This window comes from Camelus dromedarius, chromosome 3 (assembly GCF_036321535.1).
Source record: "Camelus dromedarius isolate mCamDro1 chromosome 3, mCamDro1.pat, whole genome shotgun sequence".
Lineage (NCBI taxonomy): Eukaryota > Metazoa > Chordata > Mammalia > Artiodactyla > Camelidae > Camelus > Camelus dromedarius.
In genome coordinates, this window is record NC_087438.1 from 82,200,965 (window position 1) to 82,321,786 (window position 120,822).

General features: G+C 33.4%; 1 protein-coding gene and 1 non-coding gene across 10 annotated transcripts; both read left to right on the plus strand.

The window, feature by feature from the left end:
* The first annotated feature begins 277 nt into the window (after positions 1-277).
* DMXL1 (Dmx like 1) lies at positions 278-115,179 on the plus strand. 9 transcript variants are annotated; one of them, XM_031448870.2, is made up of 45 exons: positions 278-414; positions 15,271-15,396; positions 18,051-18,122; positions 21,164-21,242; positions 25,642-25,774; positions 29,531-29,597; positions 30,707-30,882; positions 34,887-35,076; positions 36,282-36,450; positions 39,876-40,088; positions 42,008-42,237; positions 42,340-43,024; positions 43,147-43,268; positions 45,705-45,794; positions 45,875-45,977; positions 48,226-48,345; positions 48,606-48,821; positions 50,054-51,739; positions 52,993-53,100; positions 55,129-55,298; positions 55,819-55,916; positions 56,912-57,077; positions 57,887-58,148; positions 60,472-61,562; positions 62,042-62,233; positions 64,709-64,785; positions 66,945-67,072; positions 67,583-67,831; positions 72,983-73,161; positions 77,640-77,770; positions 79,972-80,057; positions 81,195-81,396; positions 82,424-82,541; positions 85,706-85,768; positions 91,186-91,272; positions 92,910-93,031; positions 93,402-93,543; positions 96,980-97,030; positions 97,288-97,348; positions 100,076-100,203; positions 103,945-104,037; positions 104,783-104,874; positions 106,096-106,148; positions 109,891-110,108; positions 111,821-115,179. In XM_031448870.2, the coding sequence occupies exons 1-45, from the start codon at positions 328-330 to the stop codon at positions 112,043-112,045; spliced, it is 9,156 nt and encodes a 3,051-aa protein (XP_031304730.1). In that variant the 5' UTR covers positions 278-327; the 3' UTR covers positions 112,046-115,179. The 9 variants fall into 9 exon arrangements, with proteins under 9 accessions (XP_031304730.1, XP_010996269.2, XP_031304731.1 ...); XM_010997967.3 differs by lacking the exon at positions 96,980-97,030; XM_031448871.2 differs by lacking the exon at positions 85,706-85,768.
* LOC116152411 (U6 spliceosomal RNA) lies at positions 19,563-19,669 on the plus strand. Its single transcript, XR_004136042.1, has one exon. It is a non-coding gene; the product is annotated as a U6 spliceosomal RNA (small nuclear RNA).
* Positions 115,180-120,822: the final 5,643 nt, after the last annotated feature.

Consider the following 120,822-nt stretch of genomic DNA (forward strand, 5'->3'; position numbering starts at 1 on the left):
GTGTTGTGGACCTCGCGGCCTTCCTGGCCGGTGAGTCGGGCCGGGGTCGCGGCCGCTGGGTCGACCCCGAGCTTCACCTGGGCCCGCGGGGGCTGTGACAGGTGCGCGGACGAGCGCGGCGCTCCGCCCGCTCGCCGGCCCGCCCCCTTCGGGCCTCGCCCGTGGGGCCTCGGGATGAGCTGCGGGCCGCAGCGGAGCGGCTCCGGCTTCTGGCGCCTGGCGCCTCCCAAGAGTGGCCGCCGCCCCTGAGAGAGAGAGAGGGAGGGAAGCGGCTTGACCCGGGGCATGAGCCGGACGCGGCGTCGGTTGCTGGACTAAGGCGTCGACATGAACCTGCACCAGGTGCTGACCGGGGCTGTGAACCCCGGCGACCACTGCTTCTCCGTGGGCAGCGTCGGCGACCAGCGCTTCACGGTGAGTGAGGGAGGCTTCCGCGTCGCCGGTGGCGAGTCCGCGCCTCTGAGTCAGCCGAGCTCGGCCCAGAATGACGGACAGAGGCCAAGAAAGCCTCGTCGCCCTCACGGGGGGCCCCACGCCCCCCTCCCCTCCATGGATGTCCCTGCCCTTAAGGGCCCGGGGACCTGGCGTTTGAGAACCATGGAGGCAGTAACGCTTCGGTCATTGATGTCCTTAATGTACAGAGCCTGAATTCAGAAGTTAGAATGTTTTGTAGGATTTTTAAAGTTTTAGATCTGACGTCCTTGGGCTGGGATGGTTTACCAAAGTCGTTTATCCAAGAATTGTGTAATGTGCATGGGGCCCCATTCCATAGGCTCTAGTTGTCACATTTGGGAATAATTGGGATTGGTTTCATTTCTTATTCAAAGTTAAAGCCAAGTATCTCTGTAGTTAAAAAGAGTTGGTGTCTTAAAACAGTTAATAATTGTTTGCTATATCAACCAGCAGCGCTGTGTAAAAATATAGTGAAAATAGTGCTTTTCATTTATTTTTCTTCCAAATTCACTGACTAGTAACTTCGGAAAGAAAAAAAAATTTGTAAAGAGTTGACTCCTGCCATTCTTTGAATTCCATATGTAACAGTATAGTAGTTCTGGGAAACTTATTTATCTTAGATTGTTCAGATTAATTACTAAAAGTTGCACCACTGTTTTTCAGTGAAACTGCTCTTTGCTATGTAGTGGTGATTCCAGGTTAAGGTTTATTAAAGAGACTTGAATTTCATTGGTTTTCCCAAGATACTGGAAAGAAGAGGGCCCTAGACTACGGGCTACTTACCAGTACAGTGAAATTCTCTGCTTTAACTATAGTTTTCATAAAAATTTCAAGCCATAAGTGAATACCCTTTATCTATTTACAGTGCTCATGGTTTTTGCTACAACTTGATAGCTATCTCTTAGTTGAGATTAAAAGTAAAACTTAATTGTGCGTAAATAAGTGAAACAAAATAAAGAGCTTACCAGGTTTTCGTCTCACCTGCTTTTGACTATTTTGTCGCCTTTGTCAGTCGGAATAAATAATAGAAAAACTAGTAGTCATTATTTTACCTGATGTAGGTGTTTAATGCCTGAATTGTACTTTTAGATCTGTGCGAACCAAGTACTTTATTATCAAATAGTTTGTACCTTCCGAATACAGTGTCTCATGTACACTTTAGCTTGCACTTGACAGCAGTTTTAGAGATTCTAATTCTAATGTTAACCTAGCCTCAGTACTCAGAAGAGTGAATTCTGAAGGTCTCAGTGAGCAACTGTAGTCTCCCTGCAGTTGAACATTGCTCACTGCTGTTGCTATTTACAGGTGGGTGGAAAAGAGCATTCTAAGGAGATTTTTCTAGTGGGATATTGTAGGATGGTAACATTACATTCTCTGACATCTAAAGTTATATGAGTGCTTCCTCCAGTGTAGTTTCTAACAGCTTTTTCTAAGAAGGCTTTCGGAATCTCTTTAAGCAGTGGGGTGAACTTTGATATGTTGGCCTATTTATACACCTAGATTATCCTTCTATGTGTATATAAAATCTTGATGAATGCTTCTGTTATTTTAAAGGAGAGGTGAGTTAATGTGCCAAAGATATGATCATCCTACACCACCATGTAGCTTGTTGTTCATTTCTACTGAATTTTCAAGTGTATTTCCATAGACCAGGCTTTAATCATCTCTCACCAAGCCTACTACAGACTTCTCCCAGATCTCTGGAAGCAGTCCAGTTAATACGGTAAAAATAAAAAGAAATTGTTATTGTTATTGTTTAGTATAAAGAGATCCCAGCTCTCTATAATTTTGGTGGTAGTTTATTAACAATCACCTTTTTCCTTTGCAGCTAATCCATCCCTGACTCTTGAGCATTACACTGACATTTCCATTATAAACTAAGTTTCTGGCCCTCAGTCTCCTGGACACTGGACATCTTAAATTTTTCTCTCTTGAAATCATCCTTTTTTCTAAAAAGAATCTATTATTTACTCCTTGAGTTTTCTTTTAACCTCTTTTGTTTTTTGCTTCTTTTTATTTCATAGGAAGAGAGCAAACATTAATGGTAGATAGTTTGTGCAGACTAGAAAAACTCTAAATTCCAGTTTTACTTGAGGTAGGAACATGAAATCTTCCTCTTGCAGGCCCACTTGAGGAATCATTTTGTTTTTCCTGGTACATTATGCCTTCTCTAAAGACAGACTTGGGTTTATAGTTCCTCCCATTGCATGTTTGCAGATAACTTATTTATTCTTGTTTTGAAAGATTACAAGAGATAAGATCCTATTTCCTGAATACAGTCTGACAGGTTTTAAATTGAAATGAAATTGAAAGCTATTTCTCATGGGTTCTAGATTTTAAAATATGCAATTACTAATATAGTTAGTATAGCTAAGTATTGGAAACATTTTGTAGTACTTAAACTGGCATCAAACTACTTTAACTTTTCTCTTAAGAAAGCTTCTAGTAGTCAGTGACCATGTCTCTTATACTTTCATAGTACTTTATTTGCACTTTAACTGTATCATTAACTTTGTCTTGCCTTGTGTGTGTCTTCCACAATTTCATTGTGAGTGGCTAGAACAGTCTAAAGGGACTGATGTCACCTAATAATAATTACCTGAATTTGTTTTCCAGCCTAGTCCCTTTTAGTTATATATCCATGGACTGGTTGTTTTACATTTTTTTGAATTCCTTTTTTTCTCATCTGTTAAATGGTCTAACGAAGAAATTCATAGGATTGTTACATGAAAAAGGGTTACATTCATTGCTTAGTACCTGTAAAACCCTTAAAAATATCAATTATTATAAAGGTTAAATTTATTCTAATGCTTAGCACATAAAAAGTGCTTGATAAATACTGGTTGAATTAATGAATAATGGGTGGAAAAAGCCTTATTGCAGTATATTTAAAAATTGCTGTTTTAAAAAAATCTTTAATAATTCAGATTTGAGTCCAAATAAAATACTTCAGTTAGTTAAAAAAATTTTTTTTCAAAGTCAGTTGTTATGCATTTTACCATAAATATCAGATAAGCAACCAGGAGAGATTTTATTTACACTAAGCGAAAATTCTTTATTTTTTTCTTTACGTATGTGAATTCTTCCTTTACTCCTTTTTTCCTTGTTAATTTCTTACTGTTTTTTTCAATGAAAGTATATGACTAACCTGGTCCTGATCTGTTGACAACTTTTGTTTCTAGAATAAAAAATACTTTATTTGTAAAAGACAAATAATAAGTTAAAAACAGACATAGTTAATTAGAATCTAGATTTTTCTAATATGTCTGTACATGACATGTGCTTTAATATAAAATAGATTGTCCATACTTAGTGCTGAAATTATGTTTTGAATGAAATGGAAAGGGAGATAATTTCCAAGAGACAGATTGTGTTAATATTTAGAACTTCTTGTCTCTAGTTTGGAATTTAAATACCTATGCTATACAAGATATAGCAAATATGTACTAACTCCGGACTCCCTATTGTATTAGACAACTCAGTGTTCCCAGCCAAGGGGTCCCAGGTTAGAAGTCAAAAACACTGACTGCAGCTATCTGAGTGTTGGTAGAGAAATAGAGTCTGAATTAGCATTCTCCTTCCTCAGCTTTCTGTAATAGTCAGCATCCTTTAACTTTTTGTTTAACTATTTGTTTTGTTTTGTTTTGTTTGGAGAAGCACGTGAATGTTTGTAGGTGGAGAGAATACAGGAAGGGAAAGCTTAATACTGTTTGCATCTGGAGAAAGAGAATGATTTTTGTGGTGCTCATATGCCATTATGAGTACAAATTGGACTTCTTTTTAAATATTTGGCCTATTTTTAAAATATTATGTTTTAAATAGTATTAAGGCACCTTTAAGATTATTGAAATAATACTAATACTTAACGCTGCATTTTAAAAAATGAGAATACTGTTAATTATAACATGCCAACCAAAGCATTTCACCAGGAAGTATACCAGGAAGAAGTTCTTTGGGATATATATACCTGATATGGTTGGTTAAAACAAAACAGTGAAAACAGGAAATCTTAAGTTTTTAACAGAAATCGCAGGATTTCCAAAATAGAATGCTGACTTTTACAACCTGGGTAACTTTTGAAATTTAGAATATTTGAGAAGGTTTTCTACCAAAATTTAAAGTTAAAAATCATTTTGCAGTTATAGGCTTGATAGCACAATATGAACTCAGTTCTTTCTATGTACCTTGTATATTCTCAGAATTAGTCAGCCTAACATTACATGTGCCTAATAAAAGGATTTTCATTTGTCAGTTTAATTTTCATTGCTAATTAATAGTTTATTCTCGCTACAAATCTTTTGACAGAAACAGCTAGTGTAACAATTGTAATATATGTATATTAATTTTGAAGCTCAGGTGGTATGGCCATTTATTTGATAAACCAGTTCTCTTCCTACTGTTTTGATAATAATAGGGCACCTAGAAATGAATTTTTGAGAACAGTTTATTTTAGAAGAATCTATAAAATCTAGTTTTAGATTTTGGTTTAGATTATGTGTAATATTACATCCTAGGTTTTTATTTAAAATCAAGTAGATGGATTACTTTTCTTTAAGAATTTAGTAGCAGGTGGACCATTTTGAAATCATGCACAGCCCATTTAATTTATTTTTTTCTTCTTCATTTTGTTAATATGTGAATTACAGTAATTGAACTTTTGAGATTGAAGTATACTTGATTTACAATATTGTGTTAGTTTCAGGTGTACAACAAAGTGATTAGGTTTTATATATGTATTTTTTCACATTATTTTCCACTATAGGTTATTATAAGACATTGAATATTATTCCCTGTGTTATACAGTGAATTCTTATTGCTTATCTATTTTATGTATAGTATTTTGTATCTGTTAATCTCATACTCCTGATTTATCTCTTGACCCTCTCCCTTTTCCATTTGGTAACCATTAATTTGTTTTCTATGTCTGTGAATCTGTTTCTGTTTTGTATATAGATTCATGTGTATTATTTTTTAGATTCCACATATAAGTGATATCATAAAATATTTATCTTTGTCTGTCTTCACTTAGTATGGTAATGTCTAGACCCATCCATGTTGCTACAATTGGCAATATTTCATTCCATTTCATGGCTAAGTAATATTCTATTGTGTGTGTATATATATACATCTTCTTAAACCAATTTGTCTGTTGATGGGCATTTGGGTTGTTTCCATGTCTTGGCTATTGTAAATAGTGCTGCTGTGAACTTTGGGTGCAGAGCCTGTTTTAAATTAAATCCACTTTTCCCTGTTTTGTTTGGTACGGTTTGTTTTGGTTTGGTGTACTTCCATGCTTATTAGCTCATCATGTTGTATAAACTCTAGAGATTAGATTAATTTTAATAATCTATTAGAGATATTCATTAGAAGATATGTCTGTTTCAAGTGATTTTTGCGTGATACCCAGTTTGGATTATGTGTACAGATTCATCTCTCTTGTTTTTTCATTGAGATACAACTGACATTAACATTGTGTAGATTGGGGTGTATAATATGATGATTTGATATACATATATAGTGAAATTTTTACCACAATAAAGTTAGTTAACACATCATTTACCTCACATAATTACTATTTTGTTGTTTTTATGATAAGAACATTAAAACTTTATTCTAATAGCAACTTTAAGCTATACAACACAATATTGTTAACTTGTTACCATGCTGTACATTAGGCATGTACTGTAACTTAACTCGTAACTGAAAGCTTGTATCCTTTGATCCTCAACTCCCATTTCCCTCCCTCTTAGCCTCTGGCAACCACTATTCTATTCTCTGTTTCTATCAGTAGGATGTCTTTAGATTCCATGTATAAGTGAAATACGTATGTACAGTGTTTGTCTTTCTCTGTCTGATTTAGCATAATGCCCTCAAGTTTATCACAAGTAGCAGAATGCTCTTGTTTTTTATGATTGAATAATCTTTTGTGTGTGTGTATAAAATACATTTTCTTTATCCATTCATTCATTGTTGCATACTTAGGCTGTTTCTGTATCTTGGCTATTATGAACAATGCTGAAATGAATATAGGAGTGCAGATATCTCTTACAGTGATTTCATCTTCTTTGGATATAATCCTAGAAGTTGGATTGGTGAATCATATGATAGTTCTATTTTTACTTTTTTGAGGAATCTCCATACTATTTATCACAGTGGCTATGCTAGTTTACATTCCCACCAAGAATGCACAAGGATTCCCTTTTCTCCACATTTTCACCAACATTTTATCTTTTACCTTTTTGATGATAGCATCCTAACAGGTGTGAAGTGATTTTCTCATTGTATTTTGATTTGTGTTTCCCTGATGATTAGTGATGTTGAACATTTTTTCATGTACTTACTGGTCATTTGTACATCATCTTTGGAAAAATGTCTATTTGAGACCTCTGCACATTTTTAATTGGATTGTTCGGTTTTTTCTCTTGAGTTAAATGAGTTCCTTATATTTTGGATGTTAACTTTTTATCAGATAGGTTTGTAAATAATTTCTCCCATTTCATTGGTTGCCTTTTCATTTTGTTGGTAGTTTCTTTTGCAGTGCAGGATTTTGAGTTTACTGTAGTCTTGTTTATTATTGCTTTTGTTGCTTGTGCTTGTGGTGTCCAAAAAATCATCACTAAGACCAATGTCAAGGACCTTTTTCCCTTTGTTTTCCTATATGAGTTTTGTGGTTTCAGGTCTTATGTTTGAGTATTTAAATCATTTTTAGTTGACTTTTGTGTATGAGGAAGGACAAAGGTCCAGTTTCATTCTTTTGTATGTGGATGTTCAGTTTTCCCAACATCAATTTATTGAAGAAACTGTCTTTTCCCCAGTATATATTCTTGGTGCCCTTGTTGAAGATTGGTTGACCTTGTATGTGTGTGTTATGTCTGGACTTATGATTCTGTTGCTTTGGTCTATGTGTCTGTTTTTATGCCAGTACCTTACTGTTTTGATTATTACAGCTTTGTAATGTAGTTTGAAATCAGGAAATGTGATGGCTTCAGCTTAGTTCTTCTTACTCAAGATTGCTTTGGCTTTTTGGGGTAGGGTCTTTTGTGGTTTCATGTGAATTTTAGAATTTTTTTTTACTTCTGTGAAAAATGCCACTGGAATTTTGACAGAGATTACGTGGAATCTATAGATGGTTTGGGGTAGTATGGACATTTTAACAATATTAATTCTTCCAGTCCAAGAACACAAGCTGTCATTTCATTTATTTGTGTCATCTTCAGTTTATGTAATCATTGTCTTACAATTTTCAATTTACATGATCTTTCACCTTTGTTAAATTTATTAGGTATTTTATTCTTCTTGATGCTGTTGTAAGTAGGATTGTTTTCTTAATTTGTTTTTTCAAATAGTTGTTAGTGTTTAGAAATGCAGTTGATTTTTGCATGTTGATTTTGTTTTCTGCAACTTTACTGATTTCATTTATTAGTTCTTAACAGTTTTTTTGGTGGAGTCTTTAGCGTTTCTATATGTGATATCTTGCCATCTGCAAACAAAGACCATTTTACATCTTCCTTTTTAATATGAGTGTCTTTTATTTCTTTCCTTATTGCTCTGGCTCGAACTTCCAATACTATGTTGAATAGAATTGTTGAGAGCGTGGGCATTCTTGTCTTGTTCCTGATCATTGAAGAAAGCTTTCAGCTTTTTCCATTCAGTATATTAGCTGTGGACTTGCCTTAATGGAGCCATCCTTGCATCCCAGGGATAAATCCCACTTAATTATGGTGTGTGATCTTTTTAATGTGTCATTGAAATCATTTTGCTAGTATTTTTTGAGGACTTCTGCATCTATATTCATCAAGGAATTTGGCTTTTGTAATTTTCTGTTCTTGGAGTGTCCTTGCGTAGCTTTGGTATCGGTAATTACTGGCCTTGTAAAATGAGTTTAGAATATTCCCTCTTAAGTGTTTTGTGGAGAGTTTGAGAAGGATTAGTGTTAATTATTCTTTAAATGTTTGGTAGAAGTCATTGGTAAAGTCATCTGGTCCTGGGCTTTTATTTGTTGGGGAGTTTTGATTACTGAATAAATTGGTATACTATATTTTCTCAGTTTTAATTTCTGAAAGAGTAAATATTGATAGTGATAACCCACACAAATTAAAGCTCTTGGGGAGGGGGAGCTAGGGTGGTTATCTTCAGTATTTTCTTAAGAGTGCCAAACATTCCTGAGACCAGGAAGTTTGAGAGCCATTGCTTTATAGTATTCCATTGTATGATTATACTATGATTTATTCATACATTCCATTATTTGTTTGAGTTGGTTCTACTTTGGAGCTTTTATGAGTAGCTATGAATGTTCTTGTACATGTCTCTTAGTGTATATATGGACACATTTCTTAGAGGTAGAATTGCTGGATTGTTGAGTGTGCGTGTGTTTAGCTTTCCAAAGCAGTGATACCATTTTATTTTACATTCCTATTAGCAGTTATGGGAATTCTAGTTGCTTCACATCCAAAGAAGTTATTTTTAATTATGGGAAGAAATTAGGGGACCATTATTACATTTATATCAGTGTCTATTTATGAGGCATTGTATGGCAGCATAGCAGAAGGAGTAAGAGCATGTTGTTTCTCATTATTATAACTTGGTGGTCACTCTCAGTTGTGCTTCACACTATCTCTGAGATTTGAGCCAAATTACTCAGTCCTCTAAACTTGAGTTTTCTTATCAGTAAAATGGGGTGATTATAGTAAATATCTCACACGATTTGTTGTGAGGATTAAATGGAATACTAGTGAAAAGCACTTAGCCTTTGACCCCGCCAAAGAGAAAAAATAGGCTCAGGTGACTACAGTGAGTGAAGGAGGAAAGCACAAATGAGTGACAACAATTTTTTGTTTTAACCTTTTGAAATAATTATTTAGGTTTGAGATGTCTTCATTACTAAATGGAAAATATTTGGAAATAATTTCATACCTAGAAAAAGTAAAATGAAAATATTATAAGAAAACTTGTATTCTCTTTACCTAGATTTAGCTATTGTTAATAATTTACCCCAATTTTCTGTATCATTTGTGCACACTCTTATATGTATGTGTGTGCCTACATTTTTGTTTTCATGAACCATTTGAGGGTAAGTTACACGTATCATAACTTTTTACCCTTAAACACTTTGGTTTGTATTTCATGGTAGTAGGAATATTATCTTACATAATCACAGTACAGTTATCAACTTCATAAATTTACATACCACTTTTATTTAATGTATTGTCCATGTTCCAGTTTTACTAGTTGATACAACAATGTTCTCTGTAGCATTTTTACCCCTTCCAGTACAGAGTTCAGTCCATGGGCAGGTATTGCGTTTAATTATCATGTATCTTCAGTGTCATTTTTCTTTTCCTTTCTCTTTATTCATTTTGACATTGATTTTTGAAGAATATAGTTCCCCTCTCCCCCTTAAAAAAACAAACTTGTTCTCATTTTGCATTTGTCTGATGTTTTCTCTAGATTAGATCAGGGTTATGCATTCTTGGCCAAAATTCTGCATAGATGATGTTGTGTCCTTCTCTAGGTTATCACATTTGGAGGCACATGATATTTATCATTAGCTGTGTCAATTTTGATGACCCATTATGGTTCTATCCATTTCTCCACTGTGTAACTGTTTTGTTTTTTCTCTTCACAACTAATAAGCAGTGTGTGAAAGACATTTAAGACCATGCAATTATCCTGATCCTCACCAAGATTTCCCTCTGGATTGAGCATCCACTGATGATGATTTCTTCCTGGTATTTTTTTCTCTTTGCTCTTTTCTTTTTTTTTTTCTTTAGAGCACCTCCTTTCTGTTTGGCATAACAAGATGCTTTAGGCTCTCATTGTAGCTGCCCTACCTGGCCCTGTAATTAACCATTTCTTTGAGGAGCCCTGGTTTCTTTTAGTAGACAATGTAGAAACCAAGATCAAGATACTAGGTGATCTCATTGCTACTGGAATGTGTTTGTTTCTTGGCCCTTTCAGTGGACAGAACTAGCAAATACACACATATGTGCATATAGCATGCACATACATACACATATACAAACATATGTTTGCATGTGCATAAGAAAATATGTATATTTTAGAAAGCATGATTTTATATACCAATATTTCTGATTTCATTCCAACCTTACCTGACTCTGCTGTGTCTTCCACATTTCATATCTTTGTTCTTTCTTACACAGTGAGAACTTTGGCTCATTTGCTCAATCCTATAATGTGTCTAAAGTGGTTTCAGAACTACATTGTCCATACCACTACAATTTTTAAAAAAACCTACTGAAGAGTTTAGGATTTGTTTGTACTTCTTCTCTTCATCCTGCCTGTGAAATAATAGAAAATATATGTATTGGTCTCTGTCCCCCATTTCTGGCACATAGTTCCTGAAACCCTTGTAAATTCCTAAGTGATAAGAACATAGGAGCATCTCTTATTCTAATATTTGGTCTTTGAATGTGGGTCCTGACACAAGACTCTTGAAACCCTTGTAAATTCCTAAGTCATAAGAGCACAAGGAGCATCTTTTGTTTTGATGAGGCAACTCTGGATGGGCACTTCGATAGCGGGTGGTCATCAGAAAGGTGCAGCCATGATTAGAGTCTTGGAATTTTCATCCCTACCCCTCATTATTCAGAGAGGAGAAGAGCTAGAAATGGAGTTAACAGTTGATCATACCTCCACAAGGAAGTCTCTATAAAATCCCAACAGTATAGAGTCTGGGGAGCTTCCGTTTTGGTGAACACATCCAGGTAACAGGAAGGGTGCACAACCCAGTCCATGGAGATAGATGCTCCTGTACTTGGGATGCTCCCAGACCTTTATGAAGCTGTTCATCTGTATACTTTATCATATCTTTTAATGAGCCAGTAAACATAAGTGTTTCCCTGAGTTCTCTGAGCTGTTTTGGCAAATATATCCAAGGTGGGGGAGGTCATGGGAACCTCTCATTTGTAGCCAAGTCGGACAGAAGTGTGGCTAATCTGTGGACCTACTACTTGTGATTAGCATGTAATGTAGAGGGCAGTCTCAGTTAAGACTGAGCCCTTAACTTGTGGGATCTGATGCTGTCTCCAGGTTGATAGTGTCAGAATTGAGTTAAATTGTGGGACACCCAGTTAATGTCACAGAATTGCTTTGTGTGGTTAAAACCCCCACATGTCTGTTGTCAAAAGTATTGTGAATGTGGTAATAATGTAAGAGTAAACGAGAAACACGGGAGAAGGACTAGGTTTTTCCTTCTTTCTGTCTAAAACTGAAAATGTATACTCAAAATCTGTGTTCATAAATTACTTAATTCCTCCCTGCCTTCTTTCTTTCAGTGTAGATATAATATTTATTTAAAATGCAGTCAGTTCTTTTGTTTCACCCCCACATTGTGAATGATTTAATTCAATTTTTGAATTTGTATAATGTTAACATGTTTCAAAAGTCATAGCTAGTGTCCATTGGTAGATGAATGGATAAAGAAGATGTATGTGTATGTGTACACACACACACACACACACACACACACACACACACTGGAATATTACTCAGTCATAAAAAAGAATGAAGTCTTGTGATTTGTGATAATATGTGTGGACCTAGAAGATATTATACTAAGTGACAGAAGTCAGAGAAAGACAAATACCATATGAGCTCACTTAGATGTGGAATCTCAAAAACAAAACAAGTGAACAAACATAGCAAAACAGTAACAGACTCATAGATACAGAGGACAGACATGGTTGCCAGAGGGAATGGAGAGGGGCTGATACTTGAGGGAAATTAAGACAAAGACTTCAGTCACAAAATAAATGAGTCATGGGGATGAAATGCACAGCATGGGGAATATAGTCAATAGTACTGTAATGCCTTTGTATGGTGACAGATGGTAACTAGTCTTATTGTGATGATCATTTTATAATGTATAGAAATACAGAAATACAGTGTTGTGCACCTGAAACTAACATAGTGTTGTAGATAAATTATATTTCAATTTTAAAAAGTCATAAGTATATAAAAACCTATACTTGGAAATGTTACTCTTTGCTTCCACTCCATCCTCTCCCCCTTAGTAGGTAAATAATTTTATTCTCTCTTAGTTTTCTTCTCCCATTATTTCTTTTTGTAGTAATGAGGTACATGTGTTTTCTTATTTTCCTTGTTGTTTACACACGCATAAACTTCTATATATGCCCTTTCCTACTTGGCTTTTTTTCACTTTATACCATCCCCTAGAAATCACTCCAGTCAGTTCATAGATAACTTTCTCCTTTTTGTGGCCATGTAATACTCCATTGTGGATATGCACCATAGTTTAGTTAACCAGTATTCTATGCATAGCAGGATTTTTAAGGAGATATTTATACATTCTTGAAAATTATTAAGAAATAGAACAAAATGGAAATATAGTTTGAATCTTCTATGGATTTTATTTTTAATTATACAATCAAACTATAAAAATTAACATTCTATAGTCAAGGAAACCTAGGAATCTTTTTTATAAGCCCCAAGCATGGTAGTTAGCTCATGAAGGTTGTATCTTTTGGTTATATCTTTTTTTCCCCCATTTACTAGTTTATTGTCATCCATTAGTTACAACTCTTAGAGAAGAAAATGAGGACTGAATGAGAGAGATATTTCAGATGAATATCAATAATTTTATTTAAAGTTTATCAAAAATGGGGAGAAATAGCTTTGTACCTTCTAGTACTATCACAAAGAAAACATCAAATGACAGACAGTGATAGTATAATGCAGCAGCAGCAAAAAAACAAGGGTAATCCAGAGCTGTGTAAGTCTTTCAGTGATCAAGGCTTGTTTGTATTGTAAGTTGGCGTCTTTCTCTCTGTAGGGCTAGGTATTTATTTCTGAGATAACTTTGCATTTATCAATTCTGAGTTTTTAATACTTGTATTAAACAATAATTTTATGAGGCACTTCAGGATTAATGTAGACTTAATTCAGGAAAATTTAGCCTTGTGATTCTCAAGATTAGGTGCAACATTCTGGTTATATATATATTCTGGTTATATATATATATTCTGGTTAATGGAAACTGAAAAAATTTTGTTTAGTGAGAAGGAAATCTAAATTGTAAACATTCCAAATTTAGCACAGTATTTTGGGGAACAATAACAATTGACTTTTTTAATCAAAATTTAATATTAAGGAGAAAATCAGTTTCTAAAATATTAAGGTATTTTAGACTATTGTTAATGAAAATTTTTCTTAAAATAAATTAGTTTTGAAATTTATTCTTACTAATAGTCTTATGACAAGCCTTACGATTGTATTGTGGATATTTACATAGGTGAGCAGATCATCATGAGATTTTTCGTTTACTGAGCCAGTTTTTTCCAGTATGTGACACTAATGGAACCACTTGATTTCCCCTAATTCCACTTAGGAAAATTTCAGGCAAGCATACGTAACTAGGAAAGTCCCTGTACTGCCATGGAAATAGTACTAGATCAAAAATGAAGAGGTCAAAGTTCTCATGCCCACTCAGTCGCTAAGAAGTTGTCAGCCTATTTAGGTCTTATTTTCTTGTTGGTAATGTGAGCAGATTTATTTGTAATGTCTTTCAAGTCCCTTTTCTAATATTTTTTGGTGGCTTGTACAGAACCATTTTGGAATTGGTAGAAATTATGGTCATAAAGTATATATTAAGTATACTATTTTTTTTCTTAAATAAGGTGTATGTGCATGTGCAAATGTCATGGGAAAATAAAGAATTACCAAAATTTTAAGAACGTATCAGGATAGAAAACAGTTTGTGATAGAAATTTTATTGTCAAATTTATTGCTGGTCTATATATGTAAATTCTCGGAGGACAGCCATGTACTCTTAAATGGAAGAAACTGCTGGGATCTCAGAGCAGAGAAAAGACAAACTTGAACTCTACCTCTTTGTCTTGGAACTTAACTTGTAGTGATGGAAATGTATAATAAGCAAGATACTTACAAACTGTGATGTATATTATGAAGAAGAAAAACAGTGGTGTGATGGAAAGTAATGAGGGGAGAATATTAATGAATACGAATATATTCAGGATCTGAGACCTGAATGTTGAAAAGAAGCTAGCTTGACAAACACCAGGCAGATCAAAGGAAGATAAACCACCTTGAGGCGGAAAAAGATTGACGTGCCCACAGAACGGAAAGAAGGGCAGTATAGGAGCTGGAGGCAATTGAGGGAAGGAAAGAGTAGCTTGACATGGGTTTGGGGAATTAGACAGTCATTTAGGGCATTGACATTGGTAAGGAGTTGAGATTTTATTCCAAGTACAATGAGGAAACAATTGAAGGGACTTAAGCAGGGAAAATTACTTGGTGTAATAAACATTTTAAAATGATCACTCTTGTAGGGAGGCTATAGCTCAGTGGTAGAGTGAATGCTTAGCATGCACAAGGTCCTGGGTTCAATCCCCAGTACATCCATTAAAAAACATAGATAAACCAAGTTATCTCCCCCCAGAAAACAACAACAACAAAAAGATCACTCTTGACTTTGTGTGGAAAGGAATTAGAGGGAAGCAAGAATGGAAGGAGTCAGAATATAAACAGTAGTGCAGGAGAGAGATTATGGTAGTTTACATAAGGGCAGTAGTATTCAGTGGAGATGGAAGAAGTGAAAGGAACTGGTGTATATTTTGCGGATAGGACTGACTGAATTTGCTGATGGGACTGTATATTGGCAGTAAAGGAAGTATTCTCAAATAGTAAAGTTTTTTTTCTTTAAAGAATATTTAAAATTTGATAAAACATAATATTTAATGCCAGTGTTCTATATGATAAATATTTTCTTGACAATTTGATCATTTTTATTTTATTTTTTTCTTTTTTGTTTGTTTTTAGGCTTATGCATCTGGATGTGACATTGTTATACTGGGAAGTGATTTTGAAAGATTGCAAATAATCCCAGGAGCTAAACATGGAAATATTCAAGTAGGATGTGTAGATTGTTCAATGCAACAAGGCAAGGTTTGTAATCTTGTGGTAATATGAGATTTATTTTGAATATGGTTTTTGTCAGGATAGTCTATTGAATTAGAGACTTGCTTTGTTTCCAGGACAATGTAGCTACAAATATCTTTGGCTCTCTGAGATGTACTCTGCGGAACAAAATTCCTGATTCAGATCTATCTTAGAGATTGTTAGGAATTTATTCTTGTATAATTTTAAAATATAGCATAATTTTATCTATGAGTTAATAAAGAAATATAATATTCATTACCTGTAAAATAGGTTTAAAACGTACTTATCTAAAAATTTATTGAATTGAGGGAAAGAATGACAGTAAATTTCAGTCTGTAAATAAACTCCTGAAGACAAGTTACTGTTAGAGTCCTTTGTCTGTAAACATGTAGTTATCTCCTTGTAACTTCTAGATAAACTTTGTATGAAAATGAAGATAAACTCTTCTAAAGTCTATAATTTTTTATTTATTCTAAGTCTATAAGAAAAATGAAAAATTTTATCTGGACTTCTATTTACGTATGAAAAGTAAAAAGTTACCTTGAAAGTAAAACACTAACAACAACAAAAGAAACAAGGCATATGATTCTATATTAGGTTAAATCCAGTTTTATATAGTACCAGAATTGGGAGAATCATAACTATTAGGCAGTATAGTGTATAGATAGCTTAACATAGCACTGTATGGGCATAGATGACCAGGCCTAGGTTGTAGCTAGACTGGGCTGAACTTTGCAAACTTAATTTTTTAGCAAGATATTTAAGTTTATTGTTTGATTCTTGTGATTCCACTAGAATGTTTTGTGTGAGAAATCAAAATGGACCCAATCTTTTTTTTTTTTTTAAGTTTAGTCTAATCATTCTTAATAAACCTGCCATTCTGAAAAGTCACTTATTGGGACCTAGTTTAAAGATACTCATGATAAAGGAGTTTCAGCTCTTGTAGTCTTTACCTATTTTTTGGACTACTATTCTTTTTGTTATTCCTATGTCCCTTCCCTTTATAGAGTTACAAGTGTTTCTCATCTGTCTTTCTTTTGTTCATGCCTTTCATCCTTACTGTACTACAAAAATGATTTTTATTATAGAATGCTAAAAATCCTTGAGACTTTTTTTCCCCTTTCTCTTCATGTTTGTTTGATCTCCTAGCTCTGTAGTTCTTGTATAAAAAAATTTGCTCACACCACTTGATTCATATAGAGCTCATTAATGTTGGAAGTCTAATTTTAATTATTTCCAGTGTGAGTTATCTTTTTGTGATAGGCTAAATTACATAACAGTCCAGGTTAGAATGAAAAGGTCATTTGGTTTTATAATCATTCTAATACAGGGTAAATTTCCTTTGTTTCTCAGATATCAGTATAATCAAATGATTCCATAGTTATCAAGAAGAAAATTTGTGGGTCCTGGTACTTGGGACTTTTGTTTACATTTAAAAAGGAAATACTTCTTAACACCATGGTCATCAATATTTTGTCATTATTGTTTTTTTTCTTTGTGGTACGACCAGATTTATTTTTCTGAGAAAATTCATATGCATTTATCTTGTTGTTCATTTGCTTAAAAACATTCTTAGTTTCCCATTACCTTAGAAAAGTTCAGATTGTTCACCTTAATATGAGACCCTGTGTAACCTGACTCTCACCTGCCTTTTGGCCTCATGCCCATTATTCTGTCTTCTAGCTGGGCAGATGGTCAGTCACCTCCAAACATACATTGTTTCTTTTAATCTTTACATTTGTGTTCATACTGTGCCTTATTTCTAAAATTGAATATTCACTGCACTTTGATGTCCTACCCACACTTAAAGGCCCAAACAAAACACTCCCAGACCGACTCGGTGCGGTTGATTTCCACATTCTAAGAATTGCTCAGAACATTTAAAAATATCCATTGAGAGTTTTTTCCCATGTAAATGTTGTATCCTTATTCCTTACTCCCTCTTTACTAGATTGTATGTTCTTATTTTTATCCCTAATTCATTCATTCTATCTATGTATCTATCTGATTTCTGATATTTGTGACTCACTGAAACTATAGTAGTAGCTACCTTATAAAACGGAGCCAGGAAGAGTTATGCTCCATTAATTTAAATGGTAAATTTTAAAGATACTCAAATAAAATAGAATATTGAAAACATATACTCCTTGGAGGGTTCACAAAAGAATAGATCTAAGTTTTAATTCAAAAAAGTTAAACATACTGACAGTTCACTGACAGAGTTGTGATCTTTGAGGACAGGTAACCTAAAAACTGATTTTTAAGCCAGGTCAAATTCCATACTTGACAAAGAATACATCGATAGATTTTATTATGTGAGGAAGAGAATTAACATTTACTATGTATCTCTTTTTTTTACATATGCATCTTATATAGATAATTATATACCAGATGTTTTACAAATACTACTAAAAAGATAGTATTATATATATTATAAATATAGATAGATTCAGAGAGATTAACTTACTAGTTAGCATAGCAAGTGACAGTAGGGATTCTGACCTAAATATTGTAGTCCCTGAAACTGATATTCTCAAGTATTGGTGAAAGAAGTTTTGTGATGGGTATATTTCAAGTTACAGTATTAATCTCTTTTGCTCTTTTGATTCATAAGCAAGTTAACATATCCATAAATTTTCTTTCTTTTTTCTTTTTAAAAGATTGCTGCATCCTATGGAAATGTTATCTCTATTTTTGAACCAGTTAACCTACCGAAGCAAAAGAAAAATTTGGTCAGTAATTTATCTTTTCTTTTAGAAATGGAAATGTCTTGTGTCTTAAAAGATAACTATTTTTAAGAGTACAAAATTAGATCGTCACATAAATCAGTATAAATTATACACTACAATTAAAGACATGTTAAATGCCATTTCCTTATAAAAACTATGTTTACATCGTTCACTGAAATGGAGTTAAACTAAATTGTGCTTGGTCAGTTGTCTTGAGATGCTTTACTTTTTTTCCATATGTCATTTTTTTTTTATAATAAGTATTTGGTCTTAACATGCCCCCTGGACTTATTTTCTTGCACTTAGTATATCATGTAATATAATTGTTAGTAGGTCAGCGAATGTTTTTCTTTACAAAGAAACTAATTCAGAAATAGTTCTGAAAGTTGTTTAAAAGAATAGGTTATAAATATTGAGGTTATATAGTAGATTTCTTGGGTGTTTAAATGCTCTTAAATATAACAGACAGACCAGGTTATTTTACCCATGTCTACTGAAGATTAAACTAGTGATTTTTTAACCGTGTTTAAGACCATCAGCATGGTGTGCTCTAAAGATCACTGTAGTAGGAGTCATAGAGCTGGCTTCTTTCTCTGCTGCTCTTTAGCTGTTTGATACTAAGCATGTCAGCCTTAAGAGGCTCTTTTTTCAATTCCACAATTGGTTAATATCTATTCATTCTTGATGTCAAAGACTGTGGAAATATGTTAAATGTAAAGAATTAAAGTGTTTTAATAATACACCTACCATATATCTTTTAATATTTTTAATTTCTTTTTCACATAGCTGATTAATATCTTATAAATACTCTCTGACTTAGTTTGGCAGCTATTATTTCTTTTTTATAAGTAAGGCAGCAGAGACCCAAAGAAAATAACTGACTCAAGCAGTGAAACAGCTATTGAGCCACAGAACTAAGAGTTAAACCAGTTGTGTTGATTTTCCCCTACCTTGTGTTAATAAAAAATATTTTCTCTGGGTTAACTGATATCCATTTTTAACATGTTGATCGCCCACTGTGGATTGGGTGCCCCTGAGGACACACAACGGTCACCCAGATTTGGGTGCCATCGTGATCAATGTGTTAAATTTAATAGAAGGAGAATCCATAATTCTCCCATTTCTGTTTGTGTAGATATATTACCTAATGAATCCACTACTGGAGGCTCTTACAGTCTTATGAATTAGTAATTGACAGTATTTAAAACAAATTTTTTTAAATAGTTTCTCTGCTAAAACACTATTATTTCAAATAATACTTAAAAAATATTTGTTGAATGAAATTTCTGACTTTTGCAAAATCAGTTTTTTATGTTTTTTTAAAATGCCTTTATTAATAAGGGTAGAATGGTAGAATTGAGAACTTTAGGTTTTGCCTACTTTCTCTTGTACTAATTATAATTGTTTAATAGTGTGAAAAAATTATTAAGAAGAGGCTGGTTTGTGCTCGCTTCGGCAGCACATATACTAAAATTGGAACGATACAGAGAAGATTAGCATGGCCCCTTCGCAAGGATGACACGCAAATTCGTGAAGCGTTCCATATTTAAAAAAAAAAAAAAAAAAAAAAAGAAGAGGCTGGTTTATTGGTAGGCAGCACTGATTTTGCAGAGAGGGTGAAAAAAAAAAAAAAAAAAGCCTGATGACTAAGGGGAAAACTGGATCAAATGGAAAAATCAGAGACTTGGAAGGTGCAAAAAACTTCAGTTTCACACAGGGAACTATATTCAATATCTTGTAGTAACTTATGGTGAAAAAGAATATGAAAACAAATACATGTATTTTCATGTATGACTGATGCATTATACTGTACACCAGAAATTGACACAACATTGTAAACTGACTTCAATAAAAAAAATACAAAAAAACTTCTATCTCAAGATACAGTTTCAGAGAATCTTCAGATCCTCATAAAAATATATTATTTGCATACTCTGGAATATACTTTTAAGATGATGGTTCTTCATGAGAGGTACACTTCAGAATCACTAGTTGATAAGTGTGTCCAGATCCTGCCCTGGAGAATTCTAAATACATGGGTTGTGCCTGTGTACTTGTACATCTAGTTCTAGAGGGAGTTCTGATGTGTGCTGTGACTGACAGCCTTTGCTGTAGGGTGGTGTTTGATAAAAGCATATTCTGCAGTCCCCCTGTATCAAAATCACCTGAGATGTTAAAGTATAGATTCCTGTGCCCCATCCTGGCCTTTTCAACCTGAACCTTTGGGCATGGATCTTGACAGTTTGAATTTTTAGTAAATATCTCAGGCTATTTTCGTACTGAAGTATGAGAACCACTGCATTAAGAGAGTGTTTATGAGTTTCAATCTATTAGAGATTAGAGAAATCAACTTAGTAGGCTACAACTTGAATTTAAAAGAAAATGGAATAGAATAGAAAATGTTAGAGTGTATCACACGTAGTAAGGGTAAACTGAGATTGCATTTATGTGTGTATGTGTGTGTGTTTTGAGTCACAGTGCAACATGTATTTCTTACTGGTTTTCAGGTAAAAACAAAAAGTTTGAAAAATATTGCTTTAAGGAATGAAAAACTTAAATTTCTTAAATTATATAATACAGTGAAAGTGTTAACACCTCTTACTATGAATTTTCACATATACCATATAATCTCAGGTGAAGATGAAGCATTAAAAAAGAAAGAAGCCTCAAATAGCAGAGACAAAGACATATTTTAAATTACACCTTTGTAACTATAATAATAAAGCAATAATTATAACTTTTTAAAGTCTGAGGTTAATACATATGTTGTCCAAGGTGGCAAATATTTATTGGTTGTTTAAATATGCTAAAGACTGACTTTTGGACCTCTATGAATGGATATTCTCTGACTATTCTTTTCCATCACATACTCCTTATTTTTCTTGACTGCATTGAACATTTTATTCTCCTTAAATATGACTACCTGGTCAATTATGCCTAAATATGAGTGCATGTGTTATTAAAAATAATAAACGTCAGTGTATACATTTGACAGAGAAAAGATGCCAATAATAATTGGCTAAATGAATTTTTTTTAATTTTAGGAATTATATAGTCAGTGGCAGAAAAGTGGCCAATTTTTTCTGGACTCAATAGCACACAATATAACTTGGGATCCTGCAGGTAAGAATATAAGAAAGATTTAACTGAAATGAAGTAACACTTGTTTAGGCTATTGATTTTTTTTACTTTCATGTATTCAGTTCTGCTTTGTGTGAGCTTGTGGGAAACACAAAAGTAAGTAAAACAGATTGTGCTGTTTTAGAGCTTACTGAAATGAGAAAAATATTTACTGTAGGAGTGTCCTGCTATTGTAGGAGTATGTGTTGTTTTGGGAAGAAGACACTAATTATCTCTGAAGAATCAGTTTCATTGAAGAGGAAACTTTGCCCTGAGAGTAGATAGATTTTTAACAGTGAGGGTGGGGTTAGGTTGAGGAGGGAAAAAGAAGTGAATACTAAGAAGAGAAAATGTGTATATGTATCAGTTATCTATTTCTGCATTAAAAAACCATCCCATAGCCATTTTTACCAATCTACCACAGGTGAGCAAAGACACAAAGAAAGCATGAGATATATGCTAATAATGGTTAGTACTTTATTGAGGCTGGAGTGAGTTTGGTGATGAGGAGATAAGATTACAGTATATGGAAAATCTTTATAGTCTTGCTAAGGAATTTTAATTTAATTTTTTTAGTTGTAGAAAAAGTACAGGTTTTTGAAAGTGTCTAGTGACAAGCTAAGGTTTATGGTTTTGCCAGATTTTTCTGGTGGCAGTAATGATCAGAGACAAGAGGAACAGGAAGATAAATACTTTATAATTTATAATTACCTTTGGAAAGTATGCATTCGCAGTAGTCTGAATGAGAAATAAGAGCTTGTTTCATTGACTTTATTATAGTAGGTGCTCAATTAATATCAAGTGACTAATGGAAGAAATACATAGATATGAAATATATTTAGGTAGTAGAATTGACATTACTTGACAACTGGACTTCAGATTACTTTGGGAATATCTATGACCACAAGAAGAAGAGTGATATATAGGAGTTAGACATAGTGGAACGTAAGTTTTATTTGGATATATAGAATTTGAGATGCTTGTGTATCATATAGTGATATTCAATAGGTAGTTAGAAATTTGAATCTAAATGTATGAAAGAAGTCATCTTTAGAACATACAACTAAAAGTCATCAGTTAAGATAGATAGGATAGTTTAAATTTTAATATAGTAGATGAAATAGCTGAGAAGAATGCTAATTTAGAATAAGATTCAGAACCTTTGGAAATTAGAGAATGAAAGAGATTATCTTAGTTTTTTTTTTAATGACACAATGTTTTAAAATGGTTTTTTTTCTCATGAGACTGATGCTTGCTAGCTTGGTATCCTACATGTGTATTTTATGCATACAGTGAAAAGAGTGAAAATTTACCCTGGGTTCAGATTTTAAAATCTGTTTAGTACAGTACTTTATTTATAATTCTGCAGTGGATAGAATGACTCATGTTCCAGTTTATGCCTGTTGTCCTCATATTAATTAATAATTAATAGTGTCACCTTCTATTTTCAGAAGTGTTCCTATTTGGGTGATAAATTATATGGTTACTCTCTTATAGCACTATAATTTATTGTAATTATTTGTTTACTTTTTTTTTAGTAGACAAAGGCTGAGATTCTGTTTTATTCAGTTTTTTAATTTATTTTTAGGGGCCATCATATATTAAGCTCTCAATAAATGTTTACATATTTGAATACTAGTTTTGTGATCATAAGCAGATAACAGATCAAAAATGGTTAACTTGTAAATTAAGGTAATATCTATTTCACAAGATTTTTTTTAATGATCAAATGTGGCAGTATACATGAAAGTACTTGGAACTTTCTATAAAAAGGTATTTATATAGATACTTACCTATAAAAATGTAGTTGGCAAGCAAACAGCTACTTGAAGTCTCATATGAATAACTTTAGTAAAAACATTTATTATTTGAATTGAGTGATATTTCTTTAGTAATGATACAGTGGTTGCTTGGAATTTTTGTACCTGTGGTCTGTAAGTACTAATGCTTCAAAAGATAGTATTGATGTTAAGTTCCTTGAAAATCATCATTACAGAGTAGTATTAAAAGATAATTACTTATTTTTTGAACATGTCTAGTAGTGACTTGCCAATAGTTCATGACCATTATCTTTTTTACCATAATTTAGTTAAAATTCACATAAAAGTTTATTATTTTTCTTTTTATAATTGAAGAGTTAAAAATTTATTGGCTTTTGGTTGAGAAATGAGTTATTAATGAAATAAATATTTGGGAGCTATTAACTTATTACTTTTGCAAATGAACTTTGTAATTATCAACAGATTTAAAATACATTAAGATAAATATTAGTCTTTTGGTTTTGATGAATATTTACTTATTATATACTAGGTGTTGGGATATAAAGAAATTTTTTCAGGTGGTACTAGTAAATTGACAGTAGTTCCTTGGTGTTGTCTCCAAACCTACTATTGTATCTTGCTTAAATCATAAAATTTGCTGTTTAGACTTAATGCTTCTTTTCCGTACTTTGCTATCCATACCTCTGCTCTTTCTGTTCTAATCAATGTTTTATACCAGACGTTTCCTACTTTTGTTTCATTTTATAACTGGGATTAAGGTTTTTGTATTCTATATTAATTTCTTAATCCTTCATGGGACACCTTTATTTCATCCTCAGTTTATGTTAAAGAAAAGAAAGCTTGTCAAAACTGAACCTCGTAGATACAGAGAACAGATTGGTGGTTGCCAGAGGCAGTAGGGTGGAGGAGAGTTGGTGAAATAGGTGAATTTATTTCAGTTATGAAATAAGTAAGTCCTGGGATGTAATACACAGCATGGTGACTATAGTCAGTAGTTCTGTATTGTGTATTTGAAATTTGGCTAAGAGAGTAGGTCTTAAAAGTTCTCACCACAAGAAAAAAAAAATTGTATGTGGTGTTCTAAACTTATTGTGGTGATCATTTCACACTATATACAAACACTGAATCATTATATTGTAACCTGACACTAATGTAATGTTATGTGTCGGTTATATCTCAGTAAAAAAAAAAAAAAAGAAGAAGAAGAAAACTTGTGTCTGTTGGTAAGCTAAACAGTGGAATAATAACCATATTTAAATGGAATGTCTCATTAGTACTTTCTGGACTGTTTTTATCCGTCTGTGAGACTTTCCACCTAGATGCTACTATTTATTGAACTTCTAAGTGCATAGCTTTTGCTAGACACATTATACTTATTATAACTAATCCTTATAACAAATCTGTGCACATTTCTAATATCATAGATGAGAAAATTGAGGCTCACAGGTTGCCCAACTAGATCAAATTCACATGGCTGATTAAATGACTGACTTGTTTTGCCACAGACCCACTTTCCTTTTGAAATAAAGTCATCTTTCCAGAGAGACACAAATCCATAAATAAGGTGAATGCCTTATTTATTGTCAGCTTTTTGGCCAAAATTGCATCTCTTCCTTTATCTTCTTCATTTGGATGATAGCATAGTCTTCTACTCAATTACCCAAGTCATAAAGTTCGAATCTGTCCTTGAAACCTCTTGTTTGTATCTGTTTCTTACTTGGTGTCAAGCCTTGAAATTTTTGTTTTTTGAAATGGCTTTCAAATCCTTATTACTTTAATATTTGATTCAGATCCTCAAGATTTCCCATCTGTATGTATCATTTAACCAGGTTTCCCAGCATCTTATGTTTTCCCTAATTCTGTCTATCTCGAGAGTTATTTTCTAAAAAGGACTTTTTACCCTTGGTATACTGGAGTTTTTGAAAGCATGATGAAAATTATAGATTATCTCTCAAGAAGATTGTACATAGTTTACCTCTAATTTTGGCATATTATGTCATTGGAGGGAGGTGTGTAGACCTCTTCATATCCATCTGTTGACATCTCCCTCCTAGTTGAGACCCCTTATTTTAGAATACATATCCACTTATGTAAACTATCCCCCAACTACTCCCAACTACCTATAACAAACTCTGAACTCTTTATGAACTTCAAAAATGCTCCACAGTATTATCCCTCTCTTCTTTTTCCAGGTCTACTATGCACCTTACCCCTTAACCATAACCAGGTTATGAAACATTCTCCGAAACAGATTTGAACTCACATGTTTTCATGCTTCTGTTCATAATATTTCTCTAGTGGAATGTAAACCCATCATGAAAAAGAACAGTATTTCATTTGTTGTTGTATTGCCAGTGCCTAGCACAGTGCCTGTTACAAAGAAGATGCTCATTAAATGTTGCTTGAATAAGAGATTAAAAGATCTTTTCCCCTTTTTGTCTAAGCTGCTTCAACAAAGTTAAAATACAGCCTAACTCCCTCATACCCCAAATCTCTTTTTTGTTATTAGGCCTTTTTAAAAAGCTGTATTTTCTTTATAGTATTATATGAAACTCCTGAGCATGTAACTTAACTCATTAATTAAATACTGAAATAATAATTGGTGAATGATGTATTTTTAGGCAATCGTCTCTTAACTGGTTCTAGCTGTTTGCAACTCTGGTCCAATGCTAACTTGGAGAAGCCAGCTGAAGATGAAAATCCAGATAAAACAGATCTTAACTTTGGGGATTGGAGATGCATTTGGCATTGCAAGTAAGCAATTACTTAGGGGATTAAATTAATGAACCTGTTCTGTGTGGTCTTATTTTATTATAAATGCATTTTCATTTATGTAAAACCACACTAATATAAAAAGTATTGACTTTTTGAAAATAGTGACATACCTTATATACAGAGGATTCATTATTTCCTATGTTCTTTTTTTAAAATTGTTGAATAAAACAACTACAAAGAAACATTAAAAATGTGTGAGGCCTATATGAAGATAATTAAATAGGAACTTGCCAAATTATACAAAAGGAGACAGAGATACCTTTCATGCTTTTGAGTGGAAGTTTTCCTACTGTGGATAAGTATATTTTTCCCAAATTAACCTGTGTGTTGAACATCATTCTTACCAAAATCTCGCTGGAATTTCTACTTTTGAGCATAGTTCTAAACTTTACTTAAAAGGACAAATTTAGGAAAATCAGGGAAATTCTGAAAGAAGAAAAGAATGAAGATACACAGTATAGTAAATTGACTATAACTGGTGAAACAGTTTGTTGTTAATACAGAAACAGATAGATTTGAGTCCAGGATTAGACCCAGTTATACATAGAGATTCAGTGTATAAGGTGGCATTTTGTATCTGTAGGGCAAACTTGGTAGCTCTCTGGGGAAGAAAATATTAGAAACTCTTCATACCTGGCACCAAAATAGATTTCAAAGGAAGAAAAAGCATTATTATACAATGAAAAAAATTTCATAAGAAAATATAGGCAAATTTTCATATTTTAAAACTATCATGTCTGGTATGGTAGCAACTAGCCATATTTCACTTGAGCACTTGAAATAGGGCTTCTGAAGTGAGATATACTATAAGTGTAAAATACACACTGGATTTCAAAAATTTTGCACGAGGGAAAAAATGTGAAAATCCTATTAAATTTAAATTGATTACACATTGAAATAGTATTTTTGATATATTGGATTAAATAAAATATAATTAATTTTACCTGTTTCTTTTTATGTTTTGAAATGTCACTACTAGAAAATTTAAAATTATGTATTGTGCTAGCATTTATCATTGTGTTTTATCACTATTAGATGAGAAGTGATGCTTTAGAGTTAGGGAAAAATTAAATATGATGCCGAAACTAGAAAGTGAAAGGGAAGAAAAGGAAAAAATAAATAGTTTTGTGTATCAATAAAAAATTTCTGTAAAGCAAAAAGAACATAAGGAGAAGAATTGAAAACTTGGGGGGAAGTATGTGCAATTAGGGGTTAATGCCTTTTTTAAAAGGAGGTCTTAAAAATTAGACTAAAACATATGTCTCAAAAGTAAACAAAAATGGACAATGAAGAGGAAAATTTTAAACAGTAGTACCTATGAATAATGAACATATTAAGAGTTGATTGACCACACTCGAAATCAAGAAATGTGAAATATCCAGAAAGAAGAGAATGAATGATATCTATTACTAGTAAGAGTGTGGAGAAAAGGTAGCCTTACATATTGCTAATAAGGGCATACAACTGGTACCATCTTTCTAGAGATCAATTTGAAAATATGAATCAGCAGGCTTAATTTTTTTATACCCTTTAGATATCAATTCCAAGTTTCTTTCATTTGTTCAGCAAGTATTTGCTGAGTGCTTATCATGTTCCAGACAGTGGTAAAAGTACATGGAACACAGCAGTGAACAGATAAGGGGAGATAGACAATAAATCAGTACAACAGGATGCTAGGAATGGCATTCTTCCTGAGTCAGTTTTATATGAAGTGGTAATAGGATATAAGACAGATACCAAAGTCAGAGTAAAGCAGACCTCCTATATATAGAATTTACAAAGGAGATTTCAAAGGAGCCGGTGCCATATTTTTTGCACCCCTCAGCTAAATCATGGGTATTAAAATGGGTTGATGTGTAGAGAAGAAATCAGGATTTTGCAAAGATATTTCTTTAGAAAGAGCTATGACTTTGCTTTTGAGTCTTTTATATAATGTTGGAGAGAGAGGAGCAGTGAAGTGTTATATTGCCTTCTGTGCAGGTCTAGGAAGGAGCTTACTTGGGTTGAACTGAGGATTTGAAATGGATTTCATGCCTTTGGGAGAGGGGAAGAATCTTCAGTTAAATCACCATCAGAGTTACACAGTAGTAACTTGGACTGGACGTGCTAATTACTTATCTGAGATGGTTTGCTATTTAAGCAGCAAAGCCTTGGGGCTAGAAACTATGCTAGCTTTATTTTAGGTTCACCTGAAGATTACACTAACTGGAATACATTTAAAAGTTGAATTTGATCACGGTCCGTTTGTGGTGCATTTGAAACACTGGTTACACATGTTAGATGAAGACGAGTAAGTACGACAGAGAAGACGCAGGGGGAGGGGAAGAAGAGTAGAGGTACATTTATGTATAGACCTGAAGGAAGTGAGTGAGTAAGCCATGTGTGCATGTCTCTGGGAGAAGTGACAAAAGAGAACCAGTGCAAGATTCTGAGGGGAAAGTGTGCTTAGCTTGTGGCTGGAGTAAAGTGAATAAGGTGGAGTGATAAGAGAGATGATCAGAGTCAGGAGTCAGATTATAGGTTATTGTGGGGCTTTTACTTTCTATTTTGAGCGAGTTGGGAAGCTGTTGGGGATCTTGTTGTGATCTGATTCTCTTTTTAAAGGACTACTTTAGCTATTGTAGGGACAACAAGGTCATAATCATGGAGACCAGGCACTTTTAATTATTTGTTTTAAAGCTATGCTTAGGATTAACCAGATGCATAAAAATGTGTGTGCAAAAATGTTCGTTGCACCACTTAATGTTCGTGACATATTTTAAAATAAATATTACAGAGCAAATTGTGAATATAACCTCAGTTTCCATCTCCTTCTTCCCCACACCCTCCCTCTGAAAGTAGATAGGGAGAGTGGAGAGAGTGTTTGGAAGTCTGTGTATTAAAATGTGAACAGTGGTTTTGCCTGGGAATGGGTGTCATGGTATTGGTGAAGCTGTAGGTGATTTTATTTTTTTCTTTTCACCTATTTGTATCAATGTTTTTTGTGAACGTATTTATTACATTTAAGATTGGCGGAAAAAGTTATTTTTATTTGGAATGAATTGTGGCAGAATTCCTCTATGGCCCGCTTTACAAATAAATTTAGGATGAATCTATATAAACATGAACTTGGGTAAAGAAAAACAAAGCAGTGATAGTGAGACTTGTCTTAAGGTCAGTATATATGGGTAGCCAGAAGGGAAGGCAGGGAAGGAAAATGAGCCAAAGCTCCTTGGAGGAAAAAGGCATTTATGCACTAAATATATTGGTGAACCTGGAAGACTGCATCCATGATGGTTGGAAGTCTCGCTTTAACCCACACATAATCTTTAATTATGCAAATGCTACCAAGGCAGAATTCATTTTAAAATACTGATTTATTGTCTATGAAAATGTATGTTGGAATATAGGTATCTCTGGCTCCAGAAATTAGATTTCGAGATTGAAAAAAGAAACCTTTCTCACATTCTAAGGGATTGAGAGCTATGACTCTCTGTCTTAAGCTTTTAAGACTGACAGATCACTCCTTACATGATTCTTATACATGAATATTTTTACATAAAGAATAATTGTTATATTTGATTTAATGTTTTCCATTTTTAATTTATGAGATATACTTTAAAGTGAGTGTTAAACTTGTGTCATCACAATATTTTCTATTACTTGAAGCAAATTGCTGACTAGTTTACAGAAGTAGTGTTGCATTGTCTCATTTAATTTTCCTTGAAAATTATTCCTTGTCTGTTTAATTTACAGAACTGCTTCCCAAGTTCATTTAATGAAATTTTCACCAGATGGAGAATTTTTTGCCACTGCTGGGAAGGTAATTTGTGAAATTGCTGTTGTCACATTGTGTTTATGGTGTATTTTGAAACTTCAAAAACAGTAACTGACTTCATTATTTAAGTTGAAACATTTTGTTAAAAATATGATACAGCAAAAATTGGCTCCATATTATTGTGTTAAAAGGCAGTATGGTGTAATTGAAACAGCAGAGACTAAAGGTAGATCTGGGTATAAATTTTCCATTCACCAACTTTTTGATCTTGGATGTGTAGTTAATTTCTTTGAGCCTTGGTTTTCTCATTTGCAAACTGAAGATGATAATACCTACCTCATAGGTCATTGATCATAGGATTAGTTTAGACAGTATATGTAAAGTGACTGACACGGTGTCTTGGATGTAGTATACTGTCAGTAATAAACTATAGCTAATTTTTATATTCTGTTTTAGCTGACAGCCATAATAGGATGTATTTAAAGTAGAAGAATTTGCAGACTTTCTAGAAAGACATTTGTAACCATTTTCTTTGTTATTACCTGTTGATTTCAGAATAATGTATTCCCTTGAAATTATTTTATTTTTTATCATTGGTTCACAGAGCAGTTTGTGTATAACTAATAGTCTGAAATTATTGTTCCCAGGACTCAAAACCTGTAGACTATGAGATATGCCCTAAATCCTCAGTGAGAGTTTTTTTTTTTAGGAGATTTTCAACACTTTCTTTGAACATTCGCATGATATAAAAAACTACTCTTTGATTTCAAGAAGTAGCAGTCTTTCCAAGTCTGCTAGTGGCAATGCTTTCTTACTTGATAGTTGGCTAAGTGGGAGAATGAACCCTTAACTTCATGTTTAGGTCTTTCCCAAAGAACTGTATTTTTCCATTCTGTATGGCCAGTAGCATTTTCCTTGAAATAATCCTTGCAAAATACACACATTCGTATATTTTAATTCTCAAAGTACAGTTAAGGAATGCTAATAGAGAATTATCGGAATCAGAGATTTTCTTTTTAATTCCTCCATGCCCAACCCCTCCTCATATCCCTAAGTTCCTTTAATTAGGGAGAAAATCTATTGCTATTTGACTTAACTTTTATATTTTAAATTCTGATCTTATGTTTTTCTGTTTTTTGGGTTTTTTTCCCTAGGATGACTGTCTTTTAAAGATATGGTATAACGTAGAAAACTGGCGGACAGCTGTTACTTCTCCAGATAAAAATTCAGAACAATCCGAAGGAGAAATTGACTTTTCTTTTGTATATCTGGCCCATCCTCGAGCTGTAAATGGATTTTCCTGGCGTAAAACAAGTAAATACATGCCTAGGTCAGTGGATTAGTCTTTTTTCCCCATATATTAAGAGAACGTCATCTTTGTGACTTTGACTTCTTTTTTTTACTTTGGGAATCCATTGCTATAGGATTTTTGCCTATGAAGATTCAAGTAATATTAGATAGTTCTTTCCCTGCAAACCTCTGGCCGTGGGTCAGCTGTGGTTGATGCTTAACAGAAGAGCCACGCGAAATGATAATCGAGATCAGATGTCCTTAACTGACAGAGTAGGGCATCTTTTTCTTCCCTTTGTTGGGTATCCAATTCTTTAATCTCTTAATCATTCTCCAAATTGCTGTTTTTCACATTTAACTCCCTTATCTTCTACCTTCTATGTGTATCTCCTCTGGTTTCCTTTTTTTTTTTTTTTTTTTGATTAAAAAAAGAAAGAAAAACAGCTTTATTGACAGAGTTTACCATGAGGGCTCAAATATTTCTTTAACTGCACCCAGCAGCTTTGAGGGAAAGTGTTTGGATTAATACATTATGATGCCCTGAACTAGGTATTAGTTTAACCTACGCATGCATGCACAAACACACTGTTAGTACCTCTTTTTGTTTCTGTAGTACTTCTTTTGTTTCCTGTTGTCCTTGCAAGACTTGATATCCCATTAAATTTTTGCCTATACTTGGTAAGTTACAGAGATACTATATAAGTGTATACTTATATTACTCAAGTATAGGTAGAAATTCCTTTTTGTTCCCACATGGCCATTTTCAGTTTGTCCATACCGTGGAGCAATACAGTTTTTCCCTTATCATTTTGTCACCTGAGATGTTTTAAGCTGATCGATGGTACTGGATCACTTGTCGACTTTAGTTTTGCTCTTCTGAGCCAACAGACTATACCTAGATTTTTGAAAAATTACTTTACTTTAAGACCTTTTTTTTTTTTTTTAAGCAGTTTAAGGTTCACAGCAAAATTGAGGGGAATGTACAGAGATTTCCCATATAACCCTTGCCCAGACACAGGCACAGCCTCCCCGTTATCAACATCCTCCACCAGAGTGGTACGTTTGTTACAGTGGATGCTTACATCAACACATTATCATCACCTAAAGTTCATAGTTGACAATATGGTTCATTCCTGGTGTGCATTTTGTGGGTGTGGACAAGTGTATAATGACATATCCTTCATTGTTATACCTAGGTTTTTTGGAGCTATTTTCTAGTGCGGTAGTTACTGTACTTTCCTACCCTAGCTCTCCAATCTGACAAAGCATAGGAACAGGATACTCCAGGAACAGTGACAATTCCTTTTTTTTGGTGGATGTGTCCCAGTCTTTGGGCTAAGGGAGAGTGGTGTGGACATTTTATATTGTTAGCAAAATCACCCTCATCCAAGCTTCACTTTGAGAACTGTTGCTCTAGTACCTCTGAGACCATTGCCCATATATATATAAATGTGTTTAGAATAGAATGAGCTATGGTATACATTACCTCTCCTTTTAAAGTTGTAAATGACCCCAATAAAATGAACTGCCATCACAAACTGTGAACCTTATAGAATTATCAGAAGATTACATCATTTCAAAGGCTAATTTCTTCCAGTACTCCTAGTATTTTCATATGCAGCTGGTTAGAACACCAGAATACTAAAAAAGCTTATGAAATATTGTATCTTTTGAGACGGGACAGTCACATCTCCTGACCCTTGTTTACTTTGCGTTGGCGAAAGTGATTACAGTGGAGGCAGAGGCAGATAACTTAAATTAGGCCATTATGAATGCCTGATGACAGTAAAAATTAGGCATACTAGTTTTTCCCCCTCTGCCTATGTTCATTTTATCTCTTATCAACTGAATTCTGCAGCATAAAGAGCCAGCTCATAACCTTCCTTAGTTCTTTTTAGTTTTCATTTTTGTTTCACCAGCTGCCTGCAGATACATAGTGGGAAGGTTGCCCCTTTCTCTTGAGAATGGGATCCCATCAAAGACCATTGTTCCTTCTATATGGCATTTTCACTGAGTGATTTAGATGCTTTGTTTTTCATGTAAAATTAAGATGCTCAACCAAATGGTAGTACTTTATGCAATGGGTCTGCTGGAATGAGAGAGAAGGATGGAGAAGTGTTTGTAATGAGCATACACTTGTTTACAAATTAAAAATTGGTGAATATAGGACAGATTGGAAGGTTTGATTATATCCTTCGAAAACCTCCAAAAATTGGTTATACATAACTAGTTTCAAAACCATCTTAGCCTTTTAGCCAGTTGTTAAATCAAGATAGGACAGGTGTTACAGACCTTACCCATCACATGATTGCCCTCTATAAGGTCATTCATTTGTATATATATATATATTTGTGGGGGGAGGTGCTATACCTGAATATGATATGCTTATTCAAGAGAGAATAACATACCTTGATGAAGAAGTGAGGAAGGGAGGTATTGTCTGAGAAATATCTCAAATATGTCAGGGTGTTTCTTCCATGCCCTGCTTATTTTACCTGTTAGCTGTTTACACTGTTTGTCAGGCTTGGTATCCTAAAGAGAGTCACATGGGGCTACCCACTCTCCAGAGTGGAAGCCCTGTCCGTGCTTCTGAATTGTGGACCTTTCTGGCTTGCCCTGTTGGTGTCTATAAGCCCTCCCTTTCTACCATTTACTAATTGACACTGTCAACCTTGTACTTCCCGTATTACTTTTCGATGTATTTTCTTCTGTTTCTGTTTACTTTTAATCTCATTGCCACTGTCTGTGTGTATGTCAATGTACTGGAGAGAAATTAAGAGAGAGAAAGAGGGTAGGAAAAGGTCAGAGGGAAACAGAGGAAAAAAGAGAGAGAAAGAAGGAGGAGGAGGAGGGAGAGGCATAAGAATGGGGAAAGGAAGGAGAAACAGAGGGTTTGGAGAGGTGAGAAGGAGAGGCCTTAGGAAGAGGGAGAGGTGGAAAGGGAAGGTGACTTGAAGAGGCTGAGAAGCAGAAAATTGTAGGAGAAGGCAGAGTGAGAGAAGCCCAGAGAGTGGATGGAAAGGGGAGGAAAGCAGGGGAGTAGACATAGAGGCAGAGGGAGAGGGGAAGGAGGGAGGGAGGTGAGAAAACAGAGGGAACCTAAAGGAGAGCTACAGAGACCACGTGCTGTTCTCCCTTTTCTTCCCCTTTACTGTTGTTCTTTTAAATCAGGTAGATATGTTTGTTTTAAAAAGTGACTACTATAGAATATTTTAATTTCATTTTTTTTCTTTAACTTACTGAGTTACTTGATGGAAACCTTCTACTGATTGTTCTTTTTTAAATCAGTTAGGTACTTTTGAATAAGTGTCTGTTTTAGGATATTGCAACCTTTTTTTTTTTCTAAATTTGCTGAGTTATCCAGTAGAAAGGTAGCCTTTGTTGATAGGATTTCAGCTTTTGAGCTTTTGATTCTTTATGCTTACGAGGTTTATTAACATATTTGTAATTGTTTTGCTTTTATTTTGTGGGGTGACAAGACAGTAAATTCACTGAAAGTCAAGAAGGAAGGAGGTGGTGAATACTTACTTTATCATGAATATTCTCTTCTTGCACTTGACTACTTTTGGTATATGTTAGGCATATGTTAGAGAATAAAGGTACTAAATAATTACTGCAGCTTATTAGTGATAATTATGCTTGTATCTTTATAGAAAGTGAAAATGAAGCATTATAAAATAATTCAAATATCTACTGAATAAATTAGAAAATTTTAATAGAAGATATAGGGTTTTTTTTTTTTTGGTAACTGAGGGATTATATCATGATCTCAGTTTTTGTTCTTTAGATGTGAGAAGAATTTTAGATTATTGGAACAGGAACTACTGAGTTCTAGGCAGGAAAGAAATAGGTTGGCAAGTATTTGCTGTGATTAAATATCTACTCAATTGTAATGGTTTTGATTTAATACATTGCATAAGTGTATATTGACATTTTCCTCATTGATTCCTTAGTTGTATACATTTAAATTACTATAGAAACATTGTAGAATGTGATACTCTAGGAAATTTATATTTTTGCCTCTAACATGTTTTTATTCCTTAGGGCTTCTGTATGTAATGTACTGTTGACTTGCTGCAAAGATAATGTATGTCGTCTCTGGGTAGAGACATTTTTACCAAATGATTGTTTGCTCTATGGAGGTGACTGCAACTATTGGACTGAAACAATTAATTTAACAAATAACTTCAAGAGAAATGCTTCCAGTAAGGAACGAGTTCAAAATGCTTTAGATGTGAGTGTTTTTGTTAGATGTTATTTCCTACAAGTTTTAAAAGTGTACTTGGCCTTTTTTGAAATATTCATGTTAATTAATATTCAAAGTCATGGATAGTTATGAAAAAATAATATATGTCTTAGGAAAACAATTATTAGAAAATTTTCAATTTTATTGGGTTCAAAAAGGCTTCTTAAGGATTTTGTCTAGCATAAAACTGCCTATAATTATGAAGTTAATCTTAGATTAGCTGATGATAGCAAATGGATGATTATACTTAGCTAAAATAACAAAGTAAATTAAAATCTTAGAATGCAAAGATGTGACTGTAAAATTAATTTATTATTTCTCTTTCTTTAAAGCTTGGTGTGTTTTGTCCTGTCATAATTACAGGAATGATTAGAATAGTTTATCCGATTCTGTTCTACATTTGTTATTTTTCAAGAGTTTTCCAAAGAACTTGATACACTTATTTTACTAATTACTATAATGTGGAAAGTAGGCATAGACTAGTAACACAGATTCTTATTATTTTCTTAATATTGAAGGTAAGGGGTCTAAAATGATTTATCTTAGAATGTGTTATGTGATTATGAAACAACTATTTCTCAAATTTATATAGTATTCTTATGGCACAGAATATAATTAGGTATACAGACTCAACAACTGATAGAATGGTTGACTAGTAATCTGAAGACTCTTGTTACACTCTTGGGTGACCTTGTGGTTTTGTATAAACTGTTTTATCATATGAAAGATGAGAATAACAATACTTGCATTGTTGGCCTTATGGGTCAAATGAGATGATCTCTGTGGAAGTGCTTCATAAACTATGAAACATCATCCTAATGTATGCTTTGTGGTCATAGGGAGTGAAATGTAGCTATACAGAGAACAGTATACATTGAGACATCATTTTCCACAGACACATTGTAAACTGTTTTTAAGTTCAGAAAGTTAATTATTAGAAAATACCAAATAAAAATTTAAAGGATTATGTGGTGGTTAAAAGAAGAGTAAGGCAGTTTAAGTTCCAAACTTATTTCAGGTTTCAAACTTGCTGTACAGAAATACTGCAAGATATTTGTACATTTAAGCTCATATGAAATAGGATCTATGTAATGTCTAACAGTCATTATGTAACCTGTACATACGCTTATGACAATATAGGCATTAGTTTTACTTTGTTTTGCATTGTTTGACTTTGGTTTTTTTTCACACAGGTTAATCTCAAACATTTTCGTAAAGGTCATAGGAGATCACTTGCAGTTGTGGCACATACTGGATACCTGCCACATCAGCAAGATCCTCATCGCGTTCACAGGAACGCTCCACTGCATGCCAATGCACTTTGCCACTTTCACATTGCAGCCAGCATCAACCCAGCCACGGGTAATAAAGAACTGTTCAGAAAATTGTTTTCAAATTGAGTAGACTGATCTTACGACAAATAAGTTATACTTTTACTTTTTCAATAAGTAAAAAATTGGAAGTAACTTTTTTAAGCTAATTTTTCATTATAGCTAGCTCAATGACTACACAAAAAGAAGTTTTTGTTTGTTTACTTTTTAAGACTATAATCTTGTCTGAGATTTTAGATCTTGATAAGTCATTGAAATTCTGAATTTGTTTATTCAAAAGTTGAGATTTGAGCTAATATTTAACATAAAGGCTAACAACTCAGAGTAGTATTTTGTTTATTGAACTATTGTTAAAATAAAACCAGAGTGTTTCACATTTGATCTTTGGAGCCATTTCAGAAATAGGGCTGAAATAGTAGTAGTTCTAACTGGAAGAATTAAGAAACTTAACTCTGTAGTCAAATATGTACTCTGAGACAGATTGAAAATTTTAGAACATCTGGATTTATTTATGAATTTGAAGATTTAAGTACTTAACCATTTTAGTAAATATTTTCTGTGAGTTTAAAAACCAAGTGATCATAGTTGGTGCATTTGAAGTAGAACCTTAGAGTATTAGTAGGAAAAAATTTAAAAACAATAATTCGCATATGATAAATGCCATCTGTACAGAAAGTGTTAAGTAGAATTTCACCTCTGTTTCACCCTAGTCCTAACCTAGAATATAACCACTATTGATGAGCTTTTGTATATTTTGAGATATTCTTAAACATAAATTAAGCATAACCTTTTTCCATATATCATACTGAATTTACAGTACTCCATTCTTCAAGGAAACATAGCAATACATAGGATCCATTAGTTAGTTGATTCAAAGTGAGAAATGCTTTGATAAGTGAAAGTGCAGAGATACTTGTGGTAGGAATGAAGAATATTTGCTGGTATTTTTATTTGGTAACAACAGTCCTCCCAAAAAATCAAACACTGACAGTGTTTGTATTATCCAGAGGCAACTCTAAGGTTAATGGAATAATTTCTAAAGTCTCTGCTAAGTAAAGGGCAATATTTTGAGGAAAAAATAAAGCTTGAATTCTCACTTTAATGTGTCATCTTGACTACCTTCCAGTAAGGAAAATTCTAAAACCTCTCCTAGATTGATAGGTTTCTAAGAACAATTAATACATGTAGAGCAAATCAAAGCAAAATAATAATATTAGGAGCTATATTAGACCCTGTGGAGAATTCCTTTCCCTAAATTAGATCTGTTAGAACCACCTTTCTGATGTTCTGTTTCTTACTTAAGGCCCAAGCCAGATTTGGCTTCACTTATTCACATCAGTAGAAATAGATACAGGAGAGGATTTCATAATATTATGTCCTCTTAATTCTAGTGCTTAAATCCTTTCCACTGAAATTTCTCATAAAAAAATGACTTTATCGAATGATTTGAGTAAGGTCAGGAGACAGAAGAAATGTGAGTTTCTTTTTAGCCAGAATGTGGCTGCTGAAAGTCAGCATAAGTCTTCCTTCTTGTGTATTTAACAGCTAGGCCTGTGATCTGCTGGAGGCATTGCTTACCTTTTTTGGGTTGATTGTAAGCTGAAAATCAAAAAATCCTATCTATTAGTTTCCTTGTAGGCACTCTCTCAATCTCTGGCACTGTTGTGTATCCGCCTAGGAACAGTGGGATCGGCAGTTCAGCCCCTCGAGGCTTTTATTGAGTATTTATAGTCTGTGCCAGTATAGGAACTGGAGATAGTGGTAGTAACTGGAGTTACAGTGGTGATCAAAACAGTGTGATCATTGCTCTCGTGAAGCATATAACCAGGCAGGGGATAGATAACTAATAATCAAGTAATTATTACTAGTGAGTATATAGTTCTAAAGAGAGCTCTTGGATTCGATAGTATCCATCAGCTCTTAGAACCTACCTCCAATAGAAGGGACAGGAAAAAAGTTTCTTTTATCCTTTATTTTTGCCATTCATCCCCTATAATAATATTTCTATTGGTGTTCGACAATAGAAAAGTGTTTGAACAAATAATTAATTCAAATTATTTATATTTCCTTTTAAAAAATCAGTAGATTTGTTCTGGAGAGAATTGTTTACATTCCCTGAATTCATTCTAGCCTTTACTGTTCAGCAGACAGCAGCATGATCTAGATCTGGATTTAATATGATAGGTAAATTTTTCTTTGCCTCTTTTAATTAAGGATTATCATTTTCCACAGTTTACTCTGAATTTGTACTTCAATATACTTAATTTTGCAGTGATACAAGAGTAATACCAAGGAACAGTTTTTTATTTGAGTTGGTTTATCTTGACTGCCATTCTTGAATATTAGAAGCGAGCCTCAATTTCATACTTTTTGTTGGGTGTCACAGGCGGGCCAGTGTGCACTGGTGGTAAAAGAATTTACCAAGGACCAAAGACCACAAGGATTTAAGAACAAAGGGGAGGTGTAATAGATATGCTGCTACAGGCAACAGCAGGCCACACAGATGAGAGGTGTCTGTGTGAGCACCCAGGGTGAGCAGTGCAGGGTCTTTTACTGGGGTGGGGGCGGGAGGAAGGGACTGTGAACATAAGGAGTAGGGGGCTCCATGACCAATTCCTGCACAGGTACCTGGATGGTTGTAAGATCTGTCAGGGACTACTCTGAATACTAGAATTTATGACTTTGATAAGGGAAGGATGTGAGGCCTGTCTACCTAGGGTATTATGAGATGGGCTATTTCTTGGGGTGGCTTAGCTTTGTTAGGGTAAACACACATCAAAAGAAGTGCAAGTATGCTAAGGGTCCTACAGTGGGAAGTGGAGGTTAAGGTGTCAATAGAATCCAGGCACTTGGAGAGCCCAGGAGTAGGGGTTTTTCTGAAAGCAGCTTCAGAGTGTGTCAGCCGGCTCTACACTTTCCAATTTCAATCTTGATGCTAATGAATAAGCAGTATCTTTTTTAGATAAGTATGTCTTTAAAAAAGTTAATATGTCAGTTCATTAAGTAGGAGAAGGTTGTTGCTATTGAGATAAACATGTCAGTAGTTCTTTGACAACATGATAATAGCATTTTTAATGTTAGATCAGGTTAAAATATGTTTCTAACCAGAGTTTGTATGTAAATTAAGAAGACTATCCTATTAACATGTCTACAAATTATAAACATGTTTTTAATGAGAATTTTTTTTAGAATTAAAGAAAATATGTGTGTATGTATAGATAAGTTATCTATCTATATTATCTTTATAATAAATACGTTAAATTTACCATTTAAGTCTGTTTTCATTAATAGTAATTATGGGAACCATTATGTTGGGAGTATTATTTGTAAGTTAAATAAAATGTATGGAATAGGTTTGAAAATAAATTTAGCACCCAGTAATAAAAGTAAGATACCTGGATGTTTTGTTGCTAGAATGATAGAAATTTTAATTGTGTTATTTGTTGTTCTTTACAGACATTCCACTTCTTCCTTCTATTACATCTCTGAGTCTAAGTGAAAGTGAAGAGAAGAGTGGACCTTTTGTGGTACACTGGCTAAATAATAAAGAGTTGCATTTTACTTTGTCCATGGAAGTCTTTTTACAGCAACTTAAAAAAAGTTTTGAACAGCCGTGTTCTGAGGCCAGCGTAGAAGACTCTAATCAGACAGATGTAAAATCTGATGAAGGTAAAACTTTAAGGATAAAAAATAGAAAATTTTGTTAAAAATAGCAAAGATTTTTATATTAGGGTAATACCAGCTCCTGTTAGAAATAACCTTCAAAACTGCAGTGGCATAATACAGATTTGGACTAGCTCATTTCATATTCCAGTGTAGATAGATGTTCCTGTTCCAGGTGGCATTCTTCCAGTTGTTATAGGGACTTAGAATTCTCCATACTTAAGCTTCTGTCGGCCACTAGGACTCTCTGTGGACAAGCAGCATTGGCATTGTTAGAATGCACAGTCTTAGGCTCCATCTAGAGCTACTAAACAAACAAGAATCTACAATTTAATGAAGTTCCCAGATGATTTGTATATATATTAACGTTTGAGAAGAATTACAGTAGGGCCTTCAGCCTCTATGCATTTAGCCTCAGTAAGGTAGAGAGAGAGATCAAAAATGGTTTTGTTTTTTAAAAGTTTTGTATTAGTTACAAGATTGTATATGCTTATTAGAAAAAAAGAATTCAAACAGTAGACAGATATTAAGTTTCCATATTGTTAAGTTTGATGAGTGTCCTTCCAGATTTATTCTTGTCTATACTCATACAAATATATGTATAAAGAGTTTTTTTTTTTATAAAGTTGTACTATAGGAGTTCATTTTTAAACAAAAATGGTGTTCTGCAGTTTGCTTTTTAAATTCAGTATTGGGCACTTTTCTGTCTCATTATTTTAAACAGCTCTTGAGTCAAGAGACTCAAGAGAAAACTTGAGCATTGTTGATAGACATTTAAATTGATTTAAATTGTTTTTCACAACATAGTGATAACGATACCATGACACATGCCTTCATCTTTGTGTGACAGTTTCTGTAAGGTAGATTCCTAGATGGGGAATTAGCAGAGAGTGTAAATATTTTTAAATTTCAATAACTTCCGCCAAATTGCCCTCCAGAAACATTTTACCAGGTTATGCTCCAATTATATTCAAATGTCCTTTTTTCATATCCTTGCTGACACTGAATTTTTTTTACTATATTACTTTTTGGCTAGTTGATATGGACAAGATGGCATCTTGTTTTACTTTGCATTTTCTTGAGTTAAATTGAACAGAAATATCTTAGCCCTTCCATGGTTTGCCTCTTCATGCTTTTTGCCTAATCTTCTGTTGAGTTATTTTTCTTCTTCTGAATTATTTGTATGTTTTGGCTAATTTTTAAAATCTGGTAAACAGCCTAACATTTTTTGAGAATCTGTTTTAAGAAAGACTCTATATTCCTAACCACGAATAGGGGCTGGGATTTTTGACACAGAGTTAAGACTATATAGATACATATATTTAACTGTATTAATAAGTTAGCTTACTAGATTATTTTTAATTACATATGTGTTGAAGGAGATCTGGAAATCGGGCACTATAAATGTATTTCTTCAAAATGGTTTCCTTAAAATGTCTTAACAATTATAAGTGCCTATACCTAGAGGATAGCTAGTGTAGTACACTCAGGTTTTATGAATTTCATTTTTGAAGAAAATACAAATTACATTCCAATAATATATTTAAAAAATTCAGCCCATTTCCAACTCCTTAATTTTAACATGAGCAAAACCAAGGTCCAGAAAACTACTTTGTCTTTCTTCTGAGTTGTTAATTGTCATACATCTGGGTCATTTGGGTTTAGAAACCAGTTTACCTATTTTCCAGTCCAATATTAGTCCTTCTGCTAATAATCCACTGACTCAGCCCTATAGACCTTCTGATACTGAGTTAGCTCCAGTGGCATTATATTCCTGGAGCAAAGTTCTTTTTAGAGGGAATCCCATTTCTTGTTTATATGAAAACTTGATGTTTTTTATTTTGAATGCAGTTATAAAGATATTTCTTAATTTATAGTAGTAGCTTGATTATATATACTTGGTTTGTGGACCATTTTGCTTATAGAAATGGATGATGGTGTTGATGATCTGAAAATAAGTCATGAAAAGAAGGAATTGGGTGGTGATAAATTGATACCATCAGCTGCCGTTGATCATCAGATTGAACTGCTTCTGTCTGAATGGAGTAAAAATGCAGACATGCTATTCAGTATTCATCCAATGGATGGTTCTTTGCTGGTTTGGCATGTGGATTGGCTGGATGAATACCAGCCTGGTATGTTTCGTCAAGTACAGGTACTGTTTTTATGATCTCTGGAGAGCTACTTCTTGGAACTTGTTTTGTAAAACCTCTTCATATAATTTCATCGATTCTAACGCTCGCTTTCTTAATTTTAGGTGTCCTTTGTTTCCAGAATTCCGGTAGCTTTCCCCACAGGTGATGCAAATTCTCTCTGTAAAAGCATAGTGATGTATGCCTGTACCAAGAATGTTGACTTGGCTATTCAGCAAGGGAAACAAAAACCTTCCAGCCTGACACGTTCCACGTCAATGCTTATCTCTTCTGGTCACAGTAAATCAACTAATAGTTTAAAATTAAGTATTTTTACCCCTAATGTTATGATGATTTCAAAGCATGCTGATGGCTCCCTAAATCAATGGCTGGTCAGTTTTGCTGAAGAATCTGCTTTTTCTACAGTTCTCAGTATTTCCCACAAATCCAGATATTGTGGTCATCGCTTTCATCTTAATGATTTAGCTTGTCACTCAGTATTACCATTATTGCTAACAACGTCACACCATAATGCATTAAGGACACCAGATGTTGATAACCAGAAGGAACCTTGTGATGCTGTGAATACTGAAGGATGTTCTTTGGCACAACAGAATAAAAGCACTACTGACATGGCCTTTCAGGATCCCAATGCAGTTTATAGTGAGCTTATTCTTTGGAGAGTTGATCCAGTCGGGCCGTTGTCTTTTTCTGGAGGCGTTTCTGAGCTTGCCCGGATTAATTCTCTTCATGTTTCTGCATTTTCCAATGTGGCATGGCTGCCTACTCTTATACCCAGTTACTGTCTAGGTAAGTATTCTGATTTTTATTTAGGAAGTGTAGATTTTCTTAAAAAAGAAAAAGGAATTTATATTTTCTAACATTATTAACCCCTTAAGGGTTAAATTTCAAAAAATTTTTAATACTTCTAGGTGCATACTGCAACTCTCCTAGTGCATGCTTTGTAGCAAGTGATGGACAATATCTTAGATTATATGAAGCGGTTATTGATGCCAAGAAACTTCTATATGAGCTTTCCAGTCCTGAAATTTCTGTAAGTAAATGGCTTTTAAAACTAGTAATATTATAACATGATGTTTTTACATACTTGATTTATACTTATTGGGCATGTTCTAAAATTGTGACATATAATTTGTAATAAAATGTGAATTTTTTTAGTTATTTTTTTTCACATTTGCATTGTACCCATACAGTGATTCTAAGCTCCTTTAAAAAGAAACCGTATCTTTCTTTCATTCCAAAAGTAGAGTTTAGTGTCCTACCATATGTGTTTCTGTAATACTTCTTTGCTCAAAGATAAATGGAGACTACTGGCAATATAATGTGGAAGTTATGTTGATTTTTCTAGGTATGGGAAGCTGCAATATCAGGAGTTGAATTTTAATCTTAACCAGGAAAGAAAAAAGCTTTCAGCTTGGTTGCAGTATAGGCAAGAGTCCTTTCAACACCATTGCAAAGCTTTTGTCTTATGACAGAGGGCACTTTTTCCTGTGACCCACTAATAGCAACCCATCATCTGCATTGTGTCAGCACCACCAGCAAGCCAGTATTTCCATTCTTTGGGTTTTGGTGTTTAAAATATGCTCTGAGGCAATCTTTGGCCAGACTGAGCTTCCTATTTAGGAGAGTCAAGCTATCTCCTTAACTACCATTTAAGGTCTTTGGTAATGCTCTGATTACAGAATTGCATAGGTGTCATTGGTCTACTCCAATCCTGTTTTTTCCTTAAGTTATTTTTATTTCAAAACATATATGAAGTGTTTCAGTAGAAACGTGTATTTCTTGAGGGCCTTCTATTTTTCAGGAATTGGTTTAAGTGCTGGGGATTTAGATGTGAGCAAAACAGACAAAAATCTAAGCTTATATTCTAGTGAAGGAATATAGAAAAAAGGTAAAAATGTATTAGTAAATACTTTGGAGAGAAACAGTGTTGCAGAAGTAGAAGGGAGTGCCAAGTAAAGTGCTCGTCAGGGTAAGCCTCACAGAAGTGGTACCCTTTGAGTAAAGACCTGAAGGAGATGTAGGATGTGAATGTTTAGAGAGAAGAGTATTCCAGGAGGACGAACAGCCAGTGCAAAGATCCTGAGGCCAGATCATGTTTAGTATGTAAGGAACTGCACAGAGTCCATTGTGGATTCATGCAGAGTAAGTGAGATGGAGAATAATCAGAGATGAAGTCAGAAAGTTAGCCTGGCCAGATCATTAATGGCCTCATAGGTCACTGTAGTAACTTCGGCTTTTACTTTTAATAACACATAAACTAATAAAGAGAATGACAGTAATATGATCTGACAGGTTTTGAAAGGATTGCTCTGGGTGTTACATAGATTAGATATGGGAAGCAGAAGTGGAATCAGAGAGACCAATTTGGAAAGCTGTTACAGTAGTCTAGGAAAGAGTCAAAGGGACTGAGAATGGTAGCAAGTGGTAGCTACCAGATGACAAGATGATAAGAATTGGTCAAATCTTGTTGTGTTTTTAACAGAATAGTCAGGATTGGGTGGATATGAGATTTGTGTGAGGAAAAGATGATGACCCCTTGGGTTTGTGTCTGAGACTAGGAAGAATAGAATTGCCTTGAGTTGAGATAGGAAGAGTGTATAAACAGCATATTTTCAGGAGCTGGAGGATTCAAGAAGAGCCTGGCTTTGAATATGTTAATTTTAAAATTCCTGTTTGATAACCAAGAGTTCTAGTAGGCTGGTTTCTTGCGTTTAGACGAAGGCCTGGTCTGAAGATATAAGATAAGTAGTTCTCAGAATATAAAGTTATGGAGCTGAATGAAATCACTGAGGGAAAGGATATGATTGGATAGTAGAAAAGATGTAAGGATAGAACTCTGGGGCATTTCATTGTTAAAAGTGAGGTAAAACATAACATTTTAAATCAAGCTACTTCAATTTAAAAAAAAAAAGAAGTAGGGTGAGCTTGGTGTATAATGGAAGCCAAAGTGAAGAAAACTAATTCAAAGAGGAGGGAGTAATCAACAGAATCAAATGCTATTGATAGATAAGTATGATGAAGATTGAATTTAACAGTGTGACCCTGACTAGAGGAATCAGAAGATAAATGGCTCAAGAAATCAATATATGTAGATAGCATGTCAACTTTAGCTTCGTTTGTCTTAGTCAAAATTAATGCTTAAAAAGCATTGAATCTTAGAACATTTCCATGAGATTGAAGTCTGTCTTTCACACTTATGAATATACAATACTTTTTTCCCCTTAACAATTACCAAGCACTGCTTCTGTTTTTCTCTGCACCAGTTGAGCTGTAACTCTATTCATTCCTATGTAATTTCCTAGCGATTTCCTAGTAAATTCCTAGAATGTTTATAATGAAAGGGACGTGGGAACTTATTTAGGCTCACTTGAACTCATTTATCTATTATGCTTGAAATTTTACATCATTTGTTATTGTTTTTTAATTTATTGTTTAATAAAGGACTTATCTATTTTCCCCAAAACAGAAATATGTTGGTGAAGTGTTTAACATCGTAAGTCAACAGTCAACAGCCCGGCCAGGATGCATCATCGCATTAGATCCCATTACCAAACTTGTAAGTATTATTTTTCTGGCTGCTTAGCATTAGGTAAATAATATGTATGTCAACTTATGTTGGTATTTATTTATATTCAGCAAGGCAGAAAAACACAGCTGCTTCATGTTTTTCAAGAAGACTTCATTTTGAATAACCTTGAGAAGAAAAGTCTGGGAAAAGGCAGACTATTATCTGATGAAGGTAAGGAAGAATTTTATATGTAATGTGAAATGAAATGTAGAATATGTTAAGCAGTTAATAAAGATAAGTTGATATAATGTTTCTTATTTATTTGAGGTTAAATTTTTCCTATATACATATGTGATCTCATTTATCATAAATATCAGTATCTTTTTATTCTTAACAAGGAAATAACAGAAAATTAAAGGGGTTTGTCAGTAACGTTTTTTTAAAAAGCTTAATAGACATATTCTTTATCATTAATGTGTGAGTACTCTTTGCATGGGAGGGGTCCTGCCCTGACAATTTAGGTAGTATGGACACCTAACCTTTTAAAAATCTATAATTTAAAGCATTAGCTTCAAACTTAAAGTTATAAAGGCCAAGTGTCTTAATTAATACTTTTATAATTAAACAATTTTTAAAATTATATTAAACTCCTTCACCTGGTATTAATTGATACTTTGCATATAGGAAAACAGAGCAAAATAAAGCTAAAATATGTTGGTTATCAGTTTCAGTTACAGAGCCAAACTGAACTCAAAATGACTTTACTTACCAAAGAACTGTGCAGTATGTGCCTTTTGCTTTAAAAGTCAGTTATCAAACCTCAAGTTACATTAATAACTGCATTCTGTTTTCTAGATTATTTTTCTTTTCTTGCACATCATTTCTTTATTCTGCCTTTTTTCTGTTTTTCTTCTCCTTTGAGAAGTACGTTTTTGAGTTCTGCATTTTTATGTTAAATGTCTAATTTCTTACCACTGCTTTCTTAGTTTTCTGTCATTTTTCCTGAGAATTCATGAACTGTGCCAAAATACTTGCAGTTCTTTTATAACTTCTAAATATAATGATGGGAAGATGATAAAAAAGAGAAATAAAGGTGTCAGGTACAGGATAGAGTTGTTTATATTAACAAAATGTTGTTTATTTTTCCTTTTTATATTAAAATATTAATAAGAATTTCATATTGTTAATGATTCAAATCTCTTTAAGACTTTTTAAAGAAATTACTTTACTGTGCTTAAGGTTGAGTTTTGCTATGCTCTTCATCTATTCCAGTATTTCCTTTTCTATGATTCTTCAATTTTTAATTTTTTCTCTTTAAGAGTATTTTTTCTAGTTTTTCTTCAAATACTCAGGGAATTCTTATCAACTTATTCTTCAGAACTATTATTTTCATTATCAGAGTTTCCCAGAAAATACCCAGGGAGTTATGTTTTCGTCTTTTGTTCTATGTCAAGAAGAAAAGAAATGTTTTACAGATATTTTCATTATTGGAGCATTCTTTCTTGTTAGTAAAATTATCAGAAGTAGATTGATTTCTGTTCTTTTTTCTTTTGTTATAATCCCTTATCCTGTCCTTCCTCTTAATTCTTGCAATTTAAATGCCTAACTCAGCCAGAACACATTACCAAAGTTACCTTTTCATTTAGTCTCTTAACATAATATATTTTAAAATATTTGTGGTTATCTTTCTTTCCTAATGTTCCTGTGAAAACTGTTTTTGCTTTGTAAATTTTCAAAGTACAAAATCATTGCACATTAGTAATAGTTGCTCTCTGATTTTTTATATGTTCTATGATTTATGTAATTTCTATGTGATTTTTCTTTACATAATTTTGTACATAATGAAGACCAGCTTATAATTAAGAAAACTTGGATTAAAGTTTATCATTTTAAAAGTTCTTTTTTTTCAAGTCAAAATAAGCCACTGATTTTATGACATATTTTAGCTAGATTCATTTTTTTAGTCTACTTTGACCAACCTGTGTGCTGCTTAAATTATGTGACTAAGAAAATAATTTTTGAATAATGCATTGTATATTAAAAACTTAAATTTTGATGTTAGATAAACATCATTAATAGGTCATTTCATTAAGGGACTGACTGACTTCAGAATGTTTGGCAACACAATTTTCATCATTGTATGTTGAGTTAAAGTGTCTATCACATAGTTCATATCTGTTCAGAAATTTCCTACTTCATATGGTATGATCTAATCTGTGTGAACAATGTGATAGCGATGACTAGTTAATTTTTTTAAGCTTGTCAATTCAAACATGAAATTTAAGCGTAGCATGAATATAATTGTTAAAATTTCAAGTAATTCATGTGGTAAAGAATTTGATTACATTCTGTAATGCCACTTTTTATTTGGAACTTTAGGTAAGAATTTTGAATTTTTAAAAATTTTGGTTAACTAGGGATATTTAATGTTATCACATTTATTCACGTTAATAGTGAAATATATCATTTATACCAACAGGCAACTCATCTAATGGATTTTCTGAAAAATTCTACCTAATTGTGATAGAGAGTGCCCAAGACAATCGTTCACTGTTACGCATGTGGAATTTACATCTAAAGTCCATTCCTGTCTCACTGGGTGAGTTTTTTTTTTTTTTTTAACTTAAATTATGTATGGTTAGATTGTTCAGTAGGTATTTTTAAAAGCTGTTCTTTTTGAGAGAGAATAATTGTGGTTTATTCTGTTAATTAAAAAAACACTTCTCTGATTTTCTTGCTGAAAAAATCATTAATATGTTCACTTATTTATCTTTTGTAAGACAGTTTTGAGTTATAAAATGTAGCAATTGTAATGTTTATGGGATTTCCCTCTCAGTTTTTGGTTCTTATGTTTTATAGATGAAAAGGCAGATACAAAAATATCTGAAGCAGTTTGGCAGCCAGGAGAACACTATTCTCCAGAGAAGATCCTGTCCCCTTTTTCACAAAAGTATCAGGCTTGCAGAGCAAATCTCCAGAGTACCAGCAAGCTGACTCTGTCTTCAGAAATGGTTTATAGCCAAGAGTTGGATTTGCCAGAAGGAGTTGAGATAATAAGTGTTAAGCCATCAGCAGGTATGTAAATTTTGTGAAAAGAGGCTAATCAAACTTTGTAATACATGAGTGTTTACTGTGTATTTAAAAATAGATGCAACTCCCTCTTTTTAAATCCACGCAGAAGCAGAAATGGAAAGAATATCTTTTAAGTACTCTAAATTGAAATTTTAAATTTCTCATTATGTTTTCAGATTACTCTGACTTTTGTTAACCAGTTGTAGTCTTAAATATTGATTTCTAAAACAAATTTATATTATCCTTTTGTGGAGACAGAGTAAAAGTTTCCATGGCAGAGGTAATAATAGGGTTGCACCTTATTTGCCAGTTTTGATAATACTGGTAGTGGCTGCCTGGAGCTGTGTGCTGTGAAGGATTCTGAGTGTGTGGCTCCCGATACATATTTATTATCCTTATCTTACGGCAGTGGTTCTCAAAATGTGGTCCCCAGACCAGCAGCATCAGCACTGTTTGGGAACTTGTTAGAAATAAAAATCTTAGGCCATACCCTAGGCTTACTGAATCACAGACTCTAGGACGGGACCCAGCAGTCTTCTTTTAACAAGCCTTCCAGGTGATTCCAATGTACACAAAAGATCCAAGAACCCCTGTTCTAGGGTATTAAGAACACCAAGGCAAAATCCATCTTTTTGTCACTCAAGTTCTTTCATTTTCATAGTCAAAGTGTGGGGTTTTGATCTTTTCTACTTCTTTATCATTTTTTTGACTAATTACTTTTGAATGCTTTTCAGTTTGCCATGCTGTCAGGTACTTAATCTTTTCTCTTTGGTGAAGTTAGCAGGAGTTGGGGTAGTAACAGTGTTCTGATAACTTTTACATTCTGGGTTTTTTTTTAATATTTCAATAAAAGAGGCATCAATGCAAGGAAAGGTAAAGTTTGAAAAAGAGCGACGTTTATATTGACACAGTTTTAAGAACTATCCTTAGCTAGTGCTGTATAATCTTCACTACTGAATTCTAATTTTAAAAAGAGGCTGTTCCTGTAAAGTACAGGAATTGAAGTAAATTATCTCAGAGTTCTCTTTCAGCTCTAGGTTTTTGTAATAATGTCCTTTTTATATACCTTTTTGATGTCATTAAAATCTTCTTACTGATCTCACTGATCCTTAAACTAAATACTGACTGTCATGTTGTTAACACTAGTCCATACAAAAGACTGAAACCTTTAGTACATGAAAACAGATATATTTAACCAAATTTGACATTTTATTAATGGATTATTCTTATTTTAGGACATCTGAGTTCTTCTTCCATATATCCCATGTGCAGTGCTCCTTATTTATTGGCAACTTCATGCTCAGATGAGAAAGTAAGATTCTGGAGATGCAGAGTAACAGATGGAGAATCTGCCACATCAAAGAATAGAGAAATGAATCTTACGTACATTTGGGAAGAATGGCCATTACTTATTGAAGATGGACTGCAGAGCAATAGTAGTATAACTGTACCTGGTAGGCCTATAGAAGTCAGCTGTGCACACACAAATCGTTTAGCAGTAGCGTATAAGCAGCCTGCATCTAGTAGTAGATCTTCTCAGGACTTTGTGATGCATGTGAGTATTTTCGAATGTGAGTCTACAGGAGGTTCATGTTGGGTCCTTGAACAGACAATTCATTTAGATGAGTTAAATACAGTGTTGGATTCTGGCATTAGTATTGATAGCAATTTAGTGGCTTATAATAAACAAGAGGTATATTTATCCAGTAAAGAGAGTATCACATCAAACACAAAGCATTTAGTTCACTTAGACTGGATGTCTAGAGAAGATGGTTCTCATATTCTGACTGTAGGAATTGGATCAAAACTTTTTATGTATGGACCCCTGTCTGGCAAGGTACAAGAACATACTGGTAAGGAAAGCCTGGCATTCCCTCTCTGGGAGAGTACTAAAGTTGTGCCTCTTTCTAAATTTGTACTGTTACGAAGTGTGGACTTGGTTTCTTCTGTAGAAGGCTCTCCACCTTTTCCTGTTTCTTTATCATGGGTCCGGGATGGCATCTTGGTGGTAGGAATGGACTGTGAAATGCATGTGTATTCCCAGTGGCAGCCATCTTCTAAACAAGAACCTGTTACAACAGATTCATACAATGGGAGCACTCCATCTATAATAAGTTTAATAAAACAGAGTAACTCATCAAGTTCTGGATTACATCCTCCGAAGAAAACTCTGACTCGGTCCATGACTAGTCTTGCACAGAAAATCTGTGGAAAGAAAACTGCACTAGATCCCTCTATGGATATGGAAGATTCAGGACTTTTTGAAGCAGCTCATGTTCTTTCCCCAACTTTACCTCAGTACCATCCTTTGCAGCTTTTAGAACTCATGGATCTTGGAAAAGTTCGGAGAGCAAAGGCCATCTTATCGCATCTTGTCAAGTGCATTGCTGGGGAAGTTGTGGCTCTGAATGAAGTTGAATCTAATCATGAGCGCCGACTCAGGTCTCTCACCATCAGTGCTAGTGGAAGCACTACCAGAGACCCTCAGGCATTCAACAAGAGTGAAAATACAGATTACACAGAAATTGATTCTGTCCCTCCACTTCCCTTATATGCCTTACTTGCTGCAGATGATGATAGCTGTTACTCATCGTTGGAGAAATCTAGTAATCAGGGTACCTTAAATAACTCAAACAAGTTGTCAAAAGAAAATTATGATGAGCTTTTTCAGATCTCAGCTTTAACGACTGATAGTCATGTGTTAGAGACAGATGAAGAAAATACAAAGCCCAGAGTTATTGACCTTTCACAGTACAGTCCAACTTACTTTGGTCCTGAGCATGCTCAGGTTCTTTCTGGCCACTTACTTCATTCTAGTTTACCGGGACTCAGCCGGATGGAGCAGATGTCTTTGATGGCTTTAGCGGATACAGTTGCAACTACCAGCACTGATATTGGAGAAAGCAGAGACAGAAGCCAAGGTAGTACTAAATTTGGTATAAGATTAGAGGAAAAACTAATGATAATATTTTTACTTTTTTTTTTCATAGGAAATAATCTTAATTTTTATAAAAATGATAGCCATGAATGTTTTTGTAAACCATTATGGCCTTCATAATAGTTTTAACTTGAATATATACTGTTTATCCCATAAATCATAGTAACCTAAGAAAATGCACAAAGATTCAATATCCCAAGTCATTTTTACTTGTCTTCTTAATATTACGTTAAAAATTCAACTACTCGGTTTTAAGTTTAGCAAAATTTAACATTCTTAATAAGTAATTACTTTAGATACTTGAAAATAAAATATGCTTTCTCCTTTATTATTTTTCTCACATTGTAACAACTCACTATTAATTTGTTTTTTTTAATATTGAGGATTTTTTTAAAGTTAGCATTAATGTATACTACTTCCTACAATAACAGAAACAAGCATAAAAAAATTAGGTCTCTTTGTCACTCAAAGAGCATTTTTTTCTTTTTAATCTCCTAAGTTATGAACAGATTTGTAGAATTCTCATCAAATTTCGAATAAGATCTGAAATTAACAGCCCAACCTTGTGCACCAGATGTAGGTCAGTAGGATGCACTCTTTGAACTATGCTTGCAAGGAAAATATGGGGTAAATTTAAGAAAAAATAACAATAATAAAAATCAGAAATTTAAGAAAAAATAAGTTGGTCATGAATTGTGAAATGAAATATTACTAGTAGACATTATTTTTGATGTCACTGTCTTACAGGTGCTTTATGTTTTTAATTACCTTAAGTAAAAATCAGGCCCTCCACCGTATAGCCATTTCTTCCAGTGTTAGCAGATTATTGGAATGGGTATATGACTTGAATGACTATGTAAAGTATTGTAACATGTACCACAGAGAAGTTTAAACTATTTGAAAAATGAGTCACATTTTAATTTAAGTATTCATATCAGAGGAAATGATACTGTTTAAAAAGTCAAAGACCCTGAATCAATTCATTCTTCTCTTTGTTGTTTTTCACATTAACTATGCAACTTTTTTGTAATATATAATTGTATAGAAAAAAGATATATTAGATAATATTTAGACTATAACTTTTGTCAGTTTTACAGTCTTTGTCATTGTATTTGATGCTGTAACATGCTGCTTGCCAGAATTATTAGCATTTATTTGTGTTTCACTAGTAAAAAAATATACACTTACAAAGAAAATAAAATACAAATAAAAATACAATTTTTTTCTTTTTTATAGGTGGAGAAACTCTTGATGAATGTGGGTTAAAATTTCTTTTGGCTGTTCGACTTCATACTTTTCTTACAACTTCTCTTCCAGCTTATCGAGCTCAACTGCTTCACCAAGGTGATTCTGGTAGTAATCTATTAAAAGAAAGTTGGGCGAGTAGATAAAGAGAGGCTTGAGAAAATTAAGGTTGTTTTATGCCAGACATGATAATGATGACAAATTTGACACATTGTAAATTTCCTTTATTTATTTTAAAAATGTTTATTTTAACCTCATCTTCTTTGTTTACAATACTAGAATTTTTTTTTAGATGGAAAGAGCTAGTGAAGAAATAGAATTTGGGCAATGGATATTATGTGTTATGTTTTCAAATGCATTATTCATTAAAAGCCAGTTAGTATTGTTTTATTCTCTTTAATTTCTTCTTTAAATATTCATTTTTCTTTTTTTTTTGACATCTATCTAAAATCATTTTTCCACAAAATTTGAATATTATTTTTGTTACAAAAATAATACATACTTAATTTTAATTGTTTTCCAAAAAGGTACAGAACATAGAAAATAAAAATCCACTCACCACCAAAACTTCTTTTAACATTAACATATATTTCAGATATTAGTTTAATAACATCTCAGATACTTTTATATTGTTAGCCAAGACTCCCGAAGTGACAGAAATACTTTACTTAAATTTAAGGTAACCTAAGCAAAACAAAATATTTATTATTGGCTCAGTGCCCAGCAAGTTCAAGAGATAGAGCTGGCTTCCTGATCTGAAGGTTTAAACAGTGTTATTGGGGACTCCACAAGTTAGCTTCTGCTCATTGGTCTCTGTCTCTTGTTTTCTGTTTTCCTTTCTGTCTCTGATTCTCCTTCTGCTTCCTCCTTCCCTTCATTTTGCATTTAGCTTTGGAAAAGGGAAGTTTAAAATTCTAAGTCAGATTCTTTATTTATGAAAAATGATTAAACTTGGTTGAGAGATAATAGCAATCTAAAAATAATTTAGAATAACAGTCCATTCAAAGCATAGATGTTTGTTTGTTTAATTAGTTTATTTCCAAAAACTTGGGTGTAGTGGGCATTTCAGATTCCTTGACACTGTTTATAAGGTTAAAAATCTGAATTTGTTATGTTCATATAAGTCAAAGTCACATCTTATAATTAATCATTTACTTCATCCAGCAATACTAAACAAAATGTAAAGTAAACAAAATAGAAACTGAACAATAAACACCACATATGTGAGCCAGTGAGTTGAGAGACTTGCTGATGTAAGTGATGCATTGTAAGTATAAAAGTATCTTATTAATATGAAGATACAGGGTAATAAAAATTACTGTATGCCAGGTACTATCCCAAATACTGGCAACTGTATTATTTCTTTTAATCCTCACAACAATATAATAAGGTAGGTGCCATGATAATTCACATTTTATAAATAAGGAAATTGAGGAATCAAGAGACTAAATAATTTGCCCAAAGTTATATAGTTAAGATGGAGTTGGAATTTAATTTATGCATTTTTTTTTTAGTTTTTAAAAATATTTTATTCATTTATTTAATGTTTGCTTTTTAATTTTTGTTTGGGGAAGGGTTATTAGCTTTATTTGCATATTTATTTTAATGGAGGTACTGGGGACTGAACCCAGCACCTGTGCATGCTAAGCATGCACTCTACTACTGAGCTATACCTTCCCTCCCTAATTTATGGATTCTGATTCCAGAGTTTTTGCATTCTTACGTTCTGTTCATCAGTTACACTGTCTCCTAGATGCTTTTTTAATTCCATGGAATTAACTCCATGCAACAAATGTTGACCATAGGAGACTAAACATACTAGAGAACAGAAATACTCAGCACAGTGACATTTGTGCATAAGCATTTTTTCTTATCTTTTAAAAAAATACATATTTTAATTACAGAAAATACATACTCATTGTAGAAAATACTGATGTGATCTCATTGTTTGGAGAAGCAAGAAAAAAAATAATCCATATTCCCTCCAACCCCAAACACTTAATTATAACTCCGTGTGTCTCATACAAAGTTTAGGCATTTTATTGCAAATATGGAACACATATTTCTGATTACCATTATGTAATGATGTTTATATTTCTTATAAATGTTATTTTGACATTTCTTCAGGCCTGTCTACTAGTCATTTTGCCTGGGCATTTCATTCAGTAGCAGAAGAAGAACTGCTGAACATGTTGCCAGCAATGCAGAAAGATGATCCCACATGGTCTGAACTTAGAGCTATGGGAGTGGGATGGTGGGTCCGGAATACCCGCATCTTACGCAAATGCATAGAAAAGGTAGGTGTTTTATTTTAATATAAAAATGAATTAATATATTTTGCATGTTTCTTTCATTGATATTCCATATTTTCTCCCCTGATTCTTTTTTTTAAGCAGTAAATTGCTTTTAAATAGCCTTTATATTTCACAATATCATGTTAGCATAATTTTTTAAAATTTAGAATCTAGTTCTTAAATTGCTAGTTGACATATTTGTTTAGTAGTATACGTCTGGTTTTTACAAAATAATATATGTACACATTTAGGAAAATAAAACAGTACAGAAGAGCTTGTAATAAAAAGCATACTCCTCTTTCCACCTCTCTGTAATCTTGTAGGCCACCACCATGATTATTTTTATAATTATAAAATGAATGAATAAATAAATTTGCATATGAGTGCATGCATTCATACACTTTTAAAAAAATTTATTGAACATCTAAATAGAGAATGTATCCCAGTCTTACATATGAGGGAAAGTATTTGTTTACTTAAAAACTGTTTCTGTGAAATTTTGACTGAAATTTTCTAATTATAGGTAGCCAAAGCAGCCTTTTATAAAAAGAATGATCCTTTAGATGCTGCCATTTTTTACCTTGCAATGAAAAAGAAAGCTGTGATTTGGGGATTATACAGGTAGGTAAGAAAACTGCTTCAAAATGAAAAACCTTTCATAAAGAGTAAATGTATGAAATAACAATTTGTTGTTCTTGTAAGTGTGATTTATGAAGATTCTTAGTTATTTTTGTATTTTATGTGGAAGAAGCCCAGATGTCTTCTAGTGACACCTGGTTACATTAGTTACATGAGGTTACATTAGATTTTTTAAGTTTATTAGAGCAGCAAAACACTTTTTTGCTTATTTCAATAATTCTCATGATGTTCCTATGGAACAAAGAACTAAACCAGCAACTTTTATCTGGAGTAGGGAAGAAGATGAATTGGTGGAGTCTGGAAAACACATCTACTCTCTGCCCTTTCAAGAGCTCGTGGACCAGGCTCTCTCTCCAAACTACCCCCTCTTCCTAAGGACCCTGACCCCATTATTGAGCTGGGGTCACTTTGAATTTTTCTCTTTTGCTTGTTCCCAGCTAGACTTAGTGAACATGATTACCATAAATACTCCACTATTCATTTTGGGTTCAGTTGTAGGTGTATCCATATGAACTGCAACCTTTGGGGGAAAATCATGGTATCAGTCAGTTTTCTGAGAGACTAGGTATTTTAGGATTGTTTTGAATCAGGACAGATTCCTTGCATTTTGATCATTGAAGTCATCTTCAGGTGGGCATTTGGGGTAAAGGTGATTGATTAAGTTTTAATGGTAAAATAGTACAGAAGTTAATATAAATTATATATTTTGCATGGGCTTAAAAATTATTTCTCACAGTGCTGCTAATGCAATTTGCTTTGTAGTTTGAAATAAATTTTTTCAGTAATCTCTGGAATTTATATGGAAAAGCAAATGTTTACCATAAGTGTCCTTTTGCTCAGAAAAGAAGCAGATACATAGTAGTTTATAAAGTGGTAAATATTTCTTTAGAGTCTTAACTTTTAAGTGACTGGCTTTATTGGGTCTGATGTAGAAACATTGTGTTCCAGAATTTTCATACTTTCTTTTTTCTTGATAGATCCCAAAAAGATTCCAAGATGACACAGTTTTTCGGACACAATTTTGAGGATGAAAGATGGCGTAAAGCAGCTTTAAAGAATGCTTTTTCTTTGTTAGGAAAACAAAGATTTGAACACTCTGCAGCATTTTTTCTTTTAGCTGGTTGCCTCAGAGATGCAATTGAGGTAATGAATGAATTTTTTTAAAAATAGCATTGTCATCCTTTTAAGCTCTTTTATCTTTTTAAGCCATAGCCTAAATTTTTTTTTTTTAATTTCAGTGTAGGTATAGTGGAGATAACACAAGGCTTAATGCCTGTAGTAACTGGTAATATTTAATAGTTACTTTAAAATTTTGTCTTTTAGCTTGAATGATATTTATACAGAATTAAAATTAACCAGCTTGTGTTGGTTGGTAGAGATAGGTTGTTGATCTGACTCTTAAGAATATTTATGAACAAATTAAAGAAATAAAAAGTTTGTCCTATCACTTTTATCATGTGTGAACCTGTATTTGTCTCTGTTAGTTGATGAACCTTAGCAAAATTTTAACTGATTATTTCTCAGTAAACCTTAAAAAATTATTAACACTTAAAATTAAAATGTAACAGTTTTCTCAAATTACCCTTTTGCTCAGTTTCATGCAGGTAACTCAAAACAACTTTTTGATTTGGAAACATTGTAGTCTGCTGAGGTAGATGGGGAAGAGTAAAAGTTCAAGAATACAACAAAATATGTCATCTGAATTGATGCTGTTAAGAATTATTCAGTATTTCCTTGTTAGGCTAATTCTTTTTACAAATACATATTTAGTACTAGCTGTTAGATTAGCATAAATATTGCCAAGTAAATTTGCTGAAGCTTGTTTTGTTTGCAATTATCCTTTTTCACTGATTTCAGATATTAATAAAACTTTGTGTTCATCTAGTTATTGAGTTTACCTTAAAACAAAAGATAGCCTTGCTTATTTATAAACAAAATTTCTTGTTTTGAAGGTATGTCTTGAGAAATTGAATGACATTCAGTTGGCTCTTGTAATAGCAAGACTCTATGAGTCTGAATTTGATGCATCTGCAACATACAAATCTATTTTATGTAAAAAAGTCTTGGGAATTGATTCTCCTATCAGTGAACTCAATTCATTGAATATAAATATGCATTATGATCCTTTTCTTCGGAGTATGGCATATTGGATTTTGGAAGATTATAGTAATGCTCTGGAAACATTAATAAACCAACCTATCAGAGAGGATGATGGTAAGCTACACTTCTAAGATGTTAATAATCAGGAGTTTTATTAGTGTTTGCTAGGTGCAGAACACACCGTTGGGTGCCAAGGGATAATACAAAGCAAATTGAAGCATGATCTAAGATTTATGGTTTAGTTGGGGACACAGAGTTATATATACAGGTTTTTTTTTTTTTCCTTGTGAAACTAAATCCTTTGAAAACCAAGGACTTTGGATTTTCTGTTTTTATGTAATTGATGTATTGAACATAGATGTTATCAACATTTCAATATAAATGTTTTGAAGAAGATAATGATATAAAGTCAATTTATCTTAGGTGGAAGTTAGTGCATTTGTTATCAGTTTATATATATATATTTTTTTTTAATTGAAGTATAGTCAGTTTACAATGTTGTGTCAGTTTCTGGTGTACAGCATTATGCTTCAGTCATACATGTACATATATATATTCGTTTTCATATTCTTTTTTGCTGTAAGTTACTACAAGATATTGAATATAGTTCTCTGTGCTATACAGTATAAACTTCTTGTTTATCTGTTATATAGATGTATTAGTTAGTGTCTGCAAATCTCGAACTCCCAGTTTACCCCTTCCCATCCTCTTCCCCGCTGATAACCCTAAGTTTGTTGTCTATATCTGTGAGTCTGCTTCTGGTTTGTAAATAAGTTCTTTTGTCTCATTTTTTTAGATTCCACATACAGTGGTATCATATGGTGTTTTTCTTTCTTTTTCTGGCTTACCTAATTTAAAATGACATTCTCCAGTTCCATCCGTGTTGCTGCAAATGGCATTATTTTATTATTTTTATGGCTGAGTAATATTCTATTATAATTTTTATAGTAAAAATATATTCAGTATAGAGAAAGCTGATGTGATGAATAAGCTAAATAACTTCTTGACTGTCTTGTTCATGAGATAAATAAAGTAGAGAATTTTTTTTAATGTACCCATTTGAGTTCTACTGCTGCCTTTTGTTTTAGAAACCCTCTTTGCTAAAGCTTTTCAAGAGGCTAATATAAAATGAAATTCTTTATTTAAATTCATATAAAAATGATGGGCTGTGCTTTTCAAATATTTTTCCATGGGTAGAATTGAATTATATATTTAGCAAGTATAGTACGTGTCATATCATTTGGTGTACTAATTGGAAAAGGTTAATAAAAAGTTCATAGCTTTTTACGTAGCATCATTTAATCAGGAAGTAATGTGTGTCTTTATTAGGAGAGACTTACGAGAAAGCCATGTTACTCAGTTGTTTAAGTCTCCTAGCCATTGGAGCTGAAGATTTTCCAACTGGCCTATGTATAATGAAAAGGGAAAAAGAAAAGCCTTTTCCAGTCAGTTTTTTTATACCTATACATATTCATGTCAAAGATGTGTTTTGATTTGGGATTCATACATGATCATATACTTTTAGAGCCAATTAAACCTATATTCTAAAAGAAAAAAATAAAAGGTAATAGTGGCTTGCATCAGGATGGTAGGAGTGGAGACAGAGAAGTGGTTGGATTTGGAATATAAATTTAAGGTTGATTTAAGGTTTAAGATTGATAGCACTGGTTTGGATATGGAATGTGAAGGAATTAAGAGTCAAGGTTAACTCCTGGGTTTTTAATTTGAGCAGTAGATAAATGATATGGGGAAAGCTAGGAGCAGATTTTGGAGAGTGTTGCTTTAGATAGAGAAGACTTCTCAATAAGGTGACCTTTAAAATGAGACCTAATTGAAATGGGTGAGTTATCAGTCAGTGCAGATATTTGGGTAAAGAGTGGTTTAGACCAAGGGCACACTAAAAAGGGCATTGAGGCAAGAGATTTTTACATGTAAATGGAAATGTAGGCCTTTGGATATAGTATTCTAGATTCACAAGGAGAAGTTGAGACTGGAAATAGAGATGTGCAAGTTATCAGCATATAGATAGTGTTTAAAGCCATTGGACTGTAGAAGTTCACTCAGGGAGTGTAGATAGAAAAGAAGGCAAGTACTGAACTCTAGGACACTCCACATTTAAAAGTAGAAAAGATGAGGAAGATCTTGCAAAGCAGACTGAGGAGTGTCCAGGGAAGGAGGAGAAAAAGAACTAAGAGTGTGTAACTGGATATTTTTTAATGTCTTAGATTTTTACCTGAAGAGATGTGAAATCAGCATTTCTGACTGTGTTAGAACATTTTTATTATAAATGTGCTCTTGTCTCTTTGATGCTATGTATTCGTGTTGCCTTAAATTTTTCTCTCAAGACCAGGTGGGTAAGATGCCATGATAGAGAAAAATGACTACAGGACAACTCTTGGAGAATTTTTCTTGGCTCATAAAATGAATTTACTTTCAGATCATGTCATGATGTCAGCCTGTAATCCTGCAGTTTTTAATTTCTACAATTATCTAAGAACACATCCTCTTTTGCTGAGACGTCATTTCGGATCATCTGATGCATTTTCCACGCACATGAGTTTAACAGGAAAGAGTGGACTGGCAGGAACAATTAATTTAAGTGAAAGAAGATTATTTTTTACTACTGCGAGTGCTCATTTAAAAGCTGGCTGCCCCATGTTGGCTTTGGAAGTATTATCCAAGATGCCAAAAGTCATCAAGAAAACGAAACCCTTTTGTAGAACATCTAGTTTTCTGGATACTAGTAAAGTGTGTTCCCCTTCTTCGTTAAAATTGGATGCAAAGGAGGATAAGTCTTCTGCTATTGATTGGTCACAGTCACTGCTAAATGGTTTTGGATCTTCTTCAGAGGGTTCCTCAGAGAAGCAGTCAAATTCCACTCTTTCTTTTGACTGGAGCCAACCAAGTATTGTATTTCAAGATGACTCTTTAGAATTAAAATGGGACAGTGATAATGATGAAGAAAATGAGGATCTCCCTATTTCAATGAAAGAATTAAAGCCTTTACAGAGAAAAATAGGGAAAAAAATAGATGAAACAAGTTCTAATTACTCAGAATCTCTCAGCACACTAGATGAAAATGACATTTTAGATCCATCAGAAGATATAATTGCAGTTCAGTTAAAATTTAGAGCATGTTTAAAGATTCTCACAGTAGAACTCCGTACCTTATCTACTGGTTATGAAATAGATGGTGGGAAATTGCGATACCAGCTGTACCACTGGCTTGAAAAAGAGGTGATCGCTCTTCAGAGGACTTGTGACTATTGTTCAGATCCTGAAGAATTACAGTCTGCATTTGGTGAAAATGGAGATGAATTTGGATTAAATGAAGATGCTGAAGATGTGCTTCACCAAACAAAAGTGAAACAACTGAGAGAAAATTTTCAGGAAAAAAGACAGTGGCTTTTGAAATATCAGTCACTCTTGAGGATGTTTCTTAGTTACTGCATACTGCATGGGTCCCACGGTGGGGGTCTTGCATCTGTGAGAATGGAATTGATTTTGCTTCTACAAGAATCTCAGCAGGTATGTAACTTACGTGATAACCAGTCAAAATAGTGCATATATGAAAAACAGTTTTTGAGATTGCTCTTTTAGTTTTTAAGTATTAAAATTGTTGATTTTCTTAATTATGGTTCCTTTAAGTAAAGCTCCAAAATTTTTGTGTGAAATTCATATTACGAATTTCTAGATTTATGTATGTATTGTGGTTTAAGGACAGTTTGTTATCAGACCCTGTGAACTGCTTAATTCATATTAAACATTCTTACATGAATGCCTTGTGAGGTAATGAGCTTCTCCTTGTGATAAGAGAGTATTGTCCCATCATTTTTCATTGTAATGGGTAGAATGTTAACCTCCTCAGGTCACTTCTACCCGTGAAAGTTTCTGTTATGCTTTCAATTTTAATTGTTCTGAAGTTTTTCAGAGAGACCCCTGAATTACTTAAGTAATGGATTGTGACTGTAAATAATTAGTTATCCTTTTTTTGCTTTGTTTTTAAGGAAACAGCAGAACCAATATTTTCTAGCCCTCTGTCAGAACAAACCTCAGTACCTCTTCTCTTTGCTTGTACAGCCAGTGCCAAAACAGTAGTTGCCAATCCGTTATTGCACCTTAGTAATTTAACACATGATATTTTACATGCCATCATAAACTTTGATTCACCACCCCATCCTGATGTCCAGAGCAATAAAGTAAGTATGCTTGGTTTCAGACATTTAATTTCCTGTATACTAAGTATGATAAAACGAAAAGATAAGTGTTAAGGCTTTTTATAAACAATGTTAAACATCAGACTATACATTCAGATTGTTACATTACAGGTTTTTATTGATCTTGATCAAAGAAAATTTCTGGTTATAGGCCAGGCTCATCTTACTTATGTTACTTATACCTAATAGGGTACTTGAAATTTTAATTTTTATTTAGTTTTATTTAACCACTTCATTAAGGTAAGAGTAATAAGTGTGTATGCACATGTATGAGTAATTCTTTAGCAGTAAACTTAGCGAAAAATTTGGTGGTGTTTTAGAGACAGAAACTTAATATCATGTAAAAGTACTAGTGTGTAAGTATCTCTCTTTTTTTTTTTCTCTGCATAATCTGTCATCTGATTCTCTCCCACCTAGCCGGCTGTGATATCACACCATTTCCATTTTCTTCTTGTCTAATGGTGGCTTCTCCTATAGTTTTACCCTCTTGGATAACCTTAACTTTTATAAATTAATTTTGCCAGTTTATTTCTTATACTGCTCAGTAGTATAAATGCCCACATTGCATATTATACAGTTAGAAATTTAATTTTCTTCAGATTGTGCTCATTTAACCAAACTTTATTCTGTATTTAACTTTAATAATAAGTAGGCCCCTGGTATATCTGCTTTTGCTGCTTAAAGAACCATCCTGAAACATAAGTAGCTCAAAATAGCCATGATCTATTTTGCTCATGATTCTGCGGATTGGCTCATCAGTTCTTCTCTTTTGAGTCAGCTCGACTGATAGCTGGATACTTTCACTTGTCTTTGGTCAGCTGGCAGATAGACTGGATTCTGGATGACATAGGATGGCCTTATTTACATTTCTGGTGGTTGGCAGACTGTTTGCAGGACTGACAGGAGACTGGGTCATGTGTGTCTTATCCACCAGCAGGCAACCCTAGGGTATTAGTCTGGGTTCTCTAGAGAAGTAGAACCAATAGGGTGTGTGTGTGTGTGGGTGTGTGTTTGTGTAGAAAAAGCCTTATTATAAGCAGTTGGCTCACTTAATTATGGAGGCTGAGAAGTCTCAAGATCTTCAGATGGCAAGCTGGAGGCCCAGGAGAACAGATGCTGTAGTTCCATTCTGAGTCCAAACGCCTGAGAACCAGGAGAGCTATTAGTGTAAGTTCTAGTCCAGACACCAGCGGGACTGAGACCCAAGAAGAGCCAATGTTTCAGTTCTAGTACAAAAGTGGGAAAAGACCAATGTCCCAGCTCAGTGCAGCCAGGCAGAAGTTCCCTCATACTCAGCCTTTTTGTTCTACTCAGGTCTTCAGTTGGATGAGGCCACTCACACTAGGGAGGGCAATCTGCTTTACTCAGTCTACCATTTCAAATGTTAATCTCATCCAAAATCACCCTAAGAGGCACACACAGAATAATGTTTGACCAAATGTCTGGGCACCCTTGGCCTAATGAAGTAAACAGATAAAATTAACCATTTCACCTAGGTTATTTCACATAGTGGTTCCAGGAATTTAAAGAGCAAGAGTGGAATTCGCAAGGCATTTTGAGAACTAGTTTCAGTAATCACACATCACTTTTGCTGGGTCCTCTTAGACAAAGCACGTCACAAGTCAGCCCAGATTCAATAAGTGGAGAAATAGACTTCACCTTTTGATTGGAGAAGCTGGAAAATATTATGATTATTTTTGTAGTCTCCTATATGAGGCCTTTGCTGTCTTCCTTTATATGATGCTACCTTTGATTTTAATTCATATCACATGGCTATTCATAACAGAAGGAAAAATAGCAATTAGATTTTAATCTGCACATAAGAGTATCATTCTTCATAATCAGATCAAGAACCTGGCCTTTTAATAGTCTAGTCTACTTTCTTACCTAGGTTAAGTGTCTCCATCCTCAGATCTACTTCTGTTTTTTCTCTTCTCATGCCATATTAAGAGTCCTGTCTTTCCTCAGTACAAATACTTGCCTTTCAATTGCTGTAATTCATACCTTCCTCTTTCTCTGAAATGCCACTCTCCAAATTGCTTTCTGTAGTAACTTGAATGTGCAGAAGCCTATTCTTCAGTGATCTGTTCATAAGTGAACTGTCATCATCAGGCTGGGCTTCATATTTTGCTTGAGGAAGGAGCATGTTGAGTCTTGGGAGCTTGCTTTTAATGCATGGTTCATTGCACTACTGAATAGCTAATGTCTGTTCTCATTTGTGCTTGAAATAGAAATTAGGTGGCAGTTGTGTGTTTTATAATTTCTGCCAGAGGCCTCAGGTTTTGTTTGTTTGTAGCAAGGCCTCTCCAGACAGAAATTAATATTAAGGGAAAAAGGAAACATTTATAAGGGGGAAATAGTTTTTTCATCTTTTTAAAAATGCTGGTTATATTGGATCTTGAAAACTAAATTTTTAATGAAGTTATACTTAAAGTAATTTTTTGTTTTTTCCCCCAGGTATATGTAATGCATACTTTAGCAGCCTCACTTTCTGCTTGTATTTATCAGTGCCTTTGTGGTAGTCATAACTACAGGTAAGTATCTTTGTGAAATTTAAGAATGTTTGCAGTAACTGATGAGGTTTGATAATTTGTATGATTTTGATTTAGAAATACTGTACACAGCAGTCCACTTTAAATAATGCAAAAGCATATGGCTGAGGTATTAAGTCTTTTTTGTTTCCATCTTTGAAATTTTACCTTATGTCTTAATGGCAAATGCATCTCAAGTAAACTCTTCACAATATAACTTTATTTAGCAGCCTTTTATTTTTCACTGCCTAGTGTTAGGTATTGTGATACACGCTGGAATAAGGTCTCCTTCCTTAAGGTCTGTCTAATTAGAGACAACCATGTGAACTGATTAATGATATGTAGCATGACATAATACTTAAATGATACGTCCTATAAAATAATAGATAGTAAATGTCTCAGGATGCACAGAGAAGGGAGTGACTGACTTGGAGTTGAGAAAAATTTTACACAATATTTGATGTTTATGATTTTTCTCTTTATATCCTAAGGTTTCATATTCACTATAATTTATCTAGGCTTTTAAAAAATAGTTTGACACTGGGATATTGTGTCTTTCTTTAGTTCTTTGGAATTCCCTTACTCTATTTCTTTAAATATTTTATCTTCACTCTTCTCTTTCCTTCCCTATGAAATAGATATTAGAACTTGTATGTGTCCCTCTTATTTGCCTTTTAGCTTTCCTCTCAAATGATCCTTTTCTCTATTTCTTTTTGCTTCATTTAAGAATAAATCCTAACTTCATTTTCCAGACACTAATTCATTCTTCAGCAATGTCCTATCTTTTATTTAGCTATTTGAGTTTATATTTTAGAAATTCTATTTTTCATTTTTAATATCTCTTTATTAAGTAGCCACTTTTTTTTGTAACTTACTGTTTCTTGAGTTTTTTTTTTTTAACTTCTCTGTGTATTAACCACTTTCTTTAATGTTCTCCTAAGTCTGCTTCCTCAGGTGTAGGCACTTCTCTGAGTTTGTTGTCTCTTAACATGTCAGCCTTCCTTTGTGTTGATTTTTGATTATTTATCTTATGTGTTTGAATTCTCCCATGAGTCACCTCAGCTTACAACTCTGGTTATGGAATCCCGTGGTAGTTTCATCCTAATTTTCTTTAACTTAGTCCTCCAAAAGTTCACTTTCGTGTTATTAAATGTGAATTTATTTTCATCAACCTATTTTTATCCTTCTCATTATTTCCTTATATTTACTTTAGCAGGGGGGATTCTTTTGTTGTTACTCTGCCACCTTGAAAGTGGAAAGTAAAGCAAGAGAACCATTTACATATGCATCAAAATGTTGTGACTAATAGGACTTGACAGTTAGAACAGATCTAAACCAATAAATATGCTATATTTAAATATTATATTCATTTACCTAACATGTTATATAGGAACTACTGACAGGATTTAACAAATTTTTCATACCATTTTCTCTCAGATTTATTTCATAGTTTATGTCAAGCTGTAATTTATTTTGTTCATTTATCTGTTTATTTAGTTTGTTTTAGTTTTAGCCATTTACTAAGAGAAGCTTACCCTGAATTCCCAAATTGTGTGAATACTACTCTTTGGCTATCAGAGCACAGGTTTTTGTCTTTAAAAGCAATGTGATAAAATTATGTGTGTCTGATTCCCTATCAGACTATAAATTTCACAGGAGGACAAACCAGGTTTTTCATTAAATGCCTGGTTACCTGGTGCATGTATCTAATGTAACCTAGCATGATGTAGGGTAGAATAGCCATTAAATATCACACTGAACCTAAACTGGCTTTATATTTGATTCAATAACCTTGTTTTAAATTGTGATATATAAGCTTGCTGTTTGTGGTCAATAATGATTTGATTTTCTCATTTGTACATATTCTGTGTCTTTTAGTAAATATATTTAAAAGCTTTCATACCTGTTTTAATTTAGATAATTTAAAGAACACTTTGTTGCATTATAGTACTAGACTGTAAAGTACAGTACTTAAATGTAAAGCAGTATAACTAATACACAAAATTTTGTATTTAAGGTACCCTAGAAGTTAGATCTAAAACGTGAAAATGTTACATGTGAAAATTATTTTAGTTCATTATATATTATTATTATTGCTGTTGTTTTATTATATTGTTTTTATTATCATTGTAGATTATTATTATTAATTTTTTTTCTCCTAGTTCATTTCAAACAAATCAGTTTACTGGAATGGTGTATCAGACAGTATTGCTTCCCCGACGACATTCTTTGAAAACAGGAAGCTTAGATGAAGCCATCACTCCCAATACATCACCAGCTCAGTGGCCAGGTATAAATAATTTATATATGTGTGAGTTTTTTATTAGCCTTATTGAACTTAATCAGATGAGGAAAAAGTAGTTTTGGTTTGGTTTTGCTATGTGATCATTATTGTTAAGTATTATTAGAATTGATACCAGTTCATTATTCACCACTCATTATAAATTATCTAGTTACATAACATTAGTTTTTCCTTGATCGTCATATTATAATAACTCAAATGTCTTGTTATATCACTTTTTATAATTTTACTTTTGTTGTAATAGAAAACATTTGTTGTGACAACTAAATTTTATCTATCTGATTTGAATCAGATTAGGTTTCTAGCGTTTCTCTAAATTCAGCAAATAGCTCGGCATTTATGCATTAACTACAGTAATCGCTACCTGTCTATGAATTTAGAGAAGAAAATGTTTTAATCCTGATGCAATAAAGTTTTTTTCAAAAATTAGAAAATATGGTTAAATTTTAATTTTTTAAGTTTACTGTCAATGGTAACTACATTTGTTGTTTCTCCTAGGAATAACTTCTCTAATTCGACTTCTGAATTCTTCCGGGGAAGAAGCCCAGTCAGGGCTTACAGTCTTACTCTGTGAGATTCTCACAGCAGTGTATCTTAGTCTCTTCATCCATGGCTTGGCAACACATTCTAGTAACGAACTATTTCGGATTGTGGCCCATCCTCTAAATGAAAAAATGTGGTCTGCTGTATTTGGTGGAGGTGCACATGTCCCCAGCAAAGAACAGACGCACTCAAAAGCTTTACCTGGTTAGTTTTTAATGTTTTATTTACTTATTTTTTTTAGGCTGAAGTTTTATTTATTCATGTGAATGATAACTTTGTTAAAAGTAATTACATTTTAGTTTATTCACAGAAAGTTCTTGTTATAGACCATTTTCTCAAAGCATGAACAAATTGTTCCATGGTAGAAATGCACTATAAAATTTCTGGTGTAATTTTCAAACTTTAAAATACTTGTGCACCAGTGATTAGAACTATGTAATATAATTTTAAACCTTTTACTATTGAAATTTTCTTTTGTTTTGAAATATACTGTAACATTGGTTTTTGTTCTGTCCCAAATACAGCTTCTCTCTTCTTTCTTTGGCAGGAAGGTACTTTGCTATGCCTAGCCCCCACCAGGTAGTGGTATTCTCCATGGAATGTGTGGGCTTTTCCAAAGCTCTTTCAACCATCAGTTCTCATAGCCCTCCCAGTCTTGCAGGCAAGATATTAGCTTTAGAAATAGGCTTTTATAGTTCAGCTTGCTTTGTGTTGTGTTGGAGGGGCTGGGGTACAGTGGGCAAGTTTTATTTTGTTTGGCTTTTATAACAGAGAATTGAAAAATTTCCGTTAATCAAGCCATATTCTTGATTTAGAACAATTAGCATTTTAGAAAACCATCTCTGCTTTTTTATTCTGCTTTTAAATTACTTGTTTTGATATTTTCTATTCCTTAGACTTTAACATTTTTAAATGTGTAGAAATAAAGAAATGTCAGTGCTAACCACAATAAATCAGACTATGACTTGAAGTGACTGGAAAACATTTCAAATAAGGTTGCTTTATGTTCTGCATATTATGATTCCAGCCATTAGGGGTTTTAGATTTGTAAGTGTTCATAATACCATGTAAAATAAATATTTTAAACAATTGTATCCTCTTTTCTCAAGTCTCTAATGTTGAAACAATATGTATTATACATCTTCATGATGATTTCTGCCTGAGTTTTCTTTTTGTAATTTATTAACCCATATGTGATAATCTTGGTATTCAAATTTTTAACAATATTTTAATTTGTGTAACATCCTCTTTATGATTTTTAAAGAGTAATTTCCTGTGTTTTATTTTTTATATGGATTTAAAAAAAGGAAAAGCTAACTTAGACACTTATCTTGGAACATATACTTAACTTCAGATATTTGAATTCATTTAAAGAAAAACTTTCAAAGTCTAAGAGGGAGTAAGATTTATAAAGTCTACTAAAATTAGTTTTAAATAAATAATTGATAAGTAAATTTTGCCCTATTTTGTAGTATGTTCTAAGAGAAAATGATTGAAGACTCTGATCTTGTTGATGTAAAATGTTAAAAAGGGATAAATTCTTGATACCAAATGTCTATATAGTTATAAAAAATTAAAAATACATTCTTACTAACCAGTCAACAGGTCTCAGTTTCAACAACTCCTGGAGCATTTCTGAGCACAGGTGAATAAACAACCTTACTCAAAGTCCAGGTTGTTCGTTTAACCACTCAGATTTAGCTGTAATTACAAATACCATATCATAAACTCTATCTCACCACTTATTAAATCCTAAATAATCAAAGTGAACAAAAATTATCTGCATCTATACATTTAATCTCTTGGATTGAAACATGATAGTCAAATAATATAGGATACTTTAAACGTGGTTTACTTAGTGGTAGGGCTGGATATAGCACATCCCAGGTTATATGGTGGTCATCTGTCTGTGAGAACCCAGGAGCCTTTCTGAATACAATCAATCATGGATGTAACTAAAGGAGCATTTATAGAAAACGTGAATGATTTGATTCATCAGTTTGCTAACTAGGAAAAAGGAGTATATTCATTTAATGATGAATCCAAAGGCCTGCTGTTTCTAAAGCTGATCTAGTTTGTGTAAGAGCAGACAGAAAAGAAAGAAATAGAAAAACAAAGGAAAAAGGAAAAGTGCAATGGTAGATAGTAAAGGTAGTAATAGTAATTAGGAGTAGCAGTCCTGTGAAGTGGATAAACTGACAGTTGGAGAGACAAAATCTAAGAATAGAAAATCAACCAAGACAGGAGACAAGCAAGGGTGGCTTTCACTATAAGGCAGAGTTCTGAAATCTCAGTGTTTGAAGGCATTCTTATGTTGTTCTGAAAGCACATCAACTACAGCAGCATGGCAGCTTGATAAATTTTAGGTTGTAAGTAAGCAGCAACCCTGCATGTTTGAATTATTGCAGAACGTAATCATGATGTCCCGGGAGTGTAACTTCACTCAATAATATTCAGTATACATTGTTGACCAAGGAAGTAAAATAGTGTGTTTTAGAAAAGTCGATCTGAATTCAGCCAAGAGTCTTTTATATATATATATGTATATAAAATTTCTAGTATTTAAATTTGGCCAAATGAAAACTGAGAAGTCTAGAATATTTCATTTTCCTGACAATTTATTCTGTATCAATGTATTGTATATTGAAGGTGAAATACATGCTTAGAACCCCTAAAAATCTGTCTTTTAAAAAGTGTTTTCTTAAACTTGGTACTTTGAGAGGATTTTAAAAGTCACCATTTGTTTTCCTTGTTCTGGTGTAAATTCTGATTTTAATTTTCTTGCAGTGATGGTCTTATGAACTAAATTATTTTTCTCTCTGCATGTATGTTGTATGCTTAATGTACTTTTAGTGACAAATTTAAATATGACTTAAGTTTTATAATATAGGAACATGACAGTTGATTTTTATTAGACTTTAGCTTGGCAGGTCAGAATTCTTAACAAAAATGTTAATGTACATAAATTAGTAATTTATTTTTTAATTTTAATCTACCTTGTGATTTCCACATTACCTGTTAACGAGGGATTTATTTTTTCTAATTAATTAAACTATAGTGTGAGCGTATGTTCATGAAGTTCTGAATTATTTTGTTGCTATGGTTAATTTTTAAAGTGGACAATCGGCTAAATAATAGCAGTTTTCAAAAACTTACTTTTTTTCTGCAAACAGAAATCCATACTTTCACTTTTTATTACATATGGTAAAGTGAAACAAAATCTTTAAAGAACTTTTATTGTTTCATAATAATATTTGCAGTTACAAGAATTGTTATTCCCATGCATACCTTAGTTTTTCTTTACCCACTTTCTGGCATCTTCATGCCCCTTATAATTCCTAAGCTCTATCTGTACCCGTGTTCCTTTTTATTTCTCCCTAATACTGACTTTTTCTTTTATTACTAGTAAAGTGGCCATTCACTACCTTAACAATGGAACAGTAGAGTCAGTTTTTATCCAAGGAGTTGCACAGTTCTTGATATTTTATTACTAGCTCTTTTCAGAGACAAATGGTCAAGCACTCAGAGCTGTACAGTCTCTGTTGGTGTCCCTGCGCTTCGTGATACCCCCAGCGTGACCTAAGCGTAAAGCTGTCTCAGGTCTAACTGCAGTTTGAAGGAGGAGAAGGGGGGTCTACCCTAATGCCAGGCCACACATCATTTCTTGTTTGCTGGGAGGTGTCACTTAGGTCGTTCTACTTGTAGCATTTCACGTAATACAACATTCAGTACTATGAACCTGTTTGCCGTTTTCCCCCTATTGTCCTTGTTCATCACAAGTGTTTTGATAAGTAGTTTTATACTCCTGCAATTGAGTTTGAAATTTTAGACATTTCCCTGCAGTCTGGTTGATCTTTTATTTTCTTGTCATGTGTCTGGGTTTACACACTGTACTTTCAAGTGTTTTTCTCTGTAAAAAAACTTTTTCTTACGTTTTGCTTTTGAAAACTCTGCTTTATTATGACATAGCAATCTCGGTAAAAATCTATGAATTTAGCATTGTTTGTAAGTTTTATTTTTTCCTAAGAATCTATGTTTACGTTACATGCCTTCTAATAATCTAAAACCAAAACAGGCAAAACAGTAAAATAATAAATTTGAAATGTGAAAATGAAATGATAAATTTATCTTAAAGCATTAGTTTTTGACAGATAAAAAAATACCTCTGTATTCTAAATTTTTTTACTTAGTGAGAATTTGGTAAAACCAGTGCTCAAGTTTTAGAATGTATGTAAATGCATGCAACAGATATTAGAAGTATGATTATTGTTTATCAATTGCTTATAAGAACAGAGAAAAAAATTACACATTGAATCTGATGGTTCCTTTTAAAGTCATTTGAAAGATTATGTAATAATCATACCACTTTTTAGCAATCTCTTAGTATACTAATTTTATTGATGTTAATTTCATTTTTTCTGAAATAATTACTCTGTTAAACTTGGCTTGGCTGTAGCTTGATATAATGCATGAGCATGCTGTTTATGCAAGCTGAGTAGCTTCAAGCAGCAAAACAAAATCATATTACAGTACAAATACTTGTATTCCTTTGGAAGGTAGGTAAATTCTCACTGGAACCATTGAAGGAGAATACTGGTGTGTCAATATGGAGTTGTTTACTTTTCTACTAGATCATGCCTATGTCCAGGAGATCCTTGATTCTCTACTGGTGATTTGCATCTTGTGGCTTAGTGTTGATTACAGATTTGTAATTCTATTTGTAATTCTATATTCTAAGGTAAAATACTAAGAGAATATTGGCTAACTGTTAAATGTTTAGAAGTTAAAACAATAAAGATTGGATTTTCTCCTTCTTTGCTGCTCCATTGACTAGAAAATTCTGTCTTCAAGCCATTTCTAAAGGCCTGAATCGGTTTAGTAAGTAGTTATGGTGTTTAAATTTTTCTTACATTAGCGGTGAAAAATGTAGTTTTGTAGTAGATAGAAGGCCAAGTGATTAGTGAAGAATCTGTTAAGTGAGTTGTTGCCTTTAATTACTGCTGACATCTCATGATACTTTTTCCGCAACCCCCCATGATATTCTTAAAAAAAAAAAAAAACTAGAAACATGTAGATAATTTTCTGTCATGGGTCTTAGCTAAATTACAGACTCATTTACAGGCAGATATTATACCCTGTTAACTACATTCAGAGAGTAAGGGACAAGTTGAGACAAAAACAAAGATTGCTATACAAGGTAATTTTTCTCTCACACCATCTTACCTATCATAATAATAATCTCAGTTTTGTGTATATACTTATTTGTAGTTAACCTTAGGTCTTATGTAAAAATAAGTGAAATCAGTACAGGTAAATAGTACTTATTTTATTAATACTTTATTTTATTCTTATTAGTTTCTTCACTAGTGGAAGAAGGAGAGAAACAGAGCAAACGTTTTAGGCCATCAAAAATGTCTTGCAGAGAATCTGCCCCAGTGGCCTCTTCCTCACCACCAGTAAGCCAGGAGTCACTGACAGTCAAAGAGAAGTTCATCCCACCTGAGCTCAGTATCTGGGACTATTTCATTGCCAAGGTAATAGAAGTGTTATACAGATCATTTAAACAGAAATGAAAATGTTTAAAGTTAGCATAATTGTTGGTGTTTCCCAATATTTTCCCACACTGGTTTAGAAAATTTTCTTTTCATCAGGCTGCATTATGACAAAATATACCCTAAAATATTTTGGCCATATTTCAACCAGTATTTAATACAGTTCTTTTAAAAATTATGACTTTTGCATTTTAAAGAAAGCAAAGTTCTTAGTAAGATGAAAGAACAGGTTGATTAACACTAACAATCAAGGAAGTCAAAGTACCATCCATTCTCTAATTCCTTTTCTGTACTCCACACAGTCCTGCACTGTTCTGATATACAGAGGTTTCAGTTTTTAGTTAAATAATATCAATACTTCAACAACATAGTTAAAATTTGAAGTTACCACAATATATTAAATATGATTAACCCCATAAAATACAAACTTCCGTGCTATCTCTTTGGTCTACAAATCTCTGTGTAAGTAACAGAGGCACCGGATGATCAATGACTAGTCACAACCGTTCTTCCAAAGTCTGTTCGTGATTGGTCATTTGGTACCTGTTACTCAGTATTCATTTCATACACAGACAGAAGAGCATGTCATTGTCTTGCCTCCTTATTTCCTGTGATATACCCAAGTCACATTTCACAAAATTCGTTAATCAGAAGAGGGAATTGGCTGACAAAGATGAAAGGGGAACCAAAAAATGAAAAGTGATAGCACTGGAAGTAAAATTCCAACCCACTGTAAGTAAAGCTATAGAAGAAGAAGCTAACTGGGAATATTGCCGTTGCTGTCATTTGAGAGACTTTAGATGTGAAGCCAGAGGAACCTAGTGAAGGACACCTTATCAGCATAAATGAGGAAAATGTGACAAGAGGATGAAGATATCCCAAAGATAGTGAAATAGACAAAAAACTTCACATTAAAGGAACTTTGAGTAATATTTCACAACATTGAAAGTACAAAACGTGAAAAGTTGGAAGCTGATACAAACTTAAAAGGGAGTATGACAGTTTGCTAAGGATTAAAAGAGATGCTTGCTTTCTATTCTGAGTTATAAAGTTAGAAGAAGGCAAGCACTATTCAAAGTACTCTTGATAAATTTCATAGAAATAAAACACTTTAGTTCTCAGTGTTTCTAATATTTTGGTTACAGTGTACTAAATACTATTATTTTTACTTTATAGAATTTTCCTGTACATTTATAACTGACTGTAAAGGTTATTAGTGTTTTGACAAATTTTTTTAATGGTCACAGAACAATTGTAATTTTTTCATGAATTATTAAGATTGCTCTTCATAGTTTCAGCTTGTGTCATTATTTTTACATTCCTGCACTACCAAGCCAAGCAAGAACTGCCTATATATGTATCTCTTATGCGTCTCCTGTGATCAGCCAGATCCCTCACATCCTGAATTTCTGGATGTTCTCCTTACTTACTTCCTTATATTAATTGACACCTCACTATTTCCTGATGAACCAATCCCCGAGGCCTGTTAAGCAGTGTATTTTATTTATTTTGTATCCTGCATGCTTCAGGATAAAGAAGGGCATTTATATCACCTTGTTGCACATTGTCTTTTGCAGAGTCATTGATTCATTCAATGAATGTTTATTGAGTACTTTATATTGGAATATCTTTATTTCATCTTTCTTTTTAAAGCACAGTTTTGCTGTGTATATGATTCTTGATTAGCAAGGCCTTCTGTAGTTGTCTTGTTCCTGGATCTTGTTAAATTTCGACTGGTCTGCCCTTGCTCCAGTCTCTGTCACAGCCTCAGGCTAGTTGAGATGTTAGCCTCCCCTAATTGTTTGCTACTTAGAACTCTTTTGTTTTTGACAAAGCTGCTAGACATGGAATTCTTATTAAATTCAGCCCTCACTAGTCTGGCAGCAGAGTTCTTTGTCCTCACAAACTGCCATGCTGGCCTTGATAGGACAAATGGGCCACATAGGGCAGGGGTAGGGGTAGCAGTAGCCCCTGGCCAAAATGCCAAATGCTCACTTTTATTGATTCGGTAGATTTTTCTTAAATAAATGCTTCTCTATACGTTGTATACATTTGGTCAGTTTCCAATATCTATAAATGATTGTTTTCAACAACTTACTTAGTTTTATCACTGCTTTTAGGGGAGAGGACTTACTAAGCTCCTCACTCAGCTTTTCCAGTTCTGTCCTCCCTGTGTTTCTTATTGGGCTTCCTTGAACCCAAGATTTTATAAGTTGTAAGTTTTCTTTTCAAACTTCCCACCTCTCCTCTTTCATCTTCACTCTTAACTGATGACCTCATCTTGTAAGTCATTTAATTAAAAAAAACCACCAGACAAAACTCTTTCATCATTCTGTCGTGAAGCTCCCACTTTATTCTTTCCTCTCATTGTTATCGAGGAAGTGTCCTTCCTATCAGAGACTCCAGTGCTATTCTGAATCCCATCCTTGCTTTTCTTCTCTACTCTTTAGTATGTCTTCAATTCTTTTCTCTCTGTTGGCTCCTTCCCATCAGACTGTAAATGTGCCCTACTGTCTCCCATTCCAAATTTTGCTTTTGACTCCAAAACTTTTTCCAGCTATTATCCCATTTCTCTGCTTCCCATCCTCATTCAACTTTTCAAAATGGTGTACACATTTTCCTTCTATTACCGTTGGTCCCTTTCATTTTTACTCATTGTATGACTTCTGACACAGCTAACCCACTGAAACTGCTGTTGTTGAGATCCAGGTGGCATCCTATTATCAAATATAACAAATTTCTCTATCATTATCTTGTTTGCCCTCTTAGCAATATTCGACCCATGTGATCATTTCCTCCTTTTTGAATTACTTTTCTCTCTTACTCTCTTGATACCAGTGTCTTCTCGTTTCTTCCCCCTAACCTTACTATTTATTCTTTTATAGTCTCCTTTCACCCTTCCTGTTCTACCTGACCTGTGTGTGAATCTTAAACTTCTTCAAGATTTGGCTTTTTGATGTTTATTTTCTGCAGTACTTCTCCTCTCACAACCAAAGTCCTTCTAGGTTAGTAAATGACATCTTCATCCTTATAGTTGCTCAGACCAGAAACCCAGAAATCATCTTTTCCTTCTCTTTCCCTTGCTCCCAAATTGATCAGCAAATCTGTCGATGCTTCCCCCCAAAATACACCATGAATGTGTTATTTCTTTCCATCTCCATCATTAACACCTGTATCCAGATTGCCAGTTCCTGCCTTAGTTACTGATGTCTCCATTTCTAGTCTTGCCATTTGACTCTCATAAGATAGTGGTAATCGTAATATTCTTAAAGCATAAATCTCAATACCTGTCCTCTACTTCAAAGTCATTAGTGGCATTCCGTTACACTCTTTACTGTGTTGTACGAAAACTCTACCTAATGTATCATCTGCTGTTCTCTTCAGCTTTCTCCCAACACTTATCCTCTTTCTTCGTTATGCTTCAGCCAAACTAATTTTTTCATACCACACTCTTCCACATGTTAAACCTTTCTACATCTTCTTTCTACTACCTAAAATGCTTTGCTTCCCTCTTTTTATATTGCTTATTCCTTCTTGCCCTTTATGTTTCACTTAAATGCCACTTTTCAAAGAGAACTTTCATAATCAGCTTATCTCAATTTTTTTAATATTTCAATCCCAGCACTATTTTTTTAAGAAAGCAGAGTATTTATTTTTGGCACTTGTTCATCTATTCAAAACTTTAACGCTGTAAGTTAGAAGAATCTGAACCGCAGGACCTATAAAGCACCATGATGTCAAAAATCGAAGCAGGAGAGTGGTCATCCATTAACTGGAGTGAAAACTAGAACTTCTCTAATGGCTTGTTGTGAGTGTGTGTGTGTATGCACACTTGTGCATGTTTTATTGGCATGCACACACACATCTATTATTGATAGAGACAGTCTTCTAATTAGACAAATTTTATAATGATATTTTGAAAAAAACACATAAATGTATAGGACTTTTGCATATTAAACTACCTATTCTGTTATCTAGGTGATAAAGCTTGGGTAATAGTAAAATTTCTGCCCTCTAACACAAAACTTGGTTTCTGACAGTATTTCCCATCTCAGTTCACAGTAATCCCATCCTTTCTGTCAACACTACTTTTTTAATAACACAACTAAATACTATTTGTGTTTAGTTTTCTATTATTTGCCTGTTCTATTTTCCACTACAATGAAAGTTCAAGGAGGGCAGTGACTCTGTATATGTCTTAAGATTTCTTATATCGGGTATACTTTTGACACATAGTGGATACTTAAAAATTTTCCTTTGATTGGATAAGTAAATAAGGGAATTGCGTAAAGTGACATTGAAGGCATAGAATGTTAAAGAAGCAGCAGCCAAATACTGGTTACTTTGCTTTCTTAGAATGCAGTGCCTGAAAATGGCTTAAATTGCTGATACCAGACTGTATAATTGAATGTATTTAATCAGATGGTTAGATGATAAATTTTGTAACTTTTTTATTTTAGCCTTTTCTACCCCCTTCTCAAAGTAGAGCAGAATATGATTCAGAGGAGAGTCTGGAAAGTGACGATGAAGATGAAGATGTTTTAGCTTCAGATTTTCATCTCCAAGAGCACTCTAATTCAAATTCATATAGGTATGGAATATTTAATTTTAAGCTTCTTTTTAAAAATTGACTATGTATTTTTTTAAATAACACATGAAATTAATAGCTTGGTAAATTATAACACGTTATAATTCAGATTTCTTTAGTTGAAATTATTAAGTTCCTTATTTGACAATAATTCCGCAGTTTATTTTTGATTATTCATGAATGGACAGTCTATACTTTTTTTCAATTCTCACAGATCTTACTATCTTATCATTTCTTTCCCTTTGCTCCCTAAACCCCATTGTTTTAGCCTAAAAAAATCTAATGTCTTTTCAGTAGAACACTAGTACTCAAAGATGTCAATGGTTACTGTCTTGAAAATGGCTTCTATGTATGAAAATCATAAATGTTCAAAATGCTCACCCTCAACTTCAGTGCTGCATTATCCTTACCTGCGTCAGTGAGGGTGTATTATCTTGTCTCTGCTGACAAGTTGTTTATATCTGAAAAGTGTATATATTTTTATTACAATATGATTATGTTAATTGTGTGACAGAAAAATATAAATTTTCCAAAAGAAACCAGTAACTATATTAGGGAAAATGAAGTACTCCTTTATTGAAAAGAGAAATCGAGTTTTTTACTTCCTGGTGTACTGTTTGTTTTTTTCCCCTGTTTACCTCAATTTCTTTTTGAATATATGAAATATTTACGTGGCTCAAGAGTCAGACTGTATAACTCACCAACAAAAAACCCAAAACAGCGCAATTTAAAAAATGGGTAAATGACTTGAACAGATATTTTTTCCAAAGAAGATATACAAATGGCCAAAAAGCACATGAAAAGATGTTCACAACACAAATCATTAAGGAAATGCAAATCGAAACCACAGTGAGAGATCCCTTCATACCCATTAGGTTGGCTACTATCAAAAAGCCCAGAAAATAGCAGTGTTGGCAAGGATGTGGAGAAGTTGAAACCCTTATGCACTATTCATAAGAATGTAAAATGGTGCAAACATTATGGAAAACAGTATGTCAGTTCCTCGCAAATTAAAAATAGAATTACCATGTGACCTTGCAGTTTCCTTTCTGGATATATACCCAAAAGTAATTAAAAGCACAGCCTTGAATAGGTATCAATACACCCATGTTCATAATTGCATTATTCATAATAGCCATGAGGTAATTGCAACCCAGTGTCTGCAGACAGATTAAATGCAATAAACAATGTGGTATATAGAGAGTAGATTATTATTCAGCATTTAAAAGAATGGAAATTCAGATACATGTACACCATGGGTGAATCTTGAGGATGTTATGCTAAGTAAACTAATCCAGTCACAAAAAGACAAGTACTTAACATAATTCCACTTACATGAGATACCTACTATAGTCAGATTCATAGAGATATAAAGTAAAATGGGGATTGCCAGGTCCAGGAGAAGGCGAAATGGGAGTTATTGTTCAATGTTTATAGAGTTTCGGTTTTGCAAGATGAAAAAAATTATGGAAATGGATGATGGTGATGGTTGCACAACAGTGTGAATATAGTTAATGCCACTGAACTATACACTTACAAATCGTTAAGATGGTAAACTTTGTCATGTGTATTTTTACCAGAATTTAGATTAATAAAAAGCCAGCACTCTAAGAAATAAATATTTTGCTTGGAAAAAAACAAAAGAAACTGAAGTAGCTTTTTTTGGCTAAAAAAAGAAAACCAAAAAAAACCCCCCCAAAACAAGGAATATATATGAAAATATAAAATCCACAGTCTCATATAACTCTTCCACCCAAGTCTTCCTCTACACCCTCTACACTAGTTTCTGGTTTATCCTTCTGGTTTCAAAAATATGTGTGTGTCTGTGTAAAATCTTACTTCCCCTTCTTTCTTACACAGAGGATAACGGATAGGATACTATATGTAATGTTTATAACCTGTTTTTATTTATTAATACCTGCTGGAGTTAACTCCATATTAACATTTAGAGATCCTTGTTTGATCTTTTTTTATGGCTACTGTAATATTCCATGATTCAAAACTGTAGTTATTCAGCCATTACTCTCCTGATGGGTAATTTGATTGTTTCTATTCTTTTGTTGTTGTGGAGAATACTGACATGTTTTTGTGGAGGTACATCTTCAGGGTAGATTCTTAATAGTGAATTATTGGAACAAAGAGTGGTGTACTCTTCTAAATCTCTAAGTAAATTTTTAACAGACCTACTGTTGCTTTATTTTTAGTTGGTCACTGATGCGTTTGGCAATGGTGCAGTTGGTACTCAGCAATTTGAAGACTTTCTATCCTTTTGCAGGTCATGATCTTTCAGGTAATAAATATGTTAACATGCACTAATATTGCAATTGCTTTTGATTTACTTCTTTGTATTTTTTTCAAATAGTGAAGAAGTTTAGTAACTTCTTGGTGTAGAAGATAGGGTTCTTTTAACCAAAGCACCCATCTGTGAATGGGTCTGTCGTATTGTTAGGTGCTGTTAGGAGGACAGCATCCAGGAAAGCAGGGAATCTGAGCCTGATATAATTGACTGTATTGAGACTGTATTTATAGCTCTAGCTAAGGTGTTGGGAATTTAGTAGTTGCTGATGCATAGGAAACTAAACAAATGCAAAACTTAGTAATTACTAACTCTAAGGGAGGAAAAGGTTGTACAGGAAAGAAAGGGGCATGATAGTATATCAAGCAGTTCAGCTGTGATCTATATTTACATATATACAACAAGGTAGGCACTAAAATAACCAATTTAACCAAAGGTTATTATGTGACTACATTGGAATGATGGAGAGAGGAGAAGTTTACTCTCATATTCCATAGTAGTAAATCAGTAGATCATTTCTAAAATTGAAAAAAATGATTTTGCAATAAGCATGTTACTTAGATTCTCGAAAGTAAATGGTAGAAATAGCTGACAGTTGAAAGTGGAATCAGGACTCAGGAGTATGTGAGTGTAGAACTGAAAAGTGCTGAGTTTTGTAATATTATTTTACTTTTTTCCAATTTGTGTATTTTAATTTTTCAAAATAAGTCGTTATATGCCATATCAAAATTGGCCTGATACAAAGGTTTAAAACAATTAATTTTCCTCCCAGACATATTTTTACAATATTCAGGTACTTTTTTTTATGTAAAGTTTAAGTCAAAAGCAGTAATTGATGTAGCAGTTATTTAAATCACAAGTCATAACTATTATTTCAAGTTCTAGTAGTACAATTTTGTCTTAGATTGCCCTTTTTTTTTTCCTGTTGTCCAAGGCCACCTAATTATGTTAAAATGCTATACAGATTTATGATATCTTTCCTTTCAATCCTCTGGATTTCTATGCCCACCTCTCTTCCACATCTAATCTGCCAAAATGTGTGTTAGTATCTTATTTCAGTCATTCTTACCATTGAATATGGCATTTTATTGCAGAAGATAAATATGAGTCAATTTTATTTTCTCATTTTAGAGCTTCCAGTTAGTTCACCACTTTGTCATGCTGTTCTAAAAACTCTACAGTGTTGGGAACAAGTTCTTCTCCGGCGACTTGAAATCCATGGTGGTCCACCTCAAAACTATATTGCAAGTCATACCTCTGAAGACAGTGTGTCTGCAGGTCCTGCAATTCTCCGCCACAAAGCTTTGCTGGAACCTTCAAACACTCCTTTCAAGTAGGTTTTCGTATGGATACTGTTTTTTAAGTATGAGTTTTACTAAATCAGGTGGTGTTTAAAGAAAAGCTACTTAAGTGCTTCTGTGTTTAATTTGCTGTTCTAGGCTTATATCTGTATTTTTGTGTGGTACATGTTGTAGATGTTAGCAAACATTTCCTGCAAATATTCACATAGGAAATATTTTAAGCTTTGCTGCCCCTACAATCCTTGTTGCAGCTATTCAACCCTGCCAGTGTACAGTGAAAGCAACCATAGACAATAAGTAAGTGAATGGGCATGTCTGTGATCCAGTAAACTTTATTTTAGAATATGAAAGGGAGGCTGGATTTGAGCTATGGCGCAGTGTTTACTGACATTTACATTTTAGCAGAGCTATTCAGAATAGTCAGTTAGCATGTGAGGAGATAAAGCATGTGCACAAAAAGGTAAATCAGTTCAGTGCTTGCTTCATTAAGGAAGTCTTACTACAAAAAATGTTAACTGAGCTAAACAGTGTACTTAATGGCTTAGTGACATGATTGACTTACATTCTTTCAGAAGCCCTTACCTGATTGTGCATCAGTAATGGACTTCATGGTCCAGTATGTGTTCACAACACTTTGAGTAGCTGTGCTTCTTAACCTCTTCTAGGAAGTGTGCCTCTTTGTTAGATTTTGTGGTCTTAGGTTAGGAATCAGCAAACTGTAACCCATGGGACCAAATAATCCACCCCTGTTTTTCTGCATTGTAAATAAAGTTTTACTGGATCACAGCCACGCCACGCCCATTTATTTTACTACTTCCGATGGCTGCTTTCCCACTTCAGTGGCAACGTTAAGTAGTTGTAAGGGAGACCATATGGTCCACAAAGCCTAAAATATTTACTGTCTGAACCTTTAAGAAAAAGTTTGCTGATTGCTGCCCTAGATGATGTGGTCTGATTCTAGTTAATTTATTATTATAAGCATTCTTAATAGCACCAAGGAAATGGTAGTCGGGTTAAGCAGAAATCTCTGGAGTGTATAAATATACTGTCTTTCTATAGATCAAAACACCATCTGGCACTGTCTGTGAAGAGACTCTGGCAGTACTTGGTGAAACAGGAAGAAATTCAAGAAACCTTTATTAGAAATATATTCACAAAGAAAAGGTGTCTAAATGAGGTCTGTATAAATTAAAACTTGTTTATTATTTTATTATTGAATTCATTTGTATTTTGTAACTGTAAAGAAAAAGTTACATTTTACAGACTTTTAAAAAACTTTTTTTATGTCATAAACATATATTATGCAGTTAATGCATAGAAAAGTGATTGAAAAGGATAGGGTCATTATTTTCCTAACCAATTTAAATGAAAGTAACTTATTCAGATGTATTGGGGGCTTTTTTTCCCCACAAAGATACTCTTTGACTTAAGATTCTGTATCCTTTTTCCTATGTTTTGAGTTGTCATGATTACCATTTTAAGAGTCAAAAAAAAATTTCCCTTTATTTTCATGTGATAAAGTTTATCTTAGAAGTTTAATAGAAAAAAAAAAGGAAGTTTAATTGAAACTAGATTTGTATACTGAAAATATTTCAAATATATGTTTTATTATGTTGATTTTGCTTCTTAGTGAAATTTTATAAATTCAAATTAATTTATAATTATACTGTAATAGTTGATTTGTAACTTGATGTTATCATCATAAAGATTATGTTTCTCATTAAGTTCAGTGATACTAATCAGTTCTAGTTTGATGATATGAGGAACTTGCACCAGAACGTAAATTGACATATTGCTTTCTTTTTTGAAATAGTTTTGCTATTAAAACATATAAACTTAATGTAGTTAGTTCCTGATCTTCTCATGGATCAGTAGAGTTCAAGACTGGCAGCTGTTCTGTGAATCACATTTTGAGAAGAACTGGACTAATCTGAAAGCAAGCTTTTTGCTCAGTTTTTGAAGTGGGAGGGAAAAAGAAAGATATTTCAGTTGGAAAAATAAGGAAATAGAATGGCTTCTTAATAGACAAGTTATCAAAAGGCAAGATGTCGTCTAACCTTAGTGAAAAAGGAAAATTACCTGTATTTCATTGTCTCTGGGTTTAAGAACTAATTATGAGAGGCAACTGCATGTGCTGTTATTTACTTTTGGCTTGATTATGTAAATATATTTGAATTAGCCAAGCCAGGAAGTAAAATATATAGTGTTTTGCTAACTTAGAAGACTTTTCACAGGGGTACCTAGTGTAACATTGAAATCTAGGCATACAGTAGATGCAGTTAGATACAATACAAATTAATGTATTTCTGTTTAACTTTATTTGAGATATATCTTAAATATTTAGCATATGAATTACCATTAAAACAGCTCAAGAAAATTTTTGGATAAATAAAATTTAAAATGAATGTGCTAGATAAGTGTCAGACTAATTAGGATATGTTTGCTGGTGAGGCAATATTTCTTTTTTTAAATATATCTTTGCCAAAAAATAATTTATTACAAATCAGGGCATTCTGATAATGGTATATAAACCACTGCTGTATTGTTCTGTATGAAAAGCATGCTCACTGTGCTCGTTTCTTTGGCTTCGTTAATGTTACCTTGTAACATGAACATGCATGTTTGGCAAAATAATGTCAAGTACAAAACCATTTTTTTAAAAACATTGCCATATTTGATTAATGTAGTTGTGAAAATAAAAACATTTCTCTAATGCTGATATATTTAGTACATTTGGGAAATGGAGTTGTTCCCAAAACAAAACAAAAATCTATTGTACTATTAGATTGCCTAGTTGAATTACAAAATAAAATCATTAAGGGAATAGAAGAGTATAATCAAGCCAGCATGAGTAAGGAAAGGATAGCAGATCAATGAGTACAACTTTACCTTTTAAATTCCTCTGTTTTATTTTTAGTTTTCTTAGGAGTTTCATGCTATCTGAAGAAAATTTTAGTTATTTTTATTTTGTAATTATTTTAATCAAAAGCATGAATATGAATGTTGGACTAAGAGATTTATAGCTGTCAGTAAACTAAATATTTTCTCTAATTACAGTTTTTTTAATCTCCAAAATGAATATGATGTACTTTGTAATACTTTGATAAGCAAATTTAACTTATTTAAAACCTGGCATCACTAATGGTAGTTACTAGAAATTTATTGTTACTGCTTTTTTGTTTTACTCTTGATGGTGGTACTCTTAAAGTTAGTGACATTTTGATAAAGAGGATATGAAAAGAAAAATTTTACACCATGAAACATAGAATAGATGGAATTTTTTAAACATTATAGAGTTGATACAAAATTATTTCATCTTTACTAGAAAGTTGTCTAGCCTATTTTTGGTATTAACAAAATTACCTTTCACCTCTCTGTTTTATAAATGATAATTATACTTAGTTGAGTTCAAGTCACTGTGACTTTTCAGACGGTTAGGAAATAGATAAGCGACAGGCCCTCTATTTTGAGTGGAGACGATGGAGAGTATTTTGGGAGTGCTCCTGTTTCTTTATTCCTTTATGTGTTTGGAAATGAAACTTTCTTCATCTGACATTAAAGTTCTGGTGTATCCTCAGATCTTTTATTTTCCTGCGTAATGTAGTTTGCTGGCACAAGCATTTTTAAAATAGAAATTCGTCCCTATTTTTACTTACTTGGAAACAAGTGGACTATAGCTGAACCATTCCCAACAAAAACATGCTTTGCAGCTGTCATCTTTATGCCCAGTTCTGTTTTCTGTTTTCTTTCATTTTCTGAGAACTAAAAGCCTTAAACCAGCTCTTTCTTTAACAAATACTAATATCCCCTTTTAAGGAGGATATGTTCCTCTAAGCACTTTATTGCCTATTTCTGGCTAAATCAAGAGAAGAGAATTAGAAACCTAAAAATCAAAATTTTCTAATCAGGAGGTTTTCCTTGAGGAATACGGTACCATAATAGAGACAGATGTAGTTGTAAGAGAACAATTTGACTTTAATTTTCAGTTGCTAGTACTCTGGCACCAGTAGCTCTGAACTTTGTAATATAAAGTATTTTGGGTTCAGTCTTGTTTTAAAGTAAATATTTGAAATGGGTGAATTTAGTAAAAATTTCTTAGGAAATAGAATAAAAGTTATAGTGATGGTTAAATGAGTTCTGAGGGAGTAAGTTTTCCCTAACCCCTAATCATGTATCCCACACATGCTTCTTTTAAGATATTTGAAATTTTAAAAAATAGTAACTCAGTGTTCTTTTCTAGTAAATCTGATTAAAAATAAAATTTTAAAGAATATCCCCAGTGTTTTGCATGTTACATCTCATCTTTACTCTTTGTCATGTGGTTATTCTTTCTTGATGAAGTCATTAGACGACAGCTGTGAAACCATCAAAAATTCTATGATGGAGGAGCCAAACATCAATAAGGTACAAAATATCATTCAACTGAAATTAGAAATTGCATTCTTTAACAAGAAAAAGTAAGTGTTTGCATTTCAGCTTTGATCTGGACTTTGTTTCCAATGTGATTAAATTACTGTTTCTTCAAATTATTCTTTTTTTAACAACTTAAATATTGCAATCATAAGAATTGTTTCTCTTTTGTTATTAAGAGAATGCAATTTTAAAGGGAGTTGAATGTATCTTGTTTTGGCTACAGATTTTTCTGGGTAAATAAAACTAAAGTTCTTAATCAAGTGTAATTACAATAGGTATTACAGAAGCATACTATTGTAATCTGTTTTTTTGCAACTATCACTTTTGAAGTTAAAATTCTCTCCTCTGATACTAATTTCTTAAAAATATATCAGATGTAGCATTTATTTTACTGTGGTACCAATAGCAGATTACACATTGCCTGGTGCATACAGGTATTCTCGAAGTACTTGAGAACAAGAACAAAAAGGATGAGAATTTGTACAATCATGAATAACTCCCAATGTTCTGTGATCAGACATTCAAATATAAGTTATATTAGGTTGATCTTTAACTCATGTGTTTCATATTCTGATTTTAAGACAATCTCGAAAGTAATTTTTAGGAGGAAAATTACTCAAAATATTTTTTAAAGCTGCTAATTCCCACTTCTTTTTCTTTCCCAAAGGATTCTATGCAATTAATAAAAAAAAAAGGCTGATTTGATATCAAGTGTATATTATAACTATAATTTTGGCAAAATAAATATAGGCAGCCCATACTTTGGAAATTTCTAATAGCCTTTGGAAGTTTTGAGACAATGTAATTCATGTTTTCAATTGGTTAACAATGTTCTTTTCCTGTGTAATCATTAAATACTGCAGTCTGTACATTATCAGGAATTCTTATCCTAAGACTTCTTTTTGACACTATTTATGAGATGTTAATAATTAGAATATATTTCTGTAGTCATCAAACTATATCAAAAGACAATCATTCTTTTTGGTTAACATCATAACTATTTTTGGCCAGAATTTTCCAAGCTTTCTGCTACATTTTAAGCATCTTTATTTGATATACCTGACTTAAAGTAACTGCATATGTTTATTAAAGTATAGAGTTTCGTCACTTTTGGTGAATGTGTAAACTGGTGAAGCCATCACCACAATGAAACAATGAATGTATCCATCACCCCCAAAACTTTAACCCCTTCCTACCTTTGCCATCTTCCTCTTCAGGCATCTACCAGTCTGCTTCCTGACATTATTGACTAGTTTGCATTTCAAGAATTTTATGTAAATGGAATTATACAGTATGTCTTTTTTTCCCGGTGTCCTTGCTCTTAGCATAATTATTTTGAGATTCCTCCATATTGTGTATTTCAGTAGGTCATTTCTTTTTATTGCTAAGATATATTCAGTCATACAGCTATACCATAGTTTGTTTGTCCATTTACCTATTGATGAACACTTGAGGTTTTTCCATTTTGAGGGTATTTCAAGTAAGACTAATTATCATATTCACGCACAGATTTCTTTGTGTAGTCATTTGCTTTCATTTCTCTTGTGTAGATAGATGCCTAGGAATGGAATGGCTGGATCATATTGTAGGTGTATGGTTAACTTTTTTTTTGTATATATATACATGTATATATATTTTTTTAATTGAAGTATAGTCAGTTTACAATGTTGTGTCAATTTCTGGTGTTCATCACAATGCTTCAGTCATATATGAACATACATGTATCTGTTTTCATGTTCTTTTTTTACCATAAGTTACTACAAGATACTGAATATAGTTCCCTGCACTATACAGTATGAACTTGTTGTTTATCTGTTTTATATATATTAGTATCTGCAAATCTTGAACTCCCAATTTATACCCTCCCACCTCTCCTCTTTCTCTGATAACCACAAGTTTGTTCTCTATGTCTGTGAGTCTCTTTCTGTTTTGCAAATAAGTTCATTTGTCTTTTTTTTTAGATTCTACATATAAGTGATATCATATGGTATTTTTTTTCTCTTTCTGGCTTACTTCACTTAGAATGACAATCTTCAGTTCCATCCATGTTGCTGCAAATGGCATTATTTTATTATTTTTTATGACTGAGTAGTATTCCATTGTATAAATATACCATAACTTCTTCATCCAGTCATCTATTGATGGACATTTAGGTTGTTTCTATGTCTTGGCTATTGTAAATATTGCTTCTGTGAACATCGAGTTGCATGTATCTTTTTGAATTAAGGTTCCCTCTAGGTATGTGCCAAGGGATGGGATTGCTGGAGCTGGATCGTATGGTTAAGTTTGGTTTTAGTCTTTTAAGGAATCTCCATACTATTTTCCATAACAGCTGCACCAAACTGCATTCCCACCAACAATGTAGGAGTGTTCCCATTTCTTCACACCCTTTCCAGCATTTATCATTCATGCACTTTTTAAAAAACATATTTTTATTGAAGTACAGTCAGTTTACAATGTTTTGTCAATTTCCGGTGTACAGCACAATACTTCAGTCACATAGGAACATACATTTGTTCTCATATTCTTCTTCACCATAGGTTACTACAAGGTATTGAATGTAGTTCCCTGTGCTGTATAGTATAAACCTATTGTTCATCTATTTTATATATATATTAGTATCTGCAAATCTCAAACTCCCAATAATTTACCCCTTCCCACCCCCTCCCACCCCTGGTAACTAGAAGTTTGTTTTCTATGTCTCTGAGGGACTTCCCTCCCTATTCACCAGATGTCACACATTTCCCTAATCTAGTTAGGTATTATCTCCAGCCCACTCCACTGAAATTGTTCCAGTGTATGACTGTGCTAACTTCAGCAATCAATTCCGCCTTTTTTTAATTCACCTTCTCAGTATCCTTTGTTAGTGTTGACTCTAGCTACCTTTTTGGAACTCATGCTTCATTTGGTTCCCATAACATTGTCTTTGATTATTAAGTATTCATAGTTGGAGAATGTCTCCTGTCAGTTTATTCAGTGTCACTATTTCTCTTACCCACTCCTGAATTGGCCAGTCTTTTTTTCCCACCCTTGAAATGTTGAGTGCTCCAGGACTTAGTTCTCTAACCTTTTCTCTTCCTATCTTTACTTTCTCTTTGGATTATCTTATGGCTTAAATATCATCCATAGGCTGATAATTCTTAAATCTCCTTAGCCTCACTCACTTTTTGAACTCCATATTTGCATATATAATCTAATAGTCACCTCCCTCTGAATGCCAAAACAGAATTTTCTGTCTTCCCCTCATCTAAACCTAAACCCACTCTTTCCTTCATTTTTGTCTCACACCATTTATTGAGACAGATCTGAAAACCAGGAGTCATCCTTGCTTCCTTTCTTGTACTCATACTACAGTTTCAGCTGTTACAGAAATTCATCATAATTCTAGCCACTTAATCACAACCACCATTCCTGCTATCCTAATCAAATCCCCAGCTGCCTCTCACTTTAGCTACTGTAGTAGCTTCTTAACTAGTTTCCTGGTAGCCATTCTTGTACCCTTTATGTTTTGGTCCACAACATCCAGAGTTATCAGAACCCTCCAGTAGTTTTATTAGCCTTAAAATAAAATCTGAGCTATTTACTATGGCTTTTAAGGCCCTGTACAAACTGAACCCTGCCTGCTTCTCCCATCTCACCTCCTATCACGTACAGTTATTCTCAAAATTAAATATGCATAAACTTTTTTTAACTTTCCATAGTTTTCATTGAAGCTATGAGATGTTTGCATTTTTTTTAATATGTGTAAACTCTTGATGCTAGACTCCATTCCTCCTCTCCCACCGCCTTTAACTGATTCTCATGCAGGTTATCTTGGGATCACAGTATTAAGAAACAGTATTTTAGAAAATCTAGAAAATAAGAGGACAGGAAGATATTCCCGCATTGAAGAAGCTTTTTTGAAGTCCATGCCTGCAGCTTTCCTCCCCATGACTGTAAAGTTTGAAGAAGTGCTGCCAGGGAAACTGTTATGTTTCCCCTATCCACCCACCCATTCTTTACCAGCAAATAGCATATTCCTCTATTCCATATAAATACCATTTGTCTCTATTTCCAATGTCTTCAGAACCCAGTAGTGGACACTTAGTATACTTTAGATACCAGGCAGATAGGTGGTTAAATTGGCTTTTTGCCATAAAATTACACAATTTGACTTAGACATTCTTTCTGCATGGTAGGTCTCAGCCAGAGCTAAGACTTTCTTTAGAAAAGAATTTGACCCTCAAATCAACCAAAATGCTGATATGAACAGTGAAATTCTTTTATGTTTGTAATCAAGTTGCATTTTGGGTTAGCATATATTTGACATTCTTGCATCTAGTGACTATGAGTTTAGTTTGCATATGGTTATTTCTGTTTGGCTGTATTATAAGCCTCTTTCACCTTTGCAAATGAACAGTCACCTTAGTTGCCATTTTTAAAAATACTGCTAACCCTCCTCAATTCTGTGGTCAGACAGTGGATGGGGATTACTGATATTTTTATCCAAATTTTACACGAAGTAAATTTATTTTCTAATTTCAAATTAGCAACTTTTGCACTTCACAGTAAGTTGTGAAACATTTTATAGTAACGTATTTTAGAGATTGAGGTTAAGGAAATAAAATAAAATGAAACAATGTCCTACATTAAGTAACATCTCTAACTCTTAACAACTGTCTCTTCATTTTACCTCTGTTTATTTTAATAAATGTTGATTTTATACAGTACTCTCTTCTGAGTTGAAAGGTGTATACACCTGAGTTAAAGGGGTAAGCAAAAGATCAAATATATTTCCCTCATCTAAGATACATTGAACTGTGGTTTATTCAGTTATTAAAATGATTACTGACTTGGGCAAATTACTGTGCCTTTCAGGGTTTCAGGTTTCTTCTATAAATTAAAAGTTATTATAGACCAGGAGTCAGTAAAATTCATTCAGCTGGCTGTATGTGACTTGTTCTTCTATAGGCCACGAGCTAAGAATGGTCTTTATATTTTTAAAAGTTTGTTAAAAAAAAAGAATATGCAACATGACCCTTTATGGTCTGCAAAACCTAGAACATTTACCTTCTGATCTTTTAATATTTATAAAATATTATCAAGGGATTATAATGCCAAGAAACATGGTAAACTTACTTTAATCATTAGAACGTCTTGCAGTTAACTCATTGCAGCTTAAGAACATAAGCAGTTAATGAAGTTGTATATCAATCTTTATATATGAAAAAGCAAGTTAGAAAATTTTAAATTCCTCTTGCCAAATTTTGTTTGTTTTAGAAATAATTAGCATGTAAAATGTTACCCTTGGATTTGAAATATCTAAGAAGTTTCTTAGTTTATGCCATTGTTAAATGAAAGACTGGCATATACTAATTTTTTCTATTACTAAAATCAATTATTTTTATATTTTCTTTCCCTTCATTTAGATAGAAGCAGATTTGGGATATCCTGGAGGTAAAGCAAGAATTATTCATAAAGAATCTGACATCATTACTGCCTTTGCTGTTAATAAAGTAAGTACATAGACATTTTTCTTTTCTTTGATTAAGTATTCATAGTTGGAGAATGTCTCCTGTTCTATCAGTTTATTCAGTATCAGTATTTCCCTTTCCTAAAGCTACTTTCTACTCAGTTTGTAATCTGAATAATCTTTTAAAATAAAATGATTATATTGTTTGATAATTTAAGTTATTTGATTTTGTATATATAGCAGATAAAATCTTTCATTACTACACAGAGAGAAGTATCGAGTTTTTATGTATTTGGTAGCCTTTAGAATTTTTACAACACATTGTAACAGTAATCCAAAGAAAATGTTTTCTGTTTTCCTTATATGAATATGTTGAATCTGATTCTTTTTTTTTTTTTTTTTTTGATTCTTAATATAGGTCAAAATTAAGCTTATATATGACTCACAGACATTCTCCCTCTTTGACTTCCAGCTACAATACCTGCCCAACTAGTATTCTTTAGCTTTCTACTCAGCATTCTTAGAAGAGTCTCTAAGCTACTCACAGAAGAGATAGCCTTAGGTACAGTGGTCCAAGGTTAAAATTTGTCTTACTTATTTTCCCCTTGTTGCCTTAGTGCAAAATGTACGGTGACTTCTAGTTACTCGTTTCCTTTTATTTCCATTAACTTAAAGGATATGTATGTGTGTGTGTGTGTGTGTGTGTGTGTGTGTGTGTGTACACATTTTTTTCACTTATTCCTATTCTTAAAATAATTTAAAAATAAAATTTATATACATATCCTATGGCATTACCCATTTAATAATCATTTCACCAGTTGGTTCTTTATCTTCCTTTGCTGTGTCTATCTTTTCTTTGATTTCTCCTAGATAGTTCCTTTGTCATTCTGGCCTCATCTTTCCCTGTGTTCTTTGTCTCATTTTCCTTATAGACACTCTTGAATACTATAGATACAAGGTAGTCGAGGCTGAAATTAGCCCTTAGCCAGGCAGTTCTCATGATGTAATAGATATAAATATGATATATACATGTGAAATACAAAATTATTATCTACACCCAACAAGTACCTTCCTTCCCCTGAAGAAAATATTATTCTAAACATTCTCTGCAATAAAACAAACTGGGTTTTTTCTTTTATTTGGGTGTGTATAAGTAACTAGTAATGAACAGTGGCCCATATATACAAAGATTGCTATTGACTGTATAAGAGTGTGTCATTTAATTTTTTCACATTTTTGCTAATAAATTATTTCTTTAGTTTGGTGTTCCTTATCTCCCTCATTTTTCTGTGCCTTCCAGGGCTCCTGTCTTCCTCAACATCTCCTTCTACATGTCTGAGCTGTGCAAACTTTAGGGAGATTGTACCATTTTAGTACACTAGAGAGACAATGCTGGAAGAAGAAATAAAGCTGCACATGCATTTCACTTATAACTGGCTTTCTTTTGGATACTCTTGAGTTCTTAGAACATAAACATCTCTCCAAGCTCAAGCTGATGATTATTTCACTCAGTTTAATTTTTAAAATTAATTTAAAATACTGATTTGTGAGACTAGTATGTATTTTGTACCTTAAAAGTTATCATTTGTGGAGACACTATTGTAGTCTCCATTTTCAAAAGTAGCCCATATACATATTATGCTTTTTTATTTTAAGATAACTGTATGATTTATTTTTCAGGCAAATAGAAACTGCATAGCAATTGCTTCGAGTCATGATGTTCAAGAACTGGATGTTTCTGGAATTCTGGCCACACAGATCTATACTTGGGTAGATGATGATATAGAAATGGAAACCAAAGGGTACTGTTTGTAATACTTGGTTTTTATTCAATGACATTCAGTAGGAATGATGATACCCACAGAACTATAATTTTCAAATGATTTTTTTAAAGGAATATTTCTAGATTATAAGCAAAGTAGAAGCTGATAATGCTAAAGAGTAAAGAAGGGGTGACAGGAGTTTTAAAGAAAGGAGTTGAGGTTTAGAAGAAAATAAGTGAAAGGATCTGAAATGGTTCATGTATGAAATAATTGTTTACAAATTAGTAGTGAAGAGCTGAAGAAAATTAATTTTAAAGGGAAATACAGTCATGTGTTAGAGCTTCCAGGTATAAGAGAAGAAATAAACAGCTGATGAGTTGCTTTCATTCTGGTTGGCATTCCTTTGTAGGTCAGAAGATTTCTTGGTTATACATGCTCGTGATGATTTAACAGCTGTGCAAGGTACAACCCCATATACACATAGCAATCCTGGTACTCCAATTAACATGCCATGGCTTGGTAGCACACAGACTGGCAGAGGAGCATCTGTGGTATGTAAAAATTAAAATATTTGTGTATAAATGTCCTCTGTTTCCCTCTAACTTGATAAAGGATGATATAAACTTTTTTTAATTCCTAACTTTTTTAGTAAATCATACTTGCTGGAAATTGTAAATTTTGATTATGAAGAACAGTATGTTTTCATTTGAAAAGGATAAAATTATTTTAAATAAAATAAAATAAAATTTAAAATACAAAGAGCTGTATCAAATAATAATTTGGAACTTACTGGTCCAAATCAGGCCTCAGCACACTAGTCTATGGGTCAGATCCTGCCTGCCACCTGTTTTTATGTGGACAACATGCTAAGAATGCTGTTTATATTTTTCAGCCATTGAAAAAAATATCAAAAGAACAATAATATTTTGTGACATATGAAAATTATATGAAATTCAAATTTCACTGTCTGTAAATAAAATTTTATTGGTACATGGCCACAGTCATTTTTTAGTATTTTATTTATGAATGCTTTCACACTACACTGGTAGGATTGAGTATCAGACCATATACCCATTAAGTCCAGAACATTTATTATCTGGTCCTTTCATAAAAGGTTTGCCTACCCCTAGGCTAGATAATATTTTTAAATGGTTATCACTAACATCTGTGCCTATATTGAATATGGCTTTTTAATGCTGAGACAAATATACTGTTCTTTTTTTGAACAAATAAAAATGATACAAATTTTTTTAAGTTTAAGCAAAATATAATATGCAGGTGAACTGAAACAGAATTTTTCTATAGTAATGGAGGATCCTCTTGAGCCCTGACTACCTATGATTTGATCCATGTTTATATCTTGAGATTCCTTTGTTGATATGTAGGGTATAGGAATTGATACACAGAATCAAAGAAACCCAGCCTCAGCAATTCTTTCAGTGGCTTTCTAGGTGTATGGTTTTTTGTTTGTTTTGATTTTTTTTTCCTTTCCGGTTTCCTAGGTCCTGTAGAATTCCTTCCTTGGCCAAAAAAACAAAAAAAAAATTTTTTTTACCAGTTAATAGGGGTAATTAATTAAATAAAGGTTCAGTCATCTTTAATAATACCTGGTAGTATTTTATATTTAATGCAGTTCCTTTATCGCTCATATAACCGTATTATTGTTTGAGATATCTGTTGTAGCTGTAATAATTACTGCTACTTACCATTCTTTAGTTGAAGCTTGAGATCCAGAAAGGTCAAGGAATTTAACTCAGGTCACTGTCTCAAATTTGTGGTAGTGCTTATGTTAAAGCCCTCCATTCCCCTTCACTCAGCGATTTCGGGTAGGAATATTTTAAGTATTAAATTGAAGAAATTGAAAAGCCATCTAGTAATTATTCAAATGAAAAGAGTTGGTCATTAATATTTAATTTTTTTCCCAATGGACAGATACATTAAAATTCACTTGTAAAACCTACTGATATTATTATCCTTTAAAGGAGAACTTAAAGAGAATATAACAAAATATAAGAAAAATAATAATAATGACTTTTTCAAACTCCATTTTCAGAAAATACAGTACAGTACTTCCTATAGCAACTTTCTTTCTGGTCTCTCTGCTTCTACACTGTTCCTTCTGTTTTGTATACATCAGCCAGTTTCTCTTTTCTAAGGCACCATTCAGGTTATTACTCCCCAGCTTAAAACTTTCAGATTTCACAGTATAACTTTAAAACAAGTCTTTAACATGGCCTCCAAGGTCCTGTGTGATTTACCACTTCTAGCTCCTGCTGCAGTGTCTCCCTTTTTTCACACCTGATTCTCTTTGCTCTCATCACAGTTGTCTTCTTTCTGTTACTTGAATACATCAAGTTTATTGCCATGTCAGAGCCTTAGCCTTGTTTTCTGCTTAACACATTGATTGCCTTGTCATCCAAATCTGGTGACAGTTGAGTTTCCTCAGGGGCCTCATCATCCAGATATGGGTGATGCTTTCCTTCATCCCAGTTATGCAGAATTTATTCTGAATTTATTCCGTGCAGAATAATGACATTCCAAGAAGAAATAGCAGTGTAAAGAGGCTGAAAATTGAAAATAAATTGTTTTATAAAACAATTCCAATTATACCGGAAAAACAAACAAATCAATTGTAAGCACATATATTGTTAGTCCATCATACTGCAGTGAAGTGTGAATTTGGGCCCCACAAGAAACACACCCAATCTACGGTGGGTGATCAGCATGTTAAAATGCTCTGTGTTTACCATTCAGACCTCAATTCAAATTCCCAGAGAGTTCCCTTGCTTACCTAGGAAAAGTATCTGCTCCTTCATACCCTACCACTAGTCACATTTTATCATCTTATTATCCCATTTTTATCATCCTTACAGCTTTTACCAGTTTTGAAATTATCTCTTCATTATTTGGTTGTCTTTTTTATACCCTCTGCAATGTAAGCTTTTTGAGAGATTACATTATGCCTGTCTTATACACTGATGATCTCTAACTACAATGGTGTTTAACATTTAGTAGGTGCTCAGAAAATATTTGTTTATTCTCCAGAGTATTACAATATGGAAATTCACTGTTGTCATTCCTCTTAGGATTGAAATTTCTTCGTATATAAATCTTAGAAGGACATCTTTTTAGTTGGGGTCATTGTGATTTGTAAACACAAACATTCAGATTACCCTACTCCATCCTCAGGAAAAAGACACCAACATAATAAAGTGATTCCTTTTTATATGGATCTAATAAAATCATTAATGATTTCTTTCCCTTATAATATTCTACATATGCTTTCAGAAATGTATTTATCCTCTTTATTTTTTTACTCATTATTTTCCTTTGATACTTTAATCAGAAAAAAAGTGATAAAAGAAAGAACAGGAATCGTTAGGCTTTTTTTTTAATTAAAAGGAGCATGAGAGTTAAACATGGAGTTTACTAAACAAAAGTAACATTCAGCAGATTTTTGTTTTTTGTGTGGAGAATTTGATCAAATATTTTCTTAATCCTATTATGTTATTAAATTGTGAATACTAATGAAAAGGAATACAGGTTATGACCAGTTTCTGCTGTTTTGGAGTATACCTGCTTCCATATGTTTATTTAATTGTTTCTGTCCCTCAGCAGTTCTGGCCTAGTCCTATCCTTCCCTACGAAATCTCCACTTTACCTACAACCTTGGGCTAATCGAACAATTTAAAATCCAAAAGAATAATAACAACAAAAAAAGTACATGAGACTGGTGCTACAATCTTAGGATAACCTATACCTGTAGTTATAGTGTATAAATAGGAAATGGTCTATAAATTAAAATTATCCCTTTAATTTCACGTGTTTATTTTACCCTTACTTGACAGGCTACTTAAATGATTTAAGCATGATTTAAAAATGGGTAAATAAATAGTTCCAAACTATCAATTAAAAATTTATACAATCTTCTGTTTACCTCTTTTTTTTCACATGCTCTGCCTGTCTTTTTAACCTTATACTATTCAGGATTATTCCAATAAATTTAATGGGATCAGAAAGGAATTGGCAAGAAAGGAGGTAAGACTAAATTCTTGAGGTGAATTTGTTCTTAGATCCTAGCCAGTGACCCAGAAAATTTATGTACACTAATATGTAAGAGAGCTGAGTTATTTAATTTTATTTGTTACTATGTTTAGTATTTTTAGCACCCATTATGTTAGTTATGTTATGGAATCACATATAAATAAATGTTACTTGAATTTCTTGTCACAGTTTAAATTTTTAATACTACTTTTTATTGTAACTATAAAAGAATGATTTTTATGTGTTAACAGATGATTAAGAAAGCCATTAATAATGTCAGAAGAATGACTTCTCATCCAACTCTTCCTTACTGTAAGTTGATAATAATTAACCATTATTTTAAGGAATTTAAAGGGAACTTTTAGTTTCAATTGAAAGATAGTCAGCACTTACTTTATGTTTTGTGGAGAACGTTTTCTAGCAAATAAAATTATTTCAAAATTGGGTGAAAATAGGAAAAGTAATTTTCCTGAATTAATAGAGAAGGCTAACTTAATGTGTAAATTTATAACATTTTGACTGCATGTTTCTAAGTTGGCACATTATATTTTTGAACATTTCTGGACTTTTTACACAATGTTAAATTATAGTTGATAATTATTGCTTTAATAATAGGATCACTCTTATCTCTTTTTAAAATAGACCAGAACCATATCTTGGTCATTTATAGCCTCATCATAATCAGTTTGTATTTTATTGATATTTTGTCAATTTCTCTTTTTATCAGATACACTAATAGTAAGTATAGGAAATGGTTTTTAGTAAGTTCTTAGATTCTAAGGCAGGATATATTTATTTTCAGTTAATCTTCCTAGGAATCTCAAAAGTTTTTCTTCCTTTAACAAAGAGCTTAATTAATGGGGAATTTATTGGAAGTGTTGAAGCAGAGACAAAATAATAGACACAACTTTAAAATTAACTGGTGGGTTGGAATCAGTATTCATATTGGCATGTGAGTATTTCAGGTTTTTTTAATACAATTTTTACTTTGTGTCCTTTATCTTATAATAACATAATACAGTAACAAAAATAGTGAAAACAATGCATGTGGATTAAAAAGATATTTATGTCCCTCCAATTTAATAACCTATAGGTACCACATTTTTTATGAGAGATATTCTGATAAAATATGAATGACAAAACCAATGATCCTTTCTACCTAATTATCATAGGTGCTGTAAGCATATATTATCAAAGTTGTATACCAATGTCCAGTTAAAGGGCTCAGGAGAACCTTATAGTTTCTTTTCCCTACACTGAATTTATTCAACACTAGAAGTATATGTTTTCGGTCTGCAAGTCTAATGTAAAGTGAGAACCAGAAACAGTCATGAAGCGTATAGAGTAAGGAGTCAAAGGTGTTTTATATACAAAGCTCAAATATTATTACACCCACTGCAAGAAAATTTGGCATTACTTAAAATCTATACTTTATGCAGTAGGGTTTAGAAGTTTCCTGAAATATTGAAGGGACTTTATTTTTCTCAGCCCCAAATCATGTGTCATGACAGGTGACTAGTTTAAATGATCCCTGGCCTCAAAGACAATTAAGGACTTATTTTCAAAATTATTGGGTAACATCACATCACTTCTGTCTTGGGGTAAGTACTTTCTGCAATCAGAGAACTACCATAACTGGCAGATAAAGAGCTTGAAAAATTAAATGCTTATTAAATTAATCACGGAAATTTTTTTACAGTATTTTTTTCGTGTCGTGAACAAGTCCCACAGATACTAATTTAGTTCAATAGCAGGCTCTTTTTATGTACTAGAAGTGTTTTGAAACAAATTTTAAAAATTTTATTCTGAATTACAGATAGCTCAAAATAGTTGCTTTCTTCCTTTGGAGTAGATTTTTTTCTTTCTTTTTTTTAAATCTCAGTCATTATAAACAAATACTTTTGGATTTCTACTCCAGAGAAATTTTTTAGAAGTTAATCTACTGGTTTGATTGTATTAAAATAGAAATGTAAGTCTTAAAAGGAAAGCCCCACTTTACAAAAAATAATGAACATATTAAGATTTTTAAGATTGCATTTAACTCTTTACTTATATGATGTAACTCTTTTCAGATACTAATGAGGGATATTTGCTCAGACAGCCTGATTACAGAAACCTTTGTTTTTTAAAATTTTAGTTTATAAACTAAATATTCTCTTAAGAGAGCCTATCATTTTACATGTAAGCTTCTAGTAGGGATTTTTTTCAAATAAATTAAATAAAACCATAAATAATAGAAAAATTTGAGTGGTTTTAAAATTCATCTAGTCTAATTTTTTTTGATTAAGCTGAGGAAGATTATACGGGAGAGGGGATAGAGTTAACATCCCTAGTCTCAAGAAATTCTACCCAAGATTCCATCCCAGCCCAGCATTAAAACATTTCAAAGCAAACAGATAACATATATTAGAGATACCAGGTCAATCATAATAACCATTAGAAATGATTTTTTTAGCATGACTTTCCAGACCTTCCAAAATCTTTTTTTCAGAGAAGAATGCATAAATTTTTAAACATTAATAATATGATTGATAAGAATTGACTGTTAGTAATCCCCAATTTTAAAAAAAAAATACAATTGACTTAAAATATTGTGTTAGTCTCAGCTGTAGTGATTCAATATTTTTATACATTACAAAATGATTACCATGATAAGTCTAGTTAACCATCTGTCACTGTACAAAGTTAAGTAATCCCAAGAATTTAAGTCTTTATCATAAAAGTTTATTTACTAAAGGCTTATTAGAACATAATTGAGATAATTTCAATAGGAAATAAAGTTTATAGTGGTCTGATTTAATTGCTTCTTTTATTTTGTGGAAGGATATATTCTCATTCAGATGAAAAAAAGATCATATAATTATCTGTTTTTAGGATTAAGAGTATTCAAGGGGAATTTCTTATGAAGGTAAATTCATTTAAATTGACTATGATTCATTTCTTAGGTATTTCTTCCATGAAGATTTTCTCATTGGATTAAAAAATAAATTTGTCAAAGACTCCTGAAATAAATTTGAAGTTTTTTCCCTCATAATGCAGATCTGACAGGAGCTCAAGATGGAAGTGTCAGAATGTTTGAATGGGGCCATTCTCAACAAATAACCTGTTTCCGATCTGGTGGCAATTCAAGAGTTACAAGAATGAGATTTAACTATCAGGGAAATAAGGTAGTACATAAAAATGTGCATAGAGAAAATGGTTTGCTTTTATTGGAGGTTTATAAATGTTACTCATTTGGATTTCTAAAGAAAGCAGCTCAGTGAGCTAATGGTGAAGTATTAATCCATCCTTATGAATTCCTTTTTAAAAAATTTATCTCAAAGAAAACTTAAATTCACTTGGTTCTTCCTGGAAAGTCAGTGAATGTATGTCCATTAAAATTCTCCTAAATGATGCTTAAGGACCAAATGGTTATAGCACTACCTTATATTACACATTTTTTATTAAATACTTCTGCTTTCTTTATCTTGGAACCTATACTCAAAGTATGGTCAAATACCAAGTAGTAAGTACTATCTGGGAGCTTATTAGAAATGTATATTATTGACTCTACTCCAGATCTGTCAAATCATCATCTGTATTTTGTTCAGTTACTCTTGTGATCTGTACACATTAAAGTTTTGAGAAGCACTGCACTGGGACTGGGCATTACAAACTATGGCCTTGCCACCTGTTTTGTAAATAAAGTTTTATTGGAACACAGCTAACCCATTCATTATTTGCTTTCTATGATATTTTCCCACTACAATAACAGAGTTCAGGAGAACAAAGACTTTATAGTGGCAAACCTAAAATATTTACTGTATGGGCCTTTTAGGAAAGTTTGCCAACCCTGCTCTTATTGTCTTCATTTCCCATAATCCTCCATTCCTCAAACTGCCTTTTTCTGCCCCTGCTATCTCACTGGCACTTAAAACAACTATTAAAGGGGAAATCAGCCTGCTCTTTAGGCCTTAGCTGATGGTACATCTTGCCTTTCCTTTACCCTCAACCTCCAGATGTTCCACCCTCCTCACATATTACTTGTGTCATGGTGTGCTGCAACCTTTTTGCCCACCATGTTTATCAGATTACTGTTGCCATTTCACAGAAGTCAGTGATAATTTTTCCTGTAGTTATGAAGCAAAATCGAGAGCGAATAATTTCCTGATACCAATTAGAAACATTCTTTGCTTCTTATTGGGAAATTAAATGGATTTCATCTAGAAGCCTTTAGAACTCTACTATGATTTCAGATATATAACCTATCAGTATCATTTACGTGCTAATGTTTTCCCACTTTGTCAGTATTATATTGCTCCTAACTAATCTCTATACTTCAATGCTTCTCTCTCTAATGCTTCCTTCATGTTGCCAACAAAGTTATGTAACAAATAGCATAATTATATAACTATACTATAGATGAGATAATATTGTTCTTTTCAAGAACCCTCAGCTTCCTTATTGTATGTAAAAGCCCAAATTCTTTAGTGTGACATTCAGGTCTTTCTACAATTGGAATTATTTTACAGATTTAACACTCACTGTAACCTTCCATATGGGCTATTTTAACAACAAACTTTTCTTTATTGCCTGCCCAAGTATCTTTGGACTGGCAGTCAACTTACTGTTAATTCACCATAGCCACAATGGAGCCAAATAGCACAACTATCTCCCTTAGTAGGGAAGCCTACTAGAATAAATGGAACAGATAACCCATATTCTATCACAGTAATACTGATCATTTTGTCAGAAGTCATTGAACATCAGAAAAACTAAGAGCCTAAAGGGGGCATTTAGCAGAAAAAAGACCTGTGAGGAATAATTCATTGGATTCAGGAAGATCCTCCTTTGTAAAACAAGATCAGGATGCTATGAAACAAAGGCAGCAGAACAGTAAAGAATTTTTGGAAATTAACAACACATGATTCCCAAAAATTGTGTGAGGAGGGGAACTACTGATTACAAGGGCTGAATAGCAAAATGGAAATATTTGAAAATCAAGTTTTTGATTGGGAACTACACATTAGGAAATTAACCCCAAAAGTACATTGAGACTAGATCCAGGAAAATTCATAAAAGGCATTTAAAAGATGTTTCAGAGGAAGAAAAAAGTGATGGAAGAGAAACATTACATTAAAAGGAATAATAAAAATTTCCCCAAAGCAGAAAATGGAATTTTAAGAAAGAAAGGGACTACCAGGTACTAGGCAAAAGTATTGAGAAACAACACATGCCTAGACACATCCTGATTATTTGATTTTTTTAATTGAAAGATAAAGAGAGCTTTCTAGGATGAAGTAGGGTTAAAAATGATTACTTACAACCTCTCCAGGCCCCCCATTTAAAACTAATGGCCTACTGACCTACTCATAAATAGAGTTTACACAGAGACTGTGGAACAATATTCATGAAATTCTGTTGAATAAGGAATGGGGTCAAACTGTCATTCAGATTTGGTGGCAAAGTAAACACATTTTTAAGTATGCAAAGACCTAGCACATTCCAAACACTCTGTCTAAGGAATGTACCTAGACCTACTCCAAAAAACATAGGAGAAACCACAAAAAGGATAAACCCTGGAAAAATATTTATAACAAATACAGTAAACAAAGGGTCAGTATTCCTACTGTTTGCTCTATCATTCAATTTTTTTGAAAGACGACTTAATAGAGAATAAGACAAAGAATATGAATAATCAGTTTACCAAAAAAAAAGCACTATACATGACCAATAACTCCCTAATAACTGACGAAATGCACATTAAAATGAGCCTTTTTTTCTGTAAGTTAATAAATACTTAAAATTCTAGTAGTATACATTGTTGACTATAAGAAAAAATGGGTGTGTAAGTTAATATTGCCACTTAGGGTTTAATTTTGACTTCATCTACCAATTTTAAATTACGCCCTTTGACAAAGCTTTCCCTTTTCTAGATGTCTGTCCTACATAAATACTCAGAGGTACATATGTAAGAATGTTCAAAGCAGGACTTTTTATAGTAGGGAAAATTGGAAATTCTATAGGGAAAAGCTTTAAGAAGTTACAATACAATACAGTGTAGTACTACATAGCACAAGAATGAGGTGGATTTTATGTACCAGTGTGGGACAATGGCTAAAAAAGTAAAAAATGTATTTGTAGAACTGTATATTATTATCCTAATTTTTTTAAAAAAAACTTGTATGTATGAATTTTGAATGTTCAAAGAACAAATCTGAAAGGAAACACAGCAAACTCCTAATAGTTATTATATCTATAGATGGGAAAAGGCAGGCATCCAAATTAGACATTTGTTTTATTTTATGTATTATATACTCCCTTATTGCATTATTTTGCCATTTTCCCAATCAAACTGCTCTGAGTTCCCATACATAGTGGGATTCTTTTTTTTTTTTTCCAGTAGACTTTATTTTTTTAGAGCAGTTTCAGGTTTACAGCAGAATTGACAGAAAATACAGAGTTCCCATAAGTGGGATTCTTTCACTGTGATAATCTTTGTTTCATTTTGCCTTCTACTCTTGTTTACCTGTTTTCCTTATTATGTATCTCTCGAAGTCCTTATTTGTCTTTTTCAGAATAAATAGCTTTTTATCTTATATGTACTAAGACTTTGTCACATGGCTTAATGTGTAAATCCAGTTTCCTATTTTTGGAATTACTTATAGAGAATATACAGACTATGTTGTTGATAAGCATAATAAAATGGGTGTCTGATGTTAGTTTGCTTTATATTCACCCTGGAATTCTTTGAAGCACTAACTTAGTGTTTTTATGGACTAGATCCGTGCATAGGTGAAGTGAAAAGTCAAACAATTTATCAGTCAAATGTTTAAGAGTTAAAATATGAGATTCACAGTAAGGATAAGGGTAAATATGTGCTTTTGTATTTGCATTAAAATGCTTTTAAATATTTTTTTTTCTCTAAGTTTGGAATAGTTGATGCTGATGGATATTTAAGTTTGTATCAGACAAACTGGAAATGTTGTCCAGTTACTGGAAGTATGCCTAAGCCGTACCTGGTAAGCCAAGAATTCCTACCTTTAAAATTTTTTGAATTTTTATTTTAAGGAAACCAAGAATATGTACTTGAGACAAGAAATAGCAAAGCCAAAATATAAAGTCTCTGTAGTCCTATGTATTCTATCACTTTACTGTAAGCTCCTGTTCTTGTATTATGTGAAAATTACTCTATGAGGTATAAAAATCCTTAGTCTCTGGGAACTGGAAAATTAACTAGTAACTTTTCTAATTTGTTGACTGTTAGTAATATGTCTTTATTCACATTTGAAAAATTATTTAAAAGTTTAAATATTTCTGAAAGTAAATAGTTTAGTCTGAGATAACCTAAAATTCTAGTTTTTATCTTCTAATACAAAAATTTTCACAAATATTTTAAGAAAAATATTTGAAATTAACCTCCTTTTGTTTCCCTTTGAACTTCTGGTTAAACAGAAGCAGAGGGACTCAAAAGAGTCATGATATATGCAGCTTATTGAAATGATTTAGGAAAATGTGTGTGTGTGTGTCTGAAAGAGAAGGAGAGGCAAAACAAATGTGGCAAAATGATAAAAGTTGGTGAATCTGGATAAAAGTTTGTGAGAATTCTATTACTCTTCCAACTTTTCTAAAGTTTGGGGGTGCAGAAGCAAACCTAAAAAATTTAAGTAAGCGACAGATTACATAATCACTTCTTGATTAATGCATCTACCTGCTTATAAAATTGTTAGTGACAACAATAACGTTTGTTGTTTATAACCATTACAGACTTGGCAGTGTCACAACAAAACAGCCAATGATTTTGTCTTCGTTAGTTCCTCCTCTCTGATAGCTACAGCTGGTCTTTCGACTGACAATAGGTAAGAGACTATAGCTGAAATTGAAGTCTGTGTATGTTTAGCTAAGCTTTATCTTTTGATTGCTTGATGTCCTTACATCTCAATAATATTTCCATAATTATGCCTTTAAATATTTTCATTACAAAGACTTGTTTCTTAGAGCATTTTTAGTGTTCTCATTGTAAAGCTAAGGAAATTCTGGTGACATTAAAAACAAAATCCATTCCTGGATTTTTAATGTTCTAATGTTAAGACTTTGCTTTAGTAGAAGAGAATTTGATTGTTGGTAGAGATTTTCTCCATATTATTTCCTATGTGTTAGAAAGCTTGAGGCCAAAAAGAAGATTACTGTTTATTAGCCATGCCATTTAGTTAGTCCTCACCATAGCTTTATTATAGCGATAACTGTTTCACAGTAAGAAAACAAGAAACTCAGGAAGACGTATTAGTTGTATAATAGCTAGTAAGTGGCAGCTCATCCCTGTCTCCCAAGAAAGCTTAAATCCGTAAGAAAATGTCTTCTCTTGCCTCCATGTCCACACACACTTTTGACTTCCCTCATACAGCTAAGTTCTGAGGTCAAGGCCTTCTGAAGTTGCTGAGCAACTGGATTTTCTTGAGCACAAAGAAAACTTTTTTCTGCCATGAATAGAAGCAGCTTCTATTCCTTTCTGTGAGTTACAAAGAGGGCACAAATATATGTAAGAATTTCTAGGAATAATGGGCTGAAAACTCGATATTCCTAAAATTCCCATTTTGAGTGCAAAGGGAGGCCTCAAGAGAAATGTAAAAGCTCAGCAAAGATATATTTAAACCATTTTGAGTTTATTTTGTATGTGGTGTTCTAATCTCATTATTTTACATGTGTCCAGTTTTCCCACCACCACTTGTTGAATAGACTGTCTTTTCTCCATTGTGTATTCTTGCCTCCTTTGCTATACGTTAAAAGACCATAGGTCCTTGGGTTTATTTCTGGTGTATTGACTTTCTCTCTGGGTGATCTGTCCATTAATGTCAGTGGGGTGTTAAAGTCCCCTACTATTATTATACTATTATCAACTTCTCCCTTTATGTCTGTTAGTATTTGCTTTATATACTTAGGTGCTCCTATATTGGGTGTGTATATGTTAATGAGTGTAATATCTTCATCTTGTATTGATCCCTTTATGATTATATAATGTGAGACATACTGATTTTCATTCTATTGTGTCACTTAAGAAGTAATCTGTTTTTTTCCCTCAGAAACATATGTTTGTGGGACACTCTTGTAGCACCTGCCAATAGTTTAGTACATGGTAAGTTTTGAATGCATTTTATTTCTTTTTTTAATTAATTTTTTTATTGAAGTATAGTCAGTTTACAGTATTATTAATTTCTGGTGTACAGCATTGTGATTCAGTTATACATATACATACATATATATATTGCTTTTCATATTATTTTTCATTATAGGCCACTATAAGTTATTGAATATTCCCTGTGATATACAGTAGAACTTTATTGTTTATCTGTTTTATATATAGTAGTTAGTGCAAATCCCGAACTCTCAGTTTATCCCTTCCCACCCTGGTAACCATAAGTTTGTTTTCTATGTCTGTGAGTCTCTTTCTGTTTTGTAAACAAGTTCATTTGTGTCATTTTTTTTGATGCCACATGTAGGTGATATCATGTGGTATTTTTCATTCTCTGAAAGGATTTTATAAATCAGAAATTTATAAAGTAAAAATGATTTTAAAATAAATCTGTTTTTAATGACACATATTTATTAGCCTGTGAGGTTTATTTTGGCCATAGTTGGCAGAGTTTGAAAGTAGAGAAGTGCAATATACATAATTAACTCTTCACTGTACTTTAATGAAGGACAGTAGAACATAGATAATACAAAAATCATTTGTCTTTTCTTTGGATCTTATAGCCACAGATCATCATTGTAAATAACAGCTAATGCATTGTATTATATGCCCTCTTACCACTCTTATTCAGCCTTGCACTCTAGAATTTCTAACTAATGCAATAAAACAAGAAAAGGAAATAAAAAGTAAATAGACTGGAAGGGAAGAAATAAAACTATCTTCATTCACAGATGACATGATTGTGTAGAATATCCTGAAGAATACAGAAAAAAAAAAAAACCTGCTAGGACTAATATGCAGGTATAGCAAAGTTGCAGGATACCAGATCAATACATTAAAATTAATTGCTTTCATTTATACCAACAATGAACCATTGGAGTTAGGAATTTTTGAAAAATTACCTTTTAAAATAGCACCCAAAATAATGAAATATTGAGGCATAAATCTAAATATGTATAGCATCTGTTGGTGAAAACTACAAACAAAGGAAAAAGAAATCAAAGATCTAAATAAATGGGAAGATATTCCATGTCCCCAGATGGTAAGACTTGATACTGTTAGGATGTCATTTCTTACCAACTTTATAGATTCAGTGCAGTGCTAATTAAAACTCCAAGCTGTTTTATGTTCATCAACAAACTGGTTCTAAAGTTTGTGTAGAGAGACAACAGACCTAGAATACTACATACTGAAGAACAGAATTGGTACTCACACTACCTGATTTCAGGACTTAAAATAAGGCTACGGTAATCAGACCATTGTGGTATTGGCTTAAGAATAGACACAGATCATGGGACAGAATACAGAACCCAGAAGTAGACCCACACATAAATAGTAGACTGATCGTTAATAATGACACAAAGATAATTCAATGGAGACAGATAGTCTTTTGAACAAAAAGTGCTGTATAACAGTTGGGTGCTGATATGTGGAATAATGAATGTAGGTACAACCTCACGCCTTTCACAAGTTTACTCAAAATGAATCATAGACCTTTGTGTGAAAACAAAACTGTTAAACTTCTAGAAGGAAGTATAGAAGAAAATGTAGGTGACCTTGGCTTTGGCAATGAGATTTAGAGACAATACCAAAAGCATGATCCATGAAAGAAATAATATATTTAAGATTTTTTTAAATTACCATTTTTCTCAATATCTGAATAGCAATTAAGCATATAAAAAGATGCTCATCATCAGTAGTCATCAGGGAAATGCAAACTAAATTCACCACAATTCATCATACTACTCTGAACACTGAAATGGTCAAAATTAAAGATTCTAGGATACCAGGTGTTGGTGAGGCTATGGAGAAACTGGAATCCTCATGATTTGCTGACAGAAATATAAAATAGTATAACTGCCTTGAAAAACTGGCAATTTTTAATTAAGTTAAACATGCATCTAGCATAACCCAGTAGTATGTATTTTTACATATATACCCAAGAAAAATGGAAACACATGTCCACATGTTGACTGGTATAGGAATGTTCTTAGCAGCCTTTATTTATAATAGCCCAAAACTGGAAACAACACAAACATCCAACAGGAAAATGTGGCATATGTATGTAATAGAATACTAGTCAAAATTAAAAAGCATGACCTACTGATACATGGGACAACATGGATGAACGTTATGTTAAAGAAAAAGAAGCCAGGCACAAAAAAGTATATACTATAAAAGTCCATTTTTGTGAGGCTCAAGATAGGTGAAACTAATTGGATAGAAATCAGAATAGTGATTGCCTTTGTTGGGAGAGGCATGAGGAAACTTTCAAGGATGAAAACATTCTGTGTCTTGAGCCGAGTGTTGGTTCCACAGATGTATTCCTTTGTCAAAGCCCATCAAGGGTGTACAATTAGAATTTCTGCCTTTTACTCTATGTAAATTATATCTCAAGTGCTGGAAAATTAAAAAAAGAAAAAACTCTTCTCTATAATTAGTTTTATTTAGAGTCTTAAAATAATAACTACATTTTATTGTGTACTTTAGTATATGCCAGGTATTGCACAGACTTTAAATGTATTAATTAATTTCATCTTAACACATACATGTTAGGCAGGTGGTATTATTTCCTCTTTTACAAATGATAAAACTAAGACTTAGGTTAAATAATTCACCTAAAGTATACATTTAAACCCACACAGAAATCAGGATTTAAACTCTGGCGATCTGACTCCCACATCTTCCCTCTTTATCATTATACCATATTGTCTTTGACCTAAAAACAATTTTTTCCCTAAAATTTGTTAGGCTAAACTTTAAGAAAAATATTAATTATATTCTTATATTTCTGATATTTATATTGCTATGTTCAGCTTCACTGATTTTTTTTTTGCAATAGTTAATCTACTTTTAATCCCATCCAGTATTTTTTCATTTGAACATTATAGTTTTGAATCCCTAGACTTTTAAAGATTTGGGTCCTTTTAAAAAATATTTTTCATCTCTCTGCTTAACATGCTCAGTCTTTCATCCAGCATCTTGAATATTGGAAATACACTTATAATGACTTTTAATTTCCTTATTTACTACTTCTATCATCTTTGTCATTTCTGGGTTAGTTTCAATTGATGGATTTTCTTCTCCTTTTGGGTTGTACTTTCCTGCTTCTTTGCATGCCTAGTAATGTTTCATTAGATGCCAGGCATTGTGAATTTTTTACCATGTTAGGGGCTGATTATTTTGTATTGTGTAAATATTTTTGAGCTTTGCTCTGGGACTAAGTTACTTGGACACAGATTTGGGGGCCCTATGTTAAACATAACCAAAGCTGCCTTTGGTATAGGGCTAATTTTGCCCTACTGTTGAGGCATTACCCTCCTGAATACTCTAGAATGCCTTATGAATTACAGGGTTGTTTTTTTTTTTCCACTATGGTTGGTGGGAACAAGAAACCAGGTCAATTTGGGTTGCCCTTTATTACGCCATGGGTAGAAAACACTCTGTACACAGTGAGCTGGGGCAGTTATGTAACTCACCCATCTTGTTTCCCATTTCTCAGAGATGACTCTTCATTGCCTAATATCCAGTGTCTCAAACCATTGTTTCCTGTATATCATTTGATATTTTAACTGTTTTAGGCAGGAGACTAAATCTAATTCATCATTCCACTTTGGCCAAATGCCAAAAGTCTCTTTCGTATACTCATAAATAAATTCTACGTTTTTTTCCCTCTATTATTCAGCTTTTACTTGCCATGATAGTGGAGCCACTGTTTTAGCATATGCTCCAAAACATCAGGTGCTAATATCAGGTGGCAGAAAAGGCTTTACATGTGTATTTGACCTTCGGCAACGACAACAGAGGCAGCTTTTCCAGAGCCATGATTCTCCTGTTAAAGCCATTGCTATTGATCCAACTGAAGAGTATTTTGTTACAGGATCTGCCGAAGGCAACATAAAGGTAAATACAGTAATGCCACAATCTCTACAAAACAAAAAGAAATCTTCAGAAATCTTAGGTCTTTAATCATTTTGATGACACCAGTTTATTTAAATAATAGAAATATTAACCCCTGTATGGTCAACAATGTTAATTGCTGTTTAATAAAATGAATGAAATAATACTTAACTTGAAAATTGTATTTTTTATTGTTTTCAAATATGGTTAATTAATGCATACAAAAGAATTGAATTTTCCATGGATATAAACATATTTCAGACATTAGAATTAGTCTTGACTGCATGTTCATAGTTATGAATTCTTCAGTTTCAAGTGCTATGAAATATACTGTCATTTTCCCTTATCCCAAATTTCTCCCTATTTTGTCGTTCATTGTGTTAGCATCCAACCACTCAGTGCTTGATTCAAGAATTCTGAGTGTACCTGGATAAGCCTTGCCTATAAGGCTCCTTCTCAAACTCTACTCTGTTTCAAATCTAGAAGTTTGAATGTTAATCAGCTTGTTGAAAATATTAAGCATCTTATGAAAAATGCATCCCACCCCAGAAATACTGTTGCTAGGTCTCATCCCCAAAATACTCAATTGTAAGTCCTAGACTCAGGAATGTGCATTTTTAGAACACAGACATAGTGGCTTTGATGGAGAGGTCTCTGGTCACATTTGGGAAGATCTGCAAGTCATAAGACTTGTCCGTAAATTATTCTAACGGCCAGCAACCCACTGGAGGAGTCTAGTTTTTTTAGAATCCATGAAGTGCTAGTGATACTACTTGGTACAAATAAGTTGGACTATTTTAGAACTGGCATGTTGTTTTCATAATTCTCAGCCAGAAAAAAATTAACTAGAATTGTAGAATTTTGAAAAGGCCTTTCTTAAAATCAAATATATGCACCAACTTCCATACAGAATTCTTCTTTTTTTCAGTTGGAAGATAGTTTCTTATTTGAACTGCCCTCAGTTTAGAATAAGTCATCCTATGTTTTAGATTAGTTCTTTAGATTAGTTTGTATCCTGATCCTGAGGTTTATTATTTAATGAAGTTAAAAGATTTGATAGTATACCAGGTAGTATTCAGAATTTAAAATTTAATATTCATATCTATTGAATTATGAATTAATAAATTTCTTAGGGAAAAGAAAGATTTTTTTAATCTGTGATCTCAAAACATCAGGAAGTTATGATAATTAACTTTATCTTGCCGCTGGAATATGGCTTTTCCTGGTCTGAAGACCTCTAGGTGTTTAGTATTTCCTCTTTCCAATGGTTCTGATCCCCTGGTGGGTACTATATATTATGGAGAAAGGATTACCCCACTGTACAACTGCATAGCAAAAGTTTTGCTGAGAGATAGGAAATCTTGATTGTAGTCCCTATAATATTACAAGTTTCTGTAGGATTGTATACTTTACTTCCTTGTTCCTAAAGTTTTCTCATCTCCAACGAAGGGTTTTAAATACCTTCCTTTTTTGCTGCATTGATTTTGAAGAATGTAATGATATCAAAGAGATTTGGAAAATTATAACACCCTCTACAGAATCAAAATGTTATGACTATAGGCCTACATGGATTTTTCTCCATCTTTGCCTTAGAAATTCCTTATTTGTACAGGAAGACATGCCTAAATCTTTTGTTTGGATTTTTAAGGTTTAAAATTTGAACATTTTTAAGGATTTTTAACCCTAATTTTTATTTTGCTCTTGATATCTTTCAGATTTGGAGTCTCTCTACCTTTAGTCTTCTCCACACTTTTATTAATGAACATGCTCGGCAGTCCATTTTCAGAAATATTGGAACTGGAGTGATGCAAATTGAGACAGGGCCAGCAAATCACATTTTTTCATGTGGAGCTGATGGAACAATGAAAATGAGAATACTGCCGGATCAGTTTAGCCCATTAAATGAAGTGTTGAAAAATGATGTGAAATTTATGCTGTAGCATTTTGACAATAAGATGTGTAACTTATTCCCTATTCCATGAAGTGGCCAACACATACGATGTACAGTGATTACTCTCCTTGTCACAAATAAGCTAATGCTTTCTTGTTTTTATATTTATTTTATGGAGCTTTGCCCTTGATGCACTGATGCCTTAAAAATTAACAAGGTCATTCAGAATTAGACTATATTGCCTAAAGTAGAATGTGTAAGTAATGCTATAATAATACATATTTATAGTATGTTATAGTGAGTATATCATAGTGTTAAAGTAGTTTTGTTTTCTGTTATTGATAAATTCTTCTGCAGATATCTCTGCATGAGTTTGTTTCACAGTAAAAATACCCTCTATGTAAAGGCAGTTGCACATTAGTCATCACTTAAGTCACCACACTCTCACTTCCTTTTTCAAACTTAAACATCTCAGACTCCTCTCTTAATTAATGATAGATTGATATTTGGGTAAGAGTCAAAAAAATAATGAACATGTCCATTAAGACTGTCATTGGGACTTTTGTGATAAATGAGCCAAATAGTTCGTTACGTAAAGTTTTCATCATTTCCCCTCTGGAGCCCAAATTGTGTGTGTGTGGTTTTGTGTATATATGTAATATATCTTACACATCTTATTTGAATTTAGTTTGCGTGTGTGTGTATATATATATATATATGTGTGTGTGTGTGTGTAAGAGAAAACTACTTGTTTTTGCGTTTGTTTTTGTGCCATAACAACTACTGCCACCAGAATAACAACTTTTTTCGTAACTTTTTTTTTTCCCTTTTTTTTTTAATTTTTGAATTCTCATTCTAAGTTTCAAATAAACTTCAGGAACACTTCCAAGATTATTATTTTAAAGATTACATTGAGTCAAATAAGTCTTAGCAGGCAACAGTGATTCTTTGTTGGCATATATGCAGCACTTAAAAGTAAGTTTATAAATTTGTCAAAGGATTTTTGAGCACCAGATATTTTACTTAAATGTTATTTTATTTCTTGTCTTTTAGGTGCTTTTAGTCTCAAAGTCCTGAAAACCTTATAGCAGTGTTTTTAGACACAAATGTGAAAACAGTCAAATTAAATAGATAGTATTTACAAATGTAAAATACCTGCTGGATCAACCATTAATAGAAAATAAACTAAACCTTATATTTTATTATTTTTGCCAAAATATATTATTTTATTATAAAATATGACCAAAATATTAAAAATGCACAATGCTTTTAACTTAAGTGTGCTAACCCTACTTCTGTCTGTTTTGTGCTCTACCTTTTCTGACTCAGAATTATAGAAAACTTGATAATACTTGATTTTAACCAAGGAGACTGGAGGCAGATGGGACTAAGTGTTTAAGGGACAATTATATACTATTAGCTTAAATATATTTTGTTAATAGGAACATTAATAGAACATTTTTATGTAAGAAAATATGGACAGCTATTATTTTGGAAATTAAAGAGTCAAATGAAGCAGAGAAATGAAGGGCTGGTAAAATGAGTTTTGTAATATCCTCAGGATACTTTTATCTTAAAAGTATATTGTTAAAAGATTTTGTAAATTGTATTCATAATTTTAAATGTGTTGAGCAAGTTGCAGTGAAGACATTGTCATTATGTAGAAAGTTTATGTGCACATGATAACCTGTACCTATAATTGTGCAATAACAATATGTGACTATTTTGCCATGGAGAAATCTGTGACAGCATTGCAAACAGTACTATTGTTTGATGTAGTTAAGCTTAAGTTATTTTTCATTAATTTCTTCACAAATCAAGATTCAAGATTCAGAAGGCTTTGAACACTTTCAGTGAGATAGAAAATTTACTATTATGCTTATTAGGAAAATGGCATTATAGGTGAAGAATTAAGCATTTTAATTGAGGGTTTATATGAATAATAAATTATGTAAGCCCATATGTATTTACATCCAGAGTCATAATATTTTAAATAAACAATCATGCTGTGACTTTTTTAGCATTTTTAAGTAATATTTCTGCCACTTCAGTTGACTTGAAGTATGTGTGACATTTTAAATTGGAGAATTTCTGTATTTGTATTTGGTTAATGTGGAAAGGACTGCATAACTTTCCCAGATACCCTGTTCTTCCTTTTCTAGAATATTTCTTATTTAATGGGTAAGCATTATTCAAAAAAGGTGAGAATAAAAATAGTTGGAATATATGTTTTAAGTATAAAATGATGTACATATATGTAAAATTTCATCCACACTAATGGAATGAATACATCAAAATACATTTTTAAAATGTTGTGCTTTCTGAGAATGAGGCTTTGTAATGATGGAGGAATTCACAACATTGCAAGTCTCATTTTCTAAAATGGAGAATTTTTCTTAATGTAGAATCATAGGACAGTCAATTCAATTCTCCTTTCATGCTCTCTTTGTCTCGCTCCAATTCATTTCTTTTAAAAAAAAGTTTTAAAAACCGTTGCAGAATTTCTCAAACTGGTCTCAACAATTGGAACCCAATACAGAGATACACCTACTTAAAGAAAATCCTTATACAACCTTAAGAGTGGTGATGATCTTTTTATAACAGTGTTGGAAACCCAGAGAGACATATTTTACTGAACAAAAAATTTAAATGTCATATTGCAGGGGGCCATAGTCAAAAAAACAGGAAAAGTATTACTGTCCCTAATACAAAGAGATTTTAAAGTGATAAATAATGGAGAAATCAGACAATTGCTTTTTTTTTAAAGCAACAATGTAATACTACTGTTCATTAAATTAGTATGAAGTGAAAACAGTGATAGCAGTTTGGCGACAATGCAAGGAAGTAGGCACTGTGAAACATTGCTGGCAGAACAAAATTACAAAGTTACCTAGACATATTAAGATTGAAAACATAATTTTCACATAATTTTTTGAGAGTATCCTTTATGGTAAAAACACCTATGTACAAAAATACTAAGTTTACAGATGTTTATTGAGACATCTAGTAGAGCAAGAAAAATAGAAATCTAAATGTTAATTAGTATGTAGATGGTGGAATAAATTGTGGTACATCCATACAGTGGACTGTTCTGTCAACCCTAAAAGAATATTAGATTTGTATCCGTTGATCTGAAAAGAGGCTGGTGAAAAAAATTTTCGAAGTAAAAGGCGTTATATCCCATATTGTTGCAGGTTTTTTTAATCTTTAGTTTTAGTATATTATGTAGAGACATAGAAATACGAATGGAAGAAAACACACAAAACTTTAACATGGGAGAAGGGAAGAAGGAGGTGGTACTTCATTCTAAACTCATTTAAATGTGATACCAGAAATAGTTGTGTGCATTGGAGAAGAAAAGCTGAATTTTTATACCAAATAGGACATATGACTGAGACCTGCTCTGTTGCGTGAAGTGGTCTTATGTCATCTTTGAATTATTGAGATATTTTTGATACTTGCTGTTACTTAGGTGGAAAGGTTAAGATGTTACCCTTAAGAGTATTTGGAAAAAGCTAAACATGGGTTATTGAAATGTACCTGTCAGTCAGAAACATGTATTGCTTTTGCTTCAGTTATTCTTGAAGCTATATCTGTTTTAAGTTTTTCATGACTTTCTTTTCCTTTCTTCTTACTTTGTTTTCTCCTGTATGTGGCCTATAATTCAGGGAGCTAATGGCACTATTTCACAAGGCTCCCCGGCACAAGAAAATTTTGTTAATGTTCTCACACTGCGAATATAGATGGGTGATAGAAATGATCCGGTGTGACAATCCATTTCTTTCCATGGTGGAAACGCCTTACTCCTGTACAGTTGATTGTCTATTCAATGTATACATCTGACTTACATCGCAGAACCTAAGCAGTACAGTGTGTCAGCCCAGGATATGTGTTTAAAAAGTTCTAAAACCTATATTCCTCCCACATGCAAAATACTCCCTCTCTCCCTCCCAAGAAGTCCAGTGATTTCATCCTATTACTGCATGACGGTTAGGCTTGACCCCAGGATTCCATCATCTAAGTCAGGTTCAGGTGTATACGTGGCTCCTCAAATGAGCTTTCTTAAGTGTAGTACTCCTCAGTCTAAAGATCCATGAACAAATGAGGCTAGTTATGTGCCTCCCACCCATGAAACATACAGTGGTGGGACAGAGGTAGGATAGATATCTCCCATTCTAAAAGAGAAAATAAGCCACATGGCAGTCCGTGGTCTGTAGAGATTCTGGAATTTAGCTGGGTGCATGTCTCCAGTTCCTTGAGTAACCCTGTTCCCTGCAAGTAATTCTGCAGGACTCTTGGCTCCACCCTCTGGGCTGCTTTTTTCTACCTCTCAGTTCCTATTTTTCCATAAAAGTGGACCATGTTTTTAACTGTAGTGTTCTCAGCTCATTCCTGGCCAGAGAAGTTTGAGGGTTCAAGGGCCTCTTTACATTTTATACAAGTCCTGTCCCTTATGGTTCAGTCTAGTGAAATTGCTTTTTAAAACATTGTGGGTTTCTTGTATATAGTAATTCATTCATTAGACAAAAGTCACACCCATATTTTATTTCTCAGAAGGGCTCTTCTCTACCTTGGGCCCCCTGTGAGGCTGCTGTAGTATTATCACCTTAAGATTATTAGAAATCTTAGTATTTCGTGAAAAGACACTAAGACACATCACACCCTAAAACCTGAGATCTTAACAAAAGGATTTGCAACCATAACCTTGACTGTATCTTTACTCTGAGACTCTTTGTAATCTACCACAATGTTGAATAAATTTTTAAAAAATACACGTGGCCATGTTTATACAGAGGGAGATAGGTGACCAGACGCATGTACACATGCAGAGAAAGAATTCATACATGGAAGTAAATAGCACACCAATGCTTTACACTGAAGATTGATAATTGGAAAGAAATGAAGTTACTGAAGGAGGACAGTGTAGGAGTCAGAGCCCACCAGGTGAGGGTGTTGTGCTTCGAATACTCCAGGATTAAGGTGGGAGTCTTGTTCAAAATCAATAAAGCATTGCCAATAAGGACTAGCATTTCATGGGTGTAAATACAGAAGAGAACTGTGTTAGTAGAGCCAGGAATTTAGACCATATGTATAGAGAAAGGGCAGAATTGCACAGCCAAAGACAAAACAAAAATGGCCTTTGTAGAATTTGAGATAGGCTCAAGTGAGATTGGAGATGGTCAAAAAGGAGAAAATAGTTCAGGTGAGGAAGAACCCACATAGATGAATCCAGAGGTGCAGTCACAGAAAAATAAGGGCCCTAGCTAGGGGCAGCACCATATTTTCTGTACAGGAATGGCTTAAGGGATGAAAATCTGGAAATATGCAGAGAACTTGTTTTCATATAGAGGGTGGCTGATCAAACTAAGATTGTGGATGACGTTACCTTTTGATGCAGGCAACAGTTCTAGCAAGCTTTCTTAGGAAGTGGTGTGTTTTAGTAACTTACCATAGTAGGTAAGTAATTATGAATAAAGAGTAAAGAATGCTGTATGATGCGGTTATAATCACTAGTGATTACTTCTGTGGAAGTAATAGAAAAATATCACTGATCCCAAAATCTTGATTTTTGTTCTGTCGCCAGCTTTCTAGTTTGCATGACATCAAACAGTTCTCCTACCTTACCCAATCTGCACCTTGAGTTCTATTAGGGCAAACATACTCCTTACCATTCTTATATTTTTCCTTTAAGCACACGATTACATTATGATAATTCTCTGAAAAAGAAATAGGACTGGAAAGAGATTTGACGCAGTAGACAGTGATCTTGGAGGATGATGAAGTTATAGCCATGTTTTGAATCAGGCTTATTCACTGATATACTCCCATGAAAATGTAGTTAAAGCACAGAGGCCACATAGATATTTCTGTGGACTGTGTTTAAGGAGCACATCCTCACTTCAGTGCTTTTGGCCTGCTAGGAAATGTTAGGCCGTATCTTTCTTCTCTCTCTTCACGCTGCCTGGAGTGCCCTTCTCTCTGCCTGGCAAACTTGAGTTCGTCCTTTTCGACTTGGTTGGATGAAACCTCCTCTGTGAAACCTCCATTCTCCCAGGGAATGTGAGCCACTTCCACTCTCCTCCCAGAGTATTTGTGCATACATTTTTATTGCACGTTTCACAGTGCCACGTAGTTATCTCCTTAGACTTCAAAAAGAGGAGGCTGGGCCTGAGTAAGCAGAGCAGAAGCTTGAAGCAAAAGAAGAGTACAAGAGAAAACTGAGTCAGAAGGTTTCTTTTCCTTTTAACAACTTTACAACTGTCTAAAGTTACTCCCTATACCTTCAGCTGGGCAGAAGTAAAAATAGAAGGTATGCACAGAGGTATTTTTGACATGCAGCTGTAGTTACAGCTATCTTCACTTCATGTGATTTATTGGGTTTGGGATTTTCTTTGTGGGAGGTTTGTCTGAGAAGGTTCATTAATCCAGATATAGGTGCAATTATTTAAAAATAAAATTAGCCACTGAATAATGGACTAGTTATTAGGAGCTTCTGAGATTCTGGTATGTTTTTTACAAACCCAAATTGGAAATATGCAGGTTCTAGTTTGAAAATGAGCTGATCCAAGTATCTTTTGGCCCAAGTAAGATAGGAGAGTTAATTATCTGTTAATTCCTAAATATTATCACACTATGAAATAAGGTGGAGTCCTATGTCTTTATCAAAGAGAAGAAAGATTGGTTGTTCTTTGATGACAGCGATGCAAGTTGCCTGGGATTGTAGAGGCCCCTTCCCAGGCCTCCTAGAGTAAGCACTGAGGCATTGGTCACTCTGCATTGTTTCTACTATCAGCTCCTGTGGTCACTCAGGTCTAGATGGCAGTAAAGTGGGTTGTGGTGAGAGAAAGTGGTAGGACCCATGGAGATTTTTAGATTTTATTTTATTTTAACATTTTAGCGTTTTTTAATGTTCTGTGGGGAAAGTATAGAAATTGAGAGGTTGAGGATAAAAGAGAGGAACTATTTAATGGGATGCAGCCTCTGTAATTAGATGGGAGGGCTCCTGGGGGACTCAGAGAACTGGTAAATAGGTTTGTTCTGATCCACTGGGATAAAAGCAAAGGAAGTAAAGGTGAGTATGGATGCAAATGGCATTTTTGGCAGCTTGGGCAGGAAGTCAAGGAATTTCTCTACTGATGATCTATATATGTTCTCTGAAATAGGAGGTAAGATTGTATTTCAAGAGCAGGAGGGATGGGGTGCAAAAGATGTCTCAAGGAAAGGGATAAAGATTGAACCCCCTTTCCCTTTCCATCCATGATGCAAGAGGAAATCCAGGTTGCATGAGGATTTAGCTGAGATCAGAAATCATGACTATGCAGAGCATCGGGTTTCACACTTTTTGGTTCTTCTTAAGTAGCCCATATGAATAATGTGGATGGCTAGAAAGATTTGCCAGGTAAGTACAAGGAAAAGAATGATGGAGTAAAGCAATAGGAGGCACTAACACTGAGTGACCAAAGTGTTGGTTCTTGGGGTTGGGCTGGATAGAAAAGGAAGCCAAGTAGGAGAAATGCAAGTCTACATGAGGTAAAGGAAGAGTGTGAGGACCAAGGATGAGAGGCTGTAGTAGGGGTATGGAATGATGAAGATAAAGATTATAAAATCTTTATCTTTGAAGGTAGAAGCAGCTCTGGGGATTGTACTCCAGAGTGCAGCTTGAGACAAGGAGGCTGATGAAGCAATGGTAAAAATTACTGGGGTTAAGTTTACAGACATCATGACATCCTGGCTGACTCTCCCAGCAGTCACAGAGATGGGGCTCCTCCTTCTATCTCAGACAGTAGAAGAAGCCAAGTCTCATTAGGGCTCTGTGCTTTGTCCAAAGTCATCCAGCTTACACAGAGCTAAGACTCTCAGTTGCTGATGACAGATACTACTGCTCATGGGCATTCAGGGATCATTTCTAATGATTTTGAGGGGTAGGGGAAGCCTGGGAGTGTACAAACCTTTTTAATTCTAATTTAGTTCCATCCCTGCAAACTCAAAGTATTTAGAAAGGAAGGACCTGCCTTTGTCCCTCCCTCCACTGGATGGCACCACCAAAGACTGAACCTGCCAAACCAGTCAACCTGGATGATTCTCCTTCCCTTAGCCCCCACATTCAATCAATCTCCAGGGTCTGTGTAAGTCCTGAATCCATCTTCTTTCCATCCACTTAGTTTAGGCATTCAGCGTCTGTAATTATTTCCTATTATTGCCACAACAAATTAACAACAATTTAGGGGTTTAAAACAACACACATTTACCATTTCACAGTTCTACATGTCAGAAGTCCAGTATGGGTCTCAAGAAGAAAAAAATCAAGATGTCAGTAGAGCTGAGTTCCTTTCTGGAGGCTCTTAGGAAAGATCCATTTCCTTGTAGTTGTAAAACTGAGATTCACATTCCTTTTTTGTTGGCTGAAGTCTATTCCAAGCTTTTAAAGGCCACCCACATTCCTTGGCTCCTGACCCAGGTCAAGTCCTTCTCATACTATGAATCTCTGACTCACTGTTCTTCCACTTTATGGGAATCATGATTAGATCAGTTCCACGGGAATAATCCAGGATAATCTCCCCATCTCATTGTCTTTAATCTTAATCACATCTGCCAAATCCCTTTTTGCCATGTCAGGTAACATATTCACAGATTCTGGGGATGTGAGAGTGGACATCTTTCCTGGAGTTATTATTCTGGCTACCACTGTATCCCAACCTGTCATATATCACTAAATCCATAAGTAAATTTCCTGGCTCTGGTATTCTCTATGCTGTGTTCAGATTAACCTTTCTACAACAGTATTTGACATGTCTTCCACGGTTCAAATCCTTCTGCCTTTCTACT

What these genes read in the sequence shown, in the direction of transcription:
- DMXL1 (XM_031448870.2), top strand. Translation starts at nt 328, where the DNA reads ATGAACCTGCACCAGGTGCTGACCGGGGCTGTGAACCCCGGCGACCAC. An exon ending in AGATGTAAAATCTGATGAAG is followed by an intron (nt 40,089 to 42,007) that starts GTAAAACTTTAA and finishes TTTTGCTTATAG; the next exon opens with AAATGGATGATGGTGTTGAT. An exon ending in TTTCCAGTCCTGAAATTTCT is followed by an intron (nt 43,269 to 45,704) that starts GTAAGTAAATGG and finishes TCCCCAAAACAG; the next exon opens with AAATATGTTGGTGAAGTGTT.